The sequence below is a fragment of the Perna viridis genome, chromosome 4 (assembly GCF_037379345.1).
Source record: "Perna viridis isolate PV_CMFRI_1.1 ecotype Kerala chromosome 4, ASM3737934v1, whole genome shotgun sequence".
Taxonomy (NCBI): Eukaryota; Metazoa; Mollusca; class Bivalvia; order Mytilida; family Mytilidae; genus Perna; species Perna viridis.
In genome coordinates, this window is record NC_142448.1 from 47,196,896 (window position 1) to 47,325,868 (window position 128,973).

General features: G+C 32.4%; 4 protein-coding genes across 5 annotated transcripts; 2 read left to right on the forward strand and 2 right to left on the reverse strand.

Moving 5' to 3' along the window:
- Positions 1–544: 544 nt before the first annotated feature.
- LOC148620309 (DNA ligase 1-like) lies at positions 545–62,269 on the reverse strand. Its single transcript, XM_088581081.1, has 24 exons — positions 62,133–62,269; positions 52,232–52,297; positions 51,266–51,545; positions 50,671–50,797; positions 40,353–40,465; positions 39,409–39,757; positions 37,081–37,149; positions 36,023–36,116; positions 26,752–26,844; positions 25,624–25,680; positions 24,976–25,148; positions 24,102–24,166; positions 23,811–23,912; positions 21,662–21,830; positions 20,966–21,065; positions 20,075–20,160; positions 17,033–17,148; positions 13,892–14,098; positions 7,838–8,054; positions 6,587–6,669; positions 5,069–5,221; positions 3,603–3,800; positions 2,087–2,179; positions 545–686 (listed from the first exon to the last, which is right to left on the reverse strand). Exons 1-24 carry the CDS (start codon positions 62,150–62,152, stop codon positions 609–611), a joined length of 3,108 nt encoding a protein of 1,035 aa, XP_088437207.1. The 5' UTR covers positions 62,153–62,269; the 3' UTR covers positions 545–608.
- LOC148620310 (caprin-2-like) lies at positions 29,431–32,767 on the forward strand. The gene is made up of 3 exons (XM_088581086.1): positions 29,431–29,768; positions 31,448–31,591; positions 32,305–32,767. Exons 1-3 carry the CDS (start codon positions 29,525–29,527, stop codon positions 32,709–32,711), a joined length of 795 nt encoding a protein of 264 aa, XP_088437212.1. The 5' UTR covers positions 29,431–29,524; the 3' UTR covers positions 32,712–32,767.
- Positions 62,270–62,455: 186 nt separating the features above from the next.
- On the forward strand, positions 62,456–95,173 carry LOC148620311 (transmembrane protein 184B-like). The gene is made up of 8 exons (XM_088581085.1): positions 62,456–62,585; positions 70,876–71,061; positions 85,429–85,594; positions 87,226–87,316; positions 87,662–87,737; positions 88,725–88,816; positions 89,181–89,350; positions 90,401–95,173. Exons 1-8 carry the CDS (start codon positions 62,583–62,585, stop codon positions 90,952–90,954), a joined length of 1,338 nt encoding a protein of 445 aa, XP_088437211.1. The 5' UTR covers positions 62,456–62,582; the 3' UTR covers positions 90,955–95,173.
- Positions 95,174–97,181: 2,008 nt separating this feature from the next.
- On the reverse strand, positions 97,182–120,896 carry LOC148620312 (UNC93-like protein MFSD11). Of its 2 annotated transcripts, none has more exons than XM_088581083.1 (14): positions 115,577–115,700; positions 112,045–112,109; positions 111,520–111,627; positions 110,574–110,653; positions 109,904–110,000; positions 107,797–108,015; positions 106,466–106,503; positions 105,602–105,667; positions 104,671–104,796; positions 103,458–103,626; positions 103,010–103,073; positions 102,211–102,282; positions 100,138–100,312; positions 97,182–99,698 (listed from the first exon to the last, which is right to left on the reverse strand). In XM_088581083.1, the coding sequence occupies exons 1-13, from the start codon at positions 115,673–115,675 to the stop codon at positions 100,154–100,156; spliced, it is 1,362 nt and encodes a 453-aa protein (XP_088437209.1). In that variant the 5' UTR covers positions 115,676–115,700; the 3' UTR covers positions 97,182–99,698; positions 100,138–100,153. The 2 variants fall into 2 exon arrangements, with proteins under 2 accessions (XP_088437209.1, XP_088437210.1); XM_088581084.1 differs by lacking the exon at positions 115,577–115,700 and adding an exon at positions 120,878–120,896 and having other exon boundaries at positions 99,561–99,698.
- Positions 120,897–128,973: the final 8,077 nt, after the last annotated feature.

The following is a 128,973-nucleotide window of genomic DNA, read 5'->3' on the forward strand; positions in this document are numbered from 1 at the left end:
GCAACTTATAGCCCCACTGCTGCAAAAAAAAATGTTGGAAGTGCAGAAGTCCTATAATTCATGTAAATTTTGTCAAATCGAAATGGAGGCAAATTACAAATAGTGACTAACAATGCTATAAAATTTAAACAAAATATGTCAAGCCGTTACCAAGGAGATGCGTCCACAAGTGTGACCAGGCGGATGAATACTGGTATATTTATGTCCCCTTCTGTGTAGCGGCATGCGACAAAAAATAAACATTAAAAATCATAAAGGTTAAATTACAGATATCCTAAAATCTGGAAAAATCACATTTCTTCATCTAGTAAACCTACTCAAAATTGAGTTCTCAACAAACTAACTGATGCTTATGAATATCAAATCTAGGTCAAGCAATCAACACACTATATCAAATAAGGGATGAGGTCATTTAGCCCAACTAGTTCTAAGTTTAGATCCTTTGATAGTGTGGCATAACAAAAAGAAGGAAGTGGTCAACCCAGAGTCAACACTAAACCTTTCTGATACATGGTGAATACAGAGGCAAAATTAAAACAAAATCTGATTTGTGAGGTCACTTCATTGGATAAAAATTGATTAGAATAAATAATGAGTATAAACAATGTCTAGTAGAAGTCTTCCTCGTCTTTATCATCTTTATTTTGGTTCTGTATCTGTTGTTGACTTTTATACATTTCAGCAACCTGAAAGTGTACATACATGTATAGTTCTGTATTAACCATTAATCAAACCTACTCAAACTAGAGTCTCTAAAAAGTCCGAATTGCTCACCTAGCTCTAAAAGCAACACTATTTTTGAAAAAAGCAGCCATGTTTAATCTTGATAAACAATTCTGAATGCTTATAACTAAAGAACAATCATATCAATTTTTATTTAACCTGTCCAGTAGTTTTGAGGAGAAAATTTTTTAAAGCAGTATCAAAATAATGAAAAAAGGCTAATAACTCAAATATGTCTTAAAAGATTAACATAAAAATTTGAGCACAGATAGATTTCATCAAGCTGAACATTTTTCAAACTTTGGCTAAACCCAACTGTTGTGAAGATATATGTAAAAAAACTTTTGTCTGCGCTCCATGTTCAATTTATAGTAATGGCAGCCAAGTTTTCCACTGGATCAAAAATCCCCAAATCAGTTGTACGCAGAACATCCCAAGGAACATTCATACCAAGTATGGTTCTTACTGATCCAGTAGTTTCAGAGTAAAGAGTTTTAAAGAAATAATGTTAAAAATAGCAAAAAAAATGGCAACTACTCCACCATAGAGCAAAAGATTAGCACGAAAATTTAACCAAAAACAGATCTCATCATGTCAAACACTTTTACCCCCATGTCAGAATTGGGCTAATGGTTTTTGAAATGTATGCGAAAAACTGTCTGCACACCAATGTTTATCGATGGATCAAAAATCCCCACATCAGTGCTATGCAGAATACCATAAGGAACATTCGATCCAAGTTTGGCCCTGATTGGTCTAGAAGTTTCAGAGGAGAAGAGTTAACAATGACGGCAACAGAAGATGACAGATGAATGATATATTTGTAAGTAAACTTAATGAAAAAAGGTTTTGAGATATGATTCACTTATCACCCAGATATAGTATGGAAAGTTATCACCTCTTAGAAGTTTTCAAAACTGTTCTCTTTCCACATGCCTATCTTCAGGCAAAATTTTAGATCTGGAATTAGAATTGCCTATGCATTTATTTCTAATATTTCAGATGTAAATTTACACCTTGAAACAGTAATACAGCATACTAAAGATTGCAATAATATTTTTTTTTTATATTTTCAAACGAACCTCTATTGAATTCTTGATTATATTCCTAGTTGTTATATGCTGCAAGCAAGTTGGGGCAAATTTAATCCAAATAAAAAATTTAAAGAATCTGAAAAATATGTTGGTCTTTAGTACTACACGTTTGAATGCAGGGGTGAAAGCTGGGAGCCTAGACCAATATTTTCTATATGCTCAACTTAATTAAACCCAAAAGTTCGGTAACCCAGCTTAAATTCTAGTAGCGATGGGCTACTGGGTGACTGCTAATTTTTATTCCTATAATAACAATGAAGTCCACAAACCTGAGAGGCAGATGTGGCTTCTTCTGTCTTCTTGTCATCTCTAATCCTAAGAAATCTGGGAAACCTCAATGAAATTCCTCTCTCTGGATCAACCTTAAAAAAATGGCTTATTTATAACATTCATGTTTATGGTATAATTTGCACACCATTGCTGAATACCAACGTAAAGCTCAAACAAACGTCTAGATGACCATAAAAAAAAAACATTAAGGTAGACTTACCTGCAATCAAGATGTAAGTGTTACTATTTCTGTTAGGCCAAAAAAAAAAAAAAATCCTGCTACCCTATCTACCCTATTTTTTGTGCCCTTAACATTTTATGTCCATTTTGGCTCACCATTAAAGTCAAGATTGTTTTCCCATTAACTCAAAATATATTTTTTTGTAAAATAAAATAATTCTCTAATTACCTACCCTATCTTTCTTGCTGGTAGCAGGAAACAAGACAATTTTTTTTGCCTTTTGTTAAACTTAACAATTACAGTGGATTCCGCTTATTTGCATAGCCTATTTGCCAGTGAAAATTATGTAAATAACCCAGCTATTCTTATAACCGAAATTACGATTTTACCGGAAGTGTGAGTTCAGGTAAGACGATGATACTGTGGATCAACCAGGGATACCACTGTTCAACATTTCTGATCTGGTATTTAATTGTTATAGACCGTCTCATTGTATTGTTCTTTTATCAATAAATAATAATATATATTGTGTTTGTCTTGTTTATTGACCTTCTTTACGTTGTGTGTATTTATAAGTAAAACCATGTGTCTCTCATCTATAAATAGAAAATCCTATATTTTATATTTCAGCCAGGATTCAGTGTAATATTCATCAATGTTTGCAGTTTTATAACTTCTTACTTGTCAACAAGTGTGAGACTGTTACGCTTTCGCTTAGACATTGTACTGAATGAATGATGACTTAATTTTCGTACGATATTTATGCCTAGTAACCCAAGCTCACTAAAAACTGTTCAGCTCATTAAAGAAAATTAAATTTACATTGATAATCATTTGTAGTCGGAAGAATTTAAATAGGGACAAAAAATACCCCAAGCTGAACCCATTATAAGTGTTCACATCAGTTGATGTTTGGCATGTCATCAGAAGTCATTGTTCACCTAGGTGCTTGTTTATTTTAATGTAATTAGAAATCATTTAAATTGTCTTTTATGTCCATTATGTTTTTAATCCATTATTAACACCTTCTGATTGATGATAATCTAGTTTTTACAACAATAAATATGATTGACATATTTAAGACCCGAAGGCTTAAAATAGAATTTGGGAAAACCTGTCTGTACCTGGATGAGGTTCTACACAAACTGATCATGTAAATACAAAAACACTTCTTTCATTCATACTTTATTTAACAAAATAATTATGACTGGCCATGACATGTTGACAAAATAACAACTGTAATTTTTTTTTTCATTTAACACAGATTTATACCAGTAATAGTAGTAGTATTTTTTTTTCATTTAACATATAAAAAGGTCTGCACCAAATCTTACCAAGCCAGCAGCTGCCTTGTGTGTAGGGGATATAGACAGATCAGCACATTTAATTTCCCACACCTGGACAGCATTCAACCAGTGATCTGGTAGGTGAGAGTTGTCATAACGATAGTATGGTTTTGGCTTGTCAATCACATGGTCTTTGAAAAAGCCAGAGTGTCTCTCTAAATCTTCATCAGTAAACCCAGTCCCTATCTGGAATGAAAAACAAATTTGTGCTGTTAATTTACTTTCAGTGAAAGCATTTAAATCAATCAAGACTAGAATTGAAGTGGTCCTACTACAAAACAAACCCTCCTCTGTCCATACATAATCAATTTGATTTACCTCCCTTTTGCAGCATCACACAAATTTTTAAGAGATTCCCTACATACAAGTTATTATGAGAATGTAAATTCACTCAAATCTGTCTTTAAGAAAATGCACTGATAAACACACTAAAGAATTAAAAAGACATGAATAAATTTCATTTCAGGCAGAGTAGTACAGGCGGAGTAATTCAGGCAGAGTAGATCAGGCAGAGTAGTTCAGGCAGAAGAGTAGTTCAGGCAGAGTAGATCAGGCAGAGTAGAGTTCAGGCGGAAGAGTAGTTCAGACGGAGTAGTTCAGGCAGAGTAGTGTTCAGGCAGAATAGTTCAGGCAGAGTAGTTCAGGCAGAGTAGTGTTCAGGCGGAGTAGTTCAGGTAGAGTAGTGTTCAGGCAGAGTAGTGTTCAGGCGGAGTAGTTCAGGTAGAGTAGTGTTCAGGCAGAATAGTTCAGGCAGAGTAGTTCAGGCAGAGTAGTGTTCAGGCGGAGTAGTTCAGGTAGAGTAGTTCAGGCAGAGTAGTGTTCAGGCAGAGTAGTTCAGGCAGAGTAGTGTTCAGGCGGAGTAGTTCAGGTAGAGTAGTTCAGGCAGAGTAGTGTTCAGGTAGAATAGTTCAGGCAGAGTAGTTCAGGTAGAGTAGTTCAGGCAGAGTAGTGTTCAGGCGGAGTAGTTCAGGCAGAGTAGTGTTCAGGTAGAGTAGTTCAGGCAGAGTAGTGTTCAGGCGGAGTAGTTCAGGTAGAGTAGTTCAAACTTTTTTTTCACTTGGATGATCAAATAAAGTTATTCAACATGTAAGTTTCAATGAGCATAAAAAAATCAAAGTTGACACCTCTTCAAAGTTTCGGTGTGCTGAGCTAAATTGCACTGCAGACGGTAGGAAGAAGACTTAAGTTGAAAAAGACCATCTTTTTCTGTAACAAGCCCTAACAAACCGTTACCGGAGACGTCTTTCCCTACCCCCATCACAAAGAGCAATTGATATCGGAAATCATGTATAAGGAATGATGGACACAGGTAACACAGTGTACCTGCTCTCCAAGATAGCAGGGGTATAATTTGTAAATACCCACCTCCTTGAAAGAACAAAATGTTATGCTAATTCAATCATTCGGATAAAAAACAATAATCCAATGATTGATAAAACACAGATCACCTATACCTTACAAATACTTTGAAACTCTTCATTTTCCTCATCATAACAAGCCAATAGAAATCCACCATATCGTCCTGTTCTCTTTCCAGTTCCTAGGTAACCCCCAATCACTACTACATCAAGTGTGTCTCCTACACCTTCTAAGTAATCTTTTTTGAGCTGCAACAAATATGTTTCAAATGAATGCACACTTGGTTCATTTAACAGATACCCTTATCAAACAACTCCACAGTTCTTGACTGTTGTAAGCTATAATCTTCCTATATGTATTTTAATTCTATGTAGACTTAATCATTAGATAAGTGTTGTGTTATGTGATCATGCCCCTCATGGGCCTTAAAATTGTTTTAATAAAAATCTATCTTTCATACATAAATATCATAAAATAAAATAATTTTGATTTTGATAAATTTCACATCTTTGACATGAAGTGTAAAATAAAAGTGATAGATGGTTGGACAGATATTATTATATAGACAGCAGTGTTTTACCGAATGTTCCCGCCAAAACATCACAACTTTGATATAAATCCACAAAGTACCGTATTTTGGTGTGTATAGTGCACATTTATGTATTGTGCGCAGTGCTATTTTAAAGGTTTAAACATGTGAAAAAAAAGTTTTTTAGACTTAGGTTGCAGTAAAATTTTGTAAGACACAAAAATCAACATTTTGCACTTGATCGATCAATTTATTTACCTTGATGCGTTAGATACGTTTTTAGTTGTTTCATATTGATTTCTAACCATGCTTTATAAGACGGAAATATTGTACAACCTTTGTTTGAAACATGTTATTAAGTCATTTGAACATGATTTGAAGATAATATCACTAAAAATTTAATACTTAAAGATGTATTTGATGATTGGATAAAATTTCTGTTAGGAACATTTCACTTCTGGTTTGTTTGTGTTTACATTACACAATGTCTTTTTATGTAACCTTTAATTTCGTGGCCAATTCTTATGTATTGATGTATAATACACACCACCATGTTCTGGAAATTATTTCTATGTAAAAATGTGTGCATAATACACACCATAAAACAGTATTTCAAAAATCTATACAACAAATAGGATTATAAATTGGTTATCGCGAATAAACAAAATATGATCACTCAAAGCTTAAAGATTTATTGGGACTCGTGATAATATTTTGGTAATTAAATTATTTAAGTATCCTCTCATACTTTAATCCAAAACGAAGGTGAAGCATATTAAATCTAAGAATTATTTGTCGAAGATCTTTTTTATAGTACAAGTGTAAGCACACAAGAAATTAAGCAGATGAACATTGTATCATAAGTATGTTAAAAGTACAAATTGAAAGCAATTTACAATTGCTTTTTGCAAGAATCGTTTCCCAGTCAGCATTTTAGAATCATACAGAATTGCCAATTTATCAACTTTACCCTCCCTTATTTTGAATTAAAAATTGCCTTCATGTATTAAAATCGTGCATTAACAAATAAAAATGTTCCAATCCCTACAGAAAGTGTAGAGACTTTAGTATTACATGTACTAACTTTCAGCCAGTTGTGTGATCTCTTGGCAATTTCATAGGTCGCATTCTTGTCTAATGTCTTCACCATTAACCCTTCACAGTTGCCTACAATAAAGAGGTATCATATGACATCTAAAAAGCTATCCTATTTCTGAAAGTGTCACAAAAGTTTTAAGTATCAGGCCAACAAAAAGTAGAATTGTGCGTGTCCTTTGTCTTTTAGTTTATTTATCTACCGAAGTTGCAAGCATGTGACAAAATTATCTTCCTTATAAAGTACACTTTAACAAAAACACAATTATTAATTTAATCCAGAAATATTATATTTAGTAACATTGCTGGAATAATATGCTGTTGAAAACAGACTGCTCAACTTGGATCTCCGCTGACACCTACGATATAAATGCACACATCTGACCTTAGACTTATCTGCCCAATTCAACTTACCTATGCTTTTTTGTCGATTATTTCAGGAAGAAAAATATAATTGTGATCATACATTTGCATTTTTCATATAGAAGATCAAAAACTGATTTTTCCCTAAACTATAGTCAATCCATACTTCTTATCCAACTTCACAAACTAATACAAATTTTGTCCTATTTCACCTTTTTCCTCAATTTTTAAAATTGTCCAATAGTTAATTTGTATTAACATAAAAAAAAAAAAAATATAGTAACAGATCAATTATTTTTCTTAAATAAAACCAATTTCAGCTTACGAAATAATTTCCTTGATGAACATAAGATTTCCAAAAACCTGACACTTTTATCAATTTGAATTTTCCCATCAATTCTACTTGGTTAAAATCACTGCTCTTCACTTCCTGTTTATTAATGGCAAACTATTAATGAAATGACTGAGAATTTGACTGATAAGTGTGTTTAATGGAACATGCTTTACACATTTTATGCTTCTTGACACATTACTACAAGAACTAAATTTCCTGAATGCGAATTTATTACTAAATATCTTTCAAGGCCAAAACAAGTCCCTCATATCTTCAGTTGATATGAAGACTAGATCTCAATTCTATTTGCAGAAATAATAGAATATCACTGAGCTGAATAATTGCAATAAACATATTTACTGGTTATTAAAAAAAGTATTTAATGATATAAAAGGAATTACAATTGGACTAAATTTTTGTGTAGTATTTAGAAATAATTAGGAAGTTCCAGTGATAGACCAGTGACATAAGGTAATTTGATCCTGAAGATTTAAAAACCCAAAAAGTGTCCAATTGCAAGTTTTGAGATATTCAAGTACTTACCTTTAACAGATTCTTCTAAAAATTCAGCTATTTCTTCAGTATCAGATAAAATCTTAGACTTTGCAAACACAAATTCTCCCTCAATTTCGTCAAATGATTCATGAAGTAATTCTCGCCTCCTTCTGAACGGCTGTGTGACTAGAGATTCACCATTAAGGTATAGCAAGTCAAATGCATACACACATACTTGTATCTTTATTTCTGAAGCATCTGCATCCTATAAAAGAATTAAAAAGACATTCATATCAATGTTAATTCAGAATGTGTGGACATTTTATGATTAAAATTTATGATTATCAAAATGACTCTTCTGAACTATTTAAAACTGGCCAACATTAAAATGTTAAAAAAGAATTTTCCGGACTATAAGTCGATATTTTTTTTCAGCAAAGTGTCAGCCTCGACTTATTGTCCACTTCGACTTATCCAGGGTTCTCAATAAGCCTGATCACAGCTAAAAATAACATTAAGTCATTGAAAGATGTTGACATTTGTTTATACACACAATCTATCACTTTTATAGTAAAATAAGATGATATTTTTGTGTACTTGCACTGTGACATGTCAATGATGACCGGAAATGTTGAATTGATTCTAAAACTCCCCACATACGGAATCTGTGATATGGAATCAGTACTGCGTTTGTAAAAAACAGATCACGTCCATTACAAAAGCACCAAATTAACCACGATTAAAGTTTGTTTATTCATTCGTACTGCCGATCACGACAAAAAAAAAAATGAATTTATCAAGAAAGCTAATCTGCATCACAATAAACACCGCAATCGAAGGTTTCTGATGCATATTTTTATGTATGAAACGTGAAATAACCAAACATTTTTTTTCAATTTATGTTTTTTAGCAACAAAATAGCCGGCACCAAATGTCAAAGTAGACAGCCGGTCGCCGGCACTTATTGAGAACCCTGCTTACCTAAGGATTTTTCAAGAAAAATGTTCATCAACAATGCATTTCTTTAGATCTGTTTTTGATTGCCTTAATACAAAATATTTTTTTTTATTTGTTTTTCAGTCAGGCTTTTACATCATCCCCTCCATCACCACCTGACAAGGGTGTATTATGGATTTGCATTGAAAAACAGAAATTTGAAGCATGACTACACTTATTATGAAATATAATACACATTAATCAAAAATATACCTATTGAAAAAAAACAAAAACTCTCTCTCTCTTGTATACAGTACATTCACACTTCTGTATCAGTATTAATATTACATTACCATTACAGCTACTTTGTAATGTTTAATACATGTACAAAGAATACTTATATCTACTATGGAAATATGTGTCTTAGAGGGGCCCATCGATTTTCAACTTTTACCATATTGTTCTGATTTGCTGAAACTTGTTCTAGCTTATATAAGTAATTTAATTTTGACTTTAATTCCACAAATGAAGGGATTTTTTCCTTCAGCTTACAATGATAGATATAATTCTTTACAACTACAAGAAAGAAGTTCAAAAAGGGGGTTCCAGAAGGATAACCAAGAATTATGTTTTGTCTATCCAAATCAAAATCAATGTAATAAATCTTAATTTTTTGTGATAATATATTCCAAAAATATTTTTTAACTCTACAATCAAAAAACAAATGTTCCAGTATTTCTTCTTCATGTTTACAAAATGTACAATATTTTGTGTCTTTCAAATGTATCTTATATAAAAACTTATTTGTTGGAAGAATTGCATGCAAAATTTTATATTGAAATGTCTTCAAATATGTGTGCTTACACATCTTATGTAAGAGTACAAAATACTTAGAAAAGTCAAGTATCTCAAGTTCCAAAATGTTCCCCCATTTTACAAACTTTTCTGTGGGAGCATAAAACACTGCATCTCTCATATTTCTATAAGCAAATTTTGCTTTTTTAACAGCAAGTATGGATCTCAGGAAAGGGTCTTCAGCCCTGAAATTCTGCAGATCAATTCTTCCTATAATCATTCGAACATATTCTTTTACATAACGAGGTATTCTTGACAATAAGCTATAATATTTCATGAAGTTATTACTCATAATCTTGTCTTTGATTTTAACAAACGTAAAGAAATCTTTTGTAGTTGCATCTATGATATCACATATATTCTCCACACCATAATTTTTCCATGCACTATAATATCTTATTTCCTCACAGGGAATAAAATTCAAAATATCTAATGACAAGAAGTCTTCTATACACGTTCTTGTAACTTTTGGTATAGCAGAAGCTAAGCTATATAAAACATCTCTCCAAAATGGATTGTTAAACTTAATTCCAATTTCACTTATCTTGTCAGCTTGAAGCTGAAATACACGTTCACCTCCATACTCATTCAAATCATACAATAGTATCTTTTGCCATGAAATTGTTGAATTACTAAAATATCTGTTAATCCAACAAAGTTTTAGATAAGAAATAAAAGATGGAAGATGAATCATCTTAAGCCCACCTTGATCAAAATCACCGATACGATCAGCTTTTCCATTCCAAATAAATCGAAAAAATAAAGTATTAAGATCGTTAAGTTTATTCTCTGACAAGTTTGGCAAAGATGTAAAAAGATGAATAAGTTTTGGGATTGCTAAAGTTTTCACAACTGTGATCTTGCCCATAAGGGTAAGCTTTCTATGTTCCCAGCTCTTTAATATTCTGGAAACATCCTTTATTTTCTTTGAAAAATTTATATCTACCATGCTCTTCAAATCTAAGGAAAAGTCCAAGCCTAAAACACAAAAGTTCGAATGTGACCATTTTAAATCATAGTTTAGACACAATATTTGATCTGAAAACTTTTTACTCCCAACCCATACTGCTTGTGTTTTTGATTTATTTACCTTCAACCCAGAAATTTTGTAAAAGGAGTCAAAACATGTCAATGATTCATTTAATGAAGCTTCTGTTCCATCTAGCATCAGAAAAGTGTCGTCAGCATACTGACTTACTAATGGTTCTGTATCATTAATAACAACACCTCATATATTTCCATTTGCCTTCAATTTCATGGCTAGCAACTCAACACCAATAATAAAGATGTAGGGTGACAATGGGTCACCTTGTCTACACCCTCTCTCTAAGTCAAAAAAGTTTGACATATGACCATTATTTATCACACAGCTTTTTGTTCCAGAGTACAGGATCTTAAACCACTTACAGAAAGAATTACCAAAATTGAAACTTTGCAATGCTTTGGTTATAAAATCCCACTCTATAGAGTCAAAGGCTTTTTCAAAATCGATTAGCAGCAATAACCCTGATTTGTTATTCTCTTCTAAATAATGCACGAGATCATACAAAAGTCTCGTATTTTCTCCGATAAATCTATCCTTCATGAAACCCTTTTGAGTATCACTAATAATAAATGGAAGTACAGACTTGACCCAATTAGCTAATACAGCGGAAGCAATTTTCAGGTCAGTATTTAAGAGACTGATAGGTCTCCAGCTGCTCATAAACCCTCGATCCTTATCTTCCTTCGGTAAACATGTTATGACTCCTTGGTATTGAAAGAGAAAATTTTCCAGATTCATACCCATAGTACAGGGACCTATATAAAAAAAGGTCCAATATCACGCCAGAAAAATTTATAAAAATCGACAGTATAACCATCGGAGCCTGAACTTTTCCCATTACACATACCCTTTAATGATTCAGAACATTCAGAAAATAACAAGTTACCTTCACATATGTTTTTCTGATCTTCTGTCAACTTGACATTATGCTCAAAAAAGGACTGATCAGATCTATCAATTGGTTTTGAGGAGTAAAGCTTTTTGTAGAAATTCTCTTCAAATAAAATGCTTGATTGATCTGATAGGTGATTCCCCTTATCGTCAATCAGCTCTGAAATAGTCTTATTGACTGAATGTTTCTTTTCTAACTTGCAAAAATATTCTGTGCACTTCTCCCCATTTTCATGCCAGTTAGCACGAGATCACAGTAATAACCCAGATATATAATCCTCTCTCCCCTGTTCAAGTTCTAGCTTTTTTTCATTCAATGACTCTAGAATTCTGTCATTGGGACTAATATTCATAGTATTCTCTAATTCTTGTATATCATTCTCAAGTTTCTGATACAAGTTTTTCTCAAGTTTTGATTTTCTAATGCAATATTCTATAGATGTACTTTGTGTCTTCATCTTGAGAACTTAAAAAAAACACTGATCGTCACATTTTAGCTTGACGTCAAATTAGTTTTCCTTATCACCCTCTAGGTAATATTTTTCAACAGTATCACTGATACATTCTTTAATCTTGTTAACATAATCACCATCCCTGAGTAGAAGGGAATTGAACTTCCAGTATCCTTTCCCTCGTTTCTCAAGACTAGCAGAGAAAGAAAACAAAATTGCAGAATGGTCAGTCCTGTATCCGGGAATGATACTCGTAGACTTCATCAGAGAAAATACATCCTCTGAGACAAGAAAATAATCCAGACGACTTTGTCTAATCGGTGTAGGCTGTCACCAAGTATATCTTCTTGTATCAGGGTGACATGTTCTCCAAAGATCTACAAACTCTAGGTTATTTTTCATCTCGTCTATTTTTTTTCTGACAAGCTAAGTTTCTATTATACCGAATATTAAAGTTGTCAATGCTATAATCCTGAACTACATTCCAATCACCACAGAACAGAAAGCTAGTATTTTTTAAAGCAACTGCCTTCTGGTATATCTCAGTGAATAAACCTGGCTCGTCTGTATTGAAACCTATAAATTAACAAGGGTTAGTTTTTGCTCATACAGCTTCAGGTCTAAAATAATATATCGACCATTGGGGTCGATAATAGAATCATTAACAGTGTAATCAAGCCCTTGGCGAAATAATATACAAACCCCAGCACTTCTGCTACTATGGTGACTGAAATAACATTGACCTCCCCATTCGTCAGACCAAGCGGTCTCAACTTCCATTGAACTATGTGTCTCCTGAAGGCATATGATAGAAGCTTTTTTCTCCTTTACCCAGTTAAATATATCAGTCCTCTTTTTTGCACTGGAGACCATACCCCTTACATTTAATGACAATATAGATACATTAGTTTCCATAATAAATTAAAGTATAAGATTTGTTCAACAATAAAAGCAGCATATCAAAATTAATACAGAAAACATTCACACTTACATACAATATCAACAAAGATGACAGCTCTATATTCTCCCTACTGAGAATAGTTAGCAACTCTAGTAATTACCAGCTACAGTTTGGCAAATATTCATACAAAATTTTTGGTAAACTGCAATTAACGAAAGCTGCCACTCAAACCGGCAATTGAATTCGAAGATTAATGATCATTGCCGCTATCCTTTATGTATGAATACGATGATGTTAATAAAAACTCTGAAACTTTGAAACCATTAAAATATATAAATGAACTCTAGAAGATACGCTAAAAAAACTCCTTTTTTTTTTTTTTTTTAACTTGGAAAACATTATCGAGTGTTTTTGAGTTATCTGTCCTTTAGTATGCAAATTTATACCCATTTATGGTATGTCGTAATACATTTGCATGTGGCTCAAATTATAACTCAATTAAGGTGTTATCTAAATGGCTAATTGCAACCAAATTTGCAGGTTATAATTATTTTATATTGTATTTCGTAATACCAGGTAATATTATTAACTAATTACCACCGCTTGTAATTATGACCAATTCATCAAATGAATTTCCAGCTTATTTCACACATGGCTGCCCACGTTTGACATGGTTATGATTTCATACATGGCTTCAGAGCCATTGACAAGCCATTCAATAAAAATAACTAACTCGCTGACAAAGTACACTTTAACAAAAACACAGATATTTATTTAATTCAGAAATCTTATACTTAGTAACATTTCTGGAATAATATGCTGTTGAAAACAAACCGCTCAACTCGGATCTCTGCTAACACTTAAGATATAAATGCACACATCTGACCCTCAACTTACCTATGTTTTTTCGTCGATTTTGGTCAAAATTGGGCAATTCGACTTATATTCCACATTGACTTAGTCTGGAAAATATGGTACTTATAAAATTAACAATTTTGTTTCTTTTCTGCAGAGTTACCTACCTTTCTCTTTCTATGACTCAGAATCTGGAAAGGTTGAATCTGTTTCTTTTCGGCATCCCATGCCACAGCTTCTGAGTCCAAGACACAAGACTTCAATGAATCTTTTTTTACTTTAGGGATTCTAGCTATAATGTCTGGATACTTTGTTGTATTGTTCTCCGAGTTCCTACTGTAAATATGAACCTTTCGATCTTCCAGTATGTGAATCTAAGAAAATAATTGACGACAAAAGTAACTGTATGCCTTTATCATTAAAAAAAAAAACATTAGGATTTTGTCATAATAAACTTACTGTGTTCTTATTTCAAAGATATAGTTTACAGACCACCAATTCAACCAATGAGCATTTGGAACGTACGCAAAAATAGTCCTACGCAAAAAATTACCTGTGTTCCTCATAGTGCTGTGAAAAAAAATCTCATTTTATTTAAAAAATTTAAACAGTTTCTGAAAGGAAAAACATTTCTGTACATTTTATAGGTGTATTTTGCTTCTTGTGATATGAAGTCTAATCTCCATAATGATTTCTAAATATACCCCTATCTTGTGAAAACACTGGGATTTCCCATGCTATTTATAGACCCTTCACTTCTGGTGACCAGTACTGCACTGGAAGGCTGCTAACCCCACATGCCATTCTGAGGATTGTGAGCTGACATATGTAGAAACATGCTGATATATAGTCCATTGCAGGTTAAAGTTATTAAAGGTAAAGTCCGGAGAAGCCATTGAATATTGTGAAATTAGCATAGAAGCCTATGGGAAGTGGAATTAGTGGTTTCTAACCTATAGATATAAATTAATTATCTATATTCAGATTATTCATGCATTTTAGCTATTTTATTTGTTACTAGATCCTACAGACAGAAGTCAAGTGCATGATAAACAGCTTAACTTCAAAATACTGAGGGCTGTTCCAGTAAAACATACATGGGACCCGGACTTGGTTGTGCGTTGGAGGAAAATGCATCTATGGCACAGTACTGGGCTTGGAAATTCGCTTCTGTGAGTGGTTGTTGGGAAAATGAAGGAACATTCTGTTGAAAGTTGTTTTTACTTTCTCGAAATGGTCCAAAATGAATCCCTGTCATTGTATAAACCTTTAGTATAGTTGAGTTACGCGCTTTTGTTGCCGGAAGTTAGTGCCATTTTCACAGGTGTTCTGCCCGGAAATCGCCCCATGTTTGTTTTGACATTATTCTCCGGAGCAATGGTGCGACCCTAGACGTCCGAACATTAGAAAAGATGTCAACTTCTGTCGTTTGTTGATGTGGTTCATAAGTGTTCCTAGTCTCTCAATTTTTATGTAGATTAGACCGTTGGTTTTCCGGTTTGGATAGTTTTACACTAGTAATTTTTGGAGCCCTTTATAGCTTAATTTTCGGTGTGATCCAAGGCTCCATGTTGAAGACCGTACTTAGACTTATTATTATGGTTTATACTTCAAATAAATTGGGATTTGGATGGAGAGTTGTCTCATTGGCACTCATACCACATCTTATATCTATTCCATGTGTCTAAATTATCATCAAAGCAACTCTTCCACAATTAAACTTCTTTTGAAACTGAATTTGAACAGTTGTTAAATCAATATGTAGTCATTGCATATTGATATCAAGAATAACCAATTCCAAAACTTCAAAATGAAAGGGTATAGGCTATGGAGTGAATGTGCAGGTGACAAAAACACCAAATTATCAAGGAACAGGGATTTTACTTCTGCTCTTCATCTTAGAAATTGTCAGAGACTCTACAACAATGGATAAAATATCCATACCATTAAACAAGATAGTCCCCAGTGTGCAAATGAGCAGAATTGTCCATATATTGATAAATATCAATATTACTTTATACTCTCTTGTTCCTCACCTGCACAGAGTGCATGCAAACTTGAGTGATGCTTAAATACAGCAGATTTCCAGATGAAAGTGCTAGGTATTCAAGAAGAGAAGTTTTCTTGGAATCATTGATTCCCGATAAAACAAATTGATTTTAGGAAACTTCACACAACTATCAAGGCAATCATATGGATACACACAGAAATTTCAACTGGTTAGATGAGATACAAAATAGTTCACAGTAATACACCAGCTTCATATACAGTCACTGTTGCACAGTGTGGATCAATAGAACTTCTGCATTGGAAAGTGTGTTATTTCATCACATACCCTGTCTTTTACAAAATATCAGAGCGAGTGAACGAGTTCGGTTAGGACCACATGTGGACATTCTAAAATGTAAACAAAACATCATATCTCTCGAACTTTTTCATCACATAGGCAAACAGCCGAAAACTTCTGAGTGATGAAAAAATGTTGATTACTTATAAAAGAAAATCGCGAACACATTTTGTATATTGAATCAAATGGTCTGTTGACTTCTGTGTTAAAACGATTCAATCAACAAATTAATACTTACAAACTACATGTACGATTGATTCGTAGTTTCAGTTTCATGTGCTTTCATTATTACCTCTGAAAAATCGACGGGAAAATGGTAGACTTGTCAATCTTTTTTCTTAATTAATAAATGTATGAAGATTCTCAGAGTTACTTCAATTAATTTGTATAGGCAATGGGGCTACACGTGTACCGCTAATTCAATTATGCAATCAACTAATCAGTTACAGGTAAATCACAGTCACAGGTGGCTGCACATCGGTTAAAATTGACACACAACTGTCAATTAATTTCCAATAAACAATTAGGAGACTGGTAGACAGGATGTTTATACACTAACAAAACCATGCAGACTGTAATTTATAAGGGTTGGCAATTTTTTTTATGTCTGATTTTGGAAAATTGTCGTTGGTCATTTGCAAAATTTGTCCATCAATGACCGGCATTCTTGACCGTTTCCGGATCCATGGTCTGACCCCTATTTCTATTTTTGATAAGGGTGGCCATGTTTTTTCGACAGATAAAAATTCCCACAAGTTTTATGCAGGTTCCCAAAAAAAACAAAAAAACATTCATACGAAGTTTGGTTTCAGTTGGTCAAGTAGTATTAGAGAACAATTTTGAAAAATGTTAACAACGACGGATGCCAACTGATGGGAAAAGCTAACATGGCCTTCAACAGTGAGCTGAAAGTGAATGAAATCCCTGATTATCTGAACCATTCCTATATACCAATACCTACCTGGGCTCTCTCACCATCATATTTATATTCACAAGCAAATTCAGCATCCTCAAATCTCTTCAGGACCTCACTTACACCTTTAGTAGGATGTGCTAACATAGGCTTTAGAGGTACACCTAAAATGAAGTTAAAGTTAATGGTTACATCTATTGGAGATCTGACAGAATATTATCACACCATCAGATCACATAGTATTTAATATAAGTCCCTGTAAGAATCAGGCACTAAGTGAAAAATTATATGCAAAAAACCATCATATTGATAGTGTATTTTGACTCTTTCCACCATCAGAATCAACGAAAACAGACAATATTCTTCATATCATGCTGGACCATTGAGATACAAATTCATTGAAATGCACTGAAAATGAACATTTCAAGGGCAGATAACTGTGTCAAAAACCTCATTTCTCTTACATTCTATTGATAAATTTTTTATCAAGGCAAGTGATGTAGAGATCAAAGTGTTATTTTCAAATAGAGAAAGTATCCTTGAGTGATATTAAGTTGTCAGAACGGTGGATTTTTGAAATGCATGTTTCTGATTTTTCCCATTTTGCCTGATTCTTACAAACAATTACACTTAACTATCCCATTGTTATGCAATGGATTAAAATACAAAGTTTTACTATCTGTGCCTTCCCTTTGTGTATCTCTTGTGCTACCATTGTAAGTGTTCTTTGTGTATCTGTCATCCTGACAATGTAAGGAGAGAGTTTCTTTTAAGTCAACAAATTAATCCACTATATCTTTATACAAATGCCAGAATTCAGGAATAATCAATAATTTGATTGACCCTGGCAAACTAAAGAAAACTTTTTAAAACTGTTTTTCAGTTTATATGAAAGAGTAATCAAAAGAACCAAGATTCTGTTGAAAAATCAAAAGAATGTAATAAAGGGACAAATGCCAGACATAGTAAACAGACAAAGAACATAAATAACTAAAATAATACATACAAAGTAGCGAAAGCAAATGAACATTTCAGACTCCACTAAAAACTGGGAGCATTGAACAGGTGCACCGGTAGGGAAAGTGTCCTCTGCTTTTCTAGATACATCCGTTGAGTTGCTCATAAAAGTCAAGTCTGGGGTAGAGGAAAGACATTTCTCTGCTTCCCTTTTCAGGAAATATTGTAATTCGTAAGGCATTGTTATTTACAGGCATTCCAAAAAAAAACAGTAAAACAGAAGGACTAGCCTCAATATCCTCACTCTCACTACCTCTTCATGCATGTACACATCATATTAAATGCATTGTCATGTTACTTTGAGGAGGCATGTGTAAAAAAATGTTACTTTAACCTATATTGTAAAAAATCAACTTGTATACTTTCATATTTTTAAAGATTCCTGTATCATAAAGTTTAGCATTATAACACACTATGTTAGGCCATTCAAAAATGTCAAGGTTGTCAGACCGACAAGTTTCGCAAATGACCAATGACCAATTTCCAATATCGGACATTAAAAATTGTCAACCCTTATAAATTACAGTTAGAAATGTTTTATTAGTGTATAAACATCCTGTCTACATGTATCCTTACTGTTTGACAGGTGTGTGTCAATATTAGCTGATATGCCCCCAACTGTGACTAAGATTTACCTGTAACTGATTAGTTGATTGCATAATTAAATTGTGGGTACGCATGCAGCACCAATGCCTATATGAATTAATTGAAGTGACCTGAAGAATTTTCATACATTAATTACTTGATTTAATTAAGAAAAAGATTGACAAATCCATCATTTCCCTGCAGATTTTTCAGTTGTAACGAAAGCACATGTAGCTGAAACTACGAATCAGTCGTAGTTTGTAATTATTAATTTTTCGATGGAATATTTTGAAAGATGTAGTAAATAAATACCTATTATACAGTTAAAAACGTGCACATGGAAGAAAAATTATGAATGATACTACATGGCATCAACATCTTGTCTTGCCATTTTTTAATTACGAGATGTCAAATAAAGTTCTGCTGAACTGCTTTTGAACCTTCTCTTTTTAACACAGAAGTCAACAACCCATTTAAATATACAAAATGCATTTGCAATTATAAATATTCAACAAATTTTTCATCATCACTTTGAAGTTTTCAGCTGTTTACCGATGTGATGAAAAAGTCCTAAAGATTCAATGTTTTGTTTACGACAGAAAGTCCTTGTGTGGTTGAAACTCATTCACTTGCTGTGAATTTTGAAATTTTGTAAAAGACAGATTATATGATGAAATAACACAAATTCCAATATTAATCTTTAAACTACAAAAAAAAAGTTTGGTTTGTTTTTAAAGTTTATTCTCGACCTGTGCATGTACAAGACTGACACAAACGTCTGCTGAAGTCAAGCTCTATGCAGCAGCAGACTTTCATTTGCTCTCTTACTAACCGCTGTAGACAGGCTTTTCAAAATCCACAGGAGTTATTCAAATAATATTTTGTCTGACAATCAGATAACGTCCTATAAAATCATTCACTTTTCCCTGACTGCAAGATTCTTGCATTTTCTGAGAGGTCTGGCTGCAGCGTTTAGAGTGAATTTTAAATGTCAGACGCTGTTCATATCTTGTGATGATGTTTGATAAGATCATCAACATGGGCTGTCAAAATTTCCAGACCCTTGGTCAGGCCACTTTTTTCAAAATCCGATTTACGAGGTTTTTGATGTCAGAAGCAAATAGACCATTTTTTTGTGAAATTTTGCAAGATTAGTTGATAAATATCTATCATACAGTTAAAAAAAAGGAATGTAGAAGAAAAGTTATGAATGATACTACATGGCATCACCATCTTGTCTTGCCATGTTTTAAGTAGGAGATGTCAAATAAAGTTCTCCTTCTGCTGAACTGCTTTTGAACCTTCTCTTCAAGTGCAAAACTAACCCCAATGACAAAAGCAGAAAGAGAAACCATTTTCTGAATTTGGACACAAAATTTTTTTCTCTTCCATGAAATTAAAATCACTGACACAGAAGTTCCAAGGGATGTGGTGGTGCCTGAGAATCTACACTATTTTAATTTTGCCTTAAAAATGGTTCTACTTTACCTGGTGTTAGTTTACAATGTTTAGGTAATTCTTCTAATCCTTCTTTCAATAATACTGGAATAATAGCACCATAGTTTGGACATTCACTAAAAAAATACACATAAACATTTCATCAAATGCCTGTTACATGAAAATTTAATATAAAAGATTCTAATGCATAGTCAAAGGGAGATAACCTAAAAGTTCTAAACCTCATTAAAAGGAGAAAGGGCTGTTCTAGTAACATATGAAGGACAGGGGAAGGCACGTTTATTCTCTGTATACAGTTGGGTTTTCAGTCTCTTGACAAAATATTAATTTTAATACAATCAATAGAACTTCTATGGGTGGTTCCCCTGGGGGATAAGTGCCTTCCCCGGGGAGCTCATATCTTTTAATGAAACAGCACTTACAAAATTCCACAGGACTACATTTGAATAAAAATATTTACTTCTGACTGGTGCTTCCAATTTATTTTTATTTGAAAATTTTGACACAGTACTATTCTTACAAGTGTTACTAAGATTGGAAATATAGGGGTACACTGATGATTTATCAAATACCTGATATTTTTAAAAACAACAGACTGACACTTATACATTCATTAAAAACCTTACTTCATGTACATCTTCTTATAAAGTGCACAAAATAGGGTTGAAGATTCTACATACATAGGTAAATGGAATATTAAAGGTCATAGGTCAGAACTATAAAGGGCCTCTGACCCCTGACCACTACCAATTTGAACCCCTCTGAACCTACATCCACTTGTCAAGTGTCCTTAGTAATCTGTTTTTTAGGAGGGGGGTTTGTTTTGTACTTTATACACAGGATTTACAGACAGACCGACAGATAAAAAATTTAGTTTTGCAGCTGATTAAGAATGACTGAGCAATGAGGATTACACTTTACCAATAGACAGTTTTTATAATTAGAGCAGCATCCTCCATCTTTTTCTTCAGTGCTTCTGCTGTCTGTCCTTTACCAGCATCTGTAATCTCAGGAGGAAATTCTGAAAATCAAATTGTATATATACAACTAGATATCAATGAATTGGGATCTATCTCTATGGGCATTACAAATATATTTGACCTTAAGGTCATATAAGGTCAAACCCAAGTGTCCTACATGGTTGCCCTACACATTGTTCCGATGTTGTCTACCCTCATTCTAATTATCAAAGTCAACCATGCTGCATATTATTTAAGAAATTATTAATATGGGTATGGTGCTGTACTCATCCCAGACTATCTTTTGTATTATGGTACTTTGAAGTACAATTTTAAAGATACCCATTCACTTTTAATCAAGAGATCTGGAAATCAGGAAAAGCTAGAACAAGGTTCCCTTTTTCCCTAAGCATTTTATTACTAACCCTAAAACCAATTCCATCCTTCCTCATGAGGTATTTGAAAGAGACCTATTTACTTACTCAAGTAGTGGTCCTAAGTGTGTTAAAACATAACATGACAAAATCATACTTCTGTAATGAGATAAGATAAAGTAAGGTCCAAATAAACATTCAACTTCTAATTTGCGTACAGGTTCAATTATACCACCAATTACAGTCAAAACTGTGTCCTTTGTTAAATATGCTCATTAATTTACCTTGACCAGGTGGTGTCAGGTACACAGCATTGCCAAGAGCAGTCAAAACACTTTGCTCAGCAAGCCCAATCCTGAGTTTACCCCCTAATGACCGTATGAGGTATCTAGCTTCTGATTGTCGACAGGCTACAAACATTCCTTTGATTTTTTCTATCTTCTTTGCCTGTGCCTATAATTATAAAATGTTACCAATTTTATATCCTCCTGAGGTCAAAGTCCAATGCAATGCAGAAATCTATATTTGTTTACAGTGACCTTGACTTTTGACCTACTGACACCAAATTAATTTCTTATTATGCAAGCTTGTCTAATGCATACTAGAGTTATGTCCATCTACATACAATGCCTAACCTTCCTATAAAATTTCGTAAAAACTTCCTTGAGTGGTTTCAGAGGAGTTGCATTTATGTGGTTTTAGCATGTGGGATTCCTTTGATTGTTTTAACATTCATTTTAACATTCATTCATGCACCTACAAATGAAGTTCAACCTTACTGGAAAAATTTATCAAAATCAATTTAGCTATTTAGGAGGAATTGTGCTCAGATATATGAATGGACAGACACAGCGGTTCCTATATTTGTTGCTATATATACTTGTATCCAATTTTGAAATATCAGCTAGCTCTGTAAGCTTGATGTAGCAGATTGCCGGACATCTTGGCTATATATCCAGTGATTTAGCTAGCGCTCGCTATTTTCGCCATTGACGAATGATTTTCGAAAGTGGCGAATTTTTCTCATGCACAATTCGTCACTTGATATTTCGCTCCCCCCCAAAAAAAATATTAGTAAAAAAGCCTCTGATGTTCCCATGACCCATAATTGACAACTTGATTACCTTTCCCAAGCCAATTAGGGTTTTACAATAAACAATCATGACCAATGTTTTGATTGCATCACCTTTGATCACACCTTGCTTGATCACCTGGTTGAGGCTAATTATCCCGACAAACAAATTAATTAACGGTAATGATTTGTTTGTTGAGCGCTGTGACACGTTCTCAAAGTACTCAAAGTGTCATCGTATGTATTTAAAATGGAAAGATGTTTGGATTTTTTAATCACAGTTTGAATCGCAACTATGTCTGCCATTACGAACTATTTTAGTTTGTCGTCACATGACAACGTACCTAAAGGTCAGAAGTCTAAAAATAAGTCAACTACTACAAATAGTTGCAGTGATCGACTATTAAAGTCAAAATTTAAACCAGAGTGGTCAAAGATATTTCCATGCATATACTACATAGGTGGGGCGATGTACTGCCGTGACTGCCAAGATGCTGGACTTACCAATACATTTTCTATCGGAAGCAACGCATTCCTAAAAGATAATACACATCAACACTGCTGATCATAAACGGGCAGTTCAGTTCTGATATGAGTTCCTTTGATTTTAAGATAGCTTTCACTTTGTGGTGCATGGCTAAGGACAGGAGGTTTATGCATTACTGATCAAGTAAACAGTGCTTGACACATGCCAACAATAGTAGCTGATGTATATAATTTTTAGATTTTTACACAATGATATGTATGACACAGTAACAAAGTATTTTTTGCATTTTTTATTCATGAATAGTTGCTAATGTAGAAACTGTATGTTGTTATATATTTTTTATTAATATGAATTATCTGTTATTTATATACCAGTGCTGACATAGAAATAAACATGTTATTATTTATAATATAGTTGTTAAAAGTATATGTATATACATGCATGCTGATAAATTTGCGATGCGAAAAGAAAAAACAGTATTGAGATTTAGTCTTACGCAAAAGTGACTAATGGGTTGAAAATCCTGGCTAAATTCCTGTATATCAGAACTGATTGACAACATGGCTATACTAACAGAATTATCCAACATCAAGACTTTACCTACAGAATTGTCTGACATCATGGCTATACTTACAGAATTGTCTGACATCATAGCTATACTTATATAATTACCAAACATCAAGACTTTACCTACAGAATTGTTCAGCATCATGGATATACATATAGAATTACCTGACATCATGGCAATACTTACAGAATTACCTGACATCATGGCTATACTTACAGAATTACCCTACATCAAGACTTTACCTACAGAATTGTTCAACATCATGGCAATACTTACAGAATTGTCTAACATCATGGCTATACTTACAGAATTGCCTGACATCATGGCTATTTCTGTGAGCTTTTTAAACACATCTCTAACTGAAAGTTTTGGTGGAGCAAACATCATTCTTTGGTTGCTTCTACTAGACTGAAAATGTTAAAAATCATTCATTTAGAATAAAATATCAGTGTACATTAAATTTTTTTGTCACTCAAAAACAAAATAATTTACATTTATTTTAAAATTAACTGGCCTTCCCAATAAAAAATATGAAAGAAAAAGCTCAAGGAACACTGAACTAAACAACAGTACAGCAAATCAGTGAAGCTTGCTTACCTCAGCAACAATACCTAAATCTCCCTTTTCCTGGGCCTCAGATTTTATTTTGTCAACACTTCTACCTGTAATTACATTATTTTATACTGTCTTAGTACTTTTGTTTATAAGTATCATTATCTGAGGTTTGTCTAATTTTCATTAATTCATTGACATAAAAATGTGTGAATTACAGCATCAAGGCTTTCAATACAAGTTCTACTCAATCTCAACCTTTCTTTGATGATAAGGAGAAACTTGTGTAAAAGTTTCATACAAATCCAATGACTAAAACATAAGTTCTGAAGAATACCAAATGTTTATGGACAATTTGTATGCTCAATAAAAATACATCTATACATGTGTTAGTGGTTATCCCAAAAAGTTCACCATCAACAGTATTTTCACATGATTCAGTCATATCTAGTTATACTCCAAATAGGAAATGAAGAATAAAGTATACAAATGGATTTTTTTTGTTCAAGTGGACTCTTGAACTTGACAAATACATGTAAAAAAGCCAATTTTTTTATATAAGATATTAAATATAAAATATTTTGATAAATTTTGTATTTATCATTTTAGAAACATGATAGGACAAGCTGGTTGGCTGACAAAAGATGACTCCACTATGTATTTCTTTTGTCATCCCAAATGCAAACTGTAATTGAACTGAATAAACTATTTTCACATCGAAATTAAGTTGTAATTTTCAACACACTGTCTTTTCTCTACTGAAATGACAAACAATTGAAATCTTTTAAAATAAACCAAGACACTAAATACTTCCAAGAAAATCAAATGAATTTACATACATGAATACAGATTTCCCTTCAAACCCACTATATATACAATATAACAGATTTAGACATGTTTTCCATTCTAATCAACATACCTGTGGCCTGAGCAATGGCCCTCATGAGAACAGTATCACCAATACCAAGTTCTATTCCTTCATAAGCTGGGGCTAGTTTGTTGAGACATAAATAAACAGAGCATAACAGATCATCTGGGGTTAATACTATCACAGACCGGAAAAAATTAGATAACATTTCCATTATCTTTAATCTGAAAAGAAAAATAGCAACAAATACACATAATTTGGCATTCTTGATAAGAATGATATTTCACAAAACAATCCTAGCTTTTTTATTAACTTTATCCAAATTCAACAAAAATAGGAGAATTTTCAACAAGAGTCTCTAAGGCAGCTGAATTGCTCACCTTGCTCATTTTTCATCTTTCAAGGGCAATAACTCTAACAAAGAGTTGTCAAACATCATTCCATACAGTGAAAAATGGCAGTCCAACAAAACAGGAAGTTGTTATCAGAGAGAAACCAAAATTACTTACAACAAATTCCCCATCTATATTAAGTCACACATAATATTTGAAATCAATCCATCTATTGGGAACCGTGATAATTGCAAGGAAAATTCAGATGGACAAGGTAATCATTCTAATATACCATCCACTTGTTGAGTAGGGATATAATAAATAACTTAGATCTTGTGTAAGATGTGTTTTGGTTAACAATACTAACCTAGCTGAAACATCTTCAATAGCTTTAAATGTCTTGGCCAATGCAAGGTATGGTATTCTGAAATATAACAAAGACCTTGTTTAAATGAAGTAATGGTTATATCAAGTCAAGCCAGAAAACATCTTTTCATCTGTTTATCACAATACACTAGTAACTTTAGAATCAAAATTACATATGGAAAGAATAAATAGTATTTGAGGTCAACAAAACAGAAACCGGCAAAATCTGCAATAAATATACAGTAACATGAAAGTGCTGAAAGCACCAGTGGTTTTTGATTCTTGTGAAAACTATAGCATGAACAAAATTTCAAAGAGTATATGATGTTAAATAACATTGTGATTAAACATTGCATTTTAAACACTATCAAGAACTGTCCTTTTTAAATATGTATAAACTGAATGTCTATCTATATACTACTGATCCAAGTTCACACACATTTACAAATTTTGTTCCATTTCATCTTTTTCCCCGATTTTATATCTATCAATAAGTTCATGTGCATTTACATTCAAAAGCTGTATTAATAGACATTTATTCTACATAACAATTATACTTAAACAAAACCAATATCAGCATAAGAAAATAATTTCCTTTTTAACATAACTAGACTCTTTTGTCCATTTGAATTTTCCCACCAATTTGAAATCACACTTCCTGTTTATAAAATGTATGTGTAATGACAGAATGGATCATTTGGCTTATAAGTGTGTTAAAATGAAAATATTAAACACATTTTATCCTTCCAGACACATTACTAAAAGAAATAAATTCCCTAAATGTAAATTTATTACTAAATATCTACCAAGGCCAAAAAGGAGTCACTCAAATCTTGAGTTGATATGATAGATTTTATTTGCATAAATAATAAAATATTGAGCTGATAAATTGCAAGAAACATATTTACTTGTTATAAAAGAGGTATTGAATGATATAAAAGGAATTTCATTTGGACTATATTATTGTGTAGTGTTCAGAAATAGCAGGGAAGTTCCAGTGGACCAGTGACATAAGGTATTTTGATCTTTAAGGATCAAAAACCCAAAATGGTAAAGGCCAGATTTGACATAGCGAAATTCCTTTCAAAAGCAAAAAAAAAAAAAAAAAAAAATCCCTGAATTAACTTACTTTTCTCCATGTTTCCAACAAGCATCATCAACAGGGTGATATCGTGATTTGGCAGGGTTGTAGTCATCTTTGCTGGCCTTTTTCTCTGGTTCTCTGTACATACATTAAGATTGAATAAAGGAGATACAAGAGTCAATCACTCTGAACAAATTTGATTTTTAAATATAGTATGTTACAGCCCATTTTAAACTAGAAAAAAACTGAGCATTGATACTCCCACTCACCTATTAGATAGCATCCACCTTTTGGATCAAAATTTAAAATAGAAGGTGCACAATGGGAATATGAAATAAAGATTCCACAAATGTTTCATTAAAATCCATTCAATGGTGTAGGAGGTATAATGGATATAATATTGGAACTCCTCTTTGTAACAGATGGAAGGAAGGATGAACACCCATGTCACTACATATCCCAACCTGCAAAGTGCCCCAAGGTGAGTAGAGCATTTAATCTTACATAAAAATAATAACATGTCTAGTGTGGAAAGGTTTCTGGTTTTACCAGATTCCCATGTAAAATAATTTACATTGAATATGTCCTACATAAACTATGTTTGTATTCAGACAGCTTTCAGTTTTTCAAAATAAAGGTTCTTAAAAAATAACATCAGCCATGAGGGATACATTGTTTCAGGTCATTTGTGGTCATTGACTGGCATGTAATAATGTCATTGGTTCAACATTTGACAAAAAAATCACTGGACTTATTCCGAATCAAAGTATTTTTGAAGCTTACACCAATTATTATTAAATCTTCTGTATGTGTTGCCTATCAGTTAACTTCAGAATTAACTTACAAAAATTGCAAAAGCATTCTCAATTCATTAAGTTCAGAATTTAAAATTATTGTCCAATATTTCATATTATATTATAAATTGTACTATAGTACAGAATACTGACCATATTTTATAATATGATATAAAACAAAGGATCATTTGATTCCTCCATATTTTTGTCTATACTTGATGCAGACTTGAACTTAGTTGCTGAGTAACAGAAATTGAATTCTTTCAATATCAATCACAAGAAGTAAATTGAGATTTGAAGAATCAAAAGAAAGTAACTAATACAAACCTTTAATGTGTCTGCCTATTTCTATTGCGACAAATGAGATCTATTTGTAAAAGATCACTTTCTTTTGACATGCTCTAATGGTATTTTAACAATTTCATCAACTTTCTAACTTCCAGCAACTGTTAGAGTAAATGAATTTGAAGAAACCTTTTCTCAACACATTAGTGATACTACGAAATTCATAAGAAGCATCACCATCCAAATTTGCTTAAAAGCTTCTCTTCTTTTTTTCGGCTGACGATGTAAGACTTGTATTCAACAACAGTTTACTGTTACCATGGCAACTGATGAAATCCAAACAACTTCTCTCCTTGAAAAAGTGACACTTTCGGTGTTAATTGCATTTTAGCACACTTGAGATGCAAACTTCCTATTTTGTATCCTTCTAAAGGTACATTTCAAATGGACTGTATGACAAATAATGGTAAGGACTAATTATTTTTAAATTCATTTTCAGAATGTACAAAAATTTAAAAGTCTTTTTTTTTTTTTTTCCTAAATATTCTTTGAATCAAAGAAAATGGTCTGTAATTTGGTACACTGTACAAGTATAATTAACAGAAACTAGAATATTATTTTACAATAAATGTATCAAAATCTTGTGATTCTCAAACCATGAAATTTCATTGTATATTTTAAAAAAATGTTTTAAAATCATTTTCACAACACTCATTGTGCCCATATTCATATGGTATATTGTTTCAGGTCACATCATTGTATGATTTCCGAGTTTTTGACATTAACAGACAAACAGACAGACTGACTGACTGAAAATGCTAAGGTACCTGCATTCATATTTGCAGGGCTCAAAATTTGGTTCAATACACAAAAATAGAAAATAATCAATTTTTGTCTATCATGAAATGTGAGCCAACAAAACAATGAAGATTTTGTCCTATGAATAAATAACAGTCTCAGTGCACTAATAGTTTAATCAATGATTTGACACTTCAGTCTTGTCCCTATAAATAAAACCTGTTGTTTGCAACCCTAGATGTCAATTTCATTCTTTGATCTTTGGTAAATTAAAGATGTGTCCATTACAATTTCCAGACTTGGATAAGATAATTAACTGTCATTATCTGCCATAATTACCATCAGGCAATAAAAATAACCCATTCCACATTGTTGAAGATTTGATCCAGAATTCCAGAGGTAATATGAAGGGTCATATTGGAAATGACCCAGTAATAATTTTCTATTTTATTTTCATAAAAATGATGAAAAAACCTAAAAATGAAGAATATGTACTAAATTTAACCTTAGAATTTCTCTTCTTTTTTTCAAACAAAGAATTTTAGACTTAAGTGAGAAACTAGCAAATTACAAATGTACTTGACAAAATTGGAAGAATAGGTCCCCTGAACGGAACTCTCTTAATAAGACCTGGGAAAAAAGGTGACGGACAGGAAAAAAAAACTGTCAGAACATTACACACTCTACTTATTTTTGAATTGCTTGTACTATTCTTAAAAACAATGAATTTTATTTCATTCTTATTCCAGGAAAATTTGGTAAGTGAAGACGATGAATTTCTTCCTGTGATGCTATTACCACAAAAAGACATATAAAGATTTAAGATTTAAGATTGAAGGCTACCTGCTGTTTGGAAATAAGGATGGTTGCAATTTCAAACATTCTAGAATATCTTGGTGCAATTATATTATTTTAGGAACTTTTATCGATTTTGTACAAAGATGAAAAATCACAACAGTGTTTTGTTTCTATATCTAAGTCTAATTGTTCACAATATCTACTCTAAAAGTAATGAGATTAGGAACAGTGCTGACCCTTATTGTAAACACTGTTGCCAAGGGCAACCAGGAATACAAGGGCGACCTGGTACCCCTGGAATGAATGGGATACCTGGGAATAATGGGTTACCAGGTCAAAAAGGTCAGAAAGGAGAACATGGAAGGATAGGACCCCAAGGCCCACAAGGTAAGGTTAAAAGTTTAACTAGAAGCACATTTACAAAATGGATACTCAAAGCTTCCACTTAGATTATGAACATTAAGATCTTAATTGAATTCATCTGTAAGCATCACTTAGGTAATATTCATATTGAGGATGGTTTTTTTATAAGCCAATTTATTTATTTTGGCTGATACAATTAGCTAACAAGTTCAGAGTGACTTACATGTACTTCAAGTGACTAATATAAAATTAAAGCAGTTGTCTATCTAAGAATCAAAGGGTGGATTGTAGATTCATTATTGAGACAATTTTAGAAATGCTTCAGAAATGTCTCATATAATCCCTTTCTCATGCCAAATAAATGAAATGTATCAAAAAATTCTATTATGTCAGCACATTCTGCCGAAATATTCCCCCATTACCTATCATGTCAGCACATTCTACCGAAATATTCCCCCATTACCTTTCATGTCAGCACATTCTGCGGAAATATTCCCCCATTACCTTTTACGAGAAAACTTCATAAGGCCATAAAAATATTAACTTAATTACAATTAACCCTACCTACCACAATGTTGTTTGCCTGCCGAAAAAATTTGTTTGGACACTTCAGTCTCCAAAACAAACAGTCAAAAACTTTTTTTTTTTAAAGTTTTGCCTATCTACTGATCCAATTTTATAAGCATGTTCAAGGAAACACACTAATACCTGAGGTTTTTTTTGCCTAAGAAAAATCATATTTCATTCCATTAATGAAACTGTACGTTAACCAAAAATAGAAATAACTAGAAAATCTGGGAGTACTTTGATACCCCTTTCCCCCATTTGATAACATGCACCTTTTAACCTCCAATGATTTGATAAAATCTGAAATACGAGGTGCACAATGGGAATATGTAATAAAGATTCTCTGAAAATTTCATAAAAATCCATTCAGGAGGAGTAATGGACTAGAGATTGGTCATATTATTAACTAATTGTTAATTATTATGTACATAGAAGAGAAAAAAAATGCCCTAATTTTATTTTTAAAAGTTTTTCATGTTGTGCACAGCTCTTAACAACACATTTTGAATAAACTGTATACTCTACTTCAAGTGAATTAATAAAAAATGCATGTTAAGCAGTGTTAGAAATTAGAAAAGTTGTCCAACTGGCCAAGCAGGCAAATTTTGTTGTACTGAACTTGCCCTAGAAATATGTGATGTTCCATAAGGTCATTTCAAAGAATTTCCTAAATTATTTAGCCCAGCAGGTCATCACATTTTGACTGACTTGAAGGTCATAAAAATTCTCTCACTGTGGATGAGTTGGAGGGTGCTTCTTTATACCACTGACATTAAGCCACAAGGAGTACTTCAACCTAGGTTGATTTCCACTACAAGAAGTACTTATGAACAGAAAAATGTTACTATACTGTCTTCATGTGGACAAGATACACAAAGGGTGTTTTGGACCCTTAAGTGTCTAAATTTCTTAATATTGCAAAGGAATGATTATATTTTGTCAATATTCTAGTAAATCTTCATTAACCAATAGTCTCAAGTCAAATGGATAAAGCTAGTTAAGTCATGGTTAGTTACAAGTAAGTTTATAGTTTAATTGGAAAGCCAAACTTTCATGAAAAAAGAAATAAGTTTTCATTCCTGGAAAACTTTCTGAAATAAAAAATACGAGATGAAGTTGACTTCAATTGATTACAGGTCCAGTTGGACCCAAGGGTAATTCTGGCAACAAAGGCCACAGGGGTAAAAAAGGCTGCAAAGGGGAAGCTGGAATGGAAGGCCTTCCCGGAGAAAAAGGTCACACGGGACTAACTGGACATATAGGTCGCAAAGGTCAAAAAGGTAAGAATACTGGGTAATACAATAGGAAATCAACCAAACAGAAAAAAATAAAATATGTCAGCAAAATGATTTTTTTATGAAAACTCTTTAAATGAGAACGATGACTTCTGAAGTCATCGACTAGCTTTTGATTTTGTGTTATGAGTATGAAATTACAGCAGCTTTAGTAACAGTGGTTATAAATGAATCCTGAATATACTACAACTCACTGATAGCATCAGATTAACCATTAAACACTTATTTAGTATGATTCATGAAACACTGAAAATTGCGAATGTTTTTAAAATTTCTTAGTACAGGGGAGGTAATTCATAGTCAAAACAAAATCCGTGGAAAAAAGTCAGAAAGACTTGTTATTACCATACTCAAATCAATATCTACAACTGTCAAAATGTAAATCTAGAAATATCTAAGTCAAATGCTGCAGATCTGTGATGTAGAACTGCTAAGCATTTATCTGTAAATCATCTAGGTAGATTCATTTCTAGAACTGAAATACCTGTTATCAATATCGTCAGAAAAAAGACTAGCAAACAAAGAGTTGAAAAGAAGACCAACTATACAAATAATATGTTATCTCCAATTTAGACATCCATGTAACAACTTATACTTTAAGTAACCCCATAAATGACTGAAAGTCAATAGGGATTTTAAATTTCAATAGCAGTTTGCACATCATACCATTAATATAATAAATCTCTTTATATTTAAAGGTGATCCTGCAAAATCTTGGAAGAAAGTGGCATTTTCTGTTTGCAGAACATCTCCATTAGGGCCAGTGACAGAGGATACAACAGTTGTCTTTGATAATATCTTCACAAACATTGCTGAAGCATTTGATGTGTATTCTTCTCATTTTATTTGCAGAGTAAATGGAACTTATCTTTTTTCTGTACATCTATTAAGCAACAGAGGTAGTGATGCTTATGCCTGGCTAATGGTTAATGGGAAGCATAAAGTACCCATCCATGGAGACCATAGGTCAGGATATGGGACAGGAAGCAATACTATAATTCTCTCCCTTTATCATGATGACCATGTGTGGGTACAACTGGTCAAGAATTCTTCACTGTTAAATGACTTTTCTACATTTTCAGGATACCTTCTTTTTGAACACTAAAAATTTCCATTACTAAGTAACTATAATAATACCAATATGATCAGATATATAAATAAAATGCTGATGTTTATGTTTCGCCATGAAGAAAATTATTTTTGTTACTTAAGTACCGTATTTTCTGGACTGTAAGTCGATATTTTTTTTTTCAGCAAAGTGTCAGCCTCGACTTATCTTAGGATTTTTCATGAAAAATGTTCATTAATGTTGCATTTCATCAGATTTGTTTATTTCACTTTTGATTGCTTTAATTCAAACTGCCATCACTCAAACAGTCAAACCAGCGATTGAATTCAAATATTATTAATCATTGCCTCAATCCTTTGTGAATGATAATACAGTCGACTCCACTTAATCGCATATCGCATTATTGCATATTTCGGTTATTAGCATAATTTTCTCCTGCAAAAAACCATTTCCTATTATTCTATTAGGGAAAAAATGGCTTATTTGCATAGGCCTTGGAGGTGCATTTCGGTTTATTGCACAGAGAATTTTGCCTCATCCACGTAAAGACTGGTTTTTCCAAATTCTATTTTAAGCCTTCGGGTCATAAATATGTCAATCATATTTATTGTTGTAAAAACTAGATTATCATCAATCAGGAGGTGTTAATAATGGATTAAAAACATAATGGACATAAAAGACAATATAAATGATTTCTAATTACATTAAAAAAAACAAGCACCTAGGTGAACAATGACTTCTGACGACATGCCAAACATCACCTTATGATGCGGCTTGGGGTATTTTTTGTCCCTATTTAAATTCTTCCGACTACAAATGATTATCAATGTAAATTTAATTTTCTTTCATGAGCTGAACAGTTTTGAGTGAGCTTGGGTTACTAGGCATAAATATCATACGAAAATTAAAAGTCAGTACAATGTCTAATGAAATTCAACTACCCTAAGGTGCCCCATACTATCCACACTTCATAGGAATATATCGAGGTCAATGACACGTATAATACACAACTATCAGAGTACAATGGTGATTGAACAGAGAAATAAAAACACACAGACCATTTCAAAAGCCCATGAACTGCAAACATTGATGAATATTACACTGAATCCTGGCTGAAATATGAAATATGGGATTTTCTTTCATAGAAAGGTCAGGAAATTACTTGACTGTTTATAGATGAGAAACACGTGGTTTTACTTATAAATACACACAACGTAAAGAAGGTCAATAAACAAGACAAACACAATATATATATTATTATTTATTGATAAAAGAACAATACAATGAGAAGGTCTATAACAATTAAATACCAGATCAGAAATGTTGAACAGTGATATCTCTGGTTGATCCACAGTATCGTCGTCTTACCTGAACTCAAACTTCCGGTAAAATCGTAATTTCGGTTATAAGAATAGCCCGGTTATTTGCATAATTTTTACTGGCAAATAGGCTATGCAATTAAGCGGAATCCACTGTAATGATGTTAATAAAAATATATAAATACACTCTAGAAGATATGTTAACATAACTCTTTTTTTAACTTGGAAAACATTACTGAGTGTTTTACTACTAAGGGGGTTTTTAACATCTTTGACTACCCTGTTACCTGAGTGTTTTGGAGTTATCGGTCCTTTAATATGCAAATTTATACCACTTTAAGGTATGTCGTAACACATTCGCACGTGGCTCAAATTTACAATTAGTTAAGGTGTAATCTAAATGGCTAATTGCTAACAAATTTGCAGGTAACAACTATTTTTTATTGTATTTCATAATACCAGGTAATACTGTTTACTATTTACCGCTTGTAATTATGACCAATTCATCAAAGGAAATTTCCGCTTATTTCACACATGGCTGCTCACGGCACGTCTGACATGTTTACGATTTTGCAATCCTGATGATCAATGGCTTGAGAGCCATTGACATTCCATTAAATAAAAATAATTGAACTTGAGGACAAAGTACACATCCTAAATTGAACCTTGTCAAATTCAAATTCTTTTTTTTTAATTTGAGACAGAATTTGATTGTTAAGACCAATCATTACGAACTAGTAAATGAATATTGAGTACTCATCAATCACACCTGTTTTGACAAAATAATATTGCATGCAGAATTTCTTCACATACATGCAAAAAAAATTACAGGCTAGCATTTTTTACACGCCTATTTTTTTAAAACCTAGCACGACCTCTGGAAATGATTCGATACAAGTTCCAACTAATTTTTATACATGTAGCTATATAACTTTAAAAATTATGTGCCAAATAAGTCCTCAACACATTTAAACATCTAAACAAAACACACACAAAAAATGCTACCTTACATTGTAGATATTTCAAGTATGAATCTCAATATTCAAGCAAAAAAAAAAAAACTAACACAAAATACAGGCCTTCCTAAAATGATGTTACCAAGTTTGAAACCACCATAATCCAGAATTTTATTAACTTGAAAATACAGAATCTCAATCTGACTTCAAACCCCTGATCTTTATCACTTGCAAGAAAAACATCAAAAGTTGTATGCACTGTGGTGCTAAATATACCCCCACTGGTACAGAAAGTCTACATCTACCAGGAATAGAAGTTGTTAACAATATATGCCAAATTTATATAACAATTCACACCAAATTTGAAATCAATCTATTCATTGGGAGCATCAATAAATAGTTGGGACGAAATTCACACAAAAGAAATGATGGACAAAAAATGTAATTCTGATATACAACCTGCTTGTTGAGTGGGAGTATAAAACTAAAAAAAAATACCATATAAGTGTCAGGCAGTGGGAGAAACATGGTATTAAAAATCCCATCAATCTGACAGTTTAATTTAACTATTTGCACCATCAGAATCAAGGAAAAATGTTAAGATTTTCCATATCATTTTGGTAAATTGAGTTATAATTTCATTGAAATGTACTGAAAATGAACATTTCTACGGCAGATAACTCTCGTCAAAAACCTAATTTTTTAACTGTCTACTGAAAATTTTCTGAGCAAATTCAGTGGTTCAGAGATCAAACAATGATCTATTCAAAGTACAGAAAGCATCCTTGAGAGAAATTATATTGCAGGTCTGTTTATACTACGTGATGACAATCTGTATTTTTCACTGTATTCTATGGAAATGATTCGTAAAATCCTGACCTTTCTGATATTTAAAAAAGGTAATATGGAGATTTTCACAATCCGCAGACCGTGATTTGCAGTCAAAATTCGTAGAATATAGAGGAAATCTGTAAACATCTCTGTCAGTTATGTAGGATTTTGACATTTATGTTCCTGATTTTTCTCAGTTTGCCTGATTCTTTCACTTACACTTACAGGTATTCAAACTTACTTATTGTCACTGCTAGCTTTCTCATCTGATTTGTTATTTTTAGACATTGATTCTTTCTCTTCTTTCAGTTCTTCTTTCACTGTTTTTCTTGGAGCTGAAACCATAATAAGGATTTTTTTTTGGAAAGCAAATATTATGCAATCAATGACTTTAATACAAGTTGCTAGTATGATTAACCAATTCATGCAAATCTATATTAACCAAGCGGTAGGCAAGGTTAATATAATATTTTGGAGATTTTGGAGCCCTGTCTCGTGATTATGTTAGCAGGGATGATTTTACCAAGGTCAACAAACAAAACGATAATTGGAAGTAAATATACAGTAAAAAAAATCGTAACTGTAAAATCCGGATTTGATACAGCAAAGTTCCAATAAAAAGCGTGAAAAAACAAGGTCTGTATTAAAAAATACTGTTACATTATGCTCTGAATGACCTTTGGAGTAGAAAAAATATTCTCATTTAAATTGTGAGGTCATTAATTTTTTGACTGAAGAAGAACAATGGAAAAATGCACTATTTTCCACATCAGCTAACACAAGTGTTATTATACACATACTGCCTGCAATTGAGGGTGGTATACTGGAATACCACTCAAAGGAGGAATATCAACCAAGACATAGTCGAGGGCAATATTCTTTCCTGAGTGTAGTGATCCAGTATACCACCCTCAACTGCTGGCAGTATGTGTTATATTATACTGAATATCTTTTTAACCAGTATACCACCCTTCTATTGATAAACAAATATCAAAAGATCCATTGACGTAATATTTCTCATTGTGCAGTGTTTTTTTGCCTCTACAAAACCATCCTTAAAAAATGACGCCTGGTGTTTTTGTTTTTGGGCAGAAATTAGAAAATGTACAGTAATACCAGACTGTGCAACGGTTAGGACAAGATACATTTCTGGTCGGAGCAGGTGGTATACTCGAAGGAAGAGTGGTATACTCAAAGGAAGGGTGATATACTAGAATACCACTTACCCTTTTATCCAATCCAAATTCTAGAATTTAATATGAAGTATAACATACACGTCAACAATACAGATTACCTTACCAAAGAAATTATGAACTGGTTTTGATGGTTTTGATTCTTCTTCTTTTGGCTCAGTTTCCTGTTTAATTTCTACAAAATAATATTCATATCTAAATGCACCCAAACTAAGAAATAAAATCATTTACTATTATACATAACAATGCAGTTTTTATTTCGGATACCTTTAACGTTACTACCAATGGAAGATACAAGTAAAAAAGTCACGAATAATTATAGTAAATTGGCTGCCATATAAAGTTGTAAATTGAAAAATAGAGGTGTTTCTTTCCCTAATCTTAAAATTGCTCTAAAAAACAATAATGATTTGCTGACTCGTCAATAAAATATGACTTTCATTCTACCAAAAGATGAATTAACTGAATCATATCGCTTGCTTCAATTGGGGAATTCATGTAGTATATGATTTTAATGGAACTTCACCTTGAAAGCACAATGAAACAGGGTTTCTGATCAGAATATTTTTTGGTTTTGACCATCATACAGATATACTATGGAAAAAAACTAAATACTTCACTGAATTGTGCAAAAATTAATCTCATGTTGACGGTACTTTTTACATTGTTTTACATTGTTCATAGACGGATGACTGATGAGGGAGTTGATATTGTTCATAAACAGGACGACAGATGAGAGAGTTGATATTTCTATCTACATTATTGTATTTTATTGATACAGTAATAAAAATAATTTGGCTGAATTGAGCCTTCACTTGAAACAAATTTGAACATTTTATATGAAAGTCACAGTAAGTGAGTTCCACATGAAAATTATATTCACATAGATGCCAAAGTAAGAAAAACTGAGTTGTACATAATTTGGCACTTTTGTCAGTAATCATCACTGAAGTTGAAACTGACACCTTGAATTTGTCTTGTATGATCAAAATCCCCTCTGCAAAACACCTAAACAATCAGAATATATTTCTAAACTAGGAACGGTTGGGACCAGAAAGGATTGGAAATCCTTTAAAAAAAATAAGACTGTTGACTGTAAGACTGTATATTCCATCCAAAATTTGCCAAAATAATGGACAAATTGAAAAGGTTGGCATTTATGTGTTCACGTGAATTCCATGTAAACAATATTTGCCTGTATTATAACTTAAAGCACCCTGTAAAGAATGAAAGGAGGTCCTGAGAACCAAGTTATTAAATTTATAAGGCCTATGGCAGAGTATGCGAAATTCATTGGTCCAGTCAGTCCTAACCATTAAAAAATGGGTTTGTCCGATGTTTTTATCACAAGCTACAGTCCGAGGACAGCCAGTAAAAAATGGCCGTCATAGTGCTTTGTTGCTTTGAATTTTTGTTTGGTTATTAGATGTTGACTGGTTTGTGTAATTTCATTTCCGGTTTTACATTGGGTACCAGATTGTTGACAATGTGCTAATGTGGCCTATTCAACACTATAATGGTGCCGTTCCAGGCAAACGGCCAGCTAAGCAACTGATATATGTTCAGACTAATAATACAACGCCTATAAAAGATAATGATGTTGATTGGGAAATAACTGTAAAACGTAGCTTTAACTATTTTTTTGTTATTTTTACATTAGATCCCAAAATCAGAAAAAAGAAAAAGATCAAGAGCTACGATTTCACAGCTAAAGGGGAAATGGAAAATGGTGATGAGTTTGACTTAGAGCAGACTGAAGCAGAAAAATTTTTCATGAATTATAAAATATGTTGTGGAAGAATGATTATGATAAAATTATTGATATTCAGATAAATATACTGATATAAACTAAAGTTACTAATAAAATCACATGCAAAATGGGAAATAAATAAAACTGTATTAATAGACATTTCTGAAAACAGATTGAGAAAAAAAAAAATCGACAACCAAGTAAATACTCCCAAAATGAAAAGTATTTGGCATTACATAAAGCCGTTAAAGAAGTTTGATTTGCTAATAGCCAATTAACGAAACTGAGTGGGACTGGCTGAATATCTGTGGGACTGACTGAACAACCTATCCAGCCAATCCCATGACTGACAGGGCAAAACAGGCTTCCGCGGACTATGCCTAAGGATGTTCACAAGTGATTGACGGATGTATGAAAGGAAATAGGGAAAGGCAGTAATGTTACTAGATCTTTTACAGACCTGTTTAGCTTTTTTAATGTCAATTCATATTTTTTTACTTAATTTATGAAAATGATGTGTAAAATCTTTAATTTTGTGATCTAATATATATACTATGGACTGGAGTGGTTCACAATCTGTACAGGAGAACTTGCAGTCTGAATTCATAGAAAATACAGAGAATCCAAAAAAGTAAAAACATCTTCTTTTATAACTTGGGAATAAAAATAACTGAAAATTTATACCTTCCTCTTCTTCTTGGGTCACATCTTCTGTTTTTATTTTCTTCTCATTAGTTGCAGATTTAGGAGATTTTTTTACTTTTTTAGATATTTTCTCTTTTGGGGTAGCTTTTGTCTTCTTAGTATCTTCATCTTTTTGCACCTCTCCTTTTGGAGTTTTCTTTTCTTTCTTCGTTTTGGGTCCATAGTTTCCCTTGTCCTCTTCTTCCACTTCATCTTTTGTCTCTTCATTTAATTCATCCTTCTTAACATCAACAGTTTTGATCACAGGTTGTGATGACTCAGCATCAACTTCCATATCTTCTTCCTCACTTTCTGTCTTTTTTTCTTCAACATTTTCTGACACTTTTTTCTAAAACAAAAAGGTAATATTGGATCAACATCTTTTGAGCTGGTATTACTTTGCATTTTCTTTAGAACATCTGTTAATGTCTGTGTTTTTTTTTCTGTTCTGCAATCATGATATGATTTTCAGTAAAATTACAAGGGGAGTATTAATTAATTTTTATACAGTCATTGACATATCTAATTTTTAATATATAAATATGGAGTATCAGAATAAATAGATAAAATACACATTTGTAAATATATACTGCAACTGTCACATTTCCAAAAATATATTCAAGTTACTTCCCTTTCCAAATGGCATAAGAATTCTAGCACAAGACATAACTGCTCATTGCAAGCAATAGATGAGAAGTAGTTTGATATTTCTTTAAACATTTACAAGGACATACTAGTTCTTTCCTTCAAAATTCTCAATGATTCGCCTAAAAAATAGAGGACTGTACAGGATTCAACTAGCCCAAACAAGAAAAGTACACATCATTTCACTAGCCCAAATAATTTTTTTTACTAGCCCTGGGCTTGGGCTAGTGGATAAAGGTGATACTAACAATAAAAACAAAAACTGTTACTGTTTAACCTTGTTCTTATTAATAAATCACCTTTAAATTTTGTGTTTCTTCTTTGTTATCAGTTATTTTTTGTTTCTTAGTACTTGATCCTTCTTCTTCATAATCTAAAGTTTTCCTTTTTGGAGTAGCCATACTCTTTCGTGCTGTTAAGAAATAAAATGTTTATGTGAATATTATCATTGTGACTTTGTTTTTGTACTAAAAGCATCATTTTTTAATTGCAAATATACTGATAAATAACTTGTTTATTTTTTGACATTTTCTAAATTTTTTGTTGATATATTTAAACAAATTATGATCATACAAAGAAGACTTATATACTACATACTAATATTATAATATATCATAAATTATTAGGCTTTTATATACTTTATATGTCTTCACCAATTTATTTAACCATCAATAATCAAGCAAAATGTTCACAATTGCCTTATTTGGATATTGCTAAAAATTTAACTTAACCTTTTTTTTTAGTACTAAACAACTGTGTAAAGGTTCACTAATCCATATTCGTTCAGTGGTCATTAAAAATGCATAATTTCCTCACGTTTTACCGAATTTAAAAGTGAAATACCTAATTTTTACGATTTACATATTAAATTCGATGTTCCGAGTTAAATTCGGACTTGTGCCATTAAAATTAGTAAAAAATAATTAAATTAGGTTATCGAATTAAAATTCGGATATTCCCGATAAAATTTGGTGTGTACGATAAAATTAGGATACACAGCGTATTTAAATTTGAGGTTGTTCCAATTTAAATTCGAACTTGTTCATAATTAAATTCGACATTGTTCTCGGTTAAATTTGGTGATGTTCCAATTAAATTTTCACTAATTTTGTTTAAAATGTGTCATTAATTTCTTTTGAAACCTAAATTTTTCACAAGTGTAAGTGGCGCCCTTCGTAAAGAGAAAATGCTAGTGCCCGAAGTAAATGCTTTTCAGACGCTGTAATCTGTAAAATTAAAATTTTGTGGTGTAACAATAAAATATAAAATTATGAACTATAGATACCACCACTACAAAAAAGTAGACTTTATGCCGTTGTAAATTAAAACAATTTTATAGGAGCTGGATAGTTAACGGGTATTTCTCAAGGAATAAATGTAACTTGGAACTATACGCATGAGAGCAGAGTATAGACGAATGTGAATTCCATCCTCTTATATAATTATAATATCTCGGGCCAGTAGATAAAAAGGTTGATGCTGTATTTTTGGGATGTGTATTGGTTTTTTGTTTGTTTGTTTGGTTTTTTTTTACAGTAAGACAACCATATGGAATTCCGATTTCCTGTATGTCATATTTTTCAGCAGATTCGAAAAGATTCAGCTGTACACTAGTACTGTACGTGGGATTTTTAGCTTATTATCTATTACGAATACATTGTGCACATTAAAAGTGTGTCAATTGCGGTTGGGTCCATAGATTCCTAACTGATGGATGATCTTCTAAAGAAAAAATTAGATATTATACAAGATCGGCAAAATTTTATGACTCTTATACATTCTATAAATTTTTGCATGCACACATTGTTTCTAATGATATTATTCACTAGTAATCGGCAGCTATCTACTGCATTACATCTCCCCACGGGTAGTGCCATAGACCTATAGTTACAGGTCTATGGTTGTGCGGTACTAAAGAAAACTATAATATTGAACTAAACTGTAAAAAGGAAATCTGGATGACTTTATAATTACAATTTAACGTCTGAAATTAACTTTACAAAGTGTATTCTCAAGCAAATATTTCAGTTTTACTTAAAAATAATTTTTTAAACACAGGCCATAGCTTTCCTTTCCTCGTTTGTCTACCCGGACTTGACTTTTTATGAGCAACTCGGTGGGTGTTTCTAGAAAAGCAGAGGACGCTTACCCTACCGGTGCACCTGGTCCAAGCTCCAGTTTTTAGTGGAGTCCGAGTTGCTCATTTGCTTTTGCTACTTTGTATGTATGATTTTAGTTACTTTATGTTCTTTGTTGTGTATGTCTGTTTTCCATGTCTGGTCTTTGTCCCTGGATTACATTCTTTTGATTACCGCTATAACCTTGGTTCCCTTGATTACTCCTTCAGTAACCGCAATACCTTTTCATCTTATAGGACTGTATCAAGGACTGTATATAATACATTATATAGCTTTACTACTTGAGGTCACTATTCTATGGTCAATACATACATTGTACATTCATATATTCTCAAGCGAATACTATGTATTAACTTTTAAATCCTACCTTTTCAAAATGACAAATTTCATTTTAAGAATAAAAGGGGAAATTTGATGAGTGACATAACATCCATGTATGATGGTATGCATCAAAATTGTCGTGTTTTACGGAAATATGTTGGTCGGTAATTATTAATTTCTAAAGTGTTTCGTTAGTATCCAATGCTTTCCACAAAAACTCACTAGCTCAGGAGCAAACATTATAGGAGTTATTAATTCATTACAAATTATTTCAAGTTTTATGAATATAGAATAAAAAAGAAGAAAAAAAACCAACTAAAAACATAACAAAAAAAAAACCAGTTAATTTGATTTATCAGAAGCCCATAATCCTCTCCACTGTGGTAGCAGTTTACAGCGTCCATCAGTTTCCCCTGCAGTGCAACCACATGTGCTGTGTACAGTGATGTTAGTGTCTCAGCAAACTTCTTCAGCAAGCTGTGGAGGAAAAGCATTGTTACGCACGACTCAAACAGCATTCTTCACTATGTATACCTGTATATTATGTTTATTGACAGACCCGACAGGTGAGCTGTAAATGTTCAAATACATACACACAGCGAGCACACACTACGTGCCGATTGATCGACGCTCCAGGGCACTACCTGTTAATTATATAAATGAAATAAACATCCTGTTCCTAATCACGTATGGCTTGTTGAAAAATCAGTGTCTTCAATCTCGAGTAACTTCCGATGTGATAGGGATGAGCTGCTGTGCTGTTCTACCCAACTGTCAACGATTTTGGAAAAAAAATATTAAAAGGCAATTCAAATTATGCTTTGCATGTGTGATATGCACAAACACGCCACAAGTTTGGGGAACTACAACTTCTTTACAAAAACAATGCATGTTTTTGTTAGTATTTTCCATTGCGCAACAAAACTTTTTTTATGGCAGTAAATGATTTGAGTTTCTCGATCAACAAATGAACAACTCAAATATGTATCTCGTTGATTTTATCCTTTTTTTTTTTAAAATCGCAATAAAGTATATAATATAATAACATATGCATGTATGTTATCTTTTTTCTATTTTCGGATGGACGGAATATGTAGTGATTTTGATAGTCAGCCACTTTTACTTAAAGTGTGTGAACTACACGCTTGGATTTAATTGATGCTGGTATAAACTGTCGGTGCACGGATAAGGTTAACCCTTTACAGATCCTGTCTTAGTAAAATTTTCAAAGATCATGTTATCAAGTTGATTTCGAACAATTCGTTTTCAGATAACAGGGGCTGCTCTGGCTTCCAAAATTCTGTCACCAGAAAAATCGCCAGCTGCCATTTTTTGTCGCCTGTTTTCAGAAATTAGAGCCAAAGGGTGCCAAAAAAAAATTATACTTTTTAAAAAAAGGCAGTATTAAGTTCACTGGTGAATTATCTATGTCAATTCTCCATTCATGACATACATGTACCCAAGGTTCACTCTTCATGCATGTATAAAGCAGGTTTTTAGCGCTAGTCTGTCACTCTTGTATGCATAAAATAATAAGTACTACTCCAGAAACAGGTATTTTACTTCCATCAAAGACTATATAACTATTCTCATACAGTCCCTGATTTTAAAAAATGCATGTTCACCTAAGTTGTTCTTTATGGTCTAATTTACCTAATACAATATAATTTACCTTTTTTTTTTTTTTTATTATTTTTAACAAATTTGATTCTTTTTTTCAAGTGATAAAATTTCTATCAAACCAAGTTTGTACCATGGACCATTAATTGTGTCCCTGTTTAATTGTCTTGATATCTGAATAGCATTTTCTTAATTAGATTTTGGGAATCCCCATTCTATTTGTTTACCGATTTTCCCGCCAGAAAAGTCACATGGCAAAAGTGTAAACAAATGTCATCCACTTTCTTTTATCAATTCTTTCATTTTGAAGTATTTAGACACTTCCTGATGGGATAATCATTGTTAATTGGATTTAATTTATTCTGTTATCAGGTAAGTCTGTTTCTGAATGTATTACATGGTTAAATAGGGCTGTGAAACTTGCGTGTAGCCACATGCACATGGCCTTAATTGTGTTTACCTTTGACCAGATGATGAGAGTTTTGATTGGCTCAATACAGGGATTGACACTAACAGTCGCCCAGTCGCCTGTGGCGACTTAAATTTTTGCTGGGCGACGATAATAACCATTGTGTGTCGTCCGAGTGGCGACCGTAATTTTGGTACGTGGTCGGGTTTGTTTTCCGGTTTTTAGGCATACCGGAAATCGCAACTGGTTGAATTTTGTTTATTTGTGAGTACTCACTACAGTACTAGATGAGAACCAATTAGGTAATAAACTGAAGACAGGGAAATAAATAGTTTATTCCATAACACTTTTAAAATCTCTTGAAAAGAAATGTATTTTCAAACAATTACATATAAAACTAATATTCTGAAAAATTTTCTGGGCGCCTAACTTTTTTTCTGGGCTCCTAGATTTTTTAACTTAGGAGCCCGGGTGGCAACCAAGATAAAAAAGTTAGTGTCAATCCCTGCTCAATAACATATTTACATTTGATTGACACCTCCTATGAGGATATTGTCAGTCCAGTCGCCTGGTCTAATTACCTTTAATTGCCTTCAGTCATAAATTGGTCATAGTCAATTAACTCTGACCAGATGTCAACACAATTGTTAAATTGGAGAGAATATCCGTTGCTGATAAACTTCCTGTTAATTCCAATATACAAAACCTAGGCACCAAGAAAATCGCCAACTGGCTATTTTTGTCGCCAGATAAAATAAAAAATCACAAATTGCGCAATTGGCGAAGCCCAGCGCGACCCCTGAGATAATCTTTTGTCATTTCAAGATGTGCAATTAAATATAAACTTTAAGAATATCCAAGTGATGAACATAAAATGAGTAATACAATAAACATGAAATTATGATGAAATGAAAACAAAAAAAAAATGTGGTGGAATACAAGGGTAGTAGGGTAAATAAATTTTGATTGCCACTGGAAATAGGGAATGGTGGGTAGGGTTGGGTAATTTAGCATCTTGTGGCGGAGTTCCTACTCCGATTGAATACCACACAGGGTTCTGTAACGTGCGAGGAGCGTGGTATCTTTCCCAACAAATTGCACTTATATGATGTGCAGTAGGGATTTCTGTATTTTTGCCTAACGATCCCAGAATGTAACATGCCAGGGTTACCCCATGAACACCTGGGACACACAACCCTACTGCTCTGTGGGCAGAGCGCCCCGGCCCCCAGTCAAGGTTCTAAGCATTATTCAGTCGCCTTTTACGACAAGCCTGACGCTGCTGCCATCTATTCTTTTGACACCTGGATCCGGGCGGGGCTAGAATTTGTTTTAAGAAGACAGACAAAACCCTGTTTTTAGCTTACTGTACACTGCTATTATCTTAGTAGTTTCCAAAAATGAAGACTTTACTTACAGACTTCATAGTAAAACAAAAATAGAATGCATCTTTATATGTGCCATCCCGCTGAGGCGGATGGCAAACGTTAAAATTTCTAGTACTTAAATTGAAGATGAAGCTCAATTTTATATTAGTTGTTCACATAATAATTAAACAGAATATTTGTTTAGACAATAAAATTATTTTCCTAGACATATATTTATATAACAATGACATAAAAAAGGAATATCCTTTTAACAGAAATGCTTTTTCCTTCTTGTTGTTGAGTATTTTGAGTTACTGATTTATTTTTAATCCGTCGTTTATGAGGACAATATTATTATCACAACATGTTAAATATTCAGTAATGTTCAAATTTTTGTCATAGTCATTACTTACGTATATCAAATGTTTAATTGCAATTCAGTATTTTGATTTGGTTTGATTGTTTGGTTTGGTAGAGTGTACCATTAATGAATGACTTCGCCCCTGGGCCGAGATTACCTACTTACGGTCGGTTATGCAATACACACAAGTGTCAAGCGAATTCACAAGGGGTCTGTGGATACGGTTTTGTAAAATAAATGTAAACACCCTGCACTGACAGTGTGATATACATGTAATTAACGGCCCAATGCACTTCATATTGTTTCTTATATTCTGCGTACGTGCATAAATCTAAGTGTAGATCTCATAAATTCAAACAGTTGTTATGCCTCTGTTTTCCGTGGTTCGTTCTTCATGTAATCAAAAAACTATTTTTTCTACTAAAGCGGGTTAGGTATGTTTAATTCACATTAATGCTGTGGCCAGAAATGTTTGTCCATGGCCACACTGAAATCGACACTAATCATTTATATCAACTTTAAATAAATTAATAACTATTCTAGCTGTACATGTACCTAAACTTGGATTGTGATTAATATTTGACACAAAATTATAATATAATATCAAAATCATACTATCCCCTATTTTTTTCCCCAATTCCTGAATGGTTTCAATAACTGTTTTCAAAGTCAATCCCAATTTACTTTTTGATGAGTTTAATACTGTGGTACAAATTATTAGAGGAGTTCTATCCACTTAAATATTATAACATTAACTGTCTGGATTGCAGGAAAAAAGCTTGTGTATCCCTTCCCCAATTGCCAAAAAATTTGCAATACATTTTTCCTAATTAATGTCTGTATCACATGTATTATCATAATTGTTATTACTGTTATCATTATTATGATTACTATTATTTTCTGTTGGTCATGATATTAAATTAAGAGCATATCTACTATCAGTAAATTTCGATTTGCTATACATATGATAGAGTGAATGCAAGTGTGAGTGAGTCAGATTTTAATATTACATACTATATCTTATTTCTTTCAATTTTTTCTCTGTTATATTAAAAAAAAATATATAGTCAGATCGTTTACAATTATTATATCACCTTTAATCCCTGCTACACCCTAGTCAGGTGGTGATGTAAGGGTAGCTGTATAATCCTGACTATTCAAAAAAACAAAAAAAAAATTGCCAAAAAAATCTATCCAAGCCTTTTTGTTTGTTGTACATGTATGCTATTTTTATTTCATTTTTAGTACTTCATACTATTAGTCATACTTCTGATAATATGTACATGAGATTAAAAAAAGGGGGAACAAAGGTCATTAAGGCCTTAATTGATCATACTAGTTTCATTTCGCATCAACGTTTTTTAAAATTATATTATTTTGGTACTTCTAGTTTGTATAAACCCAACATCTGAAGGTAATATTTATGAAGAAGATTTGATATACAAACATAAATAAACTTTAAATTTTTGGTGGAGGGGTGTACACCCGGTACATCTGTCCATGGATTCATGCTTGCAGATTGATACCGTTCTTTTGGTAGTGAATCAAGATTTTTTAAAATGTAGCATAGAATAGATTATTCAGAAATCAAGGAGTTAAACATAAATCCTTGCCGAAACAAAAATAATTATATTTAAAGGAGTAAAAAAGCAGTCTTTGGTGGTCATATATATTGTTACCTGGGGATACATTTTAGATATTATTATAGCATTTCAGAGTCACCAATATTTTGTAAGATTGTGAGTCTCAAAAATCGATGTACAATGTAATCAGTCTTTGCAAAATGCGAATTTGGATATAAATATATGGCAAGCCAAAGTGGACAAAAATCAATATTTTATAATATTAGAAAATGAATTTCTAATACTACAAAATCATTTTTTTAATATTAGAAAAGATTTTTTAATATTAGAAATTCATTTCGTAATGTCAAAAATTCCTGATTTAGTAATATTTTAAAACATCAGACATTTTGTAATATTACAAATTGAATATGTAATATTAGAAAATGAATTTGTAATATTAGAAAATCACTTTGCAATATTGCAAAATCAGTCATATTTTTTTAATATTACAAAATGATTTTCTAATATTAAAAAATCGTAATTGAATAGGACAAATCCATTTTCTAATATTAGAAAATAAATTTCTAATATTAAAAAGTCGCTTTTTAGTATTAGAAGTTCCGCCGATTTTTTGATATCAAAAAATCATTTTTTAATATTAGAAAATACTTATTTTTGTCCACTTTGGCTTGCCATATAAACAGCTAAACATGATACAATCTTGTCAGTGTGATATTAAATGGTTTTTTGTTCTGCATGCTCGCCAAGGGAATGCTCTTCGAACACTTTAGAATGCATTTTATAGTGCATGAAACATGTGAGTGTTTAGAATAAACAAAGCCAATGTAATTAAACGTGATTAATTGAATTAATTAGGAAATTGAGAGTTTAATAAACATCTTGCATTTATCGCAAAAGTGACTCGATTGGTGTGGTATGATGATGATTGGGGTTTTTTCGTTCTTGACTATCCTTACGGATCTCGCACAACCGCCCCTTACGGGGGTTCTGTTAGTAAATGTCTGTTAGTAGTTGGAGGTAGCGGAGTCCAGCCTTCGGGATACCCGACCGAAGAACTCAGTCAGAGCATGTCCTACTAGCGGCTGAGCTGCCCTGTTGACGCTCTGGCCTACTCCAAGACCCCATGTGGGTCTGAGAGCGTTTCCCCACTCTAACTGTTTGGGAGTACGTCAACGAGTAGAGTGTGATTGGTGTGGTAGCATGTGCGACTTCTTTTATGTTTGAACGGTGTGGGCTAGCAACTTCCATTATCTGCAAACACATTTCACAGTTTGCAATCTTTTATTTGATGACTTTATAAAAAAAACTGAATCAAAAACAAGTATACGACATTATAGAATACGGACATGGTTAATGGGTGTTTACTGCAGCTTTTAATTCTACGGAAATTTTCTTTTGGAATTAGGTAAAATATAACTTTTATGGATATATATATACAATGTATATGTATTTCAGTCAGTTTAGAATACAAGTTAACTGTAAACAGAATTCGGAGGTAGCACATCTTGTCGCTGGCAAGTTTTTTTTCTACAATTACCCGATAAATTGATTACATGTATTCAATAAGATCTGTTACAGTATAATATTTTTTTAAAATCAAACGAAGGCATACAGAATTCACAAAATATTAATAAAAATTTATTATAACAACCAAATGTTTACTTTAATACATTTTTTTTAAATAAATGTAAATAATTTTAAGAATCAAAATGAAAAAAATAATTTTGATATATATTTTTTTTCAAAAATACACACAATAACATTATCTGTTGTCGCACCTGCTTGCATCGATAGAAATCAATTGTAAACGGCTTTTTGTGCAACTTATACCCCCACTTAACAAGTGGGCACCTCATCCGTCCGTCTGTCATTTCGGCAGGCCAAATATCATCTGCTCCCAATATGGCTTGAATGATTTTAAATTTGGTGTTAGGCTTTACCTACAAAAGGCATACGTTGTAGTGATTTTGGATTCTCTCCGATATCCTGTTCTGTGAGCCTTTTTCACTTTTCACCTTTTTAAATTTTCACTTCAAGGGCTCACAACTGATGGATTGGTTTTAAATTTGGTGGGTGTCTTTATATAGATGGCGCATACATACGACTTTTGGGGTGATGTCTGATATTAACTTCCTGTACAAGTGGCAATATACCTAGCACAACAACGCATGTATCTTCATGTTCGAAATGTCATTTAGATCAGACCATCAAATAATATATTTATTCATAAATATTTATTATTTCGTTCACATGCAAACACGTCACATTTTGTTGCAACCACTGACTTTAGAATGAGCATTTTTTCGTTTTTTGTTTTTTTATTATTGCAACTGAAGTTCACCGAATTTAACCCAGAACAATGTTGAATTTAATTAGGAACAAGTTTGAATTTAAATGGGAACAACTTCGAATTTAAATACACTGTGTATCCTAATTTTATCATACACACAGAATTTTATCGGAAATATCCGAATTTTAAATCGATAGCCTAATTTAATTATTTGATACTCATTTTAATGGCACAAGTCCGAATTTAACTCGGAACACCGAATTTAATATGTAAATCCTAAAAATTAGGCATTTCTCTTCTGAATTCGATAAAACGTGAGGAAATTAGGCATTTTTAATGATCAGTGATTATAATCTAGAAACCTTCTGGAGAAGGACACACACGACTTTTTGGAAGGTATCACATGATACCTTGCCACTTTATGGAGAGGTAAAAAAGTTTTATTGTCATATATGGCTGGCTTAAGCTTTGAGGAGTATGAAACCTTGGAGACAGCATTATTTACAATAAGATTTTCCATGTTACCTGTTTTTCTGACTGGATGACCAAAGGGTGACTGTAGTGGTGTAGAAGGCCCAGCTGATGACGAGACTGTGGAATCTGAAGACTGTGATAATACACCAGAGACAACAGCTTCTGGTTTCGATTTTGCCTAAAATATATTACAAATGTTTAATACTAAGTTGAATAAGACATCAAACTTCAAACAAAAGTATAATACTAAGAACAAAAATAGATTCAATTAAAATGTGCAACAAAATTTTGAAAAAGTGACAAAAATTGGAGACTAGAAATAAATAACCTTTTGTTAAGTACCATAATATACCTTACTGAACATCGCAACTAAGGTATGAAAAACAAGTTAATCACTAAAAAGCAAATGTCCTAAAAGCATCCTAACAAGGATGTCAACAGAAGGTGGTAACAGGCAAATTAAACTGCATTGTCAACATGAACATGTTTACAATACAGTTTACTGTCTACCACAGTAATCTTATATAGAACAGGAATGAAAGAGTAATCAAGAGTATCTTTTAACAGAAAATTGCTTAAGGTCTCTGTATACGATCACTAATACTACGGTCTCTGTATACGATCACTAATACTACAGATATATTACAGCAGTTTCAAATTTCTCCTTATTTTTCTCTTCTTTTTGGCCATTTTTTCCATCTTCAGCCTCTTCAGATTTTTTGTCCTTATTGTCACTTTTTGTATTTGTGTCCCCTTCAATATCTTTTGATACATCTACATTATTTTCACTCTCATCTTCATCATCACTTTCAATTATTCTAGCTCTACTTCTTTTCTTTGCTGTAACTTTCACTGGAGAATCCACATTTTGTCCAGGTGAGGTATTCTTCGGCTTGAGAGGAGATTTTTGCTTCTTGACAGGACTACTGAAAAAGAGAAAAAAATATGTTCATTAAGCATGTTTGCTGCTCATGTTCATCCTATTTTGTCAGATTTTCACACTCCTCTGGTTTTATAATTTTAATAGCATTGACATTTTTTGCCCATGCCTTGTGACCCCAACTTTTCTTTCCAAATTTTTTTTAAACACACCTTCAAATGTTATTTAAGAACATTTAATGAAATCCTTGTTATTTGTTCTAGGTTTTAACAGATAAAATCTACAAAGACAAAACCTAAGGAAAATCATGTGAGTTTACCTTGCCAAAATTTCAAATTTTATGTCTCAAAAACGAGCAAACATGCCCATCAATTTTTTCTACTTATATTGTTTTAGCATGAAAGATCTTAATAGATTTAACAATCCTTAACAATCCTTGTTCTTCTCAATCTGAACAGAAAACAACTGTAAGTAATATATATGAATTCAACAAATAAGTTGCTTTAATATAACAAAACACAAATGTAAGTATGGACAGTTTCTTGGCCCAACAAAAGGATTTCTTGTTATTTAACAATTAAAGCAAAAATATCTAGGACGGTGTGTTAACATATGCTCAAGCATATGAAAAAAGTTGAAATGTTAGAACTATTTCATGTCATGCATAACGAGTGAAGTGTGCATATATAATCATCAATATCAGCAACTAGTTTTCTATCTTTTATTTCTTGCCTTTTGTTAACCTTTGTGTTGACAGAGGATTCTGTTGGCTTAGGTTTTGGTGAAGCAAAGAATGATCTACAAAAAAGAAACAATTACAATTATCTCTCTTTAATAACAGTAATTTTTCTAGCATTCAGCAGGGTGCCATGAAAGGACCCTTTCCTAAAGAAAATTATACCTAATCATGCATTATTCCCAAAATTTAGACTTCATCTCCCTAATTTTGTCTCCCAAATGGCAAATTTATCCATAATATTTTACCCAAAATACCTAAATAAACCCTGTACCCATATGTGATATACATTATAAATGCTTGGAATTAAAATTTATTTCTACAATTCATCTAAAAACAAATAAAATTTAAAAAGCAACAAAATTGCCACCCGTAGCCATTTGTCCCCCACCAATTCAAAAAGGTGAAGTACAAAAATCCTGTATCTCCTGTAAAATTTGTTACATGTAAATTAAAACAGGAGGCAATACAATGAACATGTATGAACTACATATGATGCCTAACAATCCTACAAAATATGAACAAAATCCAGTTTGCAGTTTCTGAGGAGTGTTGCACCCACAAAACTATACATATAATGCATTAAGTATAAATTAAACAAAGTCCCATAACTCCTAAAAATTGTCAAATCAAAATGGTGGCTTAGGTACACGTACATAACTAAAACTACATGTACATGTACATACTTACATGTACAAATTTTTTTTTAAATCTGTCAAGCAGTCTCTGAGGATTTGCGTCCACAAGTGTGACAGCACGGACAGACACCAGTATTTTCATGTCCCCTTCTGCATAGTTGGGGATGGGACAAAAAAAAAAATGCCATGATTTCAGTAAAACAATGTCTGAGGGAGCACTCAAGTTAAAATAAATATTTAGTCATATCATTAAAAATTTTGTATATTCTCTGTTTTTTTTTTAATTTTGTACTTGTTTATCATTTGTTGATGCATTATTTTTCATTTACGTCCAAGGAGTGGGTGATATCATGTAGAAATATTATTTTGTATTTATATTAAGTAATAAAGCAATCTTGATTTTTTAATTCTGCACTTTCAAATTGATAATTTCATGTACTACATTGTATAATAAATATAAACTAAATACTTTGAGCGAACTTACTTGTACCAACAATTTTGATTTGAGTGATGGACTTGTAAAAATAGTCTGGCGACACTTTTTGTTTCTGATACTTTATATAATTGTACAGCTTTTCCAAAAATAAAAGAAACTATTTTAAGGTCCCAAGTCTTCTAGATAATGTGTTAATAAGAACTGCAAACAAGCCCTTAATCAGGACTGTGAACATTGTTAGTAATAAGTTATATGTTGTCTAAATGAGGATGAGATGGCAACCTAATTAAGTCTTTTTCTACCACTAAAAATGCTTCCAGTTTATTCTGAGGGCTGTTCCAGTAAAACATACATGGGACGGGGGAAGGCACTTGAAAATTGGGGTAACCTCCCTTAGAAGCGATATTTTCCACTCCTATCCACCCACAGAGGTAAAAACCCAAGTTTTATAGGCACCAACAGAAGCAAATTAAAATTATAAATTATAAATGTTCTTTAACAGTATTCCCATGGTGATACATTACTTTTTTATATAATTCAGCTGCATGTGAGACATTTCATACAGATAATAGCAAGACATAGCATGATTTCATGACTGCTTCATTTCATTTATACATATTCTGTAGTTTTGCCTATCACTTACATGTTGCACATATTCATGCACAGACTAGCGCTTTTACTGCTTGTGTTCATTTATCTGTATATTAAAATTCATATATATTCTTTAACAGTATTCCCATGGTGATTCTTTAATTTTTTATATATTTCAACTGCATGTGATATCCATGTTTTTCATACAGATAATAGCAAGACACTGCATGACTTCATGAATGCTTCATTCCATTTACACATAATCAGTGTTCTAGCTAGGATTTGAAAATAAAGGGTGCACAAGGAAGAGGGCACTTTAACACGTAGCATGTTTTTTTAACCAAAAAAGGAACATTGGTGTATTTGAAGTTTTTTTTTTAAGATTTATGTTTCCATTAAGTCAGAAATATCTTTATTCATTCTTTTTTTTTTTGGCTTTTCTTGTATGTATGTATTCTATTTAAATAATACAAGAATGATGTGTAGACAAAAATTAACATTACTTTTGTAGAATATAAAGCAGTATATTTTCACACCATAAAGGAGATTAGGGGCAAGTGATTCTTAACATTTATGACATACTATGAGGTAAAATATCGCATGAAATATAACAAATATTCAATATTGCTCCAATTCAATTTCAAAATCGTATTTTTTTCTCTAACTAATGTAATTATAACTTTTGAAAAATTACCTGTACTGTTATACGATATAGAAAATTTTAAAAACAATTGAACTGACAGAGATAACTGACATATTGAATAAACAGACATATGCAACATGCAAACGTTTACGCCCATGGTTCAACATAACATAGACCTGTCAACTTAAAAATATCTTTAAAATTGATTGTACAAAAGAAAATAATTAGTAACCAATGATTGGCTGTCCATGAAATGGTGATAGATCCAATTGGGATCCAATTTCTACTTGTAAATGATCATCATCCGACAACCCTGATCAGATGAATGATCACCAATAATTACCTGAGGGTTAATAACGACAGGATGTGGTAAATGAAGGTGACACTTCTTAATTGGCTTGGTGTAATTTATTAACAAAAGTGTAATCTTCAGATAATTATAGATGGGCACTAAAGGAGTAATATGGTAGAGGACCGGGGCGCTGCGTCCCTCCATTTTGCCTAACTAAGACACTAATTAAAAAACATATATTCGCTGTCCTATTTCTTCCATGTTGCATATATTCATGTATGGACTAATGCTTTTACTTCTTGTGCATTCATATATCTGTACATTAAAATTGTTTCATATATTAACATTCATTTTTATGCACACATATCCTCTTTTCAATGCATAGCTAAATCTTGATTTTTGTCTTGCTCAAGAGCAAATTCGAAGAAGGCCAGAATATAGGGATTACCTTTCTGGTATTCGCAATTGTAAGAGTATTTGTCCATAGCAAATTTTCAACAACCACTTTATATGAAAGGTCGATGATATTTGGTATGTGAAGAGAAATAGAAGATAATGCAAAAGTTTTATTGATCCACACTGTACAACAGTGACTGTATATGAAGCTGGTGTATTACCATGAATTATTTTGTATCTCATCTAACCAGTTGAAATTTCTGTGTGTATCCATATGATTGTCTTGATAGTTGTGTGAAGTTTCCTAAAATCCATTTGTTTTATCGGGGATCAATGATTTCAAGAAAACTTCTCTTCTTGAATACCTAGCACTTTCAGCTGGAAATCTGCTGTATTTTAGCATTACTCAAGTTTGCATGCACTCTGTGCAGGTGAGGAACAAGAGAGTATAAAGTAATATTGATGTTTATCAATATAAAAAATTCTGCTCATTTGCACACTGGGGACTATCTTGTTTAATGGTATGGAAATTTTGTCCATTGTTGTAGACTATCTGACAATTTCTAAGATAAAGAACAGAAGTAAAAGCCCTGTTCTTCAATAATTTGGTGTTTTTGTCACCTACACATTCACTCCATAGCCCATACCCTTTCATTTTGAAGTTTTGGAATGGGTTATTCTTGGGCGGAGCAACTGTAAAAATGGTGCGAACTTCCGGCAACAAAAGTGTGTAACTCAACTACATGCTATACTAAAGGTTTATACAATGACAGGGATTCATTTTGGACCATTTCGAGAAAGTAAAAAACAACTTTCATCATCATTTTCCCAACAACCACTCACAGAGGCATTTTCCACCAACCCACAACCAAGTATATATTTTTTTTTAAATGCCATCCCCAGGTCCCATGTATGTTTTGCTGGAACAGCCCCGAGACATTCATCATTTAAAGTTTCAAATACAACAAATATATATCTCTATTTTAATGATAAGTTTTGTTAACTTTAATTGATGCCAACTAATGTTAACGATCCCTTGACGAAACTCTAAAATAGATGTCTATTTCTAGAAATTTAAATGAATATATTGTATACGATGTCTCCAATGTGTATCTGGTTATCAAATGGACTCAAATTAATTATTGACTCAATAGGGAACAGTCATGAAGTAATATTCAAAGATAAATATTTACTTCATGATCTTCTTATGATTTTTTCACGTTATATTTGTCTTATTGATGAGGATTTCTGCCATTGCATAGTCCCTTGGACTTCCCTGTTGTGATTTTTAGGGGTCTCCAATTAATTTTAGAGGTCAGGGACCCGGGCACTCAGGTACCAATGTCAATATTGTTGGCAGAGGTAAATGAGATTAACTTCACTTTGCTGGGTGAATTTCACACCCAGGTCAGTGATTCTCCATACACAATAAACAACCAGAATATAATATTCCACCTAGCCAACATCAACTGTTTGTATATTGTAATAGTCGTAAAATTCAATGAAGCATAACGGGGAATTCATTGTAAAACAGGATGTACAGTTTTTCTGTTTCTCAGACATATAACCTCCCTTAACTTGTAGTACTCCAGTTAGGATAAAAATTAGTTCATGTAATTAACAATACATTCTATTTCTATTGTTATTTTGTACTCATTTATCATTCGTTGTATTATTTTTTTTATTAAGAGCTACATCCAAGGAGTGGGAGAATGATGAATTTTGTTTAAAGATTTCAAAATTTAATTAATCACAACCAATGCTAAAACAATACCTTAACAAACCTCAAAACATAGTTGTCTATTTTCAGAAATTTAAATGAACACATTTTATACATTTTTGTACAGTTTCCAAAGTTTCCCTGGTCATCAAATGGATTTCAGTTTATTATAACCCAGTATGGGACAGTTATGAAGTCAATCATTATTACCATGTCATAATTGTCTCATCTGCTGATTAATTGTGGCTTTGATTCAACAGGGCAAATGTACTTCATGTTAAGTAACCACACTGCTAATATAGATTTCAGCAATTGCAGAGGTGTTAACCCTTTTTTTGTTATCTTCAGTGATCCTAATGGAATTTTTCAGTAATTTTGGTTATTTATCAGTTATCTCCAATTTCCATCATAATTTGTTAACGCATACTTACTTTCTCATATAAAATGTTCGCAATCTTATTTCAGTTTTAACAGAGAAGAAACAGATAAGAAACATTGTTTAATTGAAAAAAAAAACATAAAATAATGTGATATCTTCACAAGTTAGCATATATATATTTATACATAAACAGTGAAAAAACAACCAAATAAAATATTTGTTGCATTGTATTCTTATATATATGTAACATGTATATCAATGGATTTTGATTTCTCTATCCAACATATGTACAGGGCTCACAATACTGGGCGATTCCGGCAAAATAGTCACCCTGGAGTCGCTCATTTCACCCTCAGACAACACCAAACGCTGTCCTCTCATTTTCAAAGCCCATGATCCGGACTGTAATCTGTCTTTTGGCAGTATTTTGACAAGAGTTATCTCTCTTCTGATAACAAATTCAACAAAAATGGCACCCGTTCGAAAAAATAAATTGTAAAAATTTTCAAAATTATTGAATTATCGGCTACAAGCATTTTAATCAGCTTTTTGTTTCAAACATTTAAGACAGGATACGGGATGCACATTCTTTACTTCGGTTTACGATAATTCATGTTTTACCGTTCACATTTCGTTACAAAACGTGCAAATTTGTTGTGCGGGTTCTTTAGACTTCGGTTAAATTATCTCATTAGATAATTTGGTTGTAAACCTGAAGCATTTCTTTTGATCTTCATGTTTCATAACAGAACAGTAAATTCACCATTTCGACTGAACATTTCTTAAGCTTGAGACGAGTTCGTACTGACCGCTACAATAAGTGTCTATGAAGTCTTGATTTGTCAGTAATAAATTTTTAACATGATTATTGATACTCTTGATCAACTTGTATAAAAGACTGGATATTTTGAACAAGAAATCATTATTGATCAAGTAGGATCAGGACAAAAATACAAAATAAAAATTTCTATTCCAGTGCTGATACGACATAGTCAATAGGACAATGCATTGCAAGAAGCTTTGTTTTGGTTAATCATGTATTAATTTTGCTGTAATTAATTTGGTAAAAGGTAGTGGTATAGATTAGACATTCAATTTCATGAATATATGATGCAGTCAATCATTCAGTCGGCAGGCCGATTTCATTTTGTCCAAAATATTTAGTTAATTACATGTAAATACGTAGCTTAAAGCAAAAGTAACATTTATCTCAATAACAGAAAATGAATACATGAAAATGCTTGGTTATATTGTGTGTATGTAAGTAACATATAACACATAATTTTAAAAAGCAATAGTAAATGATGTGCACATGCATTCACTTCTCCGCGTTCTTTCATACTTCTCCCTAGTGTCTCTCTGAAAGAGAAGTCACTTCTCCCTGTTTTTGCTCAAGTAGCTTGAGCCCTGATGTCAGAAGTCTACTTTGATACATATATCACATACATGTATCAACTGATCTTTTATGGAGTTTGGTTTTACATAAATGTGTATACATGATACAATTGACAACATACAAGTTTGTTTAAAACTCAAAAAAATACATAGGCCATGCAAAGTTAATTCTTGGGTTCTCAGGCCATTTTTCCTGCATCAAAACTTTCATTTTTGCACTTTTCGGATGCCGGCATTTTGATCCAGTCTTTCCAATTAGACAAATTTGATTGCTATTTTTTTGCGCTTTAAACAGCAGCAATTCCATTTCAAATCGAAGACGTCAGTCTTCAAAGTTGCTAATTGTCAAATATTCACTGTCACTAATTATGGCTTACTATCAACTTCCGAAAAGGTACAAATGTGATATGTTCTAAAATTGGGTGACTTCCACTACAAACTAGGTTCTCTTCAAGGCTTCATATTATTGAGTACTCTTTCATAACCGTTATGACCCGAATGTTGTCAATCATCCGGAACAAGGCTAAACAACTGACAATGGCTATATATAGGTAACTGTGTCCTGATAATATATAAGGCCTTTATATCATCAATTGTAACAACACCTGTGTTAAAATTGGAAACTGTGTAATATTACAAAAATTCAATGCTTACCGATCATTTTATCTTTTAATGTAAATTTCCCGTTCTAATACAAGCAAAAAACATGCATAGACATGTATGATAGTTTTTTTTAAAAAAGGTAAGCTATACTGATCTTCGGTTCAGTTATGATATTGACCAGGGAACCAGTTTAGAAACCAGATTAAGTAGCTGGTAATGAATATTCATAAATATCAGGGCATGCTAATGTATATGACCTGTATAGTTTGGAATTACCTAAATTGGAAACTGGGTAATGTTCTAAGCTAACCAATCACTTCATATAAACTTCCAGTTCTTGTACAAGCAAGAAACACACGTTTTTTTCTGGATTGGTAGAAAATCTGTACTTTTTTTATGAAAAATCCATATTGCATAATTTTATTTAAAACTCTGTATAAAATACAGAATATCTGTACAAGTAAACAGCTCTGCAATACGATTGAGAATTTTCACAACTCTCCTGGATTCTCATTGTATTTTTAAGGGGTCCGAAATAAATTTTTGGGAGGTAAGGGACATGAGAGCTTGGGTCCTTGAGAACCCAACTGATTAATATTTATACCAACGTCTATACTGTGTAGCGATTTTGCCTATAGTAATTATGTAATTATCTCCCATGAATTCATACAGAACCAAAAATCGATAATAAAAGTAATTGTAAGTTATAATAATTTAAAATAATGTATGTTTATAGTTTCTTTAAGTAAAAACTACTTATTAAAAGCTTTAGTAGGAAAGTTTTATAATAAATAAATATTTGGTGTTTTACTAATCATTCAATACCAAATGGAAACAGAAATGATTTCTACATATATATTTTTACAACAAATTGTCTAATTGTCTTGGGACGACCAGTAGCTAAAGTATGGCTCACTTTTAAAACTTGATTTCATAATGAATAAGTATTACTTGAACTTTTGAAAAGTCACTAATGTGACAATACTCCAATAAAGTAAAATCTGACAAAATCTTTTATTTTTCAGAAGCTCCTTTACTACTAAAACATGCATTATAAATAGGTAAATTGTTTATTTAAATAACACCACAGCGTGTTTCTTTTCTGGTCTTTTCTTTTGTCCTTCATATCCAAATTCAAGGTGAAGGTTAAAATATAGAACTGTGTTGCCGGACTTACAAAGTAAGATGAAATGTAATAGATTTAAATACGGGTGTTTTTGGTGCTTATTAGGGTAGATGCGATGTATCAAATCCCCAAAATTAGGATTGTTTAAAGATAAACGTCATCTATAAAGCAGAAACTGAGATTGAAGGATCTAGCCAAACGATATTCTTTCTTTCTGATCAGATCAGCTATAAAGTCAGCCTCATAAGAGTAAAGGAATAGGTCAGCAAGTAAAGGAGCACAATTTGTTCCCATTGGGATGCCGACCGTTTGTTGAAAACCACGTCCACCACAATGGACAAATATGTTGTCGATTAAAAATTCCAGCATTTTGTAAACATCTTCCTCTGTATTTATGGAAGATGATTTGGAATTATTTCTTACAAAGTATGAGGAATTTCTACCAAGAACTATATATTTGTATCTAGGTGTACCACCTTTTGTGGAAAAACAACGATGTATAATGTTTTCAAGTCGGGATTTTAACTGCGTATGGGGAATAGAAGTATACAGTGTTGAAAAATCATAGGTTTTAATGCTATTATATTCAGCTAATAGTCTTGAACTGATTGTCTCCAAAAGATCTTTCGAATTTTTCAAAATCCACATTGAATTAATACCACTACGGGAGTAACAAGTGTTGTGGTAGAACAGTAGACCCTCTTGGACAGTTGTGAGTATGTAAGTTTAAAGTTTTGAAAGAGGTTTGGTGGTACATTTTGCAGATCCAGCTATGAAACGTTGTTTGTATGGATTCTTGGGAGTTTAGGAATCCAGTACATAGACGGTAAATCACAATCATCGTCCTTGGTAGAGAGACCAAAAGAGGATAGCACAGATTTATAGTTTTCCACAATCTCTTCTTTGGAGAGAGTGGTAGCAGTATTGGTCTTGTCACTGCTGATACTGGTACTTGGGACCTTTAGAAAGTATATTACACAGAGATTCGTTTTCGATAATGGTTAAATCTCCCGTAACGACGTGACCACAAGGACCACGAAGTAGAAATTTTCAGAAAACAGCAGGGGACAGAAGAATCCCGTTACAACTGTAAGTGAAGATCAATGAGATTAACTTCACAATGCTGGGTGAATTTCACACCCAGTACAGAGATTAACAAACTGAATATATACAATGGCCCAGATGGGTGGGTGTAACACCCATATTTCAGCCCGAAAAAATCCTACTGACAAAGTGTTTCACTGACTTAACACAGATTTATAACTACGACTTGAGTATTAAGAGATCCATATGTTCCCAACTACTCGAGTGTGATGTATCTTGTCAAACCAAATGAAGAAAAAAAACAATGCTGGACATCATAATTTAGTTTAACTACTCTCCATTTCAAAAGAGAACTTCCGATGGTGCTATTAAATAGGCCTTTGACACAGTAACCTATTTAGCTGCGAAACGTAGCTTTAACTATTTTTTTTGTATTTTCTAGATCGCAAAATCAAAAAAAAAAGGTCAAGAGCTACGATTTCGCAGCTATAACCTATTGAAAAAGGGCTATTTTATTTTAAAATTATCAAAATAAATCTCGGGAACTAAAATTAAAAAAAAATAATTGGCCAGACCATGATATAGACATGCTGAACTTTCAGCAAGGAGCAAAAGATAAAGATATAAACATTACGTTATTGATTTCTGCATCATTCACTACGTTGTTTTTTTTCTATTTCTGTATACAAATCTTTCAGCATCGGACATTCATTGTTTGCCGCCAAATATTGGACCGGAAAAAAAACTTTAATCGCCTCCTAACAAGGAGAGTATACCATAACCATCTGAAGAAGCTTTCTTTGCAATATCGAGATGATATAAGGAAAGTGAACATTTTTTAAAAGTGTTTCATCATTCATAACACTTAACGGTAAAGAAAAAATGCAAAATATTTTCAGATGTAACCGTTACAAAAGAAATTTTCATTTAAGTTACGTCATGGTCATGTGATTTTATGACAGAAACGTCATTTCCTGTAAATAATAGAATATGTGAATCGATGGACCTGACAGTAAAAAATAATTACTTCGTTTGCAATATGTGGATCATTTTCTGTTTCTAGCATAGTACTTCCAGGATAAATATGGTAAGTCTGCAACATTCCAGGGGAAATCTCTTTCCAAGATCGCGTTAATGCAACCAAATCAATAAATGACAAATGTTGCCTCTACAAATAAGCATGTTATACCACCTACACATACATATTACTCAACAACCAATCTTAACAAATTCTGGCTTTATTGACACCTTGTTAAACCAGCACCTACTTTTCTAGTCAAATAGTCACCATGGCATAGCATGGTATTTCCAGGTCAGTTCACATCAATATTGCAAAATCCTTTTTAATTTTATAATATGGATAACACAAAGAGTGACGGACCCTTTTTCTATCACATAAATGGAATTTCTTAATGGACATATTTTTAAATGAAAAACATGAAAGAAATAAGACAAACTATCACACCTTGAAATATAATAGAAGTCCAGTGAAACTTGAAATGCTCCCAAAGAATCATGAATTCATTTATGTCAGCCCTGTTACAACAGTATCAAATCATCATCATCATCTTCCGGTACAGAAATAGACTCCACAAGAAGTGTGGAACCTTCTGGAACTTGCCATGCTATATACATGAAAATGGGGGTCGGAAATTTAACGTTTAAAGACAAGTTTGCAATTCAGTACAATTAATGTAAAAATACATAACTTAATCAGGGGCTGCTCTGGCTTCCAAAATTCTGTCGCCAGAAAAATCGCCAGCTGCCATTTTTTGTTGCCAGTTTTCAGAAATTAGAGCCAAAGGGTGCCAAAAAAATTATACCTAAAAAAAGACAGTTTTAAGTTCACTGATGATTTATCTTTGTCAATTCATCAAAACAACCTCTCCATTCATGACATACATGTACCCAAGATTCACTCTTGATGCATGTATAAAGCAGGTTTTTAGCTCAAGTCTGTCACTTTCATACGCATAAAATATTAAGTACTACCCCAAAAACAGGTATTTTACTTCTATCAAAGACTATGTTACTATTCTCATACAGTCCCTGATTTTAAAACATGTTCACTTTAATCCTTTATGGTCTAATTTATCTAATACAATCTAATTTACTTTTTTTTATTATTTTTAATAAACTTGATTCAAGTGATAAAATTTCTATCAAACTACAGTTTGTACCATGGACCATTAATTGTGTCCCTGTTTAATTATCTTGATCTGAACAGCATTTCCTTAATAAGATTTTGGGAATCCCCATTCTATTTGTTCACCGATTTTCCTGCCAAAAAAGTCACATGGCAAAAGTGTAAACAAATGTCATCCATTTTCTTTATCAATTCTTTCATTTCAAAGTATGTGGACACTTCCTGATGGGATAATCATTGTTAATTGGATTTAATTTATTCTGTTATTAGGTAAGTCTGTTTCTGAATGTATTACATGGTTAAATAGGGCTGTGAAACTTGTGTGTAGCCGTGTGCACATGGCCTTAATTGTGTTTACCTTTGACCAGATGATGAGAGTTTTGATTGGCTCAATAACATATTTACATTTGATTGACACCTCCTATGAGGATATTGTCAGTCCAGTCGCCTGGTCTAATTACCTTTAATTGCCTTCAGTCATAAATTGGTCATAGTCAATTAACTCTGACCAGGTGTCAACACAATTGTTTAATTGGAGAGAATATCCGTTGCTGATAAACTTCCTGTCAATTTTGATATACAAAACCCAGGCACCAAGAAAATCGCCAACTGGCTATTTTTGTCGCCAGATAAAATAAAAAATCGCAAATTGCGACATTGGCGAAGCCCAGCGCGACCCCTGCATGATAAAAGTTAAATATATTTACATTATGTACAGTGGTTGGGGTTATTTTATTTTATTATTTAGCTAGATAATGTCCTTCAAAAGATAAAGTGGAGATACCACTTTTGAAGGACTCTAGGGAAGGTGACATACAGATAGATTCTTGGAGATTGTTCCAGTCTGTTGCAGTGTTTGGGTAGAAGGAATACTTTTAGAAATGTTTATTTGTATAAACTTTCCTAAATTTATGTTGGCCTCTAGTGCATATATCTGATTGTGTGAGCATATCATTTGTAACTTCCACTAACCCCCATTTATCTTATAAAGTAAAACAAGCCTTGCTTTTGTTCTGCGAGATTGAAGACTCTCCCAATTAAAGGTGTTTATCAGAAGAAATCAGAAGATAATCAGAAGAACAGTTTCTTTTCAACAAATTAGACTTCATGCTATTTATCATTATGCAAAGTATTTTAGAAATTTTTCATCAGTAATACAAAAATGTAAATGGCAGATGGCAAAGGGCATTCCAAATATATGTAAAATTATTGGGAGAACTGTCTCAGGTTCAGGATAGGTTGCAGGGTTTTATCCAGATCCTTCCAACTGGAAGTAGCTTTTTTTTTAAGAAATGACATAGAAGTCTATTAAATGTTTTGTATAGCCTCCAATTTTACTATTTCTGAAGCTTTAATGTATCCCAGTGCAGTCTTCACAATCAACTTTCCAGTTCCCAGACTCGAAATACATTCTTCAGAAATATTTATATAGTGACTGTTGGCTTGTAGTAGTTAATTTTACAGGCCTGCCTCCATTTTGACAAGCCTTCGGACTTATGCTTAACTGTGAAGACTGCCAATGTAGTGTTTTGCTAGGATGAAAGTTTTTCAAGTGTCAGTATGATGAATTTTTAGACAAATTTTTATACACTTAAGAGCAAGCTTTGCTCACTTAAAACTTTTCATATGAGGAGGGCATTGGCCTTAAATGCAAGTGAAGCATAAAAGACTAATTTTCTATTTCAAAAAGTACACTTCATGCCATTTGCCTTTTTTTTTGCCGAGTTTGATTTAGGATATTTTCATCAGTTGGAGCAGGCCTTGAACATAGCAGGTATTTGTAAAATTGTTGATCAAACAGTTCCAGGTTAGGCATAAAAAGCGGGGTTTAATCTCTATCTGTTCAACCAGAAGAAGCTTTTTTTAAAAAGTCTGAGTAGTTCCAATTAAATAATGTTGATGTTTTTGAAAAGTTTTGTGTAGGTGGCATTTTTGACAATTTCTAAAACACAGTGTTTTCCCCTTAATTTTATATAGTGCAGTGCTTGGTGGCATAGCACAGCTTTTATGACCTTCTTCAAAATTTATAGCACAGTGCCCATTTTTAACATTTCTAAAGCTTCAGTAGATCATGATTTATTGTTTTGCCTTGACTAAAGTTTCTCAAGTGTCAGCAGTGATTTTGTTCCTTGTTTTAAAAGCAGCCCCAGCTCTTTATTTTTGGGAAATTTTTTAGCCATATTTTTAACACATTAGGAATTTTGGTACAGGGGACAGAAACATGTCATATGCCGAGAAGTCATGTCTCAAAGAACATTTCACTGGCTTCTTGACCTATGCCTGACAATTGGGAATTTTCCTCTCTCTGGGAAAAATATTCTTAATATTTAATGAAAAGTTTCAATAAAAGGGTAACAAAATCATTGGTCAGTATGATGAATTTTTGAACAAATTTCTGTACATTTAAGAGTGAGCTTTGCTCACTTATTACCTTCCAATATTGTTGAAATTGTCCTGATATATAAAGACAGTTCTCATTGTCCCAATACCTGGTATGCCAGGTATGAATCCTTTGAAATTGATTCTGTTATTTGTAATGTACAACTCACTAATTGTTAAATAAATTCTGGTGTCTCAGGTAAAATTTACAGGACAGTAATTTACCTGTAAGGTAAAAACTGACTTTTAATTAGTGCTTGAAAAGACATAATTGTGTATATAAAAAATCATATAATTTGTTGTTGATATGAAATGAGCAATTAGACTGATGAAAGTATTTTCAATTTGTACTTTAAAAGGACTTTTTAATTTATGAATATATTTCAAAGTTACGATTAAAAGAATACATTTCTGATTTCTGGTGTTCTATCCTAAAATGCTAATAGAAGAAATATGGTGTTAATTTTTAAAATGAAAATCTGACTAAAATTTAATTTGAAAAGGAAATTTCTGTTGAGCTATATTGACCCCCAAAAAAAATAAAAATAAATATTACCATTTTTTTTTTCATTAGGATTATATGTAGGTGTGTCAGTAAAAATCAAATAAAGGGAACATGAAGTTACAGTTTATACAAGTACAATGTATTTGGAGCTTTAATGAAAAATATCAATTATAAAAGACAAAAGTCTGTGTTTCATAATTCATTTTGACGGTCTTCAAATTTGGATATTTTCCCTAAAATTCACGTTTTCGATAGAATAAAAGATTGCTTCAAAGACAAATTTAGGAAGTACTCCACATTACATTTATACCTTATATCACAAATACAGTCGACCTTGTATGGTTTCAGAGCAGATGCAGCTCAAAGAAATTGGTCTCTTCCTTTAGTAGCATAGATGTAAATTAATTAAATCACCATACATAAAATCATTACACCCCTAACGAAAAACATCATATTTTAATTTTAAGGTCAGGACAGACATTGTGTATTTTTTTGAGAAATAAATTAAAGAAAGATAAAATGGCTTTAATGTTCATTGCTGATATAAAATTACATGTGTTATATTCCTTAAAATGTATTGACCTGCTTGAACCATGAAATATATCTTGGTATAGAGACAAGATGAGTTAAGTACAATTTTTTTTTAAAATGGTGACTACCGTGTAGAGTGGAGAAATTAAAACTTTTCCTGAGAGTAGTGTAACATCACCCATTTACATTGTACCTTAGAACTTTAAAAAAATTACTGAGTGTATTACTGAAAAAATTCTGAGTGCATTTCATCATAAAAGTACAAAAAAATTTTGACAGTTGTAAGCTCACAAGTCAATTAAAACTTTTGAAAATAAATAAGCATTTCCAGAAGTTTTACTTGACTTTTGGTCAATATTAATTTACCTGTCCAAACCTGAACTGTCAATGAACCTGTTTTTATACATTTTTAAGGCCCCGCAACAAACAGTCGGGAGCATATTGATTTACCCCTGTCTGTCAGTCCGTCTGGATTACACACGATCATGGCTTGTCCGGCTATTGCCTCGTACTGTTTTTGAAATACATGTAAAATATTTTACAGGATGTTTCTGCACATGATGAAGGTGTGGAGGGCCAAAGGATTTTGATTTTTGTGAAATATTACGGAAATTGGTGATAGTTACACTTAGTCATTTTCATCAGAAACATACCCCAAGCAACAAAGTTAGGGATCAGAAATAGGGCTATATGGCTTGACTTGCTATCTCCTCCTGTAGTTTTTGAACTACATCAAAAATATTTTTTGCAGGATGTTTCTACACATAATGATGGTGTGCAAGATCATAGGTCTAAGGATCTTGATTTTTGTGGAATATTGCGGAACTGGGTGATAGTTGGACTTAATAAATTTTTTTTCAGAAATATACCCAAGCAACAAAATTGGGGTTTGTTATTGGGGATATTAACATTTTTTATGTGTCCATCAGTCTGTCCATTAGTCCAGTCCTTTTTTTCTCATCCCAAGTATTTTTGCAGTGATTAGCCTAACATACCAAATATTAACTGCATCAACCAACAGTACATAACCTTTCTGAATCTGCAAACCATGTCTTCATACAAAAATTAACATATTCTTAATTTGGCAAATCATGTGAGCAGGGGCATCATTATTGTCTTACAGACATTTGATTTACTAAAAAAAATCACTACTGACAAGTGACATGGGGGCTCCTATGACAAACAGAGCTTCTGGTTTTGTATATATTTATCAATTAATAATTTATGGACTGTTAACGAAATCAATGCATAATACATGTATATGGACCTGTTCAGATTATATTGACTAAGGACGAAGTCCTCAGTCAATATAATCTATTAGGGCTGTATATAACGTACATGTGTATTGATTGAGTGAAAGTCCTTGATTTATATATTACATATGTAGATAATGTATTTTCTTTCTGTCTGCTTTGTCTGTGGCATTTACCACATGATTGGCTGAGAATAATTATGGGACGGAATGGTTTATATCCGGATCTAAATTTAGAAGTATAGCATCAATATATTTAAAAAATGAAACAAGGCTTTATGTATGTGGAATATTCTTTGCATCACATGATCATAAGGTACCAGTATCGTATTGCATATCCCTGAGTGGGTGTACGTCAAAACATGGATGCTATAAAAATATAGTGCATTTTCTTTTTGCCTCTCTACAAACTAATGTTTTGTCAAAAGATATGAACAATGACTTATAAAATAAAGCAAACATCACACTGTAAGATGAAGAACTTTTTTAAAAGAAAATCTAACATAATATCATAAAAATGTTCCACTGAAAAGGTTGGTTTGGTGAGTGCAAAACGAAAGTGAAAGTAGGGAAAATGGCTATTTATAGTTCAAGACTACGTTTCTGTCCGATCTTCGTGGACTCACCCTATTTTCTTTGCGGGAAATAATTTTTTCACATGTCCTTAGAAATGCTACATAAGTGAAAGTTTTATTGAATCAATTTGCATATTTTTTTAAAAATCCTAAAAATATGAACTTCACTATAGAAGTCTATGGGAAAATTAATACGATACGGAGACCTAGTAAGCCAGTTTTTCAAGTTAAGTTGGATATTCAGCAAGTGGTCTTTACCAGCTGAAAAAGTAGTTCCCCAATGCAGGTAACACTTTTAAGATGAATTAGCCAACCTTTGAACCTGATTTTTTATGGTAGCTCTGTTTTTTTGCATTTATGGTTAATCTTTACCAAATTTGGAAATGCATTTTGTTTTCATGAATTTGTAGGATATCAGTTCAATAAAATTATTATCTTGACTATTTATGATGAGCATATCTATATTCAGGTAACCTAAAGCAAGTAATACTCCTGCATAAAGGATAGTTTTCAAGTTACAACACATTTTAAGTATGTGGTTAGGACTTGAAAGTAGTCATTTTCCATACATTGCCTCTTATATATGAAAAAAATGAATATTTTTTATATTTTTTGTTTTTCTTTCAAATAAATAGCTAAAATGAGTTGCCATATAACTGTGTGGTTGATTTAAACACAGAAATGTCACAAAAGTCAACAGCCAATTTTTTAGTTGACTTTTTTAGGTGGTTCAAATGGACAGATTCTAATGCCGCAAGAAAAATAATGGTGTTTTTTCATATAAAAACTGAATTCTTTCAAAAAGTATTTAAAGCAGACAATTGTTATTATAATATTTATACCAGTAAACTATTTTTCTTGCATCATAGCTATCTGTTTTAAAGAAAAAGTCCTTTTCCTGTCATACTGAGGTCCATTTGTATCTGCCTGGGGTACCAAATTGGCTTAAAATCTGCATTTTCTGCATACGAAAAGCTATATTTTTTTTAAACTATGATATTGGTATAATTTTTTCTGGATTTATTATAATTGAAATGACCATATCTATAGTTTAAAACAGTTGGTTGTACCGGTACATATACTTTACTTTAAACAAGAGGCTCCCTTGAGTTAAAGACAAAAAAGGAGGTTCAGATATTAATATTTCCATATATGGAACTCACAAGTGGGGATTAAATAATGATTTGGAACTCATAGTACAGCTCATGTATCTACTATGTCAGAATAAACCACAAATTTGCTTAGTTTGACTAATGCAGCTGCTTTTTATCAAAAGTAACATATTCTGGCTAACATTGAGATATTAGTCTTATGCCTGGAATAGGGTACCTATATAAAAATTTTAATAGAAAACTGATGTTTGTAGCAGGGCAATGATATTCTGAATTTTCAGTATGAAAATGAATACTCTAGCAGAAAAACAGCAACTTTTATGATTATATTGAAATGTTTATTAGTAATAGGTACCAGTATCGTATTGCATATCCCTGAGTGGGTGTACGTCAAAACATGGATGCTATAAAAATATAGTGCATTTTCTTTTTGCCTCTCTACAAACTAATGTGTTGTCAAAAGATATGAACAATGACTTATAAAATAGAGCAAACATCACACTGTAAGATGAAGAACTTTTTTAAAAGAAAATCTAACATAATATCATAAAAATGTTCCACTGAAAAGGTTGGTTTGGTGAGTGCAAAACGAAAGTGAAAGTAGGGAAAATGGCTATTTATAGTTCAAGACTACTTTTCTGTTCGATCTTCGTGGACTCACCCTATTTTCTTTGCGGGAAATAATTTTTTCACATGTCCTTAGAAATGCTACATAAGTGAAAGTTTTATTGAATCAATTTGCATATTTTTTTAAAAATCCTAAAAATATGAACTTCACTATAGAAGTCTATGGGAAAATTAATACGATACTGAGACCATAATTACTAATGAACAAAGAAGACTGTTATACCATATGTAATATACATGTATATTGCAGGCTAACAATCAGACAAACTTTTCAACATCACCAGTTACAGAGAGCCGTACTGTTGTGACTACAGCTAATATTACAGGGGGTAACACAACCATACACAATCACCCACTGATTTTCCTGCAGACAGCTGCGGCCCAGGGAATTGGTGGAACATTTGCTTTGCTTGCTTTGATAATCACATGTCATCAGGTAGGTACAATCCAGATCATATCCAGGGTATTAACACTAGCTTGGAAAATGTCAAATTCTGTGGGATTCCACTTTCACATCACCCACTGTATGTGAAATGTTGGTGTGGGAAAGTTGTTTATTATGTTCCACTTTCCCTTTGGCAAGTAAAAAACTTAAATTCCTGAAAGGATTTGTTAAGTTTGGAAAGCAGATTTAAATGTGGGAAATTTAATTTTAATTTGGAGTTAACCCATGGAAAAGTAAAATCTTCAAGAATCCTTGAACACTGGCTGAGAACCTTCCCTCTCCTGCAATATTGTACTTGCAAAAAACTCTAGCTACTAATTTTGAACTTTGAATTTTAAATTTTTCAAAAGAAAGAAGTCCAACTGGTTGCTCTTCAAGATATTTTGTACTCAGAGGGAAACTCTTTATTGTTCATTGAACATTCTCATTGCAATGGTTTTCCTAGATTGATACATACAGATGTAACGGCAGATAAATTTATAAAGTACATGACACTTAGATAATCTCTGAAATTTTAAGTGTTCTGTGCAGTATTTGAAAAGGCCAGGCTAATCCATATAAAAATAGGCACTCGAACTCAAAAATAAATTTGAAGGCATATGATCATGCAAGCATTAGTGACTGAAAAGCAGGGCACTTACAAACAGCAAGGAAATAATGACAGTAAAGCAGGGTGCATATAAAACACCAGGGAAACATTGACAGTAAGGTGGGCACATATAAACAGCAGAGGAATATTTGACAGAGAGGGAGGGCACATATAAAACAGCAGGGAAACATTGACAGAAAGGTGGGCACTTATAAACAGCAGGGAAACATTGACAGAAAGGCAGGTCACTTTTAAACATGACATAATTCTATCAACAAATATAAGTTTCTTTGCAACAGAGTTCAATGCATTCACATTAGACTATAAATTGTGTATTAATGTTTTAATGTATTATAGATAAACATTACATGCAGGCTTGTTTTCCTGTTGGAAAATAGTTCATTCATTAGTACAAATTAATCTTGAATGTCATTGTTAATTATGTCATTACTGTTGATTTCCTATTTATATCTTACATGAATCCTTGTATTACAAGTACATGTATCAGTACATGCGCAGTTATATTACTTGTTGTTACATGTGCAGTCATGAACATATACATGCTCTTATATGGATTATAAACATGTTTATGGTTATGGTCATTTAAACTTTTATCAATACAACTGTATTTTTTTGTACATGTAGCAGAGATGACCTTGGGAATTTTTATGTTCCTTTTTTCCTTTAGCAAGTAAACATGGTAAAAAACTTATATTCCTGAAAGGATTTGATAAGTTTGGAAAGTGGACTTAAAATGTGGGAAATTTATTATTCATTTTGAGTTTATCTGTGAAAAATTTTCAAAATTCCTAGAACACTGGCCAAGTAACTCCTCTGTTTTACAACATTGACAGAAAGGCAGGACACTTTATTTATGTTAAGGAATCCTTTTCTGCAGTTTTTTGTCTCCTTTTGGCAAATGCCAAAGGGGACTTAGGTTTGCACTCTGTCCGTCCGTCTGTCAGTCAGTCTGTCAGTCCATCAGTCACACTTGGTTTTCCTGACTATTTTTTGTAATGCCTCATCCAATGGATTTCATATTTGGTATATAGTCTTATCATGACAAGTTACAAGTTAGGTTCGAATGAAGTTACGGTTGAACGATTTTTACAGAAGTTATGGCCCTTGGACATAGAAAATTTCATGAAATTTTATGTTTTCCGGACTTTTTTTTGTAATACCTCATCCAATTGATTTCATATTTTGTACATAGTATTATCATGACAAGTTACAAGTGAAGTCCGAATGTCATTATGGTTGAACGATTTTTACAGAAGTTATGGCCCTCGGACATAGAAAATTTCATGAAATTTTATGTTTTTCTGACTTTTTTTTGTAATGCTTCATCCAATGGATTTCATATTTGGTATATAGTCTTATCATGACAAGTTATAAGTTAAGTATGAATGACCTTATGGTTGAATGATTTTTACGGAAGTTATGGCCCTTGGACATAGAAAATTTCATGAAATTTTATGTTTTCTGGACTTTTTTTCATCTCATCCAATTGATTTCATATTTGGTATATAGTCTTATCATGACAAGTTACAAGTTAAGTTCGACTGATGTTACGGTTGAATGATTTTTACAGAAGTTGTGTCTCTTGGATGTAGAAAATTTCATAAAATTTTGTTTTCCAGACTTTTCTTTGTAATGTCTCATCCAATTGATTTCATATTTGTTAGCTAGTCTTATCATGACAAGTTACAAATTAAATTTAAATATCATTGCAGCAAAATGGTTTATATGGAACTTATGGCCCTTTGACATAGAAAATTACATAAAAGTTTATGTTTCATCATTTTGATGCAAATTGCTGCTGTCATTCTAGAGTTATTTGCCCTTTAATTCATAATAACGAAGTTTTTTTCAACTTTCCAGGTGATAGAAAGGAATGTCTTTATGCAGCTTTCTGTAATGCAAAAATGTTATTATCTACTGTAAAATGAAGCTCAGGTTTGATTTTGATGGAATTTGCTTTTGCTGCTCAAGAGTTATTTTCTCTTGATTGTTAAAAAATAACACCATCCATTGTTAGTTCACATATATAAAAAAAATCTCATAAAGGCAATGAGTTCAAAAGCTGAAAGGGGACACTGTATTGCATCAGCAATACTGTCTGAATGCTTGTTTTTTTTTTTTATTTTTGGCAAATATGTTTAATGGTATTCAGAATTAAGGAGTAGATTTGACTGTTTTTTTCTTTAGTTCTGTATTATTTTCTTTTAATATATTTGCTAGGCTTATTAAGTTGAACATTTTTTTATTAAGAAGACAAATTTTCATTTGTTGATGTATAAATGCAGGGGTCATTTTTGGAGGAAGGCAAAAAGCAAATCGTTTACAAAAATTTAACACGCGAGTCAAAATTTTCTTTATTTAAAGCAACCCATAAAATCTGTAGTTTACAGTACCGATCAAAAGCTTTGTTTTGTTATTTTCTTTTAACCCATTATTGATGAAGGTATAGGGTCATTGATCCTTCATGTTTTAATCCATTGTTGATGAAGGTAGATGGCTTTTGACCCTTCCTGCAGTAATGAACATATTGTGTATATATACACTGTAATGTATACTGTGCATGTTATATACGAACTTTAGAAGAAGAAAAAATGATGAGAAGGTTTTTGGGATTGAACATTTTTTTATTGTTTCAATGACAGTATTTTGAGAAAAAACAAATTTCAAAACCACAATCTTTAAAATTGTAGCTTCCATATACATGTAATTACTTACTTAAATGTGAACATGTAAAGTTAAGTATAAAAATAATCATAATAATGACACATGTACATTGTCATATTTGTACAAGTTCATGATGATTATTTCTGTGATTCACCCATATATTTACACAATTTAAAAAACTTGGTAATTTTAATTCTATTCAAATACCTTAAGGAAATGTGATTGATTACAAGTGCCATGTCTTACTAATTATTTCAACACTCAGATCTATAAGACATTTAGTTGTAAATGGTAATACATGTATAAGAAAGACTATCTTATCATCAATCTTTGTAAATTTCCTTTTGATCAATAATGATGAAAAGATTTGATGAACCTTGAACTTCTTCTAATTTGTCATAATATCATACTACGTACATGTACTTACTTCAAAGATGAACGGTGTCATTGTTTTTTTCTTATGGCATGATCATTTGATTCTGAAGGACGGGGGACTGGCAAATTTTGTAAGAACAGAATGTTTATTTTTTAAATTTCAGCAGATCAGAAAAGTAATTTTCAATCAGATTGGGGCAAGATTATTTATTTCCCTTATTCCATTTCACTGTATGAAGTATCTGGACTGAGGTCAGAAAATATTTTTGTTTTCTTGGGGGTGTACCATAGGCCATCTAATAATTATTTAAAAAAACTGCCAGCTTCCTCTCATAATCAAATGGTTTTTACCCTAATCATCCATGATTCAATGGATCTTTTATGTCACAAAAACAATGTTCACTTTCTTTTGTTATTAGATTCTATTTTATTGCCACTGCCCTAGATAGAGATTGTTACCAAAGAAATTGTTTGCTGGTTATGTGGAGGAGTTCAAATTAGTAGTGGTCTGAAGTCTGGGGTCCTCAATTTCTGACATAGGACCATTGAAATTGGACCAGCAACCTTTTATTTGGCACTTTATTATGGGCCTGTGATTTTCCTCAAATGGACTATTGATTAGAAACTGGACCTTCTTTTAATGAAGTTAACTTGAACTAATTTAAGTGCCTGGGTTAATGCTCCTTCTTGATTTTTATTCCAATAACACATGTATGTACATTGCATAATTACCCTCTGATAGGAAATTCCGACTTTTGAATATGTACTCTGACTACATTCCATAATAAAACCTACATGTTTATGGAATAAAATTCTCCAGCTTGTTTACAGAATCATACAGAAAATTGACAGCTGATTGTTCTCTTAAAGGCTACAAACAAGAAAATATATCCCCTACAATAAAATCAACAGTACTCTTGGCAGCATTTCTGTCACTCAAGGTATTGTTTTCCCATGTCAGTCACCATGCCTTGATTGCATTTCAGTCTAATCAATTCGATTGAGCTATAGATTTTCAATTTACGGGGCAATGACAAATTTACATTGGTGATATTGTAAATTGGCTTTGTCTGTCATTAGAATGTTAAAGACATTATAGGAGTCTGTTTTCAAATTACCAATTTTGTTTCCATCTCACTTGAAGTACATTTTGTATCTTTTACCCAACATGCATTTATACATGTATGTAGGTAAATTTGTTTTTACAGATTTATTGCAGACTTGGCAAATTAGATTTTTTATCAGTCTAAATTAATGGCATATTTGTCCTTTTACATTCAACAGCAATGTCAGACAAAGTTACTGTTTAACCAAAGGAAATTTTGTCTGACATTGCCTTTGGTCAGACAAAATTTCACCATATGTCAGACTTGTCATTGTAATAATCTAAAGTCAAATTTCTGGCTAAAGTAAAACTAAATGGTTCAATACATACAAATTACTGTGTGTTGTAATAGATTTATAAATTGATTTCATATCGGACATGTTAAAAATCATAGAAATCCTGAGTTATTCAGGTAACTTTTATTTGGATATTGGTCCTGTTTAAATAACTCTTTTTAGCAGATGAGATGACAAATTTTGATAACAATTTTTTAATTCTTCTATGCCTAGGGCCTAGAAATTCTTTGCATATATCCATCACGGGTCAACTGTCTGTGGTAACTGAAGCTTATGTTAAATGATTGTGGTTCACAACACATCGTAAGTTTTTACAAGTATATGGTTCATCAATACATGTACTTGAGTTATAACCAAAAGGAATAACAAGGCATTAGTGTCATGACCAATTATTGACTGCTAAATGTAATATACATAGAAGAAGAGCAGCTTTAACAGAAATATTCCCAGATGGTCCCATATATGTAAAGTTGCATGGATTAAGTAATGTCTTTATTTAAGTGATAAATTATGTTGCTAAAGAAGAGCAAAATCAATAAACTTGATGCTGCTTTTATTTGAATATTCTTTTTCATTTATACATTTATTTACTTGATTATTTTTTTTTAAACAAGATTTTTATAATGGTTTCTTGTATTTACTATCTTAAAGACAGTTTGAAATAAATGACTGTTTTAAACAATTATTTGTGCCAGTAATGCATGTTTCAGAGAGTATTTAGGGTTTTCATATTTTACAGGAAAGGGGAATTAGATCCAAGAGCTTGTAATACATCATGATGTAGTTTACAATTGGTATTACAATCGGCCAACATATTAGTCTGAATATAGCTGAAATATTGCTGCTCAGACGTTAAACCCCAACAAACAAATATTTCACAAATTTCTTATTCTACAAAGAGTAACAAAAAGTAATTGGAGATGGATGTTGTTAAAAAGTTTGAATTTTTGTTTTATAATATTTTTATCAAGTTAGGATGACAGGTCCAAGTTTCTAAAAAAAATTCTTTAACTGAAATTTTCCCCAGATATAGGAACTTTTCCCAAATATTGGATCTTCTGGAATGATTTGAGGAAAATCTCAGTATGAGAATTCCTATTAAAAAAAACAGAAAACAGGAATACCTATGGGAACAAACTTTGCACCATTCCTAGCCAATCTGTTTCTTAGTTTGTATGAAGCTAGATTTTTACAAAAGCTACTTCAGAAAAAAAGAAGACTGACTAGCCCAGTCCTTTAATTTCGGCTTTTCTTTTATAGGAAATGTATTATTATATGAATAATCCCAGTTTCAAGGATTACTTACATTTGATCATCCCAAATGCCTTTGAAATAAAAGAGACAACAGATATACCTTCACACCTAACACATAGATGACACAGGATGCTTGAAAAAACTTTTATGACAAACATAATGATTTTGACTTTCCAGTGGTATACCTCCCCTTTCTTGACAGCAGTATACCAACTTTAATCTAGCCTATGAAGTATACATTTCACAGTTGATCTGTTATTGACCTGCATATGATTTGTACATTGACTTCCCTACTACAAGGAAGATACTTTCAAATAATCCTCTAAGACAGGAGTACATTGAGCCTTTGTTTGATTGACCTAGATGAGACAAGGGGTTGTCAGTAAGATTTGATGTTTTACCTGACTGACAACCCAACAGAGGTTGAGGTACATTTATGGGTGATATTGGCCCCCATATGAAAATTGATATTTGATTTACAGCAAACTTTTACTCCCTGAACAAAAGTGTAAAACCTAAAGTTTGATCTGTACTGCACATCAAGTCATAATCACTGGTCAAAATAACAGGTTGTCTTATTTCTTACCGAATTAGAAAGTAAATTTCCCATTCCACATGAAATACAAGTGTCTATTTCAGTTTAGACCCATGTAATATCTTGATATTTTGAAACATTTCTGTCTATTTTATCAAATTTCCTGAAGATATGTTGGGTTTATGTTTATGTTCTTACCAAATCTTAGCTATATTTGCCCAAAAACTTGAGTTTTTAACTACTTTTTACTTGTCATTACACTCAACAAAAACTATCTAAAAAGTTCTAATATGGTAATGTTGAACTACATTAAGTCCTTAAATGCTGGCTGGTAACATTCTATTACCATGTTTAGAGTTTCAGTCTAGTAAGGGGCCAAAAACACCCCTAAGTTTTATTTATCCTTTGATCTTTTTACTTACTTAGAACAGCCACTGGTGAACATGCTTACTGATATTCTTCTGGAGCATTTGATGTCTTTTCCACTCTAATTTGTTGTGGGAGCTCATGCTGCAAGTGCTTTAGTTTCTTTGTGTGCTAATTTGTTTATCATAAGTTATTATATGTAATAAAATGTATTTCATTATTTTGTCTACATTTTGTATGTACATGTACTACCTTGATGGTTTGGAGAGTATGTCTTGAGAGTAGGAGGTCACAGGTTTGATTTCCAGCTGATTCACATGAAAGACTTAAACTTTTCCTCCAAGTACGTGGTATGTAGAGGATAGAGTAGCAACTGGTTGACTCAGAGTTGGAATAATGTATCCTAGTAGGATGGCTATTGCTTCAGTGAACCAGCACAAAAAAGAACTGACTCAGCATGTTGTAAACTAGTACAAAGCAGGCTCTGTTCAATTTGCGAATCATCCTGAAATGCATGAAATTTTTGCCATACAGTTTAAACAATATAAGCAATCAATCAATCAAACAATAGATTGTATATGTGCATCATCTCTTTTTCCTGTTTATATGTTTTCTTTTTATACACTGTTTGAAAAACAAAGTATAAAGTGATCTTGCTGTCCATCAGTTCATTCATTCATTCATTCATTCATTCGTACCCAGTTTTAATTTGCAACTCCTCTTTAACCACTGAACCAGATTAATGAAACTTTCATAATTCTTTATCACATGATACCATTATTCACTCCCATTTTGTTTTTCCTTCTGTTTGTCTTTTAGGGATTTCCTTATGCAAAACGTGGACTTGGTCATCAGTTGACCAAGGGAGGGCCATCTTCTTTCCAGCAAATCCTCTTAAACAGATGAATGGAATTCAATGAAATTTTCACACATTCTTTATCACATGATGTCCTTGTGCCCATTTTTAGCTCATCTGACCAAAGACCATGTGAGCTATTGCCGTCACTTGGTGTCCATCGTCTTTGTCGTCGTTAACAATTATACAAAAATCTTCTCCTCTGACGCTACTTGACCAATTGAAACCAAACTTGTTATGAATGTTCCGTGGGGTATCCTGCATAGAACTGATGTGGGGATTTTCAAAAAACATGGCAGCCGTTACTAAAATTAGAACATAGCGGTCAGACAGTAGTATGTCTTATATATCTCCAAAACCATTATGTTTAGCCGAATTTTTTCAGTGGCTGAAATGATTCTTATTATTAGGACTACAGAAGTCTTCAGGGATAAAAGTTGTCAGATGACTCCTTGTGAAAGTCATTGCCCTTGAAAGGGGAAAAATGACTTTTTTTTTAAACAGTTTTCAGTCAATATCTTGAAAACTATGATAGATTAAAAGAAACTTTCAATTACTGAAATGTTCCTTACAAGCCCTACCAAAGACTTCTTGAGTCAAAATTGTTGGACAACTTCTTGTTAAATGTATTGCTTTTGAAAGGCAAAATTCAACCAGGTGGGTGATTCGGGCTCATGGGAGCCTCTTGTTTGTTTTTTCATCTGAATGACGTTTTTTGCTTCTTATTTGGTTTGTAGGGAGGAGGACGGGGCAGGGGTATCAACTGAGCCTACAATTTTATTAGTTGAATCTTATGTACTGTAAATGTATTAATATTCGTGGTAACTAATTTTTGTGGATTCTGTCTTGTGAGCATATTCGCAGGTATTAATTTTCACATATTCAATAAACGAAAAGCCTTAGACAGTGTTAAAAATCAATTTTGCGGGTACTATTTTTTTAGTTTTTATGTTCACTGTGAAAATATCAAAAACTAATACTTTTACAGTATTTGCAGTAGACTGTCCTTCTTTTACAATGGTTTTTTTTTTTTTTTCACTTGGCGTTAACAATTTCTTCAAACATCTCCTCTGAAACTACTTAATAGATTTGCATGAAACTTATAATGATTGTTCCTAAGAGTATCCTTAACAAAATGACCAGTTGGATTTTTGATTGGTTAAAAAACATGGCTGCCTTTACTAAAAATAGAACATAGGGGTCAGACAGCAGATTTTTGCATATACTCCAAAATCGATAGGTTTAACCAAATTCTGACATCAGTAAAAGTATTTGACATGATTAGAGCTATCTGCAGTCTAATTTTGGTGATAATCTGTTGACCCATGTTGGAGTTATTGTCCTTTTTGGACATATTTTGCTGTTTTTGATGTTTTTACTTTCAAAAATCTTCTCAAAAACTACTACCGGGGTATACAGAATTCAATGAAAGTTGGTATTTTTTGTTTTAGGGTATCCTTAACAAAATGAATGTTTGGCTTTTTGATCGGATAAAAAACATGGCTGCTGTTACTAAAAATAGAACATTGGGGTAAGACAGCAGATTTTTGCATATATCTCCAAAACCATTAGGTTTAGCCGAATTTAGACACATGTAAAAGTATTCAGCATGATGAGATCCATCTGTGGTCAAATTTTGGTGAAAATCTGCTGATTCATGTTGGAGTTATTGCCCTCTTTGGACATATTTTGCTGTCTTTTTATGTTACTGCTTTCAAAAATCTTCTTCTCAAAAACTGCATTACAGAATTCAATGAAAGTTGGTATTTTTGTTTTTTAGGATATCCTTGACAAAATGACTGTTTGGATTTTTGATCGGTTAAAAAACATGGCAGCTGTTACTAAAAAATAGAACATTGGGGTAAGACAGCAGATTTTTGCATTTATCTCGAAAAGCGTTAGGTTTAGCTAAATTCTGACATTATGGTAAAAGTATTCAGCATGATGAGATCTACCTGCGGTAAAATTTTGGTGATAATCTGTTGACCCATGTGGGAGTTATTGCCCTTTTTGGATATTTTTTGAAACCACTATACAGAATTCAATGAAAGTTGGTATTTTTGTTTTTTAGGGTATCCTTAACAAAATGATTGTTTGGATTTTTGATCGGTTGAAAAACATGACCACCTTTACTGAAAATAGAGCATAGGGGTCATTCAGTAGTTTTTTGCATATATCTCCAAAACCATTAGGTTTGGCCAATATCTTTCAATTGCTGAAATATCTTTATTATAAGGCCTACAAAAGTCTTTGTGGGATCAAAGTTGTCAGACGACATCAGGGTTATTGCCCTTGAGAGGTGAAAAATACTTTTTTTTTTTTTTTCAGTTTTCAGCCTGATAACTATGTTAGATAGAATGAAACTGTCAATTGCTGAATTGATTCTTATTATAAGGCCTACAAAAGTCTCCAGGAATCAAAGTTGTCAGATGACTCCATATAAGAGTTATTGCCTTTGAAAGGCTGAAAATTACGTTTCTTGCAGTTTTTAGTCAATATCTTGAAAACTATAAGAGATAGAATGAAACTTTCAATTGATGAAATGATCCTCATGATAAGTCCTACCAAAGTATTGGTGGAGTCATAATTGTGAGACAACTTCTTGTTAGAGTTATTGCCCTTGAAAGGCAAAAATTTAACCAGGTGAGCGATTCAGGCTTCTGGGAGCCTCTTGTTTTAGGCATTCTCTGAAAGGCTTGATTTTCACTTCAAAGTGCTGATTTTGCCAAAATTAGAAACAAGTAGTTTTTAGTGATATTGATATTTTTAATCTGTAATACTTAATTATGTATGAAATGTACTCCGATGTACTTGAAGAGGAATAGGTTGTCATAACCCTACAGTTTTTATATAGTTCATTGTCCAGGATTGCTTAATATGTATAGTAATATCAATGATTAATAATTGACCACTGTTATTTTTGAGATATTAGAAATCCCTCTATATAAAGTTAACTAACCTCTACTGAACTAGATAAGGTCTGTTGTACACCTTATCTAATGAACCTTTTCAGATCTGCTAACACTCATACAGTTGATCTGAACCTTATAACACATATAACTTGAGTTTGGAGTGTTTGTTATGTACTCTGTAGTACTCATGACATTACCTTTTCAAGGTTTTTTTGGCCAGAAATAGCAAAGAAAGTAGAAAATACATTCCTATAATGCTAATGTCTTTATTAGTCTATGAAATAATGGCTTTAGGAATATATATGATAAAAAGTAAATTGATCTTTGAGTATGTAAACACGCTATATTTACCATTGTCATCATGAAGAATCTTTGTACACAAGGTTTGCCTGGATGTAAATGGGAAGTTACATGTAAATGATAATTTGTCTCTATTATAGAGATGATGAGGAGTGCTGAACTTGACACTAGAGATGAACAAAATCAATAAGTAACTGACATTATTTCTGTAGTTAACTGTTGTCAATTTCAATAGAGGTTATCATAACATATCTTTTGGGAAACGTAGGATATGATTTTGTCGAAAGTTTGAAAAGTGGTTCTGTTCTGAAGGAACTGGATGTTGATATGGTATTGTATATAGATACATTTTAAATTAACAAGAAATATTTGCCTAGACACTTTTTGGTATGGGATTATGTAGACGTCTGCATAAGCTTAACATTTTATAAATGTAACATTTGTATATCAGCCATTCTGGTCTAGTGCAAAATCAAATTAATTTCAACAGCTGTAGATAAACTAAATTGTCAATATTACCAGGCTTAGTACATTGGAGACAGAGGAGTGGGGTTGCTTAGCTAACATTCAAGCCTAATATTAACTTGCTTTTGAATGAAATTTCCAGCTGGATTAGTATCTTACAGACCATTTGATATTTACAGCTTAAATGAGGTCTTATTGCCTTTGCTTCTATTGTAAAAATATCTTTGGTTTAATTTTAAAGACAGAGAGTAATATTTAATAAATACCTGCATGTTTGAGCATGACCTTTACTCTAAGACATTGACCTTGAACCCATAAAAGTAACAACCAGAGATGCATGTAACATGAGCAACAAGGAAATGTTTACTATGTTTCATTTCAGAAGTTATTTGTCAGTTTATTTATTACTTTAACGTACATTTCATGTAAAGGGCAAAGTTCAGATAAGTTATTTCGGTGTAATTTTGTTTTATTATATATTTGAGGTCTCTCAAATGAACTAAAAAAAATATGATATGATATTCTACCCTCCTCACCGCATGTACATTCATGGTATTGTTATGTGATCTACAGTCTAACCAACTACAATGTTGACTCTTTTGATGGGCTATTAAACAAGTGTAAAATATATGAAATATATTATACAAGTCTAATTGTAATGAAAACAGTATTGGACGACTGTGCTCACCGAGGTTATTTCAATTTGCTGACCCTACATTTGTTTCATAACCACTCTTTGATCAGGCTTGCATCTTCTACAAGTTTTCTTAGTTCTCCTAATATTTAAACCCCAGCTATATAATGAAATCGATAAAACTCTGGAGACATAATATTGCCTTGTTAATATCATCAACGAAAAATGAAATCCCAGGAAATTTGATGTCTCTATCTCATAAATTTAGAAAGCTACTGATTATATGGGTATGTCTTCTTATTGCCTTCTGTAAACAGAAAATTTAATTTTCATTAGCGGTACGAAGAAGTAGTGATTAATTCTGGAGAACGGAATCTTACAAGCTCTTATTAATTTGTCAACAAAGCAATCATAAGGATGCTGATTGTTATCATCAGTAGCTAACATATGTCTAATTATACATTTTATGTATCTCTTGAAAATTTAATAAGGGACTTGGTATTATAGATGTTGATGTCTCCTTTAACTTTAAGGTTAAGTTTTTATAAGAATCTGGCAAAATAGTAAAAATCAGAAACATGAATGTCAAACACGTACCAATCTGACAATGTAATTTCACTGATAAGATAATTTCTCTATTTAAAAGGACCACTATTTGACCTCTGCATCATTGGACTTGTTCTTGTGATATGGAAAATCTTTTCTTGTTTTTCTTCATTCAGATGGTGCAAATGATCAAATTAAACTTTCAAAATGATGGGTTTTTTTTTTTTTTTCATACCATGTTTCACCCACTGCATGATTCTTACAAAGACTGACACTTAAGGACTAATTGATAGTTGATGAAAATTATATCATTATTTATGAACAGCTGAGAAAATGTAGTGCTAATGTCTGTAGAAAAGTGTATAGCAAGGTAGCCATAGACATTTTATTGCTATAAGCTCAGAGGTTACTAACAATATAGCTATCTCTAATTAGAATGTTGCTTCAACATGGGAAATAAACTGTCTATTTTCAATATGTCGCTGTCGCTACTTTGATAAGATGGCCTTGTCCAGACAGAAAGGAGCTATTCATGTGGTAAATTAATCTATAGACATATAGAAGGATTCCTGTCAGTGTGGATGACTTGTCATGTCATATTAGTTATTGTGGGCAGCTGCCTTCTGGCTCTATATGTTCAAAGCATTTCCCAAATAGTTTAGAACTTTTTCTCATTCCAGTTCAGTGTGTTGTTATATAGATGTTCAATTTGGTGAAGATAGAGTAAATGATAGGTGTTTTATGAATTGAATTTGTGCACTAAATTTTGATATATAAATTGTGAAAAAACTTTATGTTTACCACTCGGACTTTTTTCATGCTTAAACATCACAACTCTTTGTCTTTGTCACTGATGGGTCATGATATTCACATGTTGTTTTAAAAATCAAGTTAATTGTGCATGCAATTATTTGAAATAAATAATTCAGTAGAATTTTTTGGGAAATTTACTCATATTTTTTGTAGTACATTTTCATCTAAAGTAATTTTAAACCCTACATTCACTAACACTTTCATTTTTTAAAAAACTGTACACTGTATGTAAGGCACTTTGAAGGGTTTTCTGCCAAAAGGTAATTGGGTATAGAAATGGTTTACACAATCATGCAGTCTTCTCCCCATGCTGTTATAGCACTGTACTTTGCAGTGCTCTGATTTCTTAGCACTGTGCTGTCAGTAATTAATTTAAGTTAGAATGCACTATGGGCACTTTGCTACATTTGTATATTTTTTGAGGAAAGAAGAAAGAGCTGTGCTATGCCAGTAAGCCCTGCGCTATTTAAAAATTATGGGAAGAACACTGAGTCACAAGTTAACTTTTTCTCTGCATGCTTCTTAGATAAAAGTGTACTTTAACGGTATACAAAGGTAATTAATTTTTCATGATTTTGTATTTTGTGCAGTCACTATTATTTAATTGTCATTTTCTTCTTATTTCAGATTTATCTACACCTTCGATACTACACCTGTCCAAATGAGCAGCGTTGGATTGTCAGGATTCTATTTATAGTTCCTATTTACTCATTTGACTCCTTTTTGAGTTTACTATTCTTCAGTAATGATCAGTACTACGTTTACTTTGACAGTATCAGAGACTGTTATGAAGGTAACTATTTACTCATTTACTCTTTGACTTTATCTGTATGATCAGTAATGATCAGTACTATGTGTGCTTTGCAGTATCAGAAACTGCTTTAAAGCCAGATGATCTGAATGGTTCTTGATCATTTTTCTCATCAATTTCTTACCAGTAGTTTTAACACTTCTGCTATTCCAATGTTGTAGTGAAGTTTAAGAATAAGTTTCTTATTTGATAAAAGAGATTATTAATTGACACAGAACTCAGTACATTGATTTAAGTCTTAAATCATTTAAACGCCAACATTCATTAATACATTGCAGAAGGTTACAGTAATCAAGATTGTGTCCTTCACTCCATGTTTAATTTTTATACTAGACAGTTAGGAAAAAAGTTCTATTGATTTTAGAGTTAAAAGTTAATTACAATAGTAAAGGTTACCATATATAGTATGTCACTGTTCCATGTTTCAGACTTTTCCTGCAGACAGTCATGCAAATCTAATGTCTTATGAGTTGCTCATTCAATCATTCACATTTGGTACTTTTTTTTACCACTTTAACCTTTAATCTTAGAATCTCTGAGCGTCAGATTTCAGTCTGAAAGGAAATAATAGAATCTGAAACTGGTCACTTCATGAAAAATGCTTTTAGCTAGAGAAGTCAAGTACAAAGTTCTGGGTATTAGGATACCATGTGATTTATTCAGTAAATTGGATTCAAGGATTTCAGTTAAAAAGTTGTTTTGCATTTGAAATAACTTCAAAATCTTACAAATTTTTGGCATTAAAAGTCTCATCCAGAATTTTTTTCTTTCTATAAGTACCACAATACTTAAAATAAATTTATTTTGTCTTTGTGTACTAATTTTCGTAGTAGACAGACAGAAAACCACGAAAAATAGAACCCTCAGAATTGATTTTTTATACAATAGAACACTTATTATTTTTTTGAAACTGAAAATTGATACCCACAAATATGTTCAAACAGAATCTGCGAAATTGATGTGGTTACATTAGTTTTAGTATGGCTTCTCTGGCTTATGACTTTGTCCTGTTTGTCCCTTCATTGTATCAAATAACAATAATGTCATTGATCTGTGTAAGTCTGAACTCTTTCTTACCCTTCTTTTGCAGTTTTCTTTATGCAATTTTTAATTTGTTGTTTATTTGTTTTGTTTTTTTTTACAATCAATTTGAGAATAATACTTTTCTTTTCTCATAATTGGCTTCAATATTAAATTTTTGGCATATTTCATGAGCTATAGGTACTGTGATGCTGACTGATTGCGCCATGTGATTTTTCAAATTTAACCACTGCTTTTGACAGATTGTGTTTTTCATTTAGTTCTTCAACAGAATGGCACTTTATGAATATCCTAAAGACCCATGATAATTATTTTATCACTTTAAATTTGCATCAGATTTTCTGATTTAATGATAGAAACCATGAAGTACAATAGGCTAAGAAGTACTGCCAAATACTGGTATGTTACATAATTCTATTTATTTTTTCAATTTTATGTTCTTTTTGTTAACTTTATGCTCATTGTTTCAAAAATAGCATCAAGAAAATATGGTTTGATAAGGAGCAATCCACTGATAATGTATCAGATTTCTTGTCAAAGGTATCTAAGTTTATTTTTCAATTCTATTTCAGCTTTTGTCATCTACAGTTTCCTGAGTTTGTGCTATGAGTACCTTGGTGGGGAGAGTTCCATCATGTCTGAAATTAGAGGCAAACCAATCAAGTAAGCACATTCATTATTCTGTGTTTTTATTAAGCTTAGAAATACAGATGGAACAATATTCAGATCTATGGACTATGTCAAAGAATACTAACACAGAAAGAAATAACAACAAATACCAATTGAAATAAATACCCAGAGAACAAATATTAACATAGTAACTTTGACACTGTTAATTTTTTTTTATTAAAATGGAGTACAAAATTGTAAACAGTTTCAATATTATTGATGTTTTTTCTATTTTGGGAAGTTCTAGTGAGGTATTCAGGCTCTTAGTAACTCTTTGTATAAAACAAAATGGTACAGTCAATGTATATCTCTGCAGCAGACTTGTTTTTTTTTTTTTAGGTCGAGTTGGTTTTACTGTACGTGTTGTTTAGCGGGTCGGCAGTATACCATTGGTTTTCTCAGGTTTTGTAAACAGGTGAGTAGAATCATGTAAAAAAAGAGCATATTGTGGTACATATAGTAAAAGCCTTTGGACAAGGTTGTTTGACTAAAATATTAGAATGAATTTAAAAAGTGTCAAATCCTACATGAATCTAGAATTATTTTATACTTGTTAAAAATTAATCCCATTTAGACTGAAGGGGCAGGTGTATAGTTACAGTTTTAAAATGTATAGCATATTATTTAGGGTCTTTAAAATGAGTTTTCTGGTTTAGACAGGCTTCTGATTATTGAGGGTTTGGTTAAGGCTGGCTTCACTGTATATAAACAGCAAATCTGACAGAATAAACTGTAATGGTTAGATAGTGATGAAATAAAAACTTTCATGAGACTACTCTTAATTGTGACTTTTGAAATGTAGAAATGAATTAACAATTTAGTGTTTTGAAGAACATTTAGTATCACAAGAAAATAGAATAAAGATTGATAAATGTTTTTCGATTTTACCTATTGAGATCTTTACCAGGAAAACTCATGTAATAAAAAAAAAGTTTAATATTATACCCCACTCAATGAGTGGGTGGAATATTGGAATCACCTTATCAGTCTGTGAGTCCATCCCTCTGTCCAAATATCTTCACCAAAAATTTGGCACCCAATGGATGGATTGATTTCAAATTTGGTGTGTGGCTTCATATAGATGGGGCATACTTTGTAAGTGATTTTGGTTACTTTCCGATATCAAATTCCTGTACAAATGGAGGAATGCCAAGCACCACAAGATATTCATCTTCATGTCGCTCTCACGATACCTTGCTCTTTATATGTGTACAAATGACAAATCATCTTAGTATGAGCTTTTGATGTGTGAAAGTATAGAATAGATCTTCAGTCCTCTGATAACAAAATTCTTACATCATATTTCAGATTGCTTGACATTGAAGAGATAAAAAAAATATCAAGTTAAGATATTTCTGTTATGGAAGGTTTATTTAAAATATTATTTGATTTTTTTTTATAGGCAACTCTGCAGTTCTGTGTAATTAAACCTGTTATGGCAGTTATCACATTAGTCTTACAGGCTTTTAATCTGTACAGAGATGGAAACTTCTCGTGAGTTTTTCTCCCTTTAAATAATTACATATTCACCACTTTTGACCTAAACATCTTATATTTGCTATCAGACTAGTAACTTAATGAGTTCTAGCACCACTTGAATCACTTTTATAGCAGATCAAGCTCTCCATACATGTGAATAAAATAACTTCAAATTTTATCAATTGCTGAAAATAAAGGACAAATTTTTGTAGCATAAAAAGACTAGCTCAGAAATTTTATTTGGGAAGGAGATTCATGAACCAGATGTACTGATCAATTAATTTTCTCTAGAACAAGCTTTCTTTGGATGATATAAGTTAATAAAAACATACAGAACTATTTCTGATTACTTATTTCTTATTTTCTTCTCTATTTTCAGACCCAGTTCAGGTTACTTGTACATCATGTTGATATATAATGCCTCAATAAGTTTGGCTTTGTATGCTCTCTTCCTGTTTTACTTCGCTACTAAGGAGCTTCTGAGTCCATATGATCCAATACTGAAGTTCTTTACAATCAAGTCAGTCATTTTCTTGTCCTTCTGGCAAGGTAAGTTAATATTATAGTTAATTGTAGGTAAACTTGAGTTCAAAGTTAAAATTGTACTCAGGGTTCAAAGTTATCTTAATGTTGCAAGGTCCTGGACTTCTCCATGTTTCAAAACAACGGTCCACTTGAGGGAAATCATTAAGTCCACAATTAAAAGGATTTAAGTTGAATAAAGGGCCAGGACAAGACAGACAAGAAAATTCCTATTTTATCTGTGCAAGGTTACCTTATCTCATCCACAGTGACACAGAACACATCACATGCTCTTTCTTGTAAAAAAAATTGTACAGTTAAAAACCAGAAAAAAGTTAGTTAACTATTATATCTTATTTACATATGTTTGAAAATTCTTTAAAATTATAATTTTATTTAGTCTAACCTGTGCTTGATTATTTCTTGCAGTTTGTTTAAATCCAGTGATTGTTTGAAGTGACCCATATTATACACCTGGTCATGATGTATCATCACCCACATTATGATTAGCTATTAAATGTAGGTCATTTCAATTCAAACATAAAATTGAAAAACAAACATTGAAATGAGAAAAAAAATAAAACATGAGCTTTTCTCATACAAGATTGGGAATTCTCAGACACACTTGGTTAATTTATAATTGTTCTCTAATTTGGAGGAGTCTTGTGTGGAGAACGAATGAATTGGGTGTCTAAGATTTTCTAATCTTGCACTTGTACAGGTTCCAATTTACCTGAAGTCATTAGTGTAGTATCACATGAGACTAAACTAACTTACTGAAGGGTAACCCAATGCACAAGCAGTTGGAGAAACATTTACTTTTGGTTACATGCAGCATTGCACATTTGTTTCCTTGATCAAGAAATTGCATAACACAAAAAATATAAACTCCATATCTGGGTTTCAAATCAAAGAAACTGTTACTTGCAAAATTACATGTATACAGTATCCAAAAAGGCTTACATAGAGACAAAACGTAACTTCAAAAGTATTTTTCATTATTTTATGAATGGAAAGGTCCTATTAAGTTTCAGTTACGAGTGTCATTATAATATTCCTTAATCTTTTTTTTTTCAGGTGTAGTTCTAGCCATTTTAGAAAAGGGAGGTGCAATAAGCGCTATATACTCTGATAATGGGTCACTGAAGGCTGGATTGGGTACAGTCTCAGCAGGATACCAGAACTTCTTTATCTGTATAGAGATGGCTCTGGCTGCTATTGCCCTCCGCTTTGCCTTCCCCCATTCTATTTATAGTTCTAGTCCTACCTCCAACACTGGGAGAACTGTTTCTCTCCAGAGCATCTCCAGTAGTCTAAAGGAGACCATGAACCCTCGGGATATCATGCAGGATGCCATTCACAACTTTCACCCAAATTATTCGCAGTACACACAACAAGGAAGTAAAATTCCACAGGAGGAAGAGGCTGCAGATGGTTGGCCATACCGTGATCAGTACCAAAATAGACCAACACAAAATGGTGTTTCTCCTGCAAGTAATGTCATACAGACTCGTCAACATAATTTGTCTACAACAACTCCAGGAGGTGGTATTCAAAGGGTTCCACCACCTAATCGTAGGTCTCACAATGAGAAGACAACTCTTCTATCTTCTGATGATGAGTTTCAGTGAAGTGCTTGTTTTTAATCTGACTGTAAATTCTTGTAAAGTGTTGATTTTATCAGTGAATTTCAGTGAAATGGTGGTTGAAAATGATGTGATATAAATATATTTATTATTATAGAATATTTATAGTGTATGAGGGTGAAATCTCAGTTGTTTATACTGGTGATAAAACTGAACTAGACTTTAGAACTTAGAGTAAAATTTCTGAGATATTGTTTTTAATGGCAAGCTGCTCTTGCTGTGGCATGATTTTTATCATCTGATTGATAACAAGTTGAATATGACAGTGTTGGTGAGCACATAGAGCTGGGATAAAACCTGGCATGATCAAACATTTGTAAATATTTCTGTGTCTGACATATTGTTATGTGTTTAAATCTGTTGGTACTCGAGTTTGCAATGCAAAATGCTTTTGTTTGTAAATAATTTAAAAATTCAGTCTTTTTTCTTTAAAATTTAACTATTCAAAGCCTAGCTTTATTCTTTTATCAGGATTACATATAATATTAAGATTATTTCCTTTCCTTTACTAGTTTTTGCTTCTTTAGTTTTCATAGTTTCAAAGAAATGTAAATTTCATGTTGACTGCAGATACAGTATTTGTATATTTTCCAGAGTGTGTTGAAAGAAATACAAAAGCTTAAATAGAAGTCTCTTGTTAGCTTAAAAATTATGTTGAAAAATAAGAAAGTAAGCATTCAAATTTGTACAGATTCCACTAGGTTTTCTTGCCTTTATGTATTAACCTGTTTATATCAGTGTGGCTTTATTCATATACATTGTTAAATACTGAGAAATAGTATCCATTTGTTTCTTAACAGGAATCAAGTACTTTTAGAGAGTGTACTTTGCATTTAACAAGGAAATGAGTACAGAATCATAAATTTTATTTTTATATCCATTGTTGATTATTATATTTTTATCATTGTGTATATACTCATTGATGTAAATGTAAATGTATTTTTTACAATCTAAATTTGCAAAGTTATAAAAGATATATTACTGTCATTCTTGTCTGAAAAATGTGCTCTGGCATTTTAAATAGGTCTATTAAAATGTACTTTACATACTTTTATGTGCTGAAATGTGTGCTCTATTCTCAGATTGTGTGCTATAGTATGCTAACATATGTGCTAGTCTTGTGATGAAAATGGAAACAAATAGTGTTGTGTTCTTTAGCATTATGGTCACCAAAGATAAATTCTAAAGACTGTCTTATAATCACTGGTAACCAATGAGGTATATTATAATCTCTACTTATGAATTTATTGTAAAGGGTTATTACATGTGTAACTTAACACATTGCAAAATTAGCTAAATCATGTATACTTGAGGATAATGGGGCAACTCTTTCTCTGTACTGGTGTATAATGATGTCTTGGGGCCACCTGCAGCCTGCCTTGTGGTATGAGGGTTTCCTTGTCGTTCATTTTTTAGCTTTTTGTCATCTCTAGTCTCCATCATAATGTTTGATAGGTGCAATACTAGTGTTTCTTCTTTAATGTATTATTGTGGATTTCTTTACAATTTGGTCATTCCTCATTTCCGGTTTGTGGATTTCTTAAGACTTGTTCAAAGTGATACCATTACAGCTTTTGGGTTGGGTTTTTTTTTCACTCTTTTATGAATTTTTCTGTAACTAATTTAGTTTAAACAGTAATAGGGTAAGCAGTAATTGAATGACTGTCCAGTTTTAACCATGGAACTCTCTGATGTTTGACAGACAAAAAGATTACCACTAGTATTATACTATATGTGAACAAATAAAACCAGGTATATTTCATTTATAGGAAATAATTACTAATCTCTTGAAATTTTCTAAGTTGGTCCCTTTTGATCTCCCCTGTGTGTAGAAGTCCTAGCTAAATATTGTTTGCAGTCAAGTTCTGAAGATTTTGCATAAAATAGAAGGAGGTTTGAGAATGAATGTAGATATTCTTGTTGAACTCCATAGGTTATTTAGAATAATTTACAACCTCTGAATCCACAATAGAGATGCCTCAGCCATCAAGTTGCAGATCAATATTTTCTTCCTTAAGTTATGGTGATGGGTTCTTTTTTTTTTTTTTTTTTTTTTTTAAAGTTGGAAGGCAAAGTCATTGGACCTACTGAAGTGACTTTCAATGTTAGACATTAAATAATTAGCTATGATTAAGTGGCAATAATAAAGATTTGATTTTTTTTTAATAAGACATAAAGGTTGTATTTTGTAATCAGGTATAGAATGTTTTTATTGTGTTATATTTCTGGCATTTTATCAGTACTATGATACTGGGTCATATCATTTGTTATTTTATTTGTTGAAGTTATTTTATTAATTTATTTAAAGTTGTAACGTAACTAATATATATTAATGTCACCAACTGTAGACCCAGATATTGGACTAAATGTTTTGCATGGATTAGTGGGTTCTAGTTAGCCTAGGACTAGGGTTTTTTAGATTTGGTAAAATGACTTCTTAATCTAAATCACAAAAATGAATTATTTGGGAAATTTTTTATCCTATTTATGTATGATAGAAAATCTAAAGCATAAAAATATAATTATTTTGAAGAACCCTTAAGTGACAGCCTTCAGTGAAGTCATTATATTGTCTACCTTGACTACTTTAATACTATACATTTTGTACATGTATAATGGACCTGTATGTCTCACTACTGTCTTTGTGCCATCATATCTAGATATGTTGATGTACTTAAATGCTATTTCACTAATTAGTTTATGTTTTGTTGAAATTTTAAAATTATTTCATTGAAAAATTCAAAGATAAAGCAGTCTTTTGGTACCTGAAAGCTTTACCTAGTTATACAAGCACATTATAACATAATTATAAGTTAGGAGATAAATTTGTCAAGAATCAATTTCTTTGCTTTCTATTTTTCAATTTAGGCAATACTAAAAAGAATTCGTTTTATATTTCTGTACAGAATCAAATTCATAATCTCTTCATGGAAAAAATCCAATATTGTATTTTTTTTCTCTCCATGAAAAGAACTTGTGCATGTATGTACCAATGCAGACAAATACAACAATTTCACATACCAAGATTTATTTATTTTAACATGCATAGATATGTATTTTTAGTACAATCAGCATTTGCCATGGTTAGTGTCAAAATGCTTTACAAAAATTATATGACTCAGACTGATAAACGTCTTGTACGGATATGGTGACAGTTTCATCTTATATGTGTATGGAATTCAAGGTGAAGGTCAATATCTACATGTATAATGATTTTAATGGTTATGTTGAGAGACTTTTAATTTTAGTGTGTTATGGTAAATCATTTGTCTTTATTTGTATTTTGCTAATTAGATTGTTGAATTGAAAGAAGTAGATATTTACCAGTACCACAACATGCTTTACACAGGCAAATATTTTTCACTTGAAATTCATGTTAATCGAGCTTCACATGAAATTCGTGTGAAATTCACATGAAATTAACATGATTTTCATGAGAAATTCACTAAACACGAATTTCAGGTGAACATTTCATGTGAATTTCACGTGAAGGCTCCATTCACCTGAATTTCAGGTGAATTCTATCACTTAGTTTATTTGCTCAATTCAGGTGAAAATCATATGAAATTCGTGTGAAAATCAAGTGAAATAATTTTGCCTGTGTAGATTGTGAACTTATAGGAAAGAAAGATCATCATTGTTAATGATGAAATGATCATATTTACAAGGAATTAAAGTCTGGGGAAATATCTAAGATGATCACATAACTATATAAATAAGAATGCTGTGAAGTACTTTTATTCATGGATACCAATTCTCATGATTTTGGGGAAAAATACCTCAATTTGTGCATTCTTTGAATTTGTTTATTTGACAACTCCATCATACAAATTGAATGGCAAATTTCCTGTAATAAATAGTTAGCATTTCACTTTAACAAAACCAGCTTATTTAGATGGGGAAAAAAGAATCGGTTTCCTTCCACAAAGTACTTTTACTGCTTATGTATTCAAGTTGCTTCATTTATATCTATTGTGACTTGTGTTAACACAGTTGTTAGGTTGGTATTAGTACTGAACAAAGTTTATTGTTCGTGTTTTATTGGGTTCATTGTTATGTGTTTTAAGATTTTTGTTTGTGTGAAAACGCTCTCCGTATATTACAAATTTGTTGGTAGTTTTCTAGTTATTAGTTGTCTTCGTTTAGCTATATGATTTTTGTATATTATCTCCCTTTGTAAATAAATATAGGTAACTGTAAAGTCTGTTTTTCTTCATATTTCTTTGACTGTGTTATTTATAAAAGAAGCAACCTGCTCAAGAAACCATTTTCAATTTATTTTTTTTTTTTGAGCTTTAATGGAATATTTTGGAATAAATGTGATGTATCATAAAAGGTTTGTGTCTCCTCATGAAGCGATTTGATGAGTTATACTGTAGGTAAATTAACTTCTGGGATTTTCACCTTTTCATACCATTTCTTCAACAGTTTTGAAGTAAAGCTGTCTCTTAGAACTCACATTCTATACATCATGTGTTATATTCAGATGATGATTTTTTTTCTCAATTTTGTATTTATAGATTAGTAACTGGTATTGTGCACAAACATGTATCCAACCTCACATGTAGGATAGTAATAACTATATAGCTCTATATAATGAAATCTAACTAAACTAAACATTTTTATACTTTCATGTTATTTCTTTGACAATCATCCCTGTCTGCTCTGCTTTGAAAGAATTGTTTGTATCTGATCCTGCATGGGCTCAGATTAACATGAATTTTGAATTGAAAAAAAAAATTGACAACTGTTTTCTAAAAATATCTCAACAAAAATTTCTTCCTTTCAATCACATTTAAGTGGTGGATGAGTGTCTTACACATGTAGTTAACTTGATGTGAGTTCAGTTGACAAGGTTTCAAAATACATTTTAACTTAAATGTAACTTTTTCAGTAATAATTAAGTTATGGTTTAGAAAGGTTTCATTATAATGTATATGACATGTAGTAGATTATCTCAAAGTGCCAATGTTGTATAAATGTTGTTTAAACTTGTAAGGAATAAAATGATCAAAATTTTACATCTGTGTTTTGTTTTTTTATTATGTTTAATGTTTTTGTTGGACACTTTGTAAATTCAAACTACACAAAGAATCTCCTGCTTCTTTTGTAATCATACACAACATAATTAGCTTTAACACATAAGTGGTATTCATTTACATATTAATTAGTATAGAAAAGACTACCAAAACTTTGTGTAGTACCTTTATATATAAATATCAATATTAAACAAACAAATAAATAAGACTATATTACACATCATCAACTATTGACTGAAAACAATTGACAAGCAAAACACAATCAGGTATAGTTGCGATTTTTTTCTGATTTCTTTTTTTTTACAAATAGGATTTTAGAAAACTGAAGTTGCTTACATGAGTCAAAAATGCTGTTTTAGAGTTACCATATATTAGAGAGAATAATAGAAATTAATCACACAGAGACTAATACTGCACAGTTAGTGAAACAAATTTCATTAACATAATACATTTCAAATTTCAAAACACTAGCAAAAAAAAACAACTTTTTTTTACATTAGTTAACAAGTGTTATTATACATGGTCAATTTTGACAGAACATACGGTAAAAAAATGTCCAGCATCCATCTGTCCGTCATTAACATGTTGCAATGTAACTTGAGAACAACTTATCCAAATTTCTTGAAACTCAACATAGTTATTTCTTGTGATGGTCTGTATACTTTTTTCAAAAATTAGATGAAAATTTTTCAAGTCAATGGACTTGGTAACTAAAATAAGGGGTTTTTTTTTCACATGTCGCACCATATGAGGGGAATTCAGGAGGTGCATTAATCCTTAAAAAATATTTATAGGTGGTTGGGTAACTAACAACTGCCGTCCAACCCTCCCATACATTTAAAAACTATTAACTTAAAATGAATGTTCAGTGATAGGTTGTTTAAGAATGAATGGTGAATACTTTTATGTTGACATAACTTCCCAATATTATGATATACAATTAACATTTTCTTTAAAAGCAATTCCATCAAACAATCTGAAGAATTTATTACAACCTTTTGTTCAAGTAGACAATATTGTGCAATAAAAAAGAAAGTGTCAAAGAGACAACAACCATACCAAATAGTGAAATTATCAACTTTAAACAATGTGAAAGTGGCAGTTTTTCTACATTTTTTAAATATCAGACAGGAAGTGGTTTACGCATGTCAAAAGCCCACAAAATTACTTTCATTTTTTTTTTAGGAACAGACTACATAACCAGTCTTATTTTATCAGTTGGTTGTTGCACTCATATAGATCGTACATGAAATTGACACTTTCCAACAGTTATTGTTCTTGATTTAATTGATTAATGTATGAGTTGCATAAAATATGGCATACGTAGACCACAAAAGCTTTGTTCACAGATTTTTTGTGCCAATAAAACCTCAACCAAAGCTATTAAAACAGTGTCTGATTTTCATATGGATTGGTACTTAATTATTTAATAACGATACATGAACTCACACTTCTCATTTTGTTCTAAATGACCCCAGATTTGTCTTCAAATAACCTTTTGACATCAGACAAACAGTGTAATTTTACTTTGTGATGTCATTAATATTTAAGTTAAAGGAGACATCAGTATCAAAACAATAGGTAAAACATTATTTTCATCAATGGAATCCACAAGTATAAATATATCTATTAAAATACAAAAATCTACCAGTCAGTTCCTATTCAATTTAGTTGAACATTGAAGGGTGAATATTTTCTTTCTATTTTCTGTGTTTTGTTATCTTTCTTCCTTCACTCCATGTTACTCAATTTAAATTGTAAATACTTAATTAAAACCAAAATCCTTAAACTTCCCATTGTAATTAAACCTGAGTGCAAAACACTCTTGCAAAAATGAGGTAAAGAATAGCTGCCTTTTTTAAAATAGTGGAGCATAAGTTTTTTTTTCAGAAATTCCTTTATTTATTTAAAAATGTCATACTGACTCACAAAACTTAAGAAATACTTAATTGCCAAAGGTTGTCTAGTAAATAAGTTTGAGTTAACTTCAACTTCCATAAAAGATTGACAAATCCTGGTTTTTTCTTGGAATGTAAGTACATTGTATTACATTTTTTGGCATGTCCAAAGGGTGCCATAAGTGACTATTGTGAAACCTGTCTGAACAGAACCCCTTATAGAATTTATAATTTGTTCAAGACAAGTGTTTAGTATATCAAGGTATAAAATACATTTAAACTGATATCAAGGAACTTTAAACGTTATTTTTAGACAGGTTTTCACTTATTCCGGGTTCATTTTAGAAAGGTTTCATAATATAATAAATTTGTCACCCTTCTTAGTAGTAGTAATTACTTTAACATGGCAAAAATCATTCCTATAGTGAAGTACTGTACAAAAGAGAAACCTCAAGTTAAAAAAGTTACTAAACGATAATGATATTTACAATGAATATTGCACATTACAAAGACTAATACACAGTGGGAAAAATGAAACTTTTTTTTTTCAAATGTTTTATATGAACCTAAGAAATACATATATGTCATGACTTTTTCATATATTTAGGAAAATCTGAAAACACAAGTTGAGGACCAAAAAAAATGGTGAAAAACATGTCAAGGCAAATAGTTTATAATTATGTTTTTTATAGGCCTTCATATTTGAAAAGAACTGATAGTTTTCATCTGATTTAAAAATGTTTTCATGTGTTTTTGTATGTACAACACTTTTATGATTTATATTTTTTTTACCTCCATGTTAGTTATACACATGTTTACTCCATGTTAGTTATACACATGTTTATAAAACATATGAAAATATATGTTGCAAGTGTTTCCTGTGATACAGTAGTAGGGCATATTTCACATATACCCCGTAAATCAGTTTACAGATACAGTGAAACCTGTGGAGGTACAAACCCTGAATAAGTCTAATTCCATCTAAGTTAATCATGTTCTCAAGATCATTTATTATTAAAACTTCTGATATCTGAACAGTGGCAGATACAGAGATTAACTTTTTCTAATAATGATATACCGAATAACTGTAATTTATTAAATAAATTTGAATGATTTTTTTACTGAATTATGTTCATTGGTGATTGTTGATGATAAAACCAAATTTCCATTATAGTTTACCAAGGTATTGTTGTCTAAATATTTGTATTTTTTGTAATTGTTGTTTAGGTTTGAAATACAAATCAAGACAAAATTTTGAAATTCTGAAATTACCATTAGATAAGGAGGACATACTACCCCACCTATAGGATCCACCTATATATCTAATTCGTCTTCTTCCTACTGGGTTTGTATTATACAGATTTCACTGTATTTGTACTAACCATAACTACACATGACATTTTGTAATCTCTCATTACAATGGTATATAAGTACAAACATTTCAAATAATCTGGCAGACTTCATTATAAAAGACTGACAGGATCTGAAATCTAAATGTTGGATATTTAATCTGCCTTTTAAGTTATATACCCCACGCTAGTAAGGGCAAAATTTCTCTACTTTTGAACATAATCAATAACTAAATCACTTTTTTTCTTATCTTTAATACAATTCCTGCCTGACTATGATAAATTGCTGTACTTAGCACATTTGTAAGTATCTATCATGCTTTTAAGTAAGATTTCTATAGGAAAGACAAGTCTAAGAATATCACAGTCGAAACTAAAATGATGACATCACCGTTATGTACCCACAGGACTATATTGACTCTATAAAGCTTTGTACCAACAATCTACAAAACAACATCAAATATAACAAACTTGATTGATGTTTTATGAAGATTTCTTCATACATGAATTTAAAAAAAAAAACAATTATAGATTGAGCTATATCTGAGCATCCTTAAAACTATTTAATCTATGAGCATCTTTCCACCTAAAAATATATAGAAAAATGATTTTGCTAAAGAAATATTGATTCCTAACAAATTATATTACAGACATTTCATGCTTTTCTCCACCCACTTTTTTTTTTCAGTCATTGCTCTCAAATTTTGAATTTTTTTACATGTAGCCAAACAAAGTATTATGAAACATATCAACAGAAGTTTGACAAACTTAGATCTCTATAACTAGATTTTTAACAAATTAAATAAGATCTTAAGCTTTTGCCCACCTCCACCCTTAGTATGGTTTACTCTCCAAAATTTGTATAGAACACTCAGTACAAACCTGTTTAACAAACAATCTATATGGTGCGATATCCCTCTCTGAATGATTTGGTACTTCTCCATTCAACCAGACAGAAACATAGGGTACCGACTGTACCGAGGACAACCAGAATTAGTAACTGCCAGGGTAGGAGAAGATAATCACTGTAGAAGAATGCTGCAGCAGCTGATAAAGACTGAAATAGAACAAAAATACTAATGTAGGTACATGTGCCTGCTAATAAACACTGAAAGAGAGCAGAAATTCTACAGCAAGTAAGTAAGTAAATTATTATAGTGACATGTGTACTATATTCATGTGCTAAAAAAAATAGTACTTATATTATTTTTACACCAGGACCATTGGACCAACAAGACACTTTTAAATTTGAAACATAAAGTTTAACCACATGACAGTCCAACATTGACATCATTTCATACATATACATATAACTATATGACTACTGATGCTGCAGATTAAAATATTACAAAAATACTACATTGAAACCTGTGTAAACCAAATCCTAAAAAAAATCTGGAGACATGACTAAACCAAACATCATTAAAGTCTCCTGATCTTAATTCAAATGCATTTTGAACCTTGGTAAACCAAACACCTGTCTAAATTGAACCGATTTTTAAGTCAAAATGAGATTCAGGTTTAGACAACCTTCACCATACATTCAACTTGATTGATTGATTGATTGTGGTTAAATGTCCAATAACAGACATTTCATGCATTTCAGGATGAGAATAATTAACTAATCAAACAGACCCTGCTTTGTACAAGTCTGACATATTGAGCAAGACTTTTATTATGCTAGCTCACAGATGCAACAGCCCCAGGTAGGCAGTCGCTTCACTAGGACACATTATTTTGACTCCAAACCAACCAGTCATTACTCTATCGCCTGTCTGTGCTCGGTAGGGAAGCAGTGACTCCTAATTTTAAAGTCATTGGTGTGACTCGGGATGGAACCCATCTCATTTACTCCAGATGAGCACTACTAAAAATACTACATGTTGGCATATATCCACTGCTACAGAGATAAATCACCATCACAAAATTTCTGTAACATTGGTCTAATCAAGTGTGTGTTTTATATATCTAAATAAAAATCTAACTGGTCATATTTGCCTAACAATTTCAGTACAATTTCTGTAAGTTTGGCAGTCTAAACTGATATTTCTGAGGTGTGCACTAAAAAAACTTGCTTTGGGGTGGGGGTTCAGTAATCAGAATGGACAGACATGACATACCACAAATGGATAGACACAAATCCACATCATATAAGTACACTTCTTCTGAAGAAAATATTCTTTAATGGGAAGAACTTAAAATGTAGTTTTACATTATGAAGGGTGAATAGGTGACTAGTTTTGTAACATTGTATCTTCATAGCAGTTTTTAAATATGTTGAATGTATGAAAACTGTACATTTGCCAAAGTGGTACCAAATTTTCAGTCTCAGTTTGAATAGATTAATTAAATTTATCAAATCAAAAACAAGTTTCTTCTTTAAAAACATTTAGTTGCAAACAAAACTGTTACAAAAATAGTGACCAACATACTGACAGACAAGGGTAAAATATTATACCCTTCTTCTTTGGACCAGGGGTATAAAAACATGAAGTTGGAAGCATTGTCATGTTAGGCATACTAGTCGATAAGAAAGTAGACCAAAATAACAAAAAAAAAGAACAAAATCACTTACAAAGTATGCCACATCTATATAAAGCCACGCAACAAATTTGAAATCAATCAATCTATTGGGAGCCAAGATTTTTGCGGTGAAATTTACTGTGTTATTCCAAATAGTGAAAATCTATCCATTGGGAGCTAAGATAATTGCAAAGACAACAGACAGACAGACTGAGAGATGGTATGAAGGACAGACAAGGTGATTCTAGAGAGATGATATGAAAGACAGACCAGGTGACTCTAGAGAGATGGTATGTAGGACAGGCAAGGTGATTCCAATATACCACCCATTCATTGAGTAGGGTATTATAACTAGTAATAAATTGAAGTTTTTAAAGAAGCAGAATTTTATTACATTTCTGTACTGGTTATGTTATAAGAAGTTGTAATTACCTGAACAAATTTGAATAATGCAAATGCTGGGGAACTGTCCTCTGGGAACATAAATCCTAATATGGAGTAAATCTGAAATTAATCAAAGATAATCTAGATGTTAATGAGATGATATAACTAACACATAATTCTTAAACTTTCACATTATGCAGCTTGTTATTAATTTTCAAGTCTCTTTGGTTTATTTTCTGCAATGAAGAACTCTCTAAACAAATACACTTCATAAGAATATATCTTACAAAATTGGCTTTAAAAAAAGGTGAACTGCAGTCTATACTCATGTAAAGTCATGCGTCATGTATTTCACTGTCTTTGATTGTGTTTCTAAGTTGTATTGAACTTAGCTTCATTCATATTTCCTTCCTGTTCAAATAATGTATAGGGATTACTTTGGCAGGTGCAAAATTTTGCAATTTTTTGTCAAAAAGGTATACAAAAATAGTGGGCGTTTCTTATTTTTGCAGATGTTATTGCCAAACAAAATAAGCCAAGAGTAAATATTTCATAGAATTTATTTTGGTATATTTGGGTAAAATACGCTAAAATCAGCACCCAGCGAAAATTACACCCTACACGAATTCCCAATTCCAATTAAGTATCCCTCATTCTCCTTGAAATCACAAAGACACCATAAGTGGATAAACGGTGCTGGGCCCTTATCTTTGAAAAGTGTATGGTAGTTGTTTATATATATAAAACTGGAAACCACATTTTTTTAATTTCTAGATCCGCTACTGGATATACAATGCATAGGATTACCAAAATGACAAACATTCTATAGACCTAAAACTTTACATACCTGAGTATTAAAACTGCTATCTCCGAATCCCAGCAAAAATGAACACAAAATGGCAATGTATTTACTGAAAAAGAAGATAATATGGTAAGGCATGAGGTACTATATGTACCCAGAAATACTGACAATTATTGAAAACAGAATAATGTATAATAATAAGATTTTTAAAAAATATGGTCCTAATGCATTCCCTAAATTGTCCTGCTAAAATGGAATAAATTTCAAATATTTATCTTTATGGACAAAGGCAACAAATTTCATAAATGTGTATGATGCTAATTCTACAATACACCCATTTCAACTCAACAATCAGTTTATTAAAATTTTCTTGCCTTTGAAAAAAAGAGAAAATTATTAACATTGTAATATACATGAGAGTAATATCGGTTACAGCACTAACAGAAAATTTAACACTTAGATAATTATAAGAAATTAAACCACAGAGACTTACTTTGAGGTAAAATAAGTTGCTTCATCTGAAGCCTCAAGAGGACTTCTACTTGGCATATTGGTAAAAACAAGGAAATAGGCAACAACATGTAGTACAAATCCTAAAACTACTATAGGATCTCTGCCATGTCTGTTGGTCTTCTTACCAAGTAGGCCAAATAAACCTCCACCTGTAAGAGAGGATGAAATAATGATGGCAGTTCCAGATTTGTCAGATAAATAAAGCCAAGGAGGTGAAAGTCTTTAACAACAAGAGGCTTCCAGGAGCCTGAATCACTCAACTGGTTAAATTTTGCCTTTCAAGGGAAATAAATTTTACAAGGAGTTGTCCAACAATTTTGACTGAAAGACTTTGGTGGGATTTATTATAAGTATCATTTCTTCAATTGAAAGTTTCTTTCTATCTATCATTGTTTTCAAAATATTGGCTGAAAACTATAAAAAAAACATCATTTTTCAATTTTCAAGGGCAATAACTCTTACAAGAAGTGGTCTGACAACTTTGATCCCATGAAGACTTTTCTGGGACTTATAATAAGGATCATTTTAGATACTGAAAGAATTTGGATAAACCTAACTGTTTTGGAGATATATGCGAAAAACTACTGTCCGACCCTATGTTCTTTTTTTTTGTAACAGCAGCCATGTTTTTTTTTGAAAATTCATACATTTGGTTTCAATTGGTCAAGTATTGTCGGAGGAGAAGATATTTGAAAGAAATAACATTACAAATAGCCAAACAATGTCAAAAAAGGGAAATAACTCTAACATGGGTTAACGGATTAAAACGTAAATTTGACCACAGATAGATTTTATCATGCTGATCACTGTTAGCCAGTCAAAATTTGACTAAACCTGACGGTTTTGGAGAAATATGCAAAACACTATTGTCTGACCCCTATGTACTATTCTTAGTAATGGAGGCCATGTTTTTAAACAGATCAAAAATCCCCCCAACTTTTTTCTGTGGAACCCTGGCTGGAAACCCTCCTTTTCAAAATTTCTGGATCCACCCCTGTAGGCTATTTGAAATCAAATATCAATTATGTGATAAATTACCTTCGGCATGATTTTTAAATGAAACTGTATACTTATAAGATGTTATTAAGAATGGTTCAGTGTTTGTATACATAAATTTACCAAAGGTTTTTATATGTCTCTGTATGACTATTCAGTAGTTTCATCTTCCTTTATTATTTCTATGAGACGCTTACCCAGAATTTCACCAACACCTATAAACATCCCTGATATACCAAGCAGTCCTTTAGACTCCGATCCAAAATGGTTATTGTTTGATATACATGTACCATATACACCACTGAAAAATGTGAGTTCTAATCCTGAAACAGAGAGAAAGTGTTTAAAAGATGGCAAAGCTCTCTCTTAAATGTAAAGAAATTCAACAAAAAGTCACCACACTGACACTAGAGAAACTTTAGTCCAAGCAAAACACTACATTGGGATACATTAAAGCTTCAGATGGAGTAAAAATGCCAGCTAGACAAAAAAGTTTCAAAGACATCTTTTTTTTTCAAAAATGCTACTTCTGCTTGGAAGGATTTTGATAAAACCCTGCAATCTAAGTAGAACCTGGAACAGTTCTTCCAATTATTTTACAAATATGCTGTCTTCCACTTATTACAGATGAAAAATTCCTAAAAGACTTGGCAAAATGATAAATGGCATGAAGTCTAATTTGTTGAAAACGGAACCTGATACTTTCGCTTCAACTTCACTCGCACTTAAGACCATTGCCTTCCTTAGTCTAGGAATCTGGTTAAAATTCAACAGTCAGAGTTGTCAATACTGAAATAACTACTAACATACAATTTAGAAATACAGCAGATAAAACAAAAAGACCATCTAAAGCAGAAAAAAATATGTCAATGTTATTGTCAAATAATGGATGAGCTTCCATTTGTTTATATAGATGCATTAAATAATTTGAACTTCCTTTGCTTTCACAATTGATACTCAAACATTGAAAAAAAAACAGTGCAATAAGTGGAGCTAGATTATAAAAGCATTTTAGAACTTTTGTATAAGTACAGAAGAAAGATTTTCTTGATGTTGCAAAGAACCAAACTTAGCTATAAAAACAATGAAATCATCAATGTTGTTTAGTTGTAGTTATCCTTAACTTACCTGTATATGCTATAGAAACACTTAACAGTAACATTTCTTTGGTCTTTAGTAAGTGGAATGCTCTAGCTGAAAAAAATGAGAGAAAAACTTTATGTAATGTCAATTCTGAGAAGAAAGATGAGGCAGACTTAATCACACATTTTCACACAAAAGAATATTTTGATATATTTTGAATCTGATTTTATAGTGACAGTCTTGTGAGGGTTGTTCCATTGAAAGATAGGAGTGACCCAGGAAGGCATTTTTTCACCAAGGGAGCCACCCACCAAAATTCTATTGATATTTTGTATTCAATTTTGTATTTTGTCAAGAGACCAGTACACCCACCCATATACATGTACAAAGAATAACAGTGTCTTACCCCTGTCTCATATGATTTACTAGAACAGCCCTGAAGTGTAATTTTAGCCACTTTAATGATTAAATTCTGAAAACTGACAAAATGAAAAATGAAAGATTATTATAAAGAATTACAATAAATCTGCATAAACTGAACCCATTTCAGACTATATATATACCCAGTTTAGAAGTGTGTTTGGTTTGTTCAGACTTCTTATACATGATGTGTGATTAGGGCCAGTTCCATTGAATGAAGAAGAAATCATTAAAATTCCACCTATCAAATGTTCCATTCAGTCATTGCAGGCAGGATCTGAACAGAAAGTAGAATGGAGTATTGTTAGATTCTATGTAGTGACTGAATGGAATAATTGATGGATGTAATTCTAATTAGATTGATGAAGAAGCTGACAGTGATAAATTACAATATTTTTAAGCAGAATACTGTCTTAATAAAAGCAAACATTAACTTTCCTGAGGTTTTGGTTCAAAAGATGCACATCAACATTTCATTAAGAAACTTACCTACTGACTGTAATGGTCCATTTTTTCTATCTTCGGTACTATCAAATATAAATATACAAAAATATATATAAATCACACAAATAGAAAATGTACAGGTGAGGTGAGGTGTATATTTTTTTATGTCTTCAAACTTTTCTTTTCATCTTTGTTGCATGATCAATAACTGATTCAATTAAAAACAGGTGTGATTAGTGCAGTCAACCATTTGAAACTAAATAACTAATGATTCCAATATCACTGTTAAGATATCTACTGCTCTGTTTAAGAATATCAAGGACTTCATAGGGTTGTGAAATCTTTTAAAATCTTCCTTGCTAGAACAATACAAGTGGAAATAATAGATGTATTAGTGTGTTGGTTTGAGAAATAAGCATTTGAAATATTAACTAGAAAATGACTTCTCTTGATTTTCCATAGGTTTTGTCTAAGAATGTTTTATTTATTCAAAACCCCATGGAAATAATAAGGATTTCATAAATATTTAAGGTGTGTGAAATGAAATGGACAAAAAAATATCTATGCTATGAAATGGAGAAAACCAGAGGAGTCTAGAAATCTGGCAAAAATAAATGAACATGAATGGAGAATATCCTTTAATACCACACGGTTCATAAATACATATTTATATGTAACGCCAAAGCAAACAGCAGTTGTTTACATTTTGAACATACCAGATATGTAAACCAATCAACTGTCTTTTTCGTCAATTTGCTACTAAATGTTTTGAATAATTCAATATAACATGTACAAATATTTATAGATACAGATGCATGTATATCATTACAACACATTTTAATACATGTAGATGTGGTTGCCAATAGTTTTTCTAATCTTTACAACCCTATAATTGATTTCAAAGATCAGGACTTGAAACTGGGAAATTTAACAAATCTATTAAAATCAAAATATAGTAGATTCTGATCATAGGCCTTTCATGACATCATTGTGTAAGTGTTAAAATGTTTCAAGACTGAAAAAACCATACCTGATTCCAGTGCATAATTCAGGTTTGCATGTGGTATGTTCGTGTAACAACACAAGCTTACAAAACAATATGATCTGGCTTAACCAAATGAAATCTTAGGATATAGTTCATAATAATTTTGGTTGGTAAAAAAAGGAATTTAGACAAGAGAACATTCTAGACTCCAGTGAAAAAAGACAGGGGATTTTGTGGAAATATAGCACTATTTGAAGACCTGAACACATCAAAGGATATGGAACCAAATCAGAAAGACTGATTTGTTTATGATTTAAAGGTACTCTCCTCCTTCATTTAAGTTTATTCATTTCGATTTTTCACACACAAAAATTAACAATCTGTAACTTACGCAACATTAAGACTTGGATCAGTTTCATCAGTGTCAGGTGACACAGGCATATTGACTAGATCGTTTATTTCTGCTGGTCTCTTCCTTAGTAACAGGAAAACCAGAGTGCCAGCAGCAGCTGCCCCACTCAAAGCTGTAAACAATTTGGTTCTCTCCCCTGATGTAATGGTGGCACTTCCTTTCAGAACAAAATAGCTGTACATGTTACCAAACAATAAGCTGAAAGAGAACAAGAAATTTCTGTAATGATTATGTCACACTTTTCTAAAATTTGCCTCCTGTTGGTTCAGGGATAAAATAAAATACTTTAAAGATAGAAAAGTCTACAGTTAATTTTATTTGTGTGTTGAATCTTTATTGTATCAGGTACATGTATATGTAGCAAACTTTACTGGCCAGTTAATTCTTTAGCGAAATATGATATATACAAATGTACATTGATACAAATTTAAATTACAACAAGTTTTAATACATGTAGATATCATAAATTGGGAAATTTTGGATGTATTTTTATTTTGGTATATTAGGCACCTGTCTTTAAAATGCCTAAATTAAGCATCCAAAAAATGGTGACTGCTAAAATTGTCAATAAAAATGTTTGACAACCACCAAAATTAAACACACCGAAACAAAACACAATTAGAAGAAAACCACCAAAATAACCTGACGCCATTATCCCAAATTACAGTATGGTTTTCCTTAGTTTTTGTACATTTTTAGAAGGACAATGCATATAGCTAGTTCCAAAAATTAGGATTGTCACTGGCCTGTTACAAAGGATAGCTATTAAGCTAGTTGTGTAAAATGTTTTCTCCCATTTTTGATGAATTTCTATACCACTTGACGGTGATTAAAAGTAATTCTATTCAATAGGGGATAAAAGGATTTATTCCATTGGACAAATTTAAGGTAATGACCTAGCACCTGACCACCAATTATCAACTGTTTATGTTGTTAAGTTGTTAAACATATAAATATAGTCTGGAAGTTTTGACTGGTCAAATGTGAAAATGTTACAATTTATTGCTTTGACGATAAAAGCAGCTTTATTTCTTCTAAATCTATTCCACACCAATTATTTCATCTTCATGTGTCAAAAAGAACAATTGTTGAAATCTGCATAGGAAAATCTTACAACAGAGTTGTGAATGGGGTACTCAATGGGGAAAATCATGAAAAAAAATAATGGAATTGTTTTAAAATGGGACACCTTCTGTTCCTTGTGAATTAAAAATTTGTCAACAGTCTTGATAGTTATAATCAAGGTATTTGACATACTCATATGTTGAAAATATTGATTTTAACTATCTTTAGTGTAGAAATATCTTAAACCATTTGAAACTGAAGGTAAATCTATAAGTACGAAGTGTATAAAGACTCTTGAGAGGGAAGTACGGCCAGATCGCCTGGTTGCACTGTAATAGAAGTTTTACAGACCCAATCCAGAACTTCATAAAGGGGTACAGGCTGTCATTTGCTCATGTTTGCCCAAATATTGCAAAAAATTTATAATTTTCAACATCAGGGAGGGTCAATGCCCTGACCATCCTTCTGGGTGCACATTGAATTAAATAAATAACTTGACTTAAGGATTGATTCTTTAGCTACATTTAAATGAATTTGTCACTGGCCTGTTAATGAGCTGGTTAAGGTTCAATCCTCTGTGGTGAAGGAATGATTTTGTATAGTTTTTCATACTGTCTTGTAACATTAGTCCACCCCACTGACCACCATTTGGATTCATACTGATTCAAATAGCCAGTTAAATTATATTGCTTGGCATAAGGATTGATTCTTTAGCCAAATGAGTATGTCACTGGTCTGTCAGTGAATTGTCTAGTGTTCAATCCTTTACAGTGAAGGCATGATTGGTAAGGTTAATCTTTCTATCTTATAATATTAGTGTGAATAATGCATAAATAATAAATCGCTAATGAACTAACAACTAAAAATTTCCAAACATCACAAATTTAGATTTAGTAGTACCATTTTTGGCTCATTGGCCTTTGGGTTTTCTTGGTTTCTTGGCTTTCTTAAAGGTTAATAGTAAAAATATGAATGTAATCATTTAAAAAGCAAAGACACTAAATATATTATGATGCAATACCTGCACTGTAATAAAGCCCAAAAAATACCACTGTTTCTAGCCACAGTGTCTGAATCAGAGTTTATTGTAAGAAAATTTCCTTGGGCTGTCCACAAAACTGAAAGTAAAGGAGCACATTTTGTTAACTTTTTAAAAAATCATCTATAAATAGGCATTAACATTTTTGTTTCGTCAATTATGAACCCTTGGCTACCAAGATACATGTATTTAAACATCATGAAATAATCATAAAAACATGTAAAAATAAACAGCTGCGCATAATTATAAGAAGCTCATTCCACCTGGACAAAAACCAAACAAGTTGTGCACAAAAAAAATGTTTTTTCATGAAAAAGTAAACAGACTTCAAGATTATAAGCAACAACTCTATAAAGTTAAAGCATCAATAAATTCATTATCAAAACAGCCGTTAAAAGTTTGAAATTGTTTAGATAAAACATTTTAAAAATATAACATAACAATGAAAGCTACACCCTTTTAAAAAGTTAAATATGGTAACTCTGAAAGAAAATTTGATTGTTAACTCAAAAGTATACAACCCTTGAGATCATCATAACTTGGTTATGCATTGAGTCTATGTAATTTTAGTTAATCACAAAAAAAATTTCTTAATATCGGATCAAGATTGATAGTTTTTCACAACTAGTATGCAATATATATCTATAAATACCTGCAGCTCCAAAGCCAACCAATACAGATCCAAGATATAAAGCCCAGGTCATTGGCTTCAAAAACTGGAGGATAAATAATCTGAAATATAGTTACAAGTACAATAACTGAGACAAAGCCTTTATTATAGCTAGCTTAAATACAGACATGAAAAGTCAAAAGATAGAAAAATGTTGTAGCAGTTAATTGAAATAAAGCTCAGCATGCAGATCTGAGAGACTATAGCCATCCAACTAGCTCACACACAATAAAAATAATAGGATAGTCTTTCAGAGTCAATTATTTCCAGTGCAAAGGTTAAAGTAGAAAAACTTGATTCAATGATCAGAAAATAATACATTACTTGTACATATTATTTAAATTAGCCTCATGAAATAAGCTTATGTTGTCAGAGAGTATGATGGAATATTGAATTTTGAAAACCCTTGGAAATATACATAAAGTACAGTGACATTACATATGCTAATTGGGTCCACTGTTCATGATTCAAATAATAACAAGCAATATATGTATTTCAAAATCCTTCCTAATTTGGACTCCAAAACAATTAAAAATTAAATCATAAGGATTGTTTTAAATGCTTTCCAAGTTATCCTAGAAAAAACAAAACACATACGGTACGATAAATTTGGAGTGCACAAAGTATAAATGCCAACAAAGAGGTTATTCTGAAAGACTTGGTATAATTTGTATAATGTAAGTAATGTTCAGTTAACTTATGAAACATCTTAATTTAGCAGCTTTATAACTTTTCCATTCTTCTAGACTTAATTGTTGCCAATAGACCCTTTGTGCAAATCGCAAAAACATAAACTGAGCCAGCTTGAAAAATTAGCAGAAAAGGATCTTGAGAATAAAGTAAGTTCTGAACATCTTGCCCTATTTAGCATTTGTCTTGAATATTAGAACTACCATTATCCTGTATTTTATTCCAAGATAATACTTACAGATACATGATAGCACCAAGTATCATTGTGAACTTAGGTCCAAGGATTGTGACCACTGGTGGAGATATCCAGTTTGCCAGGGAAAACACCACATAGATAATACACAAGCTGGAAAAAATATATACAAATGTTAAACACATTTTATGTGTTTTTATTATAAAATCAAAAATTCACTTTAGAAACCAATATACAGTTTAACTACAAATCAAGTCTTAGTTTTTCATTCAGTTGTTCCAATTTAAATATAAAAATGAAATCGACACTTCTCGAGAGATATCATCCTTGATTTGGTTGATTTTAAAGGGAGATGACTGAATACTTTTTCTCCAAAATACAGATCTGTAAGCAGAAAAGACTATAGCTACATTTGTACATAAAAATAAGACATGTAGTTCGAAAACGCATCATTTGTTTGGTGAGTTTTTCTGCACCATGAATCGCCTTAACCATTCATAGTGTTTGAATTTTATATGGATTTGTCCTCCTCAAGACATAGGTCATGTTTCCTTTAGTATCTTCACCTACCTTGTATAACCATCTCCATTAAAGGATCCATTTGAGTCTGCCTTTGCACTGCTTATTACACTTTGCTGAAAAAATACATGTAAACCTGTACTTGTATGTAATGGCATATGCCATAATTATGTAAAAAAAATGTATTTATGACGCAAATACATGTACTCATGTACCAGTACCAAGAAAATGTAAAAATGTACTCAATATGATTTGAGTAAAATCGATCATGTTTGGCAGTTGTCATTTGCTATGACAATTGATATCTTTAAGAGTTGTAATTACACACTCGGAGTAATCCCTTTTATGGTTTCAGTATCCAGAGCTTAGATTCTGGCCACTGAAACCGTTCTTACTATTTAATGGCCAAATTTGGACAATCAATCATCAATGGGAAAAAAGCTACTTGGAGAAAACAAGAGAAGTGACTTCTCTTTCAGACAGACACCAAAGAGAAATTGGGAGGGGTCAGGAAGGAGTGAAGAGAAGTTTATTACACATACATGTACATTCAATATAATTCAGTAACATGTTTATTAATTATAGGTGATATATGATGTTTCATGAATGTACACAATAAGTAAGCATTTCTCTAGATCTTTATTTTTGTTCATTGAGATGAATGTTAATTTTTTCTAAATATTTTTGATAAAATAAAATTGGCCTGAATGATTTATATACATCACAATAGGCTATAAATCACTTCACAAAAAAAATTTTCTAGATTTTATAGAAAATACATTTCTTAAGGTATATAACAGCATATATCAACTTTACTCTTCAAAGGGAGATCAATCTCTATGAAAGTTTACCTTTTTTGTGAATTAATCTGAACCAAAAGATACAGAAAAAGTGCTGGGATTACATAAAAAATGCATTTTAGCAAAATTAAAAATTCATCTGTTAAGTACATTCTGTGTATAAATTAGTTTTATTCAAGTTATCATATAAACAAAAGTTTGTTGTTGTCTGTTTAACAGCATAATCAGGACAAAAACAGGTTGAACATGATTCAAAAACAAATAAGAAAAAAAAATGAAAATTGGGAAGTATGGGTATACATGTAATAAAGCAAATTTGACTGCCATCTGAAAATTGGAGAAATTGGTAGAGGCGGCAACTTTGCCATCTGTAGCAGATCTAAAAAGCCTACTCTGAAAGAACACCACAAATGAGGACCTCTGCATGCATGAAGCTTGGCACTCTCCACACATTGGCCTACAATGGTCTGCGGTCAGTTTTTCTAACAACAAAGACCATAGTGTGATATATGTACCATTAAAAATAAAGCAAAAGGCCCATCATTTTTTGCAGTTAGAGACTGTAACAAAACTAAAAGTAATTTAAAGAATTTGTCAAGATTAGTTTGCATCGAAAAGTATCCTGGATAATCAAGTAAAAAATACACTGTCAGCTACGACAGTACACAGGCCGTTGGGCTTTGACAGTTTGTGTAGTCTAGACTAGAGGGAAAATAGAAGTATATATTTCCCTGCATTAGGTTGACCAATCGTGTATCCTATTCAGATGAAAGGAAGTAGAACTATGAAAGGACAGATTGGTGTACTGACAAAGTTTAAAATGATTTTTCTCTCTCAGATTCTTAAAGGATTCACTATTCCCATGGTGATTTTTTCGATCTCTGAATGAAAGTACTACAACAAAAAATGGTTTCTGAGTCCTAGTTTTAATTAGATATTACTGAAAAACTGGAAAAGGTTAGTATTGTTGGCTATGGGAAAATAAATACTACCGTTTTCCCTATACCTGAATGGCGTTTTTCAATTTTTCAATTTTTCAACACATGAAATACAACATCTTGATATTTGTAGCATGTTTATGCATAGTATCACTAAGTTCAACCTTCAGACACAAAAATGACAAATAATTGTGTTACTGTGGAAAAAAATAACCTATAACTTTCTGCAGACACTGCTTCATGGCATAAACACACTTACACCTGCATGACTTGATATAGAAGTTCTCAATATAGGTACACACTTATTATGTATATTTGAATGTAAGAATCACTCACTTAATGTATTTTTGCTCCTATCAATTGATATTTTTCTAAAAATAACATTTTTTTTGCAGTTCTTGAGGATTTTGAGAAAAACAGTTATTTCCCCTTTCATATGGTCACTTAATATCAGATTCATTCATGTTGACGATGTTTTTGAAAAGTTTTGGTGCAAATTACTGTTATGATAAATATTGTGGTTTACAACAAGTCTGGAATAACAATTCTTTTATCATACTTTAGTCATACTTCTGTAAACCTTGAATTGTCCGTGACTCAGTCCGAGGCCTAATTTTCATAGCATAAAACATATGAATTTCATGTATTTTGGTAATATGGTGGCAATTTGTGATTTTTTCATGTAATAAATACAATATTCTGTTTTATATCGGTATAAGCAATCAAGAATAGATGTCAGTTGCCAGGTTTTAGAGGTTCGACTGAACAAATGTGCCTTGCTGCAGCATGACAGCCATATGTATTTGGACACTTGATTTGAAAATAAACTTCTTAGAAGATTCATGTAAGTATTTTTATTTGTTAGCATACACCGCACAATCATATCGTGTAGTTAGAATGCTGATTTTATCCTTTATCAGGAAAAAAAATGCACTTAAGTTAAAAATATGTTTTATATTACCTAATTTCCGTAGGCCAACAGCAAGAAATGGATAAAAGAAGCAAATTTTACAGTTTTTTATATATTAGGGCTATGTTTCTATAGGAAATACACTACTTTATCAAACTAATAATGAAACAAGGGTGTATTTTGTTCTGCTTTCATTATTTATGAAATAAATAAAATATGAAAATAATAAAAAAAACAGCATTGATCAAACCAAAGTACGAGAGCCCTGTAACTTCTTATTAGTGTCATAAAGTGGATGTACTTAGTGAAAAATACACTTTTCCTGTTTGTTCATTCAGATGAGTGGAGGTATAGGGAAAATAGTAGTATTTATTTCCCTGCATTAGGTTGACCAATCATGTACCCTATTCTGATGAAAGGAAGTAGAACTTTGAAAGGATAGATTGGTGTACTGACAAGTTTGTAATGATGATTTTTCTCTCTCAGATTCTTAAAGGGTTGAAGTTTTTTAAAAAAAAATAAGTTTATTTTTTTATCCTTCAAAATGCATAGTTTATGAAATTTTAAAAATACTGCATATTACAAATGAGTGCAGCACCAAAAAAAATGCAAACTTCCGGTACCTTCAAACTTTTGATGGTGGTTAAAAAAAAGATGGTCAACCTCTATTCCCATGGTGATTTTTCTATCTCTGAATGAAAGTACTACAACAAAAAATTGTTTTAGATTCCTAGTTCCAATTAGAAATTACTAAAAAAAAACTTGAAAAGGTTACTATTGTCTGCTATGGGAAAATAAATACTACCGTTTTCCCTATGGCTATGGGCTATACTATTACTAGAGATTAGAGTAGATATGACGACCATACATGTGTCTCTCTACACACACCTCTCTGAGGATTGTTGTCAGTGGATAATACATTAAATGCAATTTACCTCAGCCATAGAAGCAGTTTGGAATGCCGTGAAGATTAGCATAAATGCTATCCCTAACATTACAATGTTGTACAATCTAACGTCAACTTCTGCCGCCATCTTGTTCAAAGTTTTGTGTCACATGATTTTTACCACCTGGCCTATTGTAAAATCCGGATATAGGATACTAGAAAACATAGACCAATTAGAAACGGTTCGCAACACTGGACCGCGATGGACATTTGACCAAAACCATACTAAAGCAGAGTAACATGTTTTGAAACGAATAAAGCGCATTCCCATTAATGACACACCTGTTAATCGCATAGCAACTAAAAATAAGACCAGTAAAAAATGGACATTGCTCTTGACGGCGGCCTGTTGAACCATGTACATGCGGGGACCAACTGATGTGGACAAACGATTCATATTGGACACAATTTTTATGTTGGATAGACTGCACACTTTTGACACACAATTTGCTGCCATTTCTAAAACCCAACACTCCAATCAGCGGTCAGTATGATAAAAACTCCATCGTATGGCAAGCCAAAGTGGACTAAAATCAATGTTTTGTAATATTAGAAAATGAATTTTTAATATTACAAAATCATTTTTTTAATATTATAAATTCAATTTGTAATATTAAAAATTCCATTTTCTAATATTACAAATTCCTGATTTAGTCATTGAATATTATAAAATATCACACATTTTGTAATATTACAAATTGAATTAGTAATGTTGGAAAATGATTTTGTAATATTCAAAAAAAAAATTTTAATATTAGAAAATGGTCATTTTTGTCCACTTTGGCTTTCCATACCATTCAGTTTCATTACGAACCTGCAAGTCGTTAAGATGGAGTTTTGGACAACGCATCAGACCAAGTTTTGCTGAAAAAGTTTTGAAGGTCATACCATCACCTGGCTATGTGTCCCTGTGGAGAAGCAGAGCAGAATACGGAACACTTCCTGCAGACGTGCAAGTTACAGAAGGCACACAGAGAGGATATGGGATAAATCAATCCCCATTACAGAGAAATTGTATGGACCTGTGGAAGACCTACAGAAGCCGGCCAGATTTGTTAAGGAGACTGGCATTCAAGTGTAATGGGGTTCCAACAGCCTTCATTTTTTTACAATTTTTGTTCAAACATAAATACATGACAATATGCACGTACAAATCCATATGTATGGCAAGCCAAAGTGGACAAAAATGAGTTTTTCCTAATATTAAAAATGATTTTTTTAATATTACAAATTCATTTTCTAATATTACAAATTAGATTTCATAAATCACAAAACACTTTTTTAATATTAAAAAATCAATTGAATTTCTAATATTGAAATACGACTTTTTAATATTAGAAATAGATTTTCTAATATTAGAAAATAGATTTGTCGTATTCAGTAACGATTTTTTAATATTAGAAAATCATTTTGTAATATTAAAAAATGTGACTGATTTTGCAATATAATTGAAAATATGATTTTTTTAATATTACAAAGCCATGTTCTAATATTACATATTCAAAAATGAATTTCTAATATTAAAAAATCTTTTCTAATATTAAAAAATTATTTTGTAATATTAAAAATTCATTTTCTAATATTACAAAATATTGATTTTTGTCTACTTTGGCTTGCCTTACATATGGCAATCTAACACCCCATTACAATCCTGCAAGTCCTTAAGGTGCGTGATGTAAAAGAGGTCAATTCACATCTCAAGATTGTCAGGACGTCGTGAAAATGCTTGGTTCTGGCACCTAATTCCTGAAGTGTGTATGGACAACGACAAAGACGACAAATGTAGAGGTGAATCGATTCATCGAAATATCACTGTATCATGATACCTTTCAGCGGCGTAGCCGGAAATTTAAGATATGTGAGCACTAAGTGTCAGCCCCCCTCCAGAAGCTGAGCATAATTTTCAAATTCGAATAACATTTTTTTCATTAAGGTAACAGCTTTGACCATCCATTTCAAAACTTGTTAAGTGTTTAGAGGAAGGTGTGTAAGTTAAAAGAATCATAGCCAGCTATAATGGAACCGACATAACGCAAGCGTAAAGAAACCTGTTCGACGGTAGAAACGTCAGTAATTTCATCTGCAATTATGCTAAAACTGTTTGCAGAATTACACTCATCGACGATCTGCTGTCGTAACTGTTGGCCATAAATATGAATTAACTCATTTTGTATCTGGTTTGATAGATATCTAGCGTTTGGGGGACTGCTTTGTAAATGGTAGGACAAAATCCTATTATTTTCTGCTCTAAATTTGATAAGAGCAAGGAAATTACTTTTATCTTCGGTATGACCACCTAGGGAAATGTTCTGCTTTTCACACAAACAAATAGTCTTCAAAATACTTTTCTAGATAGCCTTGTTTCTTGATATTTTATTTTGAGAAAAAAAAACATTGAGGCAACATCATCCCTTTTACCTTCAGCAATTTTCATAAAATTTTCACTCATTTCAATACACTTGTCATGACCAGGTTGGCCCATGTGTCGTTTTGTCAAAGTTGTCAAATTTGCCCAATAATTTACAGAGGTTCTTACGAAAGCGTTATTAGAACTATTGAATAAAACGCAATACAAACAATACACTGCATTTTCTGACTCGGAATATCTTCACTAAGAATGTTAATCGAGCCATTTTCGATTAAAACCCCTTTTCACTCCCCGAATTTCTGTAAGAGGAAATACAAACGAATCGGGAATAACCCATTTATTTTTCAGTAGAAAGATTCATTAATTGTTGGGATTTAACGCACGTGCAGCAATATTCCTGTTATATTCAGGCGATGAACATGAAGTGGATGATTAAATGAACATGAAATGATGATGAAATGAAAAATGGGGTGGGACACAGGGATAAAGGGTTTGACAAATTTTGATTGCCACTGAAAATAGGGAGAGGGGGTAGGGTTGGGCAATTTAGCCTCATGTGGAGGAGCCCTGTGGTTCCTACTCCGGGAGAATACCACAGCAAGGTTCTTTAACGAAGAACGTGGCATATTTTCCAACACGTTGCACCACTATGGTTTGCAGTCAGGTTTTCAGTATTGTAGCCTGACAACCCCAGCATACAATACACCAGGGGTACCCTATTTCACTACCTGGGGCACACAACCCAGTTGCTCTGTGGGCAGAGCGCCCTAGCCCTCGGCTAGGGTTCTGAGCACTATTTAGTCGCCTTTTACGACAAGCTTAGCGCTGCTGCGGGCCTATTTTTCTGACACCCGGACCTGCACGGGTCTCCGACTTGAAGTTCTATAAACCCTTGTTTATTTGTATATGTGGAAGCAGTTTTTTGCTGTTTTGAAAAGTATTATAATTTAGTTTGTCTTTTGCTCAAAGTATACTCTGGTGAAGAGGGATGACTTCTCTCCATTTTAATGTACGTGTAACACTAACTTAAGGATGATGATGTTTTAATTTCGAGTCGTCGATTAAAGCGTGTTTATCACAGACGCATATTTGTCACCTCAACGTAAACGGCGTCCTTTTAGGTTTTATGAAGTTCAAGATCAACACATGGACGCTTGTTGAATTAAACTGATCATGAACCTATAAAACTTAGACACCACAGTTACATTTAAATGATCGAAGGTTAAATAGAAATTAATATTCATTCCAGATGTGATTGTTACAAGCAAATTAATGTAAATGTAAAGCAAAAGTTGTGGTGAAAAACTGAAAAAAAAAAGAAAAAAAAAAAGAAAAAAATTGTCAAAATAATTTGTAAGCACATGCTTACACTGCTTTAATGGTGGTACGCCACTGCCTTTGCCCACGATACGATACGATATATTATACTGCATGAGATTTCGGTACTAAAGGCTAGAAACCACTAATTCCACTGCCCATAGGCTTCTATGCTAATTTCACAATATTCAATGGCTTCTCTGGACTTTACCTTAACTTTAACCTGCAGAGGACTATATATCAGCATGATTCTACATATGTCAGCTCACAATCCTCAGAGTGGCATGTGGGGTTAGCAGACTTGCGGTGCAGTACTGGTCACCGGAAGTGAAGGGTCTATAAATAGCATGGGAAATACCAGTTTTTTCACAAGATAGGGGTATATTTAGAAATCATTATTGAGATTAGGCTTCACATCACAAGAAGCAAAATGCACCTATAAAATGGTAATTTCTGCGTAGGACTATTTTTGCGTACGTTCCAAATGCTCATTGGTTGAATTGGTGGTCTGTAACCTAAACGATATAGGTCAACACACTCCTTTTTCCATCTATTTAGGCACCGACCATTTTTATATTGATGGATTCATGAGGGGCGGGGGGGGGGGGCTGGGATTTTTTTTTGGAAAAAAAATATTAATTTCACTTTGAAGAAAAATAAAATAAATTTTTTTTTTTCTGTGGCAAGAAAAAAATAAATGAACTTCCACAATTTATGAAAAAAATAATGTTATATTCTGTTTATCATTTTAAAAAGTTTAGGTAGAAAAATAATAAAAAAGAAAAGGAAAAGAGAGGAGAGGAATCTCACGTACATATAATGAGTGTACCATAAACTGCCATTCAACATGTTAAATTATGTATAAAGAAGTATGTAACAAATGTCTTAATATTAACATTTTACGGTTTACTGTAAAAAAAAATGTTATAATGAGCAACTAAATTTATGGATACCAATATCCGGAGACTTTTGTTTTATGTTAATCCAGAATGTTAAACAAACTATAAGAAAAAAAAAACACAAACTACCACTAAAAATTATAACCAATTTAGATTTCATCTCCAATAGAGAAAAGATAAAAATACCATGCCGTCCGATTATTTCCCATTGTGGAAATTGCATAGACTTGACTATTTTTTGCTACCTATAGTTAAAAACCAAGGAACTTATGTACGAGACAGTTCGGAACTTTTACAGTTTCTACATGACAACAAATTTCCTATGTACTTTAATATGACATGACAAGCACGTATACAAGCATGTTCAGTAATGAACTTATTAAGGCGGCTGAAAACGTTTACTTTGAAATGAAAAAAAAGAAGACTATGCTATACTTTTGAGCAATGAGAACTTACTTCTAATATTAGAATTTGTTCTTTTAGAATTAGTTCTGAATACGATGTGCAATGAGGACAGTCCCTTGCCCTGACATATGCGACATACAAGCGTATGAACTTATTAACTTTATGGTTGAAAAATTCCCAAACAAGCACAACATAATAAGCTCCGAGACGATGGCTTTATTGTCGTTAATGAGTCTTTTGATCTACTTCAAATGTTATTTAACATTGCTAATAAGAACCTGAAATACTCAAATTTACTTACACTTATCTGTTCTCAGTAAATTTCTTAGAGACAGTGCAATTAAATCCAAATGAAATAGGGAGAAACCTTACGACACTTAAGACTTAGTAGTAGTCCAATGTGACTAATATATAATCTCAACAGTTATAATTCATTAAAAAGTTACTCGACAATGCAAAATATACAGCTTGTTCTGCCCACTAGCAGAGTGTATGCTCTCAGATTTAAAGTCAATAAAGAAATAATAAGTTATGAACGTTTGCAACAAAACACTATCCAACATTACACGTAATCTCGTATTTGTTACGAAAACACTAGTCTTACATAATTAATGACCATGAATGCTCTCAACTATTAAGACCCACTACTAAACCTTAATAATGCACGTCTTTCATGAACAATTTAACTGCATGTGTAAATAATACTCCATTGCACTTTTTATCTGTTGAAGATAAAATCATCACATGTATATACCGTTCTTTAAATATGCATCTTTTACATAATACATTTAATTACAAAACTAAATACTTTCACTATATGATCTAAAACCAATGCAAAACTCGTGAAATATGCTTGTGATATGTGTATATATATTACATAATACATTCGATTTCACTTAACTATAATTTTTCATTCGCCGATGAAACTTTTCTCCCTTAAGACTGCCTCAATGATTGCAAGCTGGAGCATGGAGACATAATACGAAACCGGAAAAGCTGCCCAGGCTGCAATAGAAATGGAGCGCTACAACCTTGATATTTTGGGACGAAGTTAGATGGAAATCATCTAGAGCGGTCATACTATCTTCAGGGCAAACTCTACTGTACTCTGGACCAACAAAACGAGGATGGCAACCATCAACGTGGAGTAGAAATCCTACTCAACATGATGGCCAAATCATCATTCATCGAATGGAATCCTGTGAGTGAATGAATAATCGTGGCAAGATTTATGTCAAAGATACAAAAAGTAACAGTCATTCAATGCTACGCCCCTACCAACGTAGCAGAGGAAGAAGACAAAGAATTTTACAACCAGCTCCAAGTTACCCTAAATTGAACAACACTTGGGGCATCTTAATTGTAATAGGTAACATGAATGCAAAATATGAAAAAATAACACAGGGAGAGAACTTATCACGGGGAAGGAATGAATTGGTAACATCGACGAAAATGGAGAACTCAGAATGCAGATTTTTGCTTCCAGAACGATCTGATCATAGGAGGTACGACATTCCCACTCACTCACAAGGATATACACAAAACAACCTGGATATATCCAGAGATGAAAACTAGAAACCAGATAGACCAAATTACAGACACCAGGAGATGGAGAAAGAGCATGGCAGACGTTAGAGCTTTCCGAGGTGCTGATAAAGCATCCGATCATCAACTCGTGGTGGCTAAATTTAAGATCAAGATAGACAAGATCAGATTAGAAGGCGAAAGTATATCATAGGAAGAGGCGCAGTAGACAAACAATGGGAAAGAGTAAAATCCACATATAACACCACATGCCAAGAGGAACTTGGATTCCCAAAGAAGGAATACAAGCTATGGTTATCCGACGATACAATCGAGACAACTGAAAAGCACAGGTCTGTTAAGATACAACTTGACCAGGTCAAGACAATATTGCAGAAAGAATGGTTGACGAGCGAACATATAAGCATTAGGAGAGAAGTAAAGAGGAAGGACCAGACGGGATAAAAGAACCTACATCAACGAGCTGGCTTCAGAAGCAAAGAATGCAATGGACAGAAATGATACAAAAACTGCGTACATCACACGCCAACTGGCATTTAGACAGACCAACACATCCAAACCAGTGAAAGACAAAGATGGCAGTGTGATAAAAATCTAGATCGACAACTTTTAAATGGAGAAGATACATCAGATGCTTCTGGTCTACTTCCTGGAGAAGACCTTGAAGTTGATACTTGCCCAATCACAAAGGATGAAATCGTAAATTAAAGCCCTAGGAGTAAGGATAAGAAAATCCCCAGGACCGAACCAGATTTCCACCTAAGGTCTTGAAGATCAACCCGAAAAAAAACCTTCAACATTTCGATTGATAGATTGATTGATTGATTGTTGGGGTTTAAAGCCTTAGTAACAATATTTCAGCTATATCAAGGCGATGAACAATGAAACAGATGATAAAATAAACTTGAAATGATGATGAAATGAAAATGGGATGAGACACAAGGATAATGGGATCGACAAATTTTGATTGCCACTCGAAATTGGGAAACGTGGGTAGGGTGGGCAATTTAGCCTTTTGTGGCGGAGCCCAATGGTTCCTAATACGGTAGAACACAACAGAAAGGTAATTTAACGTGCGAGGAACGTGGAATCTTTCCCAACACGTTGTTCCATTATGTTTTGCGGTCAGGTTTTCTGTATTATGGCCTAACAACCCTTGAATATCAGGGCTACCCCATACCACCACCTGGGAAACGCAACTCAGTTGCTCTGTGGAATTCAGCTACTCTTCAGATTCCGATGCGGTTGATCATGTATTGATGAAATTGCCACGTTACGGGTCGTCATCAAGGAATAAATAGAATGACAATCACCCCTCTACATATACTTCGTGGGCAGAAATGGACTTTGGTAGGTACTAAGACACTGTGGAATCCTGTAGAATATGGGAGGTGTCAAATAGTAAAGATTATCCAAGGACTCGACAAGAACACCAAATGCCAAGTCATTCACAATTCAACACGTACTTTCGTCATCCTTCATTGAACATACAAAAAATATGCCAAGGTTGTATCCTGTCACCCTTTATTTTCTACATAAGTGTGCAAAATTTTAATTAGATATACATGTAATATACAATCATGAATTTACTCATAGATTGCTTCATGCCTAATTGATATATTTTGGGATGCTAAAAGGACTATGTATACGGGGTGGTCACTCTAGATTGACCATGCATAATTGATTGTGACGTGAGCTGCTTCCCTGTACAAGTCCCAGACTTTGGTAGTACAATACAGTTAGGTCATTTCTGAAAATTTGGTCTCATTTTTTTGGAAAAAAAAGCTGTCTTGAGGCAGTCCGCACAGAAATTTCTAGTGTTTTGTCATAAAAAAGTGCATATTTTTGAAATCCTTGGTGTGTGGAGGTTCAAGTCATTTATAAGTAATTTAGTGGTTATTGTTATAAAATCCAGTAGCCATGGTAACATACTGAAAAGATGTTACTGAGTTTTAGTACAAATCAGGGGTGCCTTTCCAAAACCAGCAGCCAATTACTGTTTTATAAAATATCAGGCACTTAGACACTACCACAGGATGAAAGCATGCATGGAGTAGGTGGATAAAAGGTAAAAATAATAAGACCCTTTTCGATTCATTCTCTCACAATTTTAGTTCGTGCGAAATAAGGTATTTTGAAAATCGTATGCTGAGGAGAGAACCGAATACGGCAGGGGACTGAAACGTTCCGGATACCATTCTTCCTTTAAATTACACCTGTTTACTATTCCAGCAATGCTAGAGGTTGTCTGGCAAGCTATTTTCTGACTTGGTGCCATCCTAATCTCTAGCATCTGACATGTTGAAAGCCACCGCAAATGTTAATTAGCCAAACATGCGTTTTAAAATACTTAAGGTCTTTTACTTACATAAAAGAAGTTTAACCCACCGGAAATCGAACGATAAAAATTGTAAATATTTGTTAAATGCCTAGAAAACATTTGTAATGTAGACAATTGTCAAAATGACCAGCAATTTTGAATTAGGTCACTAATTTTACGGAATACAATATATTTTTGACAAAACGAACTTAAAGTTGGTAAAGGCAATTCGTTGGTTAATTTGATATGTTTGTTTCGCAAATTTTGAAATCCGTAATTTTATCAACCGGAACTACACACTCAAAAAAGCTAAAACCAAATATGAAGTTCATTTTAACTGCTTTTACAAAGGATTTCCAGGATTGCTGGATTTTCTCATCAGTTAGGTCATTGTTTTTCTTTAGTTTAGTCACCTTCTCACGCGTAATGGTGAAGAAACTGTATAAAACGTTTTAAATGGAAAATAGTTTACTATAATTCTCGCGGCCGACTTCAAGAAACGGCGGAACGAGCGTTATGCAATATGGCCGTCGGAAGTAAGAGGTTGGGAGTATGAAGGAACGGAATTCCAACCTCTTACGTTGTAAGAGTAACCTGTTTACCATTACATATGTTACATCTGTCTATGTATAAATGCTTAACTACATTTAAACAATATATCCACCAAAATTCAACTTTTTAATTTTAAGTTTTACAAAATTTGACGGGAATAACTTGGTGTGCGAAACAGTGCGCCTTAATGTAACTGTATAGTGCACCCTTTGTCGTGCTATCTCGGGAGAAATTCTCAGACTTCTCGTGCTATCGAATTGGAAGCTAATCCTGGCCTGCACGAGTCCCAGAATTTCTCGTGCTCTGTTATGTTAGAAAAAAAGCAACTCCTCATCAATTCCTGGCTACAGACAAAGCCATGTCATGTTTAGGCCAAGTAAATTTCATCCAAATGTCACCAAAAAAATTAATATGGGGTGGTTGGGAGGATTTTATTTTTTTATTTTTTATTCATCACCAGATATGCTGGCCTTATTTTATCTTATTGGTATATAGACATGTTCTAAATCCACAGCCCCATCAGTTTCAGAGAAGAAACATTATTTTGGTCATCAAGAATTGAAAGATTTGTATATTATACAAGAAACTGAAGTGAAAAAAATCCTGATTTTGAAATTCCCGTCCAATTTGAAAAAAATGAGCGAGGGATTTAAATCGCTTAATTAATTTTATTTGGTCTTAACAAGAATAAAATATCTGATTATCTGAGTCTTTACTTTCATATGTCCTCCCTTGATATTTATATAATATTTTCCATTTTTTGTTTATCGTAAATTTGACTGGCAAAAAAAATCTGTCATATTCCTGAACAAAAAAAATATAATTCAATTGCTATTGAAAAAAATAATAATTTTAAGTATAGCAGAAAAAAATTATTTAGCAACATTGAAACACCTGGTTGAATTTTTGCTTTTCAAGGGCAATAACTCTTAACAAGAAGTTGTCCGAGAATTTTGACTCCATGAAGACTTTGGTAGGACTTATCACGAGGAATATTTCATCAATCGAAAGTTCATTCTATCTATTAAAGTTTTCGAGGTATTGACTGAAAACTGCAAAAAAAAAAAACAAAAAAAAACCAACGTAATTTCAAGGGCAATAACTCATATTTGGAGTCGCTTGACAACTTTGATCCCTGCAGACTTTTGAAGGCCTTATAATAAGAATCTTCTGAGCAATTGAAAGTTTCATTCTATTTATCATAGTTTTCTAGATATAGGCTGAAAACTTCAAAAAAAAGTAATTTTTCACCTCTCAAGGGCAATAATTCTTACTTGGAGTCGTCTGACAACTTTGATCCCTGGAAACTTTTGTAGGCCTTATACTAAGGATATTTCAGCAATTGAAAGATGTTGGTCAAACCTAACGGTTTTGGAGATATATGCAAAAAATACTGTACGACCGCTATGTTCTATTTTAGTAAAGGCGGCCGTATTTTTTAACCGATCAAAAATCCAAACGGTCATTTTGTTAAAGATACCAAAAAAAAACAAAAAAAAACCCAAAAAATACCAACTTTCATTGAATTCTGTATACATGTAGTAGTTTTTGAGAAGATTTTTGAAGTAATAACATCAATACAGCAAAAAACGTCCAAAAAGGGCAATAAGTCCAATATGTGTCAACAGATTTTCACCAAAATTTGACCACTGAAAGATCTCATCATGCTGAATACCTTTACCCATGTCAGAATTTTGCTAAACCTAACGGTTTTTGAGATATATGCAAAAAATCTGCTGTCTGACCCCCCCCCCCCACCCCTTACGTTGTATTTCTTAGTAACAGCGGTCAAGTTTTTTAACCAATCAAAAATCCACACGGTCATTTTGTTAAGGTTACCCTAAAAAAAAAACAAAAAAAAACCAACTTTCATTGAATTCTGTGTAGTAGTTTTTGAGAAGATTTTTGAAAGTAATACCATCAAAAACAGCAAAAAACATCCAAAAAGGGCAATAACTCCAATGTGGGTCAACAGATTTTCATCAAAATTTGACCACAGACAGATCTCATCATGCTGAATACTTTTACCCGTGTCATAATTTGGCTAAACCTAACCGTTTTGCAAAAATCTGCTTTCTGACCACTATGTTCTATTTTTAGTAACGGCGGCCATGTTTTTAACCGATCAAAAATCCCAACGGTCATTTTGTTAAGGATATCCTAAAAAAAACAAAAATACCAACTTTCATTGAATTCTGTAAAGTAGTTTTCGAGAAGATTTTTGAAAGTAATAACATCAAAAACAGCAAAAAACATCCAAAAAGGGCAATAACTCCAATATGGGTCAACAGATTTTCACCAAAATTTGCCCACAGATAGATCTCATCATGCTGAATACTTTTACCCGAGTCATAATTTGCCTAAACCTAACGGTTTTGCAAAAATCTGCTTTCTGACCACTATGTTCTATTTTAGTAACGGCAGCCATGTTTTTAACCGGTCATTTTGTACAGGATACTCTAAGGAACAATTATTATAAGTTTCATGTAAATCTATGCAGTAGTTTCAAAGGAGAAGATATATGAAGAAATTGTTCACAACGACGACAACAGACGCCAAGTGATAGCAATAGCTCACACGGCCTGCAGCCAGGTGAGCTAAAAATGGCAAATTATGTCCTAGCACCGCCCCCACCTTTTCAAAAAGTCTGGATCTGCCCCTGATAACACATTGGTTGTTACATTTCTGTTCAAAAAAAAGGCACCAGCCATTATCATGACTCCTCGATAAAATATGACCTGCTTGCCATACCCATATAATATTACCCACTTCTTGTAATATGTCATAATCATACAATCCAATGGTTTATTATAATCTTGACCCGTGCAGATCAGGATGTTAAAAGAATAGGCCTGTAGCAGCGCTAAGCTTGTCGTTTAAGGCGACTAAATAGTGCTCAGAAACCTAGCCGGGGGTTAGGCGCTCTGCCCACAGAGCAACTGGGATGTGTGCCCCAGGTGGTGGAATGGGATACCCCTGGCACGTTACATGCTGGGGCTGTCAGGCTATAATACGGAAAACCTGGCCGCAAACCATAGTGGTGCACCGTGTTGGAAAAGATGTCATGTTCCTCGCACGTTAAAGAACCCTGTTGTGGTATTAGATAGCAGGAACCTTTGCGCTCCGCCACAGGAGGCTAAATTGCCCGACCCTACCCATCCCTTTCTTTTTCTTGTGGCAATCAAAATTTGTCAACCCTATTATCCTTGTGTCCCATCCCATTTTTATCAATTTAGATCGAAGATCAGAATTGATATAGCAGTCGCCAGAGCCTTTAGATTTGTAAAGCCTGTTAGCATCTGCAATTATCTTGCACTACCGCAGGAAAATTGTCCCATTGGCTTACCTCGTTAAGGTTCAAATGCAGATAGTTAGGTACACTTTACAGGTATTTCTAATACATCATAATTAATTCGATGCTATTTACGCCAATAAACAAACCGAATAACAACTTTTATTGCGAACTAAATATGCTAATTTAATTTGGTTGATTTGACAATGATTCAATTAAAAGTAGTTGACATCTAACCTCTTATCAGTACTTGTTTATTTCTATGCGTTTACCGAATAAACCAATCGCTCACTGTCGATGTATTCAAATTGCCTATAGATGCTTTATTCTTAGTTAAAGGCGCCAATGTGTTAAATATATAAATTCCTGTAGACGCATAATAAAGCTTTTGATGTTTAACTAGAAATGAAAACCCTGCGAGATTGTAAATAGTCATTGTTCATAGAAATGAAATATATGAGGTATGCTGACTACCAATTGGACGAACTCTTTTCGGATATTTCATGCAGGCTCTGGCGGATCCATACACTAAGTATTTACAAAAATGTGGCAGTGGTTCCGATCAAGAAACTTGTATAAAGAAAGAGGTTCCAGGGAGGGAATACACGTCCTGTTCCAGGCTATTATGTGGCGCTCATTTTTGCCAGTCTTTTAACAAAAGGGTCGTATAAGCCCCGAAACTATCCTG

What these genes read in the sequence shown, in the direction of transcription:
- LOC148620310 (XM_088581086.1), top strand. Translation starts at nt 29,525, where the DNA reads ATGAAAAATCACAACAGTGTTTTGTTTCTATATCTAAGTCTAATTGTT. An exon ending in AGGACCCCAAGGCCCACAAG is followed by an intron (nt 29,769 to 31,447) that starts GTAAGGTTAAAA and finishes AATTGATTACAG; the next exon opens with GTCCAGTTGGACCCAAGGGT. An exon ending in AGGTCGCAAAGGTCAAAAAG is followed by an intron (nt 31,592 to 32,304) that starts GTAAGAATACTG and finishes TTATATTTAAAG; the next exon opens with GTGATCCTGCAAAATCTTGG.
- LOC148620309 (XM_088581081.1), bottom strand. Translation starts at nt 62,152, where the DNA reads ATGATGCAGAAATCAATAAC. An exon ending in GGCCATTGCTCAGGCCACAG is followed by an intron (nt 24,167 to 24,975) that starts GTATGTTGATTA and finishes ATGTAATTACAG; the next exon opens with GTAGAAGTGTTGACAAAATA. An exon ending in ACAAGGCAGCTGCTGGCTTG is followed by an intron (nt 2,180 to 3,602) that starts GTAAGATTTGGT and finishes CATTTTTTTAAG; the next exon opens with GTTGATCCAGAGAGAGGAAT.
- LOC148620311 (XM_088581085.1), top strand. An exon ending in TATCAGAGACTGTTATGAAG is followed by an intron (nt 85,595 to 87,225) that starts GTAACTATTTAC and finishes ATTCTATTTCAG; the next exon opens with CTTTTGTCATCTACAGTTTC. An exon ending in TTCTCAGGTTTTGTAAACAG is followed by an intron (nt 87,738 to 88,724) that starts GTGAGTAGAATC and finishes TTTTTTTTATAG; the next exon opens with GCAACTCTGCAGTTCTGTGT.
- LOC148620312 (XM_088581083.1), bottom strand. Translation starts at nt 115,675, where the DNA reads ATGGCGGCAGAAGTTGACGTTAGATTGTACAACATTGTAATGTTAGGG. An exon ending in GATCCAAGTCTTAATGTTGC is followed by an intron (nt 106,504 to 107,796) that starts GTAAGTTACAGA and finishes TATATTTGATAG; the next exon opens with TACCGAAGATAGAAAAAATG. An exon ending in GCAACTTATTTTACCTCAAA is followed by an intron (nt 103,074 to 103,457) that starts GTAAGTCTCTGT and finishes CTTCTTTTTCAG; the next exon opens with TAAATACATTGCCATTTTGT.